Below are 132,114 nucleotides of genomic sequence, written 5' to 3'. Positions count from 1 at the left end.
CTATCCCACTCTTCCCCAGTCTGTTCCCTCTCTCTATCCCACTGTTTCCCAGTCTGTCCCCCCTCTCTCTATCCCACCGTTCCCCAGTCTGTCCCCTCTATCTCTATCCCACCGTTCCCCAGTCTGTCCCCTCTCTCTCTATCCCACTGTTCCCCAGTCTGTCCCCTCTCTCTATCCCACCGTTCCCCAGTCTGTCCCCATCTATCCCACTGTTCCCCAGTCTGTCCCCTCACTCTATCCCACCGTTCCCAGTCTGTTCCCTCTCTCTATCCCACTGTTCCCCAGTCTGTCCCCTCTCTCTATCCCACTGTTGCCCAGTCTGTCTTCTCACTCTATCCCACTATTCCCAGTCTGTCCCCTCTCTCTATCCTCCTGTTTCCCAGTCTCTCCCCCCACTCTATCCCATGTTCCCAGTCTGTCACCTCACTCTATCCCACCGTTCACATTCCGTTCCCTCTCTCTATCCCACTGTTCCCCATTCTGTCCTCTATCTCTATCCCACCGTTCCCCAGTCTGTCCCCTCTCTCTATCCCACTGTTCCCCAGTCTGTCCCCTCTCTCTATCCCACCATTCCCCAGTCTGTCCCCTCTCTCTCTATCCCACCGTTCCCCAGTCTGTCCCCTCTCTCTATCCCACTGTTCCCCAGACTGTGCTCTCTCTCTATCCCACCGTTCCCCAGTCTGTCCCCACTCTCTCTATCCCACCGTTCCCCAGTCTGTCCCCTCTCTCTATCCCACCGTTCCCCAGTCTGTCCCCTCTCTCTATCCTACCGTTCCCCAGTCTATCCCCTCTCTCTCTTTCCCACCGTTCCCCAGTCTGTCCCCTCTCTCTCTATCCCACCGTTCCCCAGTCTGTCCCCTCTCTCTCTATCGCACCGTTTCCCAGTCTGTCCCCTCTCTCTATCCCACCGTTCCCCAGTCTGTCCCCTCTCTCTCTATCCCACCGTTCCCCAGTCTGTCCCGTCTCTCTCTATCCCACCGTTCCCCAGTCTGTCCCCATCTATCCCACTGTTCCCCAGTCTGTCCCCTCTCTCTATCCCACTGTTCCCCAGTCTGTCCCCTCTCTCTATCCCACTGTTCCCCAGTCTGTCCCCTCTCTCTATCCCACTGTTCCCCAGTCTGTTCCCTCTCTCTATCCCACTGTTCCCCAGTCTGTCCCCTCTCTCTATCCCACTGTTCCCCAGTCTGTTCCCTCTCTCTATCCCACTGTTCCCCAGTCTGTTCCCTCTCTCTATCCCACTGTTCCCCAGTCTGTCCCCTCTCTCTATCCCACTCTTCCCCAGTCTGTCCCCTCTCTCTATCCCACTCTTCCCCAGTCTGTTCCCTCTCTCTATCCCACTGTTTCCCAGTCTGTCCCACCTCTCTCTATCCCACCGTTCCCCAGTCTGTCCCCTCTCTCTCTATCCCACCGTTCCCCAGTCTGTCCCCTCTCTCTCTATCCCACCGTTCCCCAGTCTGTCCCCATCTATCCCACTGTTCCCCAGTCTGTCCCCTCACTCTATCCCAACGTTCCCAGTCTGTTCCCTCTCTCTATCCCACTGTTCCCCAGTCTGTCCCCTCTCTCTATCCCACTGTTGCCCAGTCTGTCTTCTCACTCTATCCCACTATTCCCAGTCTGTCCCCTCTCTCTATCCTACTGTTTCCCAGTCTCTCCCCCCACTCTATCCCATGTTCCCAGTCTGTCCCCTCACTCTATCCCACCGTTCACATTCCGTTCCCTCTCTCTATCCGACTGTTCCCCATTCTGTCCTCTCTCTCTATCCCACCGTTCCCCAGTCTGTCCCCTCTCTCTATCCCACTGTTCCCCAGTCTGTCCCCTCTCTCTATCCCACAATTCCCCAGTCTGTCCCCTATCTCTCTATCCCACCGTTCCCCAGTCTGTCCCCTCTCTCTATCCCACTGTTCCCCAGACTGTGCTCTCTCTCTATCCCACCGTTCCCCAGTCTGTCCCATCTCTCTCTATCCCACCGTTCCCCAGTCTGTCCCCTCTCTCTATCCCACCGTTCCCCAGTCTGTCCCCTCTCTCTATCCTACCGTTCCCCAGTCTGTCCCCTCTCTCTCTATCCCACCGTTCCCCAGTCTGTCCCCTCTCTCTCTATCCCACCGTTCCCCAGTATGTCCACTCTCTCTCTATCGCACCGTTTCCCAGTCTGTCCCCTCTCTCTATCCCACCGTTCCCGAGTCTGTCCCCTCTCTCTCTATCCCACTGTTCCCCAGTCTGCCCCCTCTCACAATCCCACCGTTCCCCAGTCTGCCCCCTCTCTCTATCGAACTGTTTCCCAGTCTGTCCCCTCTCTTTATCCCACCGTTCCCCAGTCTGTCCCCATCTATCCCACCGTTCCCCAGTCTGTCCCCTCTCTCTCTATCCCACCGTTCCCCAGTCTGTCCCGTCTCTCTCTATCCCACCGTTCCCCAGTCCGTCCCCATCTATCCCAGTGTTCCCCAGTCTGTCCCCTCTCTCTATCCCACTGTTCCCCAGTCTGTCCCCTCTCTCTATCCCACTGTTCCCCAGTCTGTCCCCTCTCTCTATCCCACTGTTCCCCAGTCTGTTCCCTCTCTATATCCCACTGTTCCCCAGTCTGTCCCCTCTCTCTATCCCACTGTTCCCCAGTCTGTTCCCTCTCACTATCCCACTGTTCCCCAGTCTGTCCCCTCTCTCTATATCAAAGTTCCCCAGTCTGTTCCCTCTCTCGATCCCACTGTTCCCCAGTCTGTCCCCTCTCTCTGTCCCACTGTTGCCCAGTCTGTCTTCTCACTCTATCCCACTGTTCCCAGTCTGTCCCCTCTCTCTATCCCACTGTTCCCCAGTCTGTCCCCTCTCTCTATCCCACTGTTCCCCAGTCTGTCCCCTCTCTCTATCCCACTGTTCCCCAGTCTGTTCCCTCTCTCTATCCCACTGTTCCCCAGTCTGTCCCCTCTCTCTAACCCACTGTTCCCCAGTCAGTCCCCTCTCTCTATCCCACCATTCCCCAGTCTGTCCCCTCTCTCTATCCCACCATTCCCCAGTCTGTCCCCTCTCACAATCCCACCGTTCCCCAGTCAGTCCCCTCTCTCTATCCCACCGTTCCCCAGTCTGTCCCCTCTCTCTATCCCACCGTTCCCCAGTCAGTCCCCTCTCTCTATCCCACCATTCCCCAGTCTGTCCCCTCTCTCTATCCCAGTGTTCCCCAGTCTGTCCCCTCTCTCTATCCCACCGTTCCCCAGTCTGTCCCCTCTCTCTATCCCACTGTTCCCCAGTCTTTCCCCTCTCTCTATCCCACTGTTCCCCAGTCTGTCCCCTCTCTCTCTATCCCACTGTTTCCCAGTCTGTCCCCTCTCTCTATCCCACTGTTCCCCAGTCTGTCCCCTCTCTCTATCCCACCGTTCCCCAGTCTGTCCCCTCTCTCTCTATCCCAATGCTCCCCAGTCTGTCCCCTCTCTCTATCCCACTGTTCCCCTGTCTGTTCCCTCTCTCTATCCCACTGTTCCCCAGTCTGTCCCCTCTCTCTATTCCACTGTACCCCAGTCTGTCCCCTCTCTCTATCCCACTGTTCCCCAGTCTGTCCCCTCTCTCTCTATTCCACCGTTTCCCAGTCTGTCCCCTCTCTCTATCCCACCGTTCCCCAGTCTGTCCCCTCTCACAATCCCACCGTTTCCCAGTCTGTCCCCTCTCTCTATCCCACCGTTCCCCAGTCTGTCCCCTCTCTCTATCCCACTGTCCCCCAGTCTGTCCCCTCTCTCTATCCCACTGTTCCCCAGTCTGTCCCCTCTCTCTATCCCACCGTTTCCCAGTCTGTCCCCTCTCTCTATCCCACTGTTCCCCAGTCTGTCCCCTCTCTCTGTCCCACTGTTGCCCAGTCTGTCTTCTCACTCTATCCCACTGTTCCCAGTCTGTCCCCTCTCTCTATCCCACTGTTCCCCAGTCTGTCCCCTCTCTCTATCCCACTGTTCCCCAGTCTGTCCCCTCTCTCTATCCCACTGTTCCCCAGTCTGTTCCCTCTCTCTATCCCACTGTTCCCCAGTCTGTCCCCTCTCTCTAACCCACTGTTCCCCAGTCAGTCCCCTCTCTCTATCCCACCATTCCCCAGTCTGTCCCCTCTCTCTATCCCACCATTCCCCAGTCTGTCCCCTCTCTCTATCCCACCGTTCCCCAGTCAGTCCCCTCTCTCTATCCCACCGTTCCCCAGTCTGTCCCCTCTCTCTATCCCACTGTTCCCCAGTCTGTCCCCTCTCTCTATCCCACCGTTCCCCAGTCTGTCCCCTCTCTCTCTATCCCAATGCTCCCCAGTCTGTCCCCTCTCTCTATCCCACTGTTCCCCTGTCTGTTCCCTCTCTCTATCCCACTGTTCCCCAGTCTGTCCCCTCTCTCTCTATCCCAATGCTCCCCAGTCTGTCCCCTCTCTCTATCCCACTGTTCCCCTGTCTGTTCCCTCTCTCTATCCCACTGTTCCCCAGTCTGTCCCCTCTCTCTATTCCACTGTACCCCAGTCTGTCCCCTCTCTCTATCCCACTGTTCCCCAGTCTGTCCCCTCTCTCTCTATTCCACCGTTTCCCAGTCTGTCCCCTCTCTCTATCCCACCGTTCCCCAGTCTGTCCCCTCTCACAATCCCACCGTTTCCCAGTCTGTCCCCTCTCTCTATCCCACCGTTCCCCAGTCTGTCCCCTCTCTCTATCCCACTGTCCCCCAGTCTGTCCCCTCTCTCTATCCCACTGTTCCCCAGTCTGTCCCCTCTCTCTATCCCACCGTTCCCCAGTCTGTCCCCTCTCTCTATCCCACTGTTCCCCAGTCTGTCCCCTCTCTCTGTCCCACTGTTGCCCAGTCTGTCTTCTCACTCTATCCCACTGTTCCCAGTCTGTCCCCTCTCTCTATCCCACTGTTCCCCAGTCTGTCCCCTCTCTCTATCCCACTGTTCCCCAGTCTGTCCCCTCTCTCTATCCCACTGTTCCCCAGTCTGTTCCCTCTCTCTATCCCACTGTTCCCCAGTCTGTCCCCTCTCTCTAACCCACTGTTCCCCAGTCAGTCCCCTCTCTCTATCCCACCATTCCCCAGTCTGTCCCCTCTCTCTATCCCACCATTCCCCAGTCTGTCCCCTCTCACAATCCCACCGTTCCCCAGTCAGTCCCCTCTCTCTATCCCACCGTTCCCCAGTCTGTCCCCTCTCTCTATCCCACCGTTCCCCAGTCAGTCCCCTCTCTCTATCCCACCATTCCCAGTCTGTCCCCTCTCTCTATCCCAGTGTTCCCCAGTCTGTCCCCTCTCTCTATCCCACCGTTCCCCAGTCTGTCCCCTCTCTCTATCCCACTGTTCCCCAGTCTGTCCCCTCTCTCTATCCCACCGTTCCCCAGTCTGTCCCCTCTCTCTCTATCCCAATGCTCCCCAGTCTGTCCCCTCTCTCTATCCCACTGTTCCCCTGTCTGTTCCCTCTCTCTATCCCACTGTTCCCCAGTCTGTCCCCTCTCTCTATTCCACTGTACCCCAGTCTGTCCCCTCTCTCTATCCCACTGTTCCCCAGTCTGTCCCCTCTCTCTCTATTCCACCGTTTCCCAGTCTGTCCCCTCTCTCTATCCCACCGTTCCCCAGTCTGTCCCCTCTCACAATCCCACCGTTTCCCAGTCTGTCCCCTCTCTCTATCCCACCGTTCCCCAGTCTGTCCCCTCTCTCTATCCCACTGTCCCCCAGTCTGTCCCCTCTCTCTATCCCACTGTTCCCCAGTCTGTCCCCTCTCTCTATCCCACCGTTCCCCAGTCTGTCCCCTCTCTCTATCCCACTGTTCCCCAGTCTGTCCCCTCTCTCTGTCCCACTGTTGCCCAGTCTGTCTTCTCACTCTATCCCACTGTTCCCAGTCTGTCCCCTCTCTCTATCCCACTGTTCCCCAGTCTGTCCCCTCTCTCTATCCCACTGTTCCCCAGTCTGTCCCCTCTCTCTATCCCACTGTTCCCCAGTCTGTTCCCTCTCTCTATCCCACTGTTCCCCAGTCTGTCCCCTCTCTCTAACCCACTGTTCCCCAGTCAGTCCCCTCTCTCTATCCCACCATTCCCCAGTCTGTCCCCTCTCTCTATCCCACCATTCCCCAGTCTGTCCCCTCTCACAATCCCACCGTTCCCCAGTCAGTCCCCTCTCTCTATCCCACCGTTCCCCAGTCTGTCCCCTCTCTCTATCCCACCGTTCCCCAGTCAGTCCCCTCTCTCTATCCCACCATTCCCCAGTCTGTCCCCTCTCTCTATCCCAGTGTTCCCCAGTCTGTCCCGTCTCTCTATCCCACCGTTCCCCAGTCTGTCCCCTCTCTCTATCCCACTGTTCCCCAGTCTTTCCCCTCTCTCTATCCCACTGTTCCCCAGTCTGTCCCCTCTCTCTCTATCCCACTGTTTCCCAGTCTGTCCCCTCTCTCTATCCCACTGTTCCCCAGTCTGTCCCCTCTCTCTATCCCACCGTTCCCCAGTCTGTCCCCTCTCTCTCTATCCCAATGCTCCCCAGTCTGTCCCCTCTCTCTATCCCACTGTTCCCCTGTCTGTTCCCTCTCTCTATCCCACTGTTCCCCAGTCTGTCCCCTCTCTCTATTCCACTGTACCCCAGTCTGTCCCCTCTCTCTATCCCACTGTTCCCCAGTCTGTCCCTCTCTCTCTATTCCACCGTTTCCCAGTCTGTCCCCTCTCTCTATCCCACCGTTCCCCAGTCTGTCCCCTCTCACAATCCCACCGTTTCCCAGTCTGTCCCCTCTCTCTATCCCACCGTTCCCCAGTCTGTCCCCTCTCTCTATCCCACTGTCCCCCAGTCTGTCCCCTCTCTCTATCCCACTGTTCCCCAGTCTGTCCCCTCTCTCTATCCCACCGTTCCCCAGTCTGTCCCCTCTCTCTATCCCACTGTTCCCCAGTCTGTCCCCTCTCTCTATCCCACTGTTCCCCAGTCTGTCCCCTCTCTCTCTATCCCACTGTTTCCCAGTCTGTCCCCTCTCTCTATCCCACTGTTCCCCAGTCTGTCCCCTCTCTCTATCCCACCGTTCCCCAGTCTGTTCCCTCTCTCTATCCCACTGTTCCCCAGTCTGTTCCCTCTCTCTATCCCACTGTTCCCCAGTCTGTCCCCTCTCTCTATCCCACTGTTCCCCAGTCTGTCCCCTCTCTCTATCCCACTGTTCCCCAGTCTGTCCCCTCTCTCTATCCCACCGTTCCCCAGTCTGTCCCCTCTCTCTATCCCACTGTTCCCCAGTCTGTCCCCTCTCTCTATCCCACTGTTCCCCAGTCTGTCCCCTCTCTCTCTATCCCACTGTTTCCCAGTCTGTCCCCTCTCTCTATCCCACTGTTCCCCAGTCTGTCCCCTCTCTCTATCCCACCGTTCCCCAGTCTGTTCCCTCTCTCTATCCCACTGTTCCCCAGTCTGTTCCCTCTCTCTATCCCACTGTTCCCCAGTCTGTCCCCTCTCTCTATCCCACTGTTCCCCAGTCTGTCCCCTCTCTCTATCCCACTCTTCCCCAGTCTGTTCCCTCTCTCTATCCCACTGTTTCCCAGTCTGTCCCCCCTCTCTCTATCCCACCGTTCCCCAGTCTGTCCCCTCTCTCTCTATCCCACCGTTCCCCAGTCTGTCCCCATCTATCCCACTGTTCCCCAGTCTGTCCCCTCACTCTATCCCAACGTTCCCAGTCTGTTCCCTCTCTCTATCCCACTGTTCCCCAGTCTGTCCCCTCTCTCTATCCCACTGTTGCCCAGTCTGTCTTCTCACTCTATCCCACTATTCCCAGTCTGTCCCCTCTCTCTATCCTACTGTTTCCCAGTCTCTCCCCCCACTCTATCCCATGTTCCCAGTCTGTCCCCTCACTCTATCCCACCGTTCACATTCCGTTCCCTCTCTCTATCCGACTGTTCCCCATTCTGTCCTCTCTCTCTATCCCACCGTTCCCCAGTCTGTCCCCTCTCTCTATCCCACTGTTCCCCAGTCTGTCCCCTCTCTCTATCCCACCATTCCCCAGTCTGTCCCCTATCTCTCTATCCCATCGTTCCCCAGTCTGTCCCCTCTCTCTATCCCACTGTTCCCCAGACTGTGCTCTCTCTCTATCCCACCGTTCCCCAGTCTGTCCCCTCTCTCTCTATCCCACCGTTCCCCAGTCTGTCCCCTCTCTCTATCCCACCGTTCCCCAGTCTGTCCCCTCTCTCTATCCTACCGTTCCCCAGTCTGTCCCCTCTCTCTCTATCCCACCGTTCCCCAGTCTGTCCCCTCTCTCTCTATCCCACTGTTTCCCAGTCTGTCCCCTCTCTCTATCCCACTGTTCCCCAGTCTGTCCCCTCTCTCTATCCCACCGTTCCCCAGTCTGTCCCCTCTCTCTCTATCCCAATGCTCCCCAGTCTGTCCCCTCTCTCTATCCCACTGTTCCCCTGTCTGTTCCCTCTCTCTATCCCACTGTTCCCCAGTCTGTCCCCTCTCTCTATTCCACTGTACCCCAGTCTGTCCCCTCTCTCTATCCCACTGTTCCCCAGTCTGTCCCCTCTCTCTCTATTCCACCGTTTCCCAGTCTGTCCCCTCTCTCTATCCCACCGTTCCCCAGTCTGTCCCCTCTCACAATCCCACCGTTTCCCAGTCTGTCCCCTCTCTCTATCCCACCGTTCCCCAGTCTGTCCCCTCTCTCTATCCCACTGTCCCCCAGTCTGTCCCCTCTCTCTATCCCACTGTTCCCCAGTCTGTCCCCTCTCTCTATCCCACCGTTCCCCAGTCTGTCCCCTCTCTCTATCCCACTGTTCCCCAGTCTGTCCCCTCTCTCTATCCCACTGTTCCCCAGTCTGTCCCCTCTCTCTATCCCACTGTTTCCCAGTCTGTCCCCTCTCTCTATCCCACTGTTCCCCAGTCTGTCCCCTCTCTCTATCCCACCGTTCCCCAGTCTGTTCCCTCTCTCTATCCCACTGTTCCCCAGTCTGTTCCCTCTCTCTATCCCACTGTTCCCCAGTCTGTCCCCTCTCTCTATCCCACTGTTCCCCAGTCTGTCCCCTCTCTCTATCCCACTCTTCCCCAGTCTGTTCCCTCTCTCTATCCCACTGTTTCCCAGTCTGTCCCCCCTCTCTCTATCCCACCGTTCCCCAGTCTGTCCCCTCTCTCTCTATCCCACCGTTCCCCAGTCTGTCCCCTCTCTCTCTATCCCACCGTTCCCCAGTCTGTCCCCATCTATCCCACTGTTCCCCAGTCTGCCCCCTCTCTCTATCCCACCGTTCCCCAGTCTGTCCCCTCTCTCTCTATCCCACCGTTCCCCAGTCTGTCCCCTCTCTCTATCCCACCGTTCCCCAGTCTGTCCCCTCTCTCTATCCTACCGTTCCCCAGTCTGTCCCCTCTCTCTCTATCCCACCGTTCCCCAGTCTGTCCCCTCTCTCTCTATCCCACCGTTCCCCAGTCTGTCCCCTCTCTCTCTATCGCACCGTTTCCCAGTCTGTCCCCTCTCTCTATCCCACCGTTCCCCAGTCTGTCCCCTCTCACAATCCCACCGTTCCCCAGTCTGCCCCCTCTCTCTATCGAACTGTTTCCCAGTCTGTCCCCTCTCTCTATCCCACCGTTCCCCAGTCTGTCCCCATCTATCCCACCGTTCCCCAGTCTGTCCCCTCTCTCTCTATCCCACCGTTCCCCAGTCTGTCCCGTCTCTCTCTATCCCACCGTTCCCCAGTCTGTCCCCATCTATCCCACTGTTCCCCAGTCTGTCCCCTCTCTCTATCCCACTGTTCCCCAGTCTGTCCCCTCTCTCTATCCCACTGTTCCCCAGTCTGTCCCCTCTCTCTATCCCACTGTTCCCCAGTCTGTTCCCTCTCTATATCCCACTGTTCCCCAGTCTGTCCCCTCTCTCTATCCCACTGTTCCCCAGTCTGTTCCCTCTCTCTATCCCACTGTTCCCCAGTCTGTCCCCTCTCTCTATATCAAAGTTCCCCAGTCTGTTCCCTCTCTCTATCCCACTGTTCCCCAGTCTGTCCCCTCTCTCTGTCCCACTGTTGCCCAGTCTGTCTTCTCACTCTATCCCACTGTTCCCAGTCTGTCCCCTCTCTCTATCCCACTGTTCCCCAGTCTGTCCCCTCTCTCTATCCCACTGTTCCCCAGTCTGTCCCCTCTCTCTATCCCACTGTTCCCCAGTCTGTTCCCTCTCTCTATCCCACTGTTCCCCAGTCTGTCCCCTCTCTCTAACCCACTGTTCCCCAGTCAGTCCCCTCTCTCTATCCCACCATTCCCCAGTCAGTCCCCTCTCTCTATCCCACCATTCCCCAGTCTGTCCCCTCTCACAATCCCACCGTTCCCCAGTCAGTCCCCTCTCTCTATCCCACCGTTCCCCAGTCTGTCCCCTCTCTCTATCCCACTGTTCCCCAGTCTGTCCCCTCTCTCTATCCCACCATTCCCCAGTCTGTCCCCTCTCTCTATCCCACTGTTCCCCAGTCTGTCCCCTCTCTCTATCCCACTGTTCCCCAGTCTGTCCCCTCTCTCTCTATCCCACTGTTTCCCAGTCTGTCCCCTCTCTCTATCCCACTGTTCCCCAGTCTGTCCCCTCTCTTTATCCCACCGTTCCCCAGTCTGTCCCCTCTCTCTCTATCCCAATGCTCCCCAGTCTGTCCCCTCTCTCTATCCCACTGTTCCCCTGTCTGTCCCCTCTCTCTATCCCACTGTTCCCCAGTCTGTCCCCTCTCTCTATTCCACTGTACCCCAGTCTGTCCCCTCTCTCTATCCCACCGTTCCCCAGTCTGTCCCCTCTCTCTCTATTCCACCGTTTCCCAGTCTGTCCCCTCTCTCTCTATCCCACCGTTCCCCAGTCTGTCCCCATCTATCCCACTGTTCCCCAGTCTGTCCCCTCACTCTATCCCACCGTTCCCAGTCTGTTCCCTCTCTCTATCCCACTGTTCCCCAGTCTGTCCCCTCTCTCTATCCCACCGTTCCCAGTCTGTCCCCTCTCTCTATCCCACCATTCCCCAGTCTGTCCCCATCTATCCCACTGTTCCCCAGTCTGTCCCCTCTCTCTATCCCACTGTTCCCCAGTCTGTTCCCTCTCTCTATCCCACTGTTCCCCAGTCTGTCCCCTCTCTCTATCCCACTGTTCCCCAGTCTGTTCCCTCTCTCTATCCCACTGTTCCCCAGTCTGTTCCCTCTCTCTATCCCACTGTTCCCCAGTCTGTCCCCTCTCTCTATCCCACTCTTCCCCAGTCTGTTCCCTCTCTCTATCCCACTGTTTCCCAGTCTGTCCCCCCTCTCTCTATCCCACCGTTCCCCAGTCTGTCCCCTCTCTCTCTATCCCACCGTTCCCCAGTCTGTCCCCTCTCTCTCTATCCCACCGTTCCCCAGTCTGTCCCCATCTATCCCACTGTTCCCCAGTCTGTCCCCTCACTCTATCCCACCGTTCCCAGTCTGTTCCCTCTCTCTATCCCACTGTTCCCCAGTCTGTCCCCTCTCTCTATCCCACTGTTGCCCAGTCTGTCTTCTCACTCTATCCCACTGTTTCCCAGTCTGTCCCCTCTCGCTATCCTACTGTTTCCCAGTCTCTCCCCCCACTCTATCCCATGTTCCCAGTCTGTCCCCTCACTCTATCCCACCGTTCACATTCCGTTCCCTCTCTCTATCCGACTGTTCCCCATTCTGTCCTCTCTCTCTATCCCACCGTTCCCCAGTCTGTCCCCTCTCTCTATCCCACTGTTCCCCAGTCTGTCCCCTCTCTCTCTCCCAACATTCCCCAGTCTGTCCCCTCTCTCTCTATCCCACCGTTCCCCAGACTGTGCTCTCTCTCTATCCCACCGTTCCCCAGTCTGTCCCCTCTCTCTATCCCACTGTTCCCCAGACTGTGCTCTCTCTCTATCCCACCGTTCCCCAGTCTGTCCCCTCTCTCTATCCCACCGTTCCCCAGTCTGTCCCCTCTCTCTATCCTACCGTTCCCCAGTCTGTCCCCTCTCTCTCTATCCCACCGTTCCCCAGTCTGTCCCCTCTCTCTCTCTATCGCACCGTTTCCCAGTCTGTCCCCTCTCTCTATCCCACCGTTCCCCAGTCTGTCCCCTCTCACAATCCCACCGTTCCCCAGTCTGCCCCCTCTCTCTATCGAACTGTTTCCCAGTCTGTCCCCTCTCTCTATCCCACCGTTCCCCAGTCTGTCCCCATCTATCCCACCGTTCCCCAGTCTGTCCCCTCTCTCTCTATCCCACCGTTCCCCAGTCTGTCCCGTCTCTCTCTATCCCACCGTTCCCCAGTCTGTCCCCATCTATCCCACTGTTCCCCAGTCTGTCCCCTCTCTCTATCCTATCCCACTGTTCCCCAGTCTGTCCCCTCTCTCTATCCCACTGTTCCCCAGTCTGTCCCCTCACTCTATCCCACCGTTCACATTCCGTTCCCTCTCTCTATCCGACTGTTCCCCACTCTGTCCTCTCTCTCTATCCCACTGTTCCGCAGTCTGTCCCCTCTCTCTATCCCACTGTTCCCCAGTCTGTCCCCTCTCTCTATCCCAACATTCCCCAGTCTGTCCCCTCTCTCTCTATCCCACCGTTCCCCAGTCTGTCCCCTCTCTCTCTATCCCACTGTTCCCCAGACTGTCCCCTCTCTCTATCCCACTGTTCCCCAGACTGTGCTCTCTCTCTATCCCACCGTTCCCCAGTCTGTCCCCTCTCTCTATCCCACTGTTCCCCAGACTGTGCTCTCTCTCTATCCCACCGTTCCCCAGTCTGTCCCCTCTCTCTCTATCCCACCGTTCCCCAGTCTGTCCCCTCTCTCTATCCCACCGTTCCCCAGTCTGTCCCCTCTCTCTATCCTACCGTTCCCCAGTCTGTCCCCTCTCTCTCTATCCCACCGTTCCCCAGTCTGTCCCCTCTCTCTCTATCCCACCGTTCCCCAGTCTGTCCCCTCTCTCTCTATCGCACCGTTTCCCAGTCTGTCCCCTCTCTCTATCCCACCGTTCCCCAGTCTGTCCCCTCTCACAATCCCACCGTTCCCCAGTCTGCCCCCTCTCACAATCCCACCGTTCCCCAGTCTGCCCCCTCTCTCTATCGAACTGTTTCCCAGTCTGTCCCCTCTCTCTATCCCACCGTTCCCCAGTCTGTCCCCATCTATCCCACCGTTCCCCAGTCTGTCCCCTCTCTCTCTATCCCACCGTTCCCCAGTCTGTCCCGTCTCTCTCTATCCCACCGTTCCCCAGTCTGTCCCCATCTATCCCACTGTTCCCCAGTCTCTCCCCTCTCTCTATCCCACTGTTCCCCAGTCTGTCCCCTCTCTCTATCCCACTGTTCCCCAGTCTGTCCCCTCTCTCTATCCCACTGTTCCCCAGTCTGTTCCCTCTCTATATCCCACTGTTCCCCAGTCTGTCCCCTCTCTCTATCCCACTGTTCCCCAGTCTGTTCCCTCTCTCTATCCCACTGTTCCCCAGTCTGTCCCCTCTCTCTATCCCACTGTTCCCCAGTCTGTTCCCTCTCTCTATCCCACTGTTCCCCAGTCTGTCCCCTCTCTCTGTCCCACTGTTGCCCAGTCTGTCTTCTCACTCTATCCCACTGTTCCCAGTCTGTCCCCTCTCTCTATCCCACTGTTCCCCAGTCTGTCCACTCTCTCTATCCCACTGTTCCCCAGTCAGTCCCCTCTCTCTATCCCACCATTCCCCAGTCTGTCCCCTCTCTCTATCCCACCATTCCCCAGTCTGTCCCCTCTCTCTATCCCACCGTTCCCCAGTCTGTCCCCTCTCTCTATCCCACCGTTCCCCAGTCAGTCCCCTCTCTCTATCCCACCATTCCCCAGTCTGTCCTCTCTCTCTATCCCACCGTTCCCCAGTCTGTCCCCATCTATCCCACTGTTCCCCAGTCTGTCCCCTCACTCTATCCCACCGTTCCCAGTCTGTCCCCTCTCTCTATCCCACTGTTTCCCAGTCTGTCCCCTCTCTCTATCCCACTGTTCCCCAGTCTGTCCTCTCTCTCTATCCCACCGTTCCCCAGTCTGTCCCCTCTCTCTCTATCCCAATGCTCCCCAGTCTGTCCCCTCTCTCTATCCCACTGTTCCCCTGTCTGTCCCCTCTCTCTATCCCACTGTTCCCCAGTCTGTCCCCTCTCTCTATCCCACTGTACCCCAGTCTGTCCCCTCTCTCTATCCCACTGTTCCCCATTCTGTCCTCTCTCTCTATCCCACCGTTCCCCTGTCTGTCCCCTCTCTCTATTCCACTGTACCCCAGTCTGTCCCCTCTCTCTATCCCACTGTTCCCCAGTCTGTCCCCTCTCTCTCTATTCCACCGTTTCCCAGTCTGTCCCCTCTCTCTATCCCACCGTTCCCCAGTCTGTCCCCTCTCACAATCCCACCGTTTCCCAGTCTGTCCCCTCTCTCTATCCCACCGTTCCCCAGTCTGTCCCCTCTCTCTATCCCACTGTCCCCCAGTCTGTCCCCTCTCTCTATCCCACTGTTCCCCAGTCTGCCCCCTCTCTCTATCCCACCGTTTCCCAGTCTGTCCCCTCTCTCTATCCCACCGTGTCCCAGTCTGTCCCCTCTCTCTATCGCACCGTTCCCCAGTCTGTTCCCTCTCTCTATCCCACTGTTCCCCAGTCTGTTCCCTCTCTCTATCCCACTGTTCCCCAGTCTGTCCCCTCTCTCTATCCCACTCTTCCCCAGTCTGTTCCCTCTCTCTATCCCACTGTTTCCCAGTCTGTCCCCCCTCTCTCTATCCCACCGTTCCCCAGTCTGTCCCCTCTCTCTCTATCCCACCGTTCCCCAGTCTGTCCCCTCTCTCTCTATCCCACCGTTCCCCAGTCTGTCCCCATCTATCCCACTGTTCCCCAGTCTGTCCCCTCACTCTATCCCACCGTTCCCAGTCTGTTCCCTCTCTCTATCCCACTGTTCCCCAGTCTGTCCCCTCTCTCTATCCCACTGTTGCCCAGTCTGTCTTCTCACTCTATCCCACTGTTTCCCAGTCTGTCCCCTCTCTCTATCCTACTGTTTCCCAGTCTCTCCCCCCACTCTATCCCATGTTCCCAGTCTGTCCCCTCACTCTATCCCACTGTTCACATTCCGTTCCCTCTCTCTATCCGACTGTTCCCCATTCTGTCCTCTCTCTCTATCCCACCGTTCCCCAGTCTGTCCCCTCTCTCTATCCCACTGTTCCCCAGTCTGTCCCCTCTCTCTCTATCCCACCGTTCCCCAGACTGTGCTCTCTCTCTATCCCACCGTTCCCCAGTCTGTCCCCTCTCTCTATCCCACTGTTCCCCAGACTGTGCTCTCTCTCTATCCCACCGTTCCCCAGTCTGTCCCCTCTCTCTCTATCCCACCGTTCCCCAGTCTGTCCCCTCTCTCTATCCCACCGTTCCCCAGTCTGTCCCCTCTCTCTATCCTACCGTTCCCCAGTCTGTCCCCTCTCTCTATCCCACCGTTCCCCAGTCTGTCCCCTCTCTCTATCCTACCGTTCCCCAGTCTGTCCCCTCTCTCTCTATCCCACCGTTCCCCAGTCTGTCCCCTCTCTCTCTATCCCACCGTTCCCCAGTCTGTCCCCTCTCTCTCTATCCCACCGTTTCCCAGTCTGTCCCCTCTCTCTATCCCACCGTTCCCCAGTCTGTCCCCTCTCACAATCCCACCGTTCCCCAGTCTGTCCCCTCTCTCTATCCCACCGTTCCCCAGTCTGTCCCCTCTCACAATCCCACCGTTCCCCAGTCTGCCCCCTCTCTCTATCGAACTGTTTCCCAGTCTGTCCCCTCTCTCTATCCCACCGTTCCCCAGTCTGTCCCCATCTATCCCACCGTTCCCCAGTCTGTCCCCTCTCTCTCTATCCCACCGTTCCCCAGTCTGTCCCGTCTCTCTCTATCCCACCGTTCCCCAGTCTGTCCCCATCTATCCCACTGTTCCCCAGTCTGTCCCCTCTCTCTATCCTATCCCACTGTTCCCCAGTCTGTCCCCTCTCTCTATCCCACTGTTCCCCAGTCTGTCCCCTCACTCTATCCCACCGTTCACATTCCGTTCCCTCTCTCTATCCGACTGTTCCCCATTCTGTCCTCTCTCTCTATCCCACTGTTCCCCAGTCTGTCCCCTCTCTCTATCCCACTGTTCCCCAGTCTGTCCCCTCTCTCTATCCCAACATTCCCCAGTATGTCCCCTCTCTCTCTATCCCACCGTTCCCCAGACTGTGCTCTCTCTCTATCCCACCGTTCCCCAGTCTGTCCCCTCTCTCTATCCCACTGTTCCCCAGACTGCTCTCTCACTCTATCCCACCGTTCCCCAGTCTGTCCCCTCTCTCTCTATACCACCGTTCCCCAGTCTGTCCCCTCTCTCTATCCCACCGTTCCCCAGTCTGTCCCCTCTCTCTATCCTACCGTTCCCCAGTCTGTCCCCTCTCTCTCTATCCCACCGTTCCCCAGTCTGTCCCCTCTCTCTCTATCCCACCGTTCCCCAGTCTGTCCCCTCTCTCTCTATCGCACCGTTTCCCAGTCTGTCCCCTCTCTCTATCCCACCGTTCCCCAGTCTGTCCCCTCTCACAATCCCACCGTTCCCCAGTCTGCCCCCTCTCACAATCCCACCGTTCCCCAGTCTGCCCCCTCACTCTATCGAACTGTTTCCCAGTCTGTCCCCTCTCTCTATCCCACCGTTCCCCAGTCTGTCCCCATCTATCCCACCGTTCCCCAGTCTGTCCCCTCTCTCTCTATCCCACCGTTCCCCAGTCTGTCCCGTCTCTCTCTATCCCACCGTTCCCCAGTCTGTCCCCATCTATCCCACTGTTCCCCAGTCTCTCCCCTCTCTCTATCCCACTGTTCCCCAGTCTGTCCCCTCTCTCTATCCCACTGTTCCCCAGTCTGTCCCCTCTCTCTATCCCACTGTTCCCCAGTCTGTTCCCTCTCTATATCCCACTGTTCCCCAGTCTGTCCCCTCTCTCTATCCCACTGTTCCCCAGTCTGTCCCCTCTCTCTATCCCACTGTTCCCCAGTCTGTCCCCTCTCACAATCCCACTGTTCCCCAGTCTGTTCCCTCTCTCTATCCCACTGTTCCCCAGTCTGTCCCCTCTCTCTGTCCCACTGTTGCCCAGTCTGTCTTCTCACTCTATCCCACTGTTCCCAGTCTGTCCCCTCTCTCTATCCCACTGTTCCCCAGTCTGTCCCCTCTCTCTATCCCACTGTTCCCCAGTCAGTCCCCTCTCTCTATCCCACCATTCCCCAGTCTGTCCCCTCTCTCTATCCCACCATTCCCCTGTCTGTCCCCTCTCTCTATCCCACCGTTCCCCAGTCAGTCCCCTCTCTCTATCCCACCGTTCCCCAGTCTGTCCCCTCTCTCTATCCCACCGTTCCCCAGTCAGTCCCCTCTCTCTATCCCACCATTCCCCAGTCTGTCCCCTCTCTCTATCCCACTGTTTCCCAGTCTGTCCCCTCTCTCTATCCCACTGTTCCCCAGTCTGTCCTCTCTCTATATCCCACCGTTCCCCAGTCTGTCCCCTCTCTCTCTATCCCAATGCTCCCCAGTCTGTCCCCTCTCTCTATCCCACTGTTCCCCTGTCTGTCCCCTCTCTCTATCCCACTGTTCCCCAGTCTGTCCCCTCTCTCTATCCCACTGTTCCCCATTCTGTCCTCTCTCTCTATCCCACCGTTCCCCAGTCTGTCCCCTCTCTCTATTCCACTGTACCCCAGTCTGTCCCCTCTCTCTATCCCACTGTTCCCCAGTCTGTCCCCTCTCTCTCTATTCCACCGTTTCCCAGTCTGTCCCCTCTCTCTATCCCACCGTTCCCCAGTCTGTCCCCTCTCACAATCCCACCGTTTCCCAGTCTGTCCCCTCTCTCTATCCCACCGTTCCCCAGTCTGTCCCCTCTCTCTATCCCACTGTCCCCCAGTCTGTCCCCTCTCTCTATCCCACTGTTCCCCAGTCTGCCCCCTCTCTCTATCCCACCGTTTCCCAGTCTGTCCCCTCTCTCTATCCCACCGTGTCCCAGTCTGTCCCCTCTCTCTATCGCACCGTTCCCCAGTCTGTCCCCTCTCTCTATCCCACCGTTCCACATTCTGTCCCCTCTCTCTATCCCACTGTTTCCCAGTCTGCCCCCTCTCTCTATCCCACTGTTTCCCAGTCTGTCCCCTCTCTCTATCCCACCGTTCCCCAGTCTGTCCCCTCTCTCTCTATCCCACCGTTCCCCAGTCTGTCCCCTCTCTCTCTATCCCACTGTTCCCCAGTCTGTCCCCTCTCTCTGTCCCACCGTTCCCCAGTCTGTCCCCATCTATCCCACTGTTCCCCAGTCTCTCCCCTCTCTCTATCCCACTCTTCCCCCGTCTGTCCCCTCTCTCTATCCCACTGTTCCCCAGTCGGTCCCCTCACTCTATCCCACCGTTCCCAGTCTGTCCCCTCTCTCTCTATCCCACCGTTCCCCAGTCTGTCCCCTCTCTCTATCCCACTGTTCCCCAGACTGTCCTCTCTCTCTATCCCACCGTTCCCCAGTCTGTCCCCACTCTCTCTATCCCACCGTTCCCCAGTCTGTCCCCTCTCTCTATCTCACCGTTCCCCAGTCTGTCCCCTCTCTCTATCCTACCGTTCCCCAGTCTATTCCCTCTCTCTCTATCCCACCGTTCCCCAGTCTGTCCCCTCTCTCTCTATCCCACCGTTCCCCAGTCTGTCCCCTCTTTCTCTATCGCACCGTTTCCCAGTCTGTCCCCTCTCTCTCTATCCCACCGTTCCCTAGTCTGTCCCCTCTCTCTCTATCCCACTCTTCCCCAGTCTGTCCCCTCTCTCTATCCCACCGTTCCTCAGTCTGTTCCCTCTCTCTCTATCCCACCGTTCCCCAGTCTGCCCCCTCTCTCTATCCAACTGTTTCCCAGTCTGTCCCCTCTCTCTATCCCACCGTTCCCCAGTCTGTCCCCATCTATCCCACTGTTCCCCAGTCTGTCCCCTCTCTCTCTATCCCACCGTTCCCCAGTCTGTCCCCTCTCTCTCTATCCCACCGTTCCCCAGTCTGTCCCCATCTATCCCACTGCTCCCCAGTCTGTCCCCTCTCTCTATCCCACTATTCCCCAGTCTGTCCCCTCTCTCTATCCCACTGTTCCCCAGTCTGTTCCCTCTCTCTATCCCACTGTTCCCCAGTCTGTCCCCTCTCTCTATCCCACCGTTCCCCATTCTGTCCCCTCTCTCTGTCCCACTGTTTCCCAGTCTGTCCCCTCTCTCTATCCCACCATTCCCCAGTCTGTCCCCTCTCACAATCCCACCGTTCCCCATTCTACCCCCTCTCTCTCTCCCACTGTTTCCCAGTCTGTCCCCTCTCTCTATCCCACCGTTCCCGTCTGTCCCCTCTCTCTCTATCCCACCGTTCCCCAGTCTGTCCCCTCTCTCTATCCCACTGTTCCCCAGTCTGTACCCTCTCACAATCCCACCGTTCCCCAGTCTGCCCCCTCTCTCTATCCCACTGTTTCCCAGTCTGTCCCCCCTCTCTCTATCCCACCGTTCCCCTGTCTGTCCCCTCTCTCTCTATCCCACCGTTCCCCAGTCTGTCCCCTCTCTCTCTATCCCACTTTTCCCCAGTCTGTCCCCTCTCTCTATCCCACCGATCCCCAGTCTGTCCCCATCTATCCCACTGTTCCCCAGTCTGTCCCCTCTCTCTATCCCACTCTTCCCCAGTCTGTTCCCTCTCTCTATCCCACTCTTCCCCAGTCTGTCCCCTCTCTCTATCCCATTGTTCCCCAGTCTGTCCCCTCTCTCTCTATCCCACCGTTCCCCAGTCTGTCCCCTCTCTCTCTATCCCACTGTTCCCCAGTCTGTCCCCTCTCTCTATCCCACCGTTCCCCAGTCTGTCCCCATCTATCCCACTGTTCCCCAGTCTGTCCCCTCACTCTATCCCACCGTTCCCAGTCTGTTCCCTCTCTCTATCCCACTGTTCCCCAGTCTGTCCCCTCTCTCTATCCCACTGTTGCCCAGTCTGTCTTCTCACTCTATCCCACTATTCCCAGTCTGTCCCCTCTCTCTATCCTACTGTTTCCCAGTCTCTCCCCCCACTCTATCCCATGTTCCCAGTCTGTCCCCTCACTCTATCCCACCGTTCACATTCCGTTCCCTCTCTCTATCCCACTGTTCCCCATTCTGTCCTCTATCTCTATCCCACTGTTCCCCAGTCTGTCCCCTCTCTCTATCCCACTGTTCCCCAGTCTGTCCCCTCTCTCTATCCCACCGTTCCCCAGTCTGTCCCCTCTCTCTATCCCACCGTTCCCCAGTCTGCCCCCTCTCTCTATCCCACTGTTCCCCAGTCTGTCCCCTCTCTCTATCCCACCATTCCCCAGTCTGTCCCCTCTCTCTCTATCCCACCGTTCCCCAGTCTGTGCCCTCTCTCTATCCCACTGTTCCCCAGACTGTGCTCTCTCTCTATCCCACCGTTCCCCAGTCTGTCCCCTCTCTCTCTATCCCACCGTTCCCCAGTCTGTCCCCTCTCTCTATCCCACCGTTCCCCAGTCTGTCCCCTCTCTCTATCCTACCGTTCCCCAGTCTGTCCCCTCTCTCTCTATCCCACCATTCCCCAGTCTGTCCCCTCTCTCTCTATCCCACCGTTCCCCAGTCTGTCCCCTCTCTCTCTATCGCACCGTTTCCCAGTCTGTCCCCTCTCTCTATCCCACCGTTCCCCAGTCTGTCCCCTCTCACAATCCCATCGTTCCCCAGTCTGCCCCCTCTCACAATCCCACCGTTCCCCAGTCTGCCCCCTCTCTCTATCCAACTGTTCCCCAGTCTGTCCCCATCTATCCCACTGTTCCCCAGTCTGTCCCCTCTCTCTATCCCACTGTTCCCCAGTCTGTCCCCTCTCTCTATCCCACTGTTCCCCAGTCTGTCCCCTCTCTCTATCCCACTGTTCCCCAGTCTGTTCCCTCTCTCTATCCCACTGTTCCCCAGTCTGTCCCCTCTCTCTATCCCACTGTTCCCCAGTCTGTTCCCTCTCTCTATCCCACTGTTCCCCAGTCTGTTCCCTCTCTCTATCCCACTGTTCCCCAGTCTGTCCCCTCTCTCTATCCCACTCTTCCCCAGTCTGTTCCCTCTCTCTATCCCACCGTTTCCCAGTCTGTCCCCCCTCTCTCTATCCCACCGTTCCCCAGTCTGTCCCCTCTCTCTCTATCCCACCGTTCCCCAGTCTGTCCCCTCTCTCTCTATCCCACTGTTCCCCAGTCTGTCCCCTCTCTCTATCCCTCCGTTCCCCAGTCTGTCCCCATCTATCCCACTGTTCCCCAGTCTGTCCCCTCACTCTATCCCACCGTTCCCAGTCTGTTCCCTCTCTCTATCCCACTGTTCCCCAGTCTGCCCCTCTCTCTATCCCACTGTTGCCCAGTCTGTCTTCTCACTCTATCCCACTATTCCCAGTCTGTCCCCTCTCTCTATCCTACTGTTTCCCAGTCTCTCCCCCCACTCTATCCCATGTTCCCAGTCTGTCCCCTCACTCTATCCCACCGTTCACATTCCGTTCCCTCTCTCTATCCCACTGTTCCCCATTCTGTCCTCTCTCTCTATCCTACCGTTCCCCAGTCTGTCCCCTCTCTCTATCCCACTGTTCCCCAGTCTGTCCCCTCTCTCTATCCCACCGTTCCCCAGTCTGTCCCCTCTCTCTATCCCACTGTTCCCCAGTCTATCCCTTCTCTCTATCCCACCATTCCCCAGTCTGTCCCCTCTCTCTCTATCCCACCGTTCCCCAGTCTGTCCCCTCTCTCTATCCCACTGTTCCCCAGACTGTGCTCTCTCTCTATCCCACCGTTCCCCAGTCTGTCCCCTCTCTCTCTATCCCACCGTTCCCCAGTCTGTCCCCTCTCACAATCCCACCGTTCCCCAGTCTGCCCCCTCTCTCTATCCCACTGTTTCCCAGTCTGTCCCCCCTCTCTCTATCCCACCGTTCCCCAGTCTGTCCCCTCTCTCTCTATCCCACCGTTCCCCAGTCTGTCCCCTCTCTCTCTATCCCACTGTTCCCCAGTCTGTCCCCTCTCTCTATCCCACCGTTCCCCAGTCTGTCCCCACCTATCCCACTGTTCCCCAGTCTGTCCCCTCTCTCTATCCCACTCTTCCCCAGTCTGTTCCCTCTCTCTATCCCACTGTTTCCCAGTCTGTCCCCCCTCTCTCTATCCCACCGTTCCCCAGTCTGTCCCCTCTCTCTCTATCCCACTGTTCCCCAGTCTGTCCCCTCTCTCTATCCCACCGTTCCCCAGTCTGTCCCCATCTATCCCACTGTTCCCCAGTCTGTCCCCTCACTCTATCCCACCGTTCCCAGTCTGTTCCCTCTCTCTATCCCACTGTTCCCCAGTCTGTTCCCTCTCTCTATCCCACTGTTTCCCAGTCTGTCCCCCCTCTCTCTATCCCACCGTTCCCCAGTCTGTCCCCTCTCTCTCTATCCCACTGTTCCCCAGTCTGTCCCCTCTCTCTATCCCACCGTTCCCCAGTCTGTCCCCATCTATCCCACTGTTCCCCAGTCTGTCCCCTCACTCTATCCCACCGTTCCAGGTCTGTTCCCTCTCTCTATCCCACTGTTCCCCAGTCTGTCCCCTCTCTCTATCCCACTGTTGCCCAGTCTGTCTTCTCACTCTATCCCACTATTCCCAGTCTGTCCCCTCTCTCTATCCTACTGTTTCCCAGTCTCTCCCCCCACTCTATCCCATGTTCCCAGTCTGTCCCCTCACTCTATCCCACCGTTCACATTCCGTTCCCTCTCTCTATCCCACTGTTCCCCATTCTGTCCTCTATCTCTATCCCACCGTTCCCCAGTCTGTCCCCTCTCTCTATCCCACCTATCCCCAGTCTGACCCCTCTCTCTATCCCACTGTTCCCCAGTCTGTCCCCTCTCTCTATCCCACCATTCCCCAGTCTGTCCCCTCTCTCTCTATCCCACCGTTCCCCAGTCTGTCCCCTCTCTCTATCCCACTGTTCCCCAGACTGTGCTCTCTCTCTATCCCACCGTTCCCCAGTCTGTCCCCTCTCTCTCTATCGCACCGTTTCCCAGTCTGTCCCCTCTCTCTATCCCACCGTTCCCCAGTCTGTCCCCTCTCACAATCCCATCGTTCCCCAGTCTGCCCCCTCTCACAATCCCACCGTTCCCCAGTCTGCCCCCTCTCTCTATCCAACTGTTTCCCAGTCTGTCCCCTCTCTCTATCCCACCGTTCCCCAGTCTGTCCCCATCTATCCCACCGTTCCCCAGTCTGTCCCCTCTCTCTCTATCCCACCGTTCCCCAGTCTGTCCCGTCTCTCTCTATCCCACCGTTCCCCAGTCTGTCCCCATCTATCCCACTGTTCCCCAGTCTGTCCCCTCTCTCTATCCCACTGTTCCCCAGTCTGTCCCCTCTCTCTATCCCACTGTTCCCCAGTCTGTCCCCTCTCTCTATCCCACTGTTCCCCAGTCTGTTCCCTCTCTCTATCCCACTGTTCCCCAGTCTGTCCCCTCTCTCTATCCCACTGTTCCCCAGTCTGTTCCCTCTCTCTATCCCACTGTTCCCCAGTCTGTTCCCTCTCTCTATCCACTGTTCCCCAGTCTGTCCCCTCTCTCTATCCCACTCTTCCCCAATCTGTTCCCTCTCTCTATCCCACCGTTTCCCAGTCTGTCCCCCCTCGCTCTATCCCACCGTTCCCCAGTCTGTCCCCTCTCTCTCTATCCCACCGTTCCCCAGTCTGTCCCCTCTCTCTCTATCCCACTGTTCCCCAGTCTGTCCCCTCTCTCTATCCCACCGTTCCCCAGTCTGTCCCCATCTATCCCACTGTTCCCCAGTCTGTCCCCTCACTCTATCCCACCGTTCCCAGTCTGTTCCCTCTCTCTATCCCACTGTTCCCCAGTCTGTCCCCTCTCTCTATCCCACTGTTCCCCAGTCTGTCCCCTCTCTCTATCCCACCGTTCCCCAGTCTGTCCCCTCTCTCTATCCCACTGTTCCCCAGTCTATCCCCTCTCTCTATCCCACCATTCCCCAGTCTGTCCCCTCTCTCTCTATCCCACCGTTCCCCAGTCTGTCCCCTCTCTCTATCCCACTGTTCCCCAGACTGTGCTCTCTCTCTATCCCACCGTTCCCCAGTCTGTCCCCTCTCTCTCTATCCCACCGTTCCCCAGTCTGTCCCCTCTCTCTATCCCACCGTTCCCCAGTCTGTCCCCTCTCACAATCCCACCGTTCCCCAGTCTGCCCCCTCTCTCTATCCCACTGTTTCCCAGTCTGTCCCCCCTCTCTCTATCCCACCGTTCCCCAGTCTGTCCCCTCTCTCTATCCCACTGTTTCCCAGTCTGTCCCCCCTCTCTCTATCCCACCGTTCCCCAGTCTGCCCCCTCTCTCTATCCCACTGTTCCCCAGTCTGTCCCCTCTCTCTATCCCACCGTTCCCCAGTCTGTCCCCTCTCTCTCTATCCCACTGTTCCCCAGTCTGTCCCCCTCTCACAATCCCACCGTTCCCCAGTCTGTTCCCTCTCTCTATCCCACCGTTCCCCAGTCTGTCCCCCCTCTCTCTATCCCACCGTTCCCCAGTCTGTCCCCTCTCTCTCTATCCCACCGTTCCCCAGTCTGTCCCCTCTCTCTCTATCCCACTGTTCCCCAGTCTGTCCCCTCTCTCTATCCCACTGTCCCCCAGTCTGTCCCCTCTCTCTATCCCACTGTTCCCCAGTCTGCCCCCTCTCTCTATCCCACCGTTTCCCAGTCTGTCCCCTCTCTCTATCCCACCGTGTCCCAGTCTGTCCCCTCTCTCTATCGCACCGTTCCCCAGTCTGTCCCCTCTCTCTATCCCACCGTTCCACATTCTGTCCCCTCTCTCTATCCCACTGTTTCCCAGTCTGCCCCCTCTCTCTATCCCACTGTTTCCCAGTCTGTCCCCTCTCTCTATCCCACCGTTCCCCAGTCTGTCCCCTCTCTCTCTATCCCACCGTTCCCCAGTCTGTCCCCTCTCTCTCTATCCCACTGTTCCCCAGTCTGTCCCCTCTCTCTGTCCCACCGTTCCCCAGTCTGTCCCCATCTATCCCACTGTTCCCCAGTCTCTCCCCTCTCTCTATCCCACTCTTCCCCCGTCTGTCCCCTCTCTCTATCCCACTGTTCCCCAGTCGGTCCCCTCACTCTATCCCACCGTTCCCAGTCTGTCCCCTCTCTCTCTATCCCACCGTTCCCCAGTCTGTCCCCTCTCTCTATCCCACTGTTCCCCAGACTGTCCTCTCTCTCTATCCCACCGTTCCCCAGTCTGTCCCCACTCTCTCTATCCCACCGTTCCCCAGTCTGTCCCCTCTCTCTATCTCACCGTTCCCCAGTCTGTCCCCTCTCTCTATCCTACCGTTCCCCAGTCTATTCCCTCTCTCTCTATCCCACCGTTCCCCAGTCTGTCCCCTCTCTCTCTATCCCACCGTTCCCCAGTCTGTCCCCTCTTTCTCTATCGCACCGTTTCCCAGTCTGTCCCCTCTCTCTCTATCCCACCGTTCCCTAGTCTGTCCCCTCTGTCTCTATCCCACTCTTCCCCAGTCTGTCCCCTCTCTCTATCCCACCGTTCCTCAGTCTGTTCCCTCTCTCTCTATCCCACCGTTCCCCAGTCTGCCCCCTCTCTCTATCCAACTGTTTCCCAGTCTGTCCCCTCTCTCTATCCCACCGTTCCCCAGTCTGTCCCCATCTATCCCACTGTTCCCCAGTCTGTCCCCTCTCTCTCTATCCCACCGTTCCCCAGTCTGTCCCCTCTCTCTCTATCCCACCGTTCCCCAGTCTGTCCCCATCTATCCCACTGTTCCCCAGTCTGTCCCCTCTCTCTATCCCACCGTTCCCGTCTGTCCCCTCTCTCTCTATCCCACCGTTCCCCAGTCTGTCCCCTCTCTCTATCCCACTGTTCCCCAGTCTGTACCCTCTCACAATCCCACCGTTCCCCAGTCTGCCCCCTCTCTCTATCCCACTGTTTCCCAGTCTGTCCCCCCTCTCTCTATCCCACCGTTCCCCTGTCTGTCCCCTCTCTCTCTATCCCACCGTTCCCCAGTCTGTCCCCTCTCTCTCTATCCCACTTTTCCCCAGTCTGTCCCCTCTCTCTATCCCACCGTTCCCCAGTCTGTCCCCATCTATCCCACTGTTCCCCAGTCTGTCCCCTCTCTCTATCCCACTCTTCCCCAGTCTGTTCCCTCTCTCTATCCCACTCTTCCCCAGTCTGTCCCCTCTCTCTATCCCATTGTTCCCCAGTCTGTCCCCTCTCTCTCTATCCCACCGTTCCCCAGTCTGTCCCCTCTCTCTCTATCCCACTGTTCCCCAGTCTGTCCCCTCTCTCTATCCCACCGTTCCCCAGTCTGTCCCCATCTATCCCACTGTTCCCCAGTCTGTCCCCTCACTCTATCCCACCGTTCCCAGTCTGTTCCCTCTCTCTATCCCACTGTTCCCCAGTCTGTCCCCTCTCTCTATCCCACTGTTGCCCAGTCTGTCTTCTCACTCTATCCCACTATTCCCAGTCTGTCCCCTCTCTCTATCCTACTGTTTCCCAGTCTCTCCCCCCACTCTATCCCATGTTCCCAGTCTGTCCCCTCACTCTATCCCACCGTTCACATTCCGTTCCCTCTCTCTATCCCACTGTTCCCCATTCTGTCCTCTATCTCTATCCCACTGTTCCCCAGTCTGTCCCCTCTCTCTATCCCACTGTTCCCCAGTCTGTCCCCTCTCTCTATCCCACCGTTCCCCAGTCTGTCCCCTCTCTCTATCCCACCGTTCCCCAGTCTGCCCCCTCTCTCTATCCCACTGTTCCCCAGTCTGTCCCCTCTCTCTATCCCACCATTCCCCAGTCTGTCCCCTCTCTCTCTATCCCACCGTTCCCCAGTCTGTGCCCTCTCTCTATCCCACTGTTCCCCAGACTGTGCTCTCTCTCTATCCCACCGTTCCCCAGTCTGTCCCCTCTCTCTCTATCCCACCGTTCCCCAGTCTGTCCCCTCTCTCTATCCCACCGTTCCCCAGTCTGTCCCCTCTCTCTATCCTACCGTTCCCCAGTCTGTCCCCTCTCTCTCTATCCCACCATTCCCCAGTCTGTCCCCTCTCTCTCTATCCCACCGTTCCCCAGTCTGTCCCCTCTCTCTCTATCGCACCGTTTCCCAGTCTGTCCCCTCTCTCTATCCCACCGTTCCCCAGTCTGTCCCCTCTCACAATCCCATCGTTCCCCAGTCTGCCCCCTCTCACAATCCCACCGTTCCCCAGTCTGCCCCCTCTCTCTATCCAACTGTTCCCCAGTCTGTCCCCATCTATCCCACTGTTCCCCAGTCTGTCCCCTCTCTCTATCCCACTGTTCCCCAGTCTGTCCCCTCTCTCTATCCCACTGTTCCCCAGTCTGTCCCCTCTCTCTATCCCACTGTTCCCCAGTCTGTTCCCTCTCTCTATCCCACTGTTCCCCAGTCTGTCCCCTCTCTCTATCCCACTGTTCCCCAGTCTGTTCCCTCTCTCTATCCCACTGTTCCCCAGTCTGTTCCCTCTCTCTATCCCACTGTTCCCCAGTCTGTCCCCTCTCTCTATCCCACTCTTCCCCAGTCTGTTCCCTCTCTCTATCCCACCGTTTCCCAGTCTGTCCCCCCTCTCTCTATCCCACCGTTCCCCAGTCTGTCCCCTCTCTCTCTATCCCACCGTTCCCCAGTCTGTCCCCTCTCTCTCTATCCCACTGTTCCCCAGTCTGTCCCCTCTCTCTATCCCTCCGTTCCCCAGTCTGTCCCCATCTATCCCACTGTTCCCCAGTCTGTCCCCTCACTCTATCCCACCGTTCCCAGTCTGTTCCCTCTCTCTATCCCACTGTTCCCCAGTCTGCCCCTCTCTCTATCCCACTGTTGCCCAGTCTGTCTTCTCACTCTATCCCACTATTCCCAGTCTGTCCCCTCTCTCTATCCTACTGTTTCCCAGTCTCTCCCCCCACTCTATCCCATGTTCCCAGTCTGTCCCCTCACTCTATCCCACCGTTCACATTCCGTTCCCTCTCTCTATCCCACTGTTCCCCATTCTGTCCTCTCTCTCTATCCTACCGTTCCCCAGTCTGTCCCCTCTCTCTATCCCACTGTTCCCCAGTCTGTCCCCTCTCTCTATCCCACCGTTCCCCAGTCTGTCCCCTCTCTCTATCCCACTGTTCCCCAGTCTATCCCTTCTCTCTATCCCACCATTCCCCAGTCTGTCCCCTCTCTCTCTATCCCACCGTTCCCCAGTCTGTCCCCTCTCTCTATCCCACTGTTCCCCAGACTGTGCTCTCTCTCTATCCCACCGTTCCCCAGTCTGTCCCCTCTCTCTCTATCCCACCGTTCCCCAGTCTGTCCCCTCTCACAATCCCACCGTTCCCCAGTCTGCCCCCTCTCTCTATCCCACTGTTTCCCAGTCTGTCCCCCCTCTCTCTATCCCACCGTTCCCCAGTCTGTCCCCTCTCTCTCTATCCCACCGTTCCCCAGTCTGTCCCCTCTCTCTCTATCCCACTGTTCCCCAGTCTGTCCCCTCTCTCTATCCCACCGTTCCCCAGTCTGTCCCCACCTATCCCACTGTTCCCCAGTCTGTCCCCTCTCTCTATCCCACTCTTCCCCAGTCTGTTCCCTCTCTCTATCCCACTGTTTCCCAGTCTGTCCCCCCTCTCTCTATCCCACCGTTCCCCAGTCTGTCCCCTCTCTCTCTATCCCACTGTTCCCCAGTCTGTCCCCTCTCTCTATCCCACCGTTCCCCAGTCTGTCCCCATCTATCCCACTGTTCCCCAGTCTGTCCCCTCACTCTATCCCACCGTTCCCAGTCTGTTCCCTCTCTCTATCCCACTGTTCCCCAGTCTGTTCCCTCTCTCTATCCCACTGTTTCCCAGTCTGTCCCCCCTCTCTCTATCCCACCGTTCCCCAGTCTGTCCCCTCTCTCTCTATCCCACTGTTCCCCAGTCTGTCCCCTCTCTCTATCCCACCGTTCCCCAGTCTGTCCCCATCTATCCCACTGTTCCCCAGTCTGTCCCCTCACTCTATCCCACCGTTCCCAGTCTGTTCCCTCTCTCTATCCCACTGTTCCCCAGTCTGTCCCCTCTCTCTATCCCACTGTTGCCCAGTCTGTCTTCTCACTCTATCCCACTATTCCCAGTCTGTCCCCTCTCTCTATCCTACTGTTTCCCAGTCTCTCCCCCCACTCTATCCCATGTTCCCAGTCTGTCCCCTCACTCTATCCCACCGTTCACATTCCGTTCCCTCTCTCTATCCCACTGTTCCCCATTCTGTCCTCTATCTCTATCCCACCGTTCCCCAGTCTGTCCCCTCTCTCTATCCCACCTATCCCCAGTCTGACCCCTCCCTCTATCCCACTGTTCCCCAGTCTGTCCCCTCTCTCTATCCCACCATTCCCCAGTCTGTCCCCTCTCTCTCTATCCCACCGTTCCCCAGTCTGTCCCCTCTCTCTATCCCACTGTTCCCCAGACTGTGCTCTCTCTCTATCCCACCGTTCCCCAGTCTGTCCCCTCTCTCTCTATCGCACCGTTTCCCAGTCTGTCCCCTCTCTCTATCCCACCGTTCCCCAGTCTGTCCCCTCTCACAATCCCATCGTTCCCCAGTCTGCCCCCTCTCACAATCCCACCGTTCCCCAGTCTGCCCCCTCTCTCTATCCAACTGTTTCCCAGTCTGTCCCCTCTCTCTATCCCACCGTTCCCCAGTCTGTCCCCATCTATCCCACCGTTCCCCAGTCTGTCCCCTCTCTCTCTATCCCACCGTTCCCCAGTCTGTCCCGTCTCTCTCTATCCCACCGTTCCCCAGTCTGTCCCCATCTATCCCACTGTTCCCCAGTCTGTCCCCTCTCTCTATCCCACTGTTCCCCAGTCTGTCCCCTCTCTCTATCCCACTGTTCCCCAGTCTGTCCCCTCTCTCTATCCCACTGTTCCCCAGTCTGTTCCCTCTCTCTATCCCACTGTTCCCCAGTCTGTCCCCTCTCTCTATCCCACTGTTCCCCAGTCTGTTCCCTCTCTCTATCCCACTGTTCCCCAGTCTGTTCCCTCTCTCTATCCACTGTTCCCCAGTCTGTCCCCTCTCTCTATCCCACTCTTCCCCAATCTGTTCCCTCTCTCTATCCCACCGTTTCCCAGTCTGTCCCCCCTCGCTCTATCCCACCGTTCCCCAGTCTGTCCCCTCTCTCTCTATCCCACCGTTCCCCAGTCTGTCCCCTCTCTCTCTATCCCACTGTTCCCCAGTCTGTCCCCTCTCTCTATCCCACCGTTCCCCAGTCTGTCCCCATCTATCCCACTGTTCCCCAGTCTGTCCCCTCACTCTATCCCACCGTTCCCAGTCTGTTCCCTCTCTCTATCCCACTGTTCCCCAGTCTGTCCCCTCTCTCTATCCCACTGTTCCCCAGTCTGTCCCCTCTCTCTATCCCACCGTTCCCCAGTCTGTCCCCTCTCTCTATCCCACTGTTCCCCAGTCTATCCCCTCTCTCTATCCCACCATTCCCCAGTCTGTCCCCTCTCTCTCTATCCCACCGTTCCCCAGTCTGTCCCCTCTCTCTATCCCACTGTTCCCCAGACTGTGCTCTCTCTCTATCCCACCGTTCCCCAGTCTGTCCCCTCTCTCTCTATCCCACCGTTCCCCAGTCTGTCCCCTCTCTCTATCCCACCGTTCCCCAGTCTGTCCCCTCTCACAATCCCACCGTTCCCCAGTCTGCCCCCTCTCTCTATCCCACTGTTTCCCAGTCTGTCCCCCCTCTCTCTATCCCACCGTTCCCCAGTCTGTCCCCTCTCTCTATCCCACTGTTTCCCAGTCTGTCCCCCCTCTCTCTATCCCACCGTTCCCCAGTCTGCCCCCTCTCTCTATCCCACTGTTCCCCAGTCTGTCCCCTCTCTCTATCCCACCGTTCCCCAGTCTGTCCCCTCTCTCTCTATCCCACTGTTCCCCAGTCTGTCCCCCTCTCACAATCCCACCGTTCCCCAGTCTGTTCCCTCTCTCTATCCCACCGTTCCCCAGTCTGTCCCCCCTCTCTCTATCCCACCGTTCCCCAGTCTGTCCCCTCTCTCTCTATCCCACCGTTCCCCAGTCTGTCCCCTCTCTCTCTATCCCACTGTTCCCCAGTCTGTCCCCTCTCTCTATCCCACCGTTCCCCAGTCTGTCCCCACCTATCCCACTGTTCCCCAGTCTGTCCCCTCTCTCTATCCCACTCTTCCCCAGTCTGTTCCCTCTCTCTATCCCACTGTTTCCCAGTCTGTCCCCCCTCTCTCTATCCCACCGTTCCCCAGTCTGTCCCCTCTCTCTCTATCCCACTGTTCCCCAGTCTGTCCCCTCTCTCTATCCCACCGTTCCCCAGTCTGTCCCCATCTATCCCACTGTTCCCCAGTCTGTCCCCTCACTCTATCCCACCGTTCCCAGTCTGTTCCCTCTCTCTATCCCACTGTTCCCCAGTCTGTTCCCTCTCTCTATCCCACTGTTTCCCAGTCTGTCCCCCCTCTCTCTATCCCACCGTTCCCCAGTCTGTCCCCTCTCTCTCTATCCCACTGTTCCCCAGTCTGTCCCCTCTCTCTATCCCACCGTTCCCCAGTCTGTCCCCATCTATCCCACTGTTCCCCAGTCTGTCCCCTCACTCTATCCCACCGTTCCCAGTCTGTTCCCTCTCTCTATCCCACTGTTCCCCAGTCTGTCCCCTCTCTCTATCCCACTGTTGCCCAGTCTGTCTTCTCACTCTATCCCACTATTCCCAGTCTGTCCCCTCTCTCTATCCTACTGTTTCCCAGTCTCTCCCCCCACTCTATCCCATGTTCCCAGTCTGTCCCCTCACTCTATCCCATCGTTCACATTCCGTTCCCTCTCTCTATCCCACTGTTCCCCATTCTGTCCTCTATCTCTATCCCACCGTTCCCCAGTCTGTCCCCTCTCTCTATCCCACCGTTCCCCAGTCTGACCCCTCTCTCTATCCCACTGTTCCCCAGTCTGTCCCCTCTCTCTATCCCACCATTCCCCAGTCTGTCCCCTCTCTCTCTATCCCACCGTTCCCCAGTCTGTCCCCTCTCTCTATCCCACTGTTCCCCAGACTGTGCTCTCTCTCTATCCCACCGTTCCCCAGTCTGTCCCCTCTCTCTATCCCACCGTTCCCCAGTCTGTCCCCTCTCTCTCTATCGCACCGTTTCCCAGTCTGTCCTCTCTCTCTATCCCACTGTTCCCCAGTCTGTCCCCTCTCTCTATCCCACCGTTCCCCAGTCTGTCCCCTCTCTCTATCCCACCATTTCCCAGTCTGTCCCCCCTCTCACAATCCCACCGTTCCCCAGTCTGCCCCCTCTCTCTATCCAACTGTTTCCCAGTCTGTCCCCTCTCTCTATCCCACCGTTCCCCAGTCTGTCCCCATCTATCCCACCGTTCCCCAGTCTGTCCCCTCTCTCTCTATCCCACCGTTCCCCAGTCTGTCCCGTCTCTCTCTATCCCACCGTTCCCCAGTCTGTCCCCATCTATCCCACTGTTCCCCAGTCTGTCCCCTCTCTCTATCCCACTGTTGCCCAGTCTGTCCCCTCTCTCTATCCCACTGTTCCCCAGTCTGTCCCCTCTCTCTATCCCACTGTTCCCCAGTCTGTTCCCTCTCTCTATCCCACTGTTCCCCAGTCTGTCCCCTCTCTCTATCCCACTGTTCCCCAGTCTGTTCCCTCTCTCTATCCCACTGTTCCCCAGTCTGTTCCCTCTCTCTATCCCACTGTTCCCCAGTCTGTCCCCTCTCTCTATCCCACTCTTCCCCAGTCTGTTCCCTCTCTCTATCCCACCGTTTCCCAGTCTGTCCCCCCTCTCTCTATCCCACCGTTCCCCAGTCTATCCCCTCTCTCTCTATCCCACCGTTCCCCAGTCTGTCCCCTCTCTCTCTATCCCACTGTTCCCCAGTCTGTCCCCTCTCTCTATCCCACCGTTCCCCAGTCTGTCCCCATCTATCCCACTGTTCCCCAGTCTGTCCCCTCACTCTATCCCACCGTTCCCAGTCTGTTCCCTCTCTCTATCCCACTGTTCCCCAGTCTGTCCCCTCTCTCTATCCCACTGTTGCCCAGTCTGTCTTCTCACTCTATCCCACTATTCCCAGTCTGTCCCCTCTCTCTATCCTACTGTTTCCCAGTCTCTCCCCCCACTCTATCCCATGTTCCCAGTCTGTCCCCTCACTCTATCCCATCGTTCACATTCCGTTCCCTCTCTCTATCCCACTGTTCCCCATTCTGTCCTCTATCTCTATCCCACCGTTCCCCAGTCTGTCCCCTCTCTCTATCCCACCGTTCCCCAGTCTGACCCCTCTCTCTATCCCACTGTTCCCCAGTCTGTCCCCTCTCTCTATCCCACCATTCCCCAGTCTGTCCCCTCTCTCTCTATCCCACCGTTCCCCAGTCTGTCCCCTCTCTCTATCCCACTGTTCCCCAGACTGTGCTCTCTCTCTATCCCACCGTTCCCCAGTCTGTCCCCTCTCTCTATCCCACTGTTCCCCAGACTGTGCTCTCTCTCTATCCCACCGTTCCCCAGTCTGTCCCCTCTCTCTATCCCACCGTTCCCCAGTCTGTCCCCTCTCACAATCCCACCGTTCCCCAGTCTGCCCCCTCTCTCTATCCCACCGTTCCCCAGTCTGCCCCCTCTCTCTATCCCACTGTTTCCCAGTCTGTCCCCTCTCTCTATCCCACCGTTCCCCAGTCTGTCCCCTCTCTCTCTATCCCACCGTTCCCCAGTCTGTCCCCTCTCTCTATCCCACCGTTCCCCAGTCTGTCCCCTCTCACAATCCCACCGTTCCCCAGTCTGCCCCCTCTCTCTATCCCACCGTTCCCCAGTCTGTCCCCATCTATCCCACTGTTCCCCAGTCTGTCCCCTCTCTCTATCCCACCGTTCCCCAGTCTGTCCCCTCTCTCTATCCCACTGTTTTCCAGTCTGTCCCCCCTCTCTCTATCCCACCGTTCCCCAGTCTGTCCCCTCTCTCTCTATCCCTCCGTTCCCCAGTCTGTCCCCTCTCTCTCTATCCCACTGTTCCCCAGTCTGTCCCCTCTCTCTATCCCACCGTTCCCCAGTCTGTCCCCATCTATCCCACTGTTCCCCAGTCTGTCCCCTCTCTCTATCCCACTCTTCCCCAGTCTGTTCCTTCTCTCTATCCCACTGTTTCCCTGTCTGTCCCCCCTCTCTCTATCCCACCGTTCCCCAGTCTGTCCCCTCTCTCTCTATCCCACCGTTCCCCAGTCTGTCCCCTCTCTCTCTATCCCACTGTTCCCCAGTCTGTCCCCTCTCTCTATCCCACCGTTCCCCAGTCTGTCCCCATCTATCCCACTGTTCCCCAGTCTGTCCCCTCACTCTATCCCACCGTTCCCAGTCTGTTCCCTCTCTCTATCCCACTGTTCCCCAGTCTGTCCCCTCTCTCTATCCCACTGTTGCCCAGTCTGTCTTCTCACTCTATCCCACTATTCCCAGTCTGTCCCCTCTCTCTATCCTCCTGTTTCCCAGTCTCTCCCCCTACTCTATCCCATGTTCCCAGTCTGTCCCCTCACTCTATCCCACCGTTCACATTCCGTTCCCTCTCTCTATCCCACTGTTCCCCATTCTGTCCTCTATCTCTATCCCACCGTTCCCCAGTCTGTCCCCTCTCTCTATCCCACTGTTCCCCAGTCTGTCCCCTCTCTCTATCCCACCATTCCCCAGTCTGTCCCCTCTCTCTCTATCCCACCGTTCCCCAGTCTGTCCCCTCTCTCTATCCCACTGTTCCCCAGACTGTGCTCTCTCTCTATCCCACCGTTCCCCAGTCTGTCCCCTCTCTCTCTATCCCACCGTTCCCCAGTCTGTCCCCTCTCTCTCTATCCCACCGTTCCCCAGTCTGTCCCCTCTCTCTCTATCGCACCGTTTCCCAGTCTGTCCCCTCTCTCTATCCCACCGTTCCCCAGTCTGTCCCCTCTCACAATCCCACTGTTCCCCAGTCTGTCCCCTCTCTCTATCCCACCGTTCCCCAGTCTGTCCCCTCTCTCTATCCCACCGTTCCCCAGTCTGTCCCCTCTCACAATCCCACTGTTCCCCAGTCTGTCCCCTCTCTCTATCCCACCGTTCCCCAGTCTGTCCCCTCTCACAATCCCACCGTTCCCCAGTCTGCCCCCTCTCTCTATCCAACTGTTTCCCAGTCTGTCCCCTCTCTCTATCCCACCGTTCCCCAGTCTGTCCCCATCTATCCCACCGTTCCCCAGTCTGTCCCCTCTCTCTCTATCCCACCGTTCCCCAGTCTGTCCCGTCTCTCTCTATCCCACCGTTCCCCAGTCTGTCCCCATCTATCCCACTGTTCCCCAGTCTGTCCCCTCTCTCTATCCCACTGTTCCCCAGTCTGTCCCCTCTCTCTATCCCACTGTTCCCCAGTCTGTCCCCTCTCTCTATCCCACTGTTCCCCAGTCTGTTCCCTCTCTCTATCCCACTGTTCCCCAGTCTGTCCCCTCTCTCTATCCCACTGTTCCCCAGTCTGTTCCCTCTCTCTATCCCACTGTTCCCCAGTCTGTTCCCTCTCTCTATCCCACTGTTCCCCAGTCTGTCCCCTCTCTCTATCCCACTCTTCCCCAGTCTGTTCCCTCTCTCTATCCCACTGTTTCCCAGTCTGTCCCCCCTCTCTCTATCCCACCGTTCCCCAGTCTGTCCCCTCTCTCTCTATCCCACCGTTCCCCAGTCTGTCCCCTCTCTCTCTATCCCACCGTTCCCCAGTCTGTCCCCATCTATCCCACTGTTCCCCAGTCTGTCCCCTCTCTCTATCCCACCGTTCCCAGTCTGTTCCCTCTCTCTATCCCACTGTTCCCCAGTCTGTCCCCTCTCTCTATCCCACTGTTGCCCAGTCTGTCTTCTCACTCTATCCCACTATTCCCAGTCTGTCCCCTCTCTCTATCCTACTGTTTCCCAGTCTCTCCCCCCACTCTATCCCATGTTCCCAGTCTGTCCCCTCACTCTATCCCACCGTTCACATTCCGTTCCCTCTCTCTATCCGACTGTTCCCCATTCTGTCCTCTCTCTCTATCCCACCGTTCCCCAGTCTGTCCCCTCTCTCTCTATCCCACCGTTCCCCAGTTTGTCCCCTCTCTCTATCCCACTGTTCCCCAGTCTGTCCCCTCTCTCTATCCCACCGTTCCCCAGTCTGTCCCCTCTCTCTCTATCCGACTGTTCCCCAGACTGTGCTCTCTCTCTATCCCACCGTTCCCCAGTCTGTCCCCTCTCTCTCTTTCCCACCGTTCCCCAGTCTGTCCCGTCTCTCTCTATCGCACCGTTTCCCAGTCTGTCCCCTCTCTCTATCCCACCGTTCCTCAGTCTGTCCCCTCTCTCTATCCCACCGTTCCTCAGTCTGTCCCCTCTCACAATCCCACCGTTCCCCAGTCTGCCCCCTCTCACAATCCCACCGTTCCCCAGTCTGCCCCCTCTCTCTATCCAACTGTTTCCCAGTCTGTCCCCTCTCTCTATCCCACCGTTCCCCAGTCTGTCCCCATCTATCCCACCGTTCCCCAGTCTGTCCCGTCTCTCTCTATCCCACCGTTCCCCAGTCTGTCCCCATCTATCCCACTGTTCCCCAGTCTGTCCCCTCTCTCTATCCCACTGTTCCCCAGTCTGTCCCCTCTCTCTATCCCACTGTTCCCCAGTCTGTCCCCTCTCTCTATCCCACTGTTCCCCAGTCTGTTCCCTCTCTCTATCCCACTGTTCCCCAGTCTGTCCCCTCTCTCTATCCCACTGTTCCCCAGTCTGTCCCCTCTCTCTATCCCACTGTTCCCCAGTCTGTCCCCTCTCTCTATCCCACTGTTCCCCAGTCTGTCCCCTCTCTCTATCCCACTGTTCCCCAGTCTGTTCCCTCTCTCTATCCCACTGTTCCCAGTCTGTCCCCTCTCTCTATCCCACTGTTTCCCAGTCTCTCCCCCCACTCTATCCCACTGTTCCCAGTCTGTCCCCTCACTCTATCCCACCGTTCACATTCCGTTCCCTCTCTCTGTCCCACTGTTCCCCATTCCGTCCCCTCTCTATCCCGCTGTTCCCCAGTCTGTCTCCTCTCTATCGCACCATTCCCCAGTCTGTCCCATCTATCGCACCGTTCCCCAGTCTGTCCCCTCTCTCTAACCCACTGTTCCCCAGTCTGTCCCCCCTCTCTCTATCCCTCCGTTCCCCAGTCTGTCCCCTCTCTCTATCCCTCCGTTCCCCAGTCTGTCCCCCTCTCTCTATCCCCCTCTCTACCCCGCGGTCTCTATGTTGTGCAAAGCCCTCATGGGCCCTACCATTTACCATCCAATCCTGGCCTGGTTTGCCTTACCAAAATGCAACACCTCATATTTATCTCCGTTTGCCATTCCTTTGCCTAGTTGGACAATATACTGTTCTTGGATAATCTCATTGTCCACTCCACCACCCATTTTGGTATTATCTTCTGCAAATTTACTAACCATGTGTCCTACATTCTCACCCAAATCGTTTGTATAAATGACAAACGACTGTGCTCTCAGCACCGATTCTTGAGGCACATTGCTCGTCACAGTCCTCTGGTCTGAGCAACAACCCTCGGTCTTTTACTGGGCAAAAGTGAGGACTGCAGATGCTGGAAATTACAGTCGAGATTAGAGTGGTGCTGGAAAAGCACAGTAGGTCAGGCAGCATCCGAGGAGCAGGGAAATTGACATTTCGGGCACAGGCCCTTCATCAGGAATCTGCTCTATCTTGTACCATCAAGCCAATTTTGTATCCAATTGGCTAGCTCTCCCTGGATCCTATGAGATCTTGTGTTTTTGAATTGATTGATTCTTGCCACATGTACCACCATACAATGAAAAGTATTGCTTTGCGTCATAACCAGACAAGTCATACCTTACATCAGTATTGCAGTACAGAATGTAGAATATAGTGTTACAGTTGCAGGGATGAAGAAGAGAAAGATCAGCTCTAATATATGGGAGATTCGTTTACAAGTCTGATAACAGCGGGGAAGAAGCTGTTCTTGAATCTCTTGGTATCTTCTCAAACTTTTCTATCTTCTGCCCACTGGAAGAAGGTGGAAGAGATTATAACTGGGGTCTTTGATTGTGTTGGCTGCTTTCCTGAGACAATGGGATTTGGTCGATGGAAGGCTGGTTTTTATGCTGCACTGGGCTATGTTCACAACTCTCTGTAAATTCTTGTCGTCAAAGAGAACAAAGAAAATTACAGCACAGTCTAGGCCCTTCGGCCCTCCAAGCCTGTGCTGATCCATATCCTCTATCTAAACCTGCCACCCCCTTGGAAAGAGTGGTTGCCATACCAAGCTCGGTTGCAACCTGACAGGACACAATGCTTTCTGTGGTCTGTGGTCTATCTTTACTAACTGGTCTATAATGCAGGACCTTGCTGAATGCTTTGGTATAGTCCAGGTAGACAACGTCTACTGCTCTCCCTTCATCTACTTTCTTGGTCACCTCTTCAGAAAAGTGGTGTGAGATATGATTTCCCATGCACAAAGCCATGCTGACTGGCCCTAATCAGTCCTCTTCTTTACAAACGCATGTAGATTTTGTCTCTCAGAATCCCCTCCAACACCGATGTCAAGCTCACCACAGTCTTCGCATTAGAGACAATCATTGCTAGGCTGCTGTAATTGTATTGTAAATGTGTGATATAAAGGTGGCGGACATGTGTAAAGTACACAATTTCAAAGTCCAGAGATGTGAAGATTAGAGTGGAATGGCTGTGCTAAACTGCCTATAGGTCCTGGGATATGGAGAGTAAGTGGATTATACATGGAAAATACAGGGTGACAGAGATAGGGAGAGGGGGTGGGTCTGGATGGGATGCTCATTGAATGGTCTGTTTCCACACTGTAGGTGTTCTATGATTTCAGTCTGGGATTTAACTTGTCCAGACATAACAAAATCAGCTAAGGTCAAAATAACTGGTAAACAGAACAGTTTTAAGTGGGAAACACTTGTTCCAACTTCTTCAAATCCCAATGAATGATTTTCAGCTGCTAATTTCACAGTGAGGTTACATTTTCACTCATACCCTGGGCTATCTATCCATGCAATGTGCTCCTGAGATAGTCTGGGTGATCTTGTTTGGATGGGGTGAGAATTCACTGTCGGTTCTCTTGGAGTCAGTGTATGAGCAATTACCTTAAACTTTTCAAACTTTTAAATCACAAAGCATACTGCCGGCCAAAACACACAGGTAAGAGCAGCTTTGCTTCACCACCCAACAGCCCTGAGTGTCTGTTCCCCAGCTCTCGGGGAATTGTATTTCCTGAGAATCAGTATGGGCACAGTTTATACTGCAGTATCACTCGAGGGGGGGCAGTCTGGATTTGTCTTTCATTGAATCGATGTTCTCTTCTATTTGGATATTTTGGAAGTTGAACCAGTCTTTACCAATTTGTTTCAAGGATCTCTAAACACCTCCCACTCCTTGCCATTTGCGCAGTTTTTACAAAAGTCTAATGAAATGGAGAGCTTAGGACATTATTAATAGCGCTATGAGGAAGGGTTACCAGACTCAAAATATTGACACTGATTTCTCTTCACAGGAGCTGCCAGACCTGCTGAGCTTTTCCAGTAGCTTCTGTTTTAGTTTGATTATTAAATGCTGATTTTTTTTTTGCAATGGAACAATATCTGCACCATTTCAACCTTCCTCTCTGAAACTTTCACCCTGTCTTTCTCCTAGATTTCTTACTCCCACTCCCTCAAGCTGTGTTGCATTGGTGGGATCACCCATCTTTCCAATGAGGCTATTAATCGATTAACCATCACCAGCAAGGGGTGGGGGCAAACTGCCACAGACACAAACTGAGGAATCTCCATGCTGGATTCTCCCACAAAACGTACAACCCCACCCCTGGGGGTTGACCAATGAATGTCCAGCTCCCAGGAACAGCCCTGGTCCCTGTTACTAAGGGCAAGGTTGCCCCTACTTTCAGATACACCCACGGAGCATTCCCAAGTGTGGCCTTTCCAAATGCTGGAAGCAAGAATTATTTTCCTGTACACCAAGTCCTATTCCCTGAAGGTCAATATAGCATTTGTGTTTCTGTTGGCTGGACCTGCCAGCTAACTTTGTGTTCACTGCACTAGCACAGCAGGTCTTTTAGAACATTACAAGAATTTCACAAGATTGTCTTGTCACTGGGTGTGCGAGCGACGTTAGCTCCCTGCCTGGTAACCCCTCACTTTTGAAATCCTCTCCCTTGCTCTCTCTCTGTAGCATGCTTTACCAAAATAAATTTCACTCAATATCAACAAGGAGTAGGGCTGTAAAGAAGAAATAGTAGCCATCCCATCTTCTGGACCGGGCAAAACAAAGGAAAACCAATACAAGTCCAATGAAATGTCTCGCCAATTCCTCCCCCACTCCCCTGGGCATTCCATAGCCAGTCCAAGCTACCACCATGACCACGTCTCCATTAACCCTTTCATGGTGAGGAAGACCTTCACAGTAAATGGGAGCCTCCAGAAAATGCTGATTAGGTCACATCTTGCTTCACCGCAAACTTGAGGGACAATGTGACAGAAGCTGCTAGATAATGGCAGATGTGATGAATGTTCTACTTGCAACAGAAACAAGAAAAAATGAATGAATGTCATTGCTAATATACTCAATCAGGAATTCAAGGGAAACACCTTTAGCCAGAGAGTGGTGAGAACATACAATTAGTGGAGTCCATTCAGCTCAGTTGGCTGGATGGTTGGTTTATGAAGCAGTGTAATACCAACAGCATGGGTTCAATTCCCATCATTGGCTGTGGTCACCATGAAGGACTCTTCTCTCAACCTCTCCCCTCACCTGAGGTATGATGGGCCTCAGGTTCGTCATTTCTTTCCAATGAGAGAGCAGCCCATGGGTGTTGTAAGACAATGGCAACACAATACAATTGGCAAGCAAAGGGAGTTGAACTGAGTAGCAAGAGCTCAGGGCTCATTCTGACTTACAAATATATTGCCGTTCCTTCACTATCACTGGATCAAAATCCTGGAATAGAACATAGAACTTAGAAACATACAGCGCAGTACAGGCCCTTCGGCCCTCAATGTTGCGCCGACTGAAGCCTACCTAACCTACACTAGCCCAATAACCTCCATATGCCTATCCAATGCCCGCTTAAATGACCATAAAGAGGGAGAGTCCACCACTGCTACTGGCAGGGCATTCCATGAACTCTCAACCTGCTGAGTAAAGAATCTACCCCTAACATCTGTCCTATACCTACCGCCCCTTAATTTAAAGCTGTGTCCCCTAGTAACAGCTGACTTCATTAGCGGAAAAAGGTTCTCACTGTCAACCCTATCTAAACCCCTAATCATCTTGTACACCTCTATCAAGTCACCCCTAAACCTTCTTTTCTCCAATGAAAACAGCCCCAAGTGCCTCAGCCTTTCCTCATATGATCTTCCTACCATACCAGGCAACATCCTGGTAAACCTCCTCTGCACCCGTTCCAGTGCCTCCACATCCTTCCTATAGTATGGCGACCAAAACTGCACACAATACTCCAGATGAGGCCGCACCAGAGTCTTATACAACTGCAACATGACCTCAGGACTCCGGAACTCAATTCCTCTACCAATAAAGCCCAGTACACCATATGCCTTCTTCACAGCACTATTTACCTGGGTGGCAACTTTCAAAGATCTGTGTACATGGACACCAAGATCCCTCTGCTCATCCACACTACCAAGTAGCCTACCATTAGCCCAGTAATCCATCTTCTTGTTACTCCTACCAAAGTGAATGACTTCACACTTAGCTACATTGAATTCCATTTGCCACCTTTCTGCCCAGCTCTGTAACTTATCTATATCCCGCTGTAACCTGCCACATCCTTCTTCACTGTCCACAACTCCACCGACTTTCCCCTCCTGAATGGTGGACTGCAGTGGGTCAAGAAAGCAGCTCACCCCCACCTTCTCAAGGGTAACTAGGGACTGACAGGAAATGCTGGGTCCAGCCAGTGACACCCACAATTGAATTTTTCTTTAAAAAATTATTGCTAGATTATTAAAGCAAAAGCCAGGCGGGGATCTGGGTTTAAATCTGGTCGTGGTAGAGGAATTCTGCAAACCTGGATTGAAGGTTTAATAATGACCATGAAAGCATTGGTGGGGAAAGAACACTAGTTCATGAATGTCCTATAGGGAAATCGCTGTCCTTACCTGGTCTGGCCTACATGTAACTCATAGAAACATGGTTCACTGCACTCTGCAAATTAATACTGGCCCAACCAGGAACACCCACATAAACATTGTTTTAAGATACATCTGAAGTCTATTAACACTAAAGGGGAAAAGAATAGGAGGATATACTGAGGGAGTGAGATAAGGATAATATTACAGACCAGCAATGTCGAACAGCTGGCTTGTGTATTCTGCAATCTGTGTTCAATTTAAAGCAATGTTATTGAGGTATACAGTTCAAAATTCTGGAACATTTTGATAATCAGCAAAAACCCACTTCTGTTGGTCAGAAGACCACCTTAAGATCACATTAAAGCAATGACAGGGACAGTTGAGAAGGTTCCATTTTGAAACCACATTATAATTAAAACATGGAATCACTTAAGAGTCATAGAGCTGTCCAGCATGGAAACAGACCCTTCAGTCCAACTCATCCATGCTGACCAGATATCCTAAATTGACCTAGTCTCATTCACCAACATTTGGCCCACATCCCTCAAAAGCCTTTCTATTCAAACACAATTATAACGTTTAAAAGCATCTGGATGAGTATCAGCCTCCACTACTTCCTCTAGCAGTTCACTCCTCCACCCTCCGCACGGAAAAGTTGCCCCTTAGGTCCTTTTTATTCTTTCCCCTCTCACCTTCTAGTTCTGGACTCCCCTACTCTGGGAAAAAGACCTTGACTTTCACCCTATCCATGCCCCTCATGATTGTATAAACCTCTATAAGGTCACCCCTCATCCTTCGATGTTTCAGGGAAAATAGCCCCAGCCTATTCAGCCTCTCCCGAGAGCTCAAACCCTCCAGTCCCAGCAACATCCTTGTAAATCTTTTCTTTCAAGTTTAACATCTTTCCGATAGCAGGGAGACCAGAATCGATTGCAGTTTTCCAAAAGTGGCCTCACCAATATCCTTTTATAGCCACCACACGACATTCCAATTCCTACACTCAGTGCAGTGAGTTAATAAAAGCAAGCATACCAAATGCCGCCTTCACCACCCTGTCTACCTGCAACTCCACCTTCAAGGAACTATGAGCCTGCACCTCTGGGTTTTACCAGGACCAATGATGGAAACAGAACACATAATTACCTTTCAGCAGAAAATGGTTGAATATTGGAGACAGAAAGAATGGAACTGAATGAACATTTCATCAAGAATCAATACAAACACCAGGGACTGAATGTCCCATCAGATGGTTGCAAAGGAGCTTGAGAAGAGATTAAAAGGGCAGCACTGCTGCCTCACAGCGCCAGAGACCCGGGTTCAATTCCCACCTCAGGCAACTGTCTGTGTGGAGTTTGCACATTCTCCCTATATCTGTGTGGGTTTCCTCTGGGTGCTCCAGTTCCCTCCCACACTCAAAGATGTGCAGGTTAGGTGAACTGGTCAAGCTAAATTGCCCGTAGTGTTAGGCGAAGGGGTAAACGAAGGGGAATGTGTTTGGGTGGGTTGCTCTTCGGAGGATCGGTGTGGACTTGTTGAGCTGAAGGGTCTGTTTCCACACTGTAGGGAATCTAATTTTTTTTTAAAAAGGCACATTTTCACCAAATACATTGTCATGATCAGAAACGCACTGCCTTCAGGTACAATGGAAACCAATTCAATATCACCTTTGTAAAGGGAACACATGCAATATTTGAGAAGATCTGAAAGCTTATCGAGCTGATAGCTCTTATAATGAGCCAGCAATGGCACAGCAGCCTGAATGGCCTCCCATCTTCTGTTGGATTCTATACTTAAGACTGGAACAAAGTTTGGGAATGGGGACAGTAATGGCCAGTGGTACTATTGCTAGATTGTTAATGTTCCAGGGACCTGTGTTCAAATCCCACACGGTAGATGGTGATTCTGAGGAAGGGGCACTGGACCTGAAACATCAACGCTGATTTCTCTTCCAAGATGGAATTTGAATTCAAAAGAGGAAAATTTGGAATTAAGAATCTAATGATGATCATGAATCCACATCCATCGATTGCTGGAAAAACCCATTCTGGTTCACTAATGTCCTTTAGGGATGGAAACGGCCATCCTGACCTGGTCTGGACTATAAGTGACTCCAATGTGGTGGACTCTTGCCTGCCCTGTGGATAACGAGGGACGGACAATACATGTTGGCCACATCCTGCAAATGAACAAATAAAAGCTACTCTTTCCACAATCACGTGGCAATTGATCAGATTCACGGGCCTCAGGAAGGATTCAAATCAGTCCAATTGTTTGTGTGTCTGTGTCCATGCCATTTGTTTCAGTTCTGATAGATCTCCAAAAGGCATTTTCTGAATGAAACATCATCGTGGAGGGGGCCATCCGCGTCGACATATTGGTGTATTGGAAGCCCTCACCTATGCCTTGGAGATCAGTGGAGTACCCCATTGGTGATGGGATGTGCCTATATTTAATCCCTCAGATAGCGCCCTGACAATAATCTTGCCAATATGACGGTGGGAATTGGTTGCATACAGAATGGCTGCTTCCATTGTTATGGTAGTGACTTCACTGCTGGATGTACCAAGGTAGTGTAAGGTATGGTAAGAGAGTTCTGATTTTTTTTTCTTACTCTCTTCTCTTCTCCCCCCATCTGCTTCTACCTAAAGACACAAAAACAGAAGTTGTTGGTAAAGCTCAGCAGGTCTGGCAGCATTTGCAGAGAGAAATCAAGAGTTAACGTTTCAGGTCTGGTGACCCTTCCTCAGAGTCAAGATTGGAGTGGTGCTGGAAAAGCTACAAATCTTCTCGCAAAAATTGACATTCCGGGCAAAAGTCCTTCATCAGGAATGAGGCGCCAATTTTCCTGCTCCCTGGATGTTTTTCCAGCACCACTCTAATCCTGACCCTTCCTCAGAACTAGGAGTACCAAGAGAACTGGGAATACAGCCCTCAGAACTCTGCTTCCACCCGTTACTTCTGAAAAACTAGATTAACAGATGCAGGGGAAGAAAATGTATTGCATGGATGGAGAACTTATTCTGAAAGTTCCCCACTATTCCAAAGGCAGCTGTACAGCCTTTGAGCTGTAGGCAGGAGCATCTGTAGGTCAGAACTGCAATGTTATTCCTGTGCAGCCACGTGATCACTGTTGTTCTGTTGGGACTGAATTGCAGCCAGCTGCTCCAGTCAGAACATTGTAAATATAGTCAAGATCTAAGGGAGATGGATGAATGCTCATTTTCAAAAAATAAAATAACTCCTTCCCCAAATTTCTCCCCCTCCTCTTGGTGGGAGCACAGCTGCAGAAGTTCCTCCAGGAGACTGCTCTGCAGGTGAGTCAAAAGCTATAGGGTACGATATTCACACTGCAAGGACAGGACAGCATCAGAAAAAGGTTGAATGAGGAAGGGAGCACAGAAATTAAGAACAGAACGCTCACTGATTCCCTTCTCACACTGCCATTAAACTTGGGAGGCAAAAATACCATACATGCAGCCCATGCTTTGTAGTCTCAGTAGAAAGCAGTGCCTTCAACAGACTAGGGTCTCCGTCTCCACTGGCTAATACCAAGTCGCTGTGTGTACTGTGTTATCCAGGAATGCTGCTAGATTGCTTTGTTGTGAAAAATAAAACCACTCTTCATAAGTGACCGACAGATTTAATGGCTGGGCTCCAAGGAGTTAGAACCAAACTACACAGTAGAGCTCAGAACTGGGGCCTTGCTGGTGAAAGAATATCTCTTCAGCAGAGCTCCGAGCTGGGCCCCTGACAGTTGGAGCCACTGACCAGTACAGAGCTCCGAGCTGGGCCCGTGATTTGGAACCACTGTACAGCACAGAGCTCCGAGCTGGGACCCTGACAGTTGGAGCCACTGTACAGCACAGAGCTCCGAGCTGGGCCCCTGACAGTTGGAGCCACTGTACAGCACAGAGCTCCGAGCTGGGACCCTGACAGTTGGAACCACTGTACAGCACAGAGCTCCGAGCTGGGACCCTGACAGTTGGAACCACTGTACAGCAGAGCTCTGAGCTGGGCCCCTACCAGTTGGAACCATTATACAGTACAGAGTTCTTTGCTAGGCCTGGGCAGACTGGAAAGGGCAGTGGAAGTCTAACCTGGCCACTGTGGCTATATACCTGAGCTAATGTGAAGCTACAGATTTCCAACAATCGTTCCTTTGTGCATCAGGATCGTCAGTACGGTCAAAATAATACAAATCACAAAGGTTTTTCAGACTTTAAGTTTATTGAAAATGGCCAAACGCATCGCATTTACTGGTCCAGCATTTTACAGAAGGCATTTCCACTTTGGGGAGGAAAACGAGAACATGGCACCATCGATGTCAGACAATCACTAATAAATCCAAACGAGAACTGTCTTTACCCAGTGAATACAGAACAGCACAGAACAGGCCTGTAAGCTCACCACAGCTGGGCCAACCACACCATCACTCTAAACCAATCTCACTGGCCTGCACATGGTCCATACTCCTACATTCTCTGCCTGTACATAGGATTGTCAAAATGCCTCTTACACTTTGATCAACTACAGTGGGGGCAATGTGGAACTTGCTTGCAGAGGGAGTGGAGACGCTGAAAACGTAGATGCATTTATGGTGAATGTGGATAAACACACTGGTGATAGGGTGAGAGATACCCAACAAGCATGAACACCAGCACGCAGCAATCCAGCTAAAGAAAGGCTGCAGAGGCTGGGACATTTTTCCAATGGTGCGTAGGAGGTGGAGAGTGACCTTATCAAAGTTTTAACAGTCATGGGGGGTCTAGATAGGATTAATGGTAGGAGTATTTTCCCTAGGACAGGGGATTGCAAGATGAAGACTTTAAGGTGAGAGGAGAGAGGTGTAAAAAAGACATGAGGGAACAATTTTTTTTTGAACAGATGATGGTTTGTGTGTAGAATGTACTTCCTGAGGAAGTGGTGAATGTGGGTTCAATTACAACGTTTAAAAGACATTTGGATAAATAGATGAATAGGAGAGGTTTGGAGGGAGATGGGCGATGGGCCAGGAGCAGGCAGGTGGGATTATGTTCGGCACGGACTGGTTGGACCGAAGGGTTTGTTTCTGTGCTGGATGACTGTTTGTGTTATTAAGGGGCTGAGAGTATTACCCAGCTTTGATTAAACCAATGGGGGAGAATGCCCAGAGAAAATAAACATTGCACTGCTTTCTTTTTTCCGAACCCAATATTCCCAAACGTTAGAAGCTACGGCACCCACCGAAGAGTTGCGAGGTGGGAAAAGGTCAACAGGAAAGAAAATTACTAACCTGACTTCCAACATGGCACAGTCATCTACCTTTCCCATAGCTGGACGCAGTTGTGGTCTGTGTCCAGGCTGTCCAGAGATGACAAATCCATACAGCCTCAGATACAAGACTGTATTACCAAACACTGAGCTGCTCAGGTTCTGCATGAGAAGGATAAAGTTACCCATGAAGTCTGCATTCCCTGGAATTCAAAAGGACAAAAGGTGATGTGATTGATATTTTCAAGGGAGGTTAGATCTTGGGAAACTCTTCCCCGGTCAGACAATCTGGGGCCAAGGGGCACGGTCTCGCATTACATACTATGGGTGGAAGATGCCAACAACTTTTTACCACAAACAGCAATTAACACTACTCCATCAATTGTTCATTTTAAACCAAGATTTAGAGTTTTATTATCCAAATGAAGCAAGGAAAGTGGGTAAATGTGAGTAATGGAAGTATGGACAGATAAGCCACAAGCTGTCTGGTGGGAAAGACTGGAGGGGCTGAATGGCCTCCTCCCAGTATGGCTACTCCCCTCCATCTGCAACCATTTCCAACCACCTCTCAGGTACCTCTGCTCTGAACGTGGAACCCTCGTGTAAATCCCCAATCATCGACTGCTCCACTATTAGCACCCAAGCCAGCCCCCTGGCTGGTAGCTGAGGTATCAGCTGCCTGGGGCCCCATGTTCCCTTTGAAACCCTGAAAAGGTGGAGGAAGTAGATTCAATTATAGCTTCCTAGAGGGAATTAGGATACATTCTTGAAGGATGAAAATTAGTTAGCCACTTTTCGAGTACAGCGTGCAATTCTGGTCTCCCTACTATCGGAAAGACGTTGTGAAACTTGAAAGGGTTCAGAAAAGATTTACAAGGATGTTGCCAGGGTTGGAGGATCTGAGCTACAGGGAGAGGCTGAACAGGCTGGGGCTGTTTTCCCTGGAGCGTCAGAGGCTGAGGGGTGACCTTATAGAGGTTTATATAATCATGAGGAGCATAAATAGGGTGAATAGCGAAGGTCTTTTTTCCCCCCAGGGTAGACGAGTCCAAAACTGGAGGGCATAAGTTTAAGATGAGAGAGGAAATATTCAAAAGGGACCTAAAGGGCAACTTTTTCACCCAGAGGGTGGTGTGTGTATGGAATGAGCTGCCAGAGGAAGTGGTGGAGGCTGGTACAATTAAAAGGCATCTGTAGGTATATGAATGGGAAGGGCTCAGGGGGATAATGGGCAAAATGCTGGCTAATGGGACAGGTCAGTGTGGATAAGTCGGACCGAAGGGTCTGTTTCCGTGCTGTACATCTCTATGACTTGGAGTGAAATACTGGCTTAACCAGTCACTTTTCACAGAGAAAATATAAAAATGGGCAGATGAGGCAGAATGTAGTAAAATACTCCCTCAAGGCTGATGTGGACTCAACGTGCTGAGTGGTCTCCTGCATTGAAACAAGCTGTATAACTGACTATGCAGTCAGAGTTGAGCGCGCGGGATTTGGGAGTGAGTACATAACTCCAAAGAGATAGCACAGACAAAGCTCAAATAAACCCCTTTTGTACCATGTTTTTCAATGACGCTAGAATATGTTTATTTCTGATTACAATCGTGCAAAACACAACCGGATTTGAATTTACACAAACCTGGGAGTGGTTTCACCAAGTGAGGTGGTGAGCTGGTAGACCGGAGAAGGGTTATTCGTCATTAGAATTCTCATTCTCTTCAGGCTGTGGGTGGAAAGGTTTCACACACTGACTGTTTGAACTGCGAATACTCAGCAGTACAATCACACAGCCTGTATTCGTCCCAAACGGCTGCCGGCCCACAGAAAACATTTTGTTCTCTGGGTAGAGTGCAGTCATGGTTGTGACCCTGGCCTAGCACGGGTTCATCGCACAGGGAGGGTCGTTTGTGAAAGTGAATTCAGCAAACTGATCTTTTGTGGGCTGGTAGATGGAAAACAATCAGAGAATAAAGCATTCAGTGACTTTTTTTTCAAAACTAACCTCCCTAATCTACTTAAAAAGTTGCATTCTCAGGTTAGCTGTTAACAATGGTGATAGCTAGACAATATGTTGAAGGTGTTAGCCCCCTGTGTTCTCTGTCTATGACCTGATGTTTAGATTGATTCCAATCTAAAAAGTGAGATAACGGAGTTTTACATGAATACATGCAGTTTTTGAGCAAAGTACAATGTAGCCCTGTAAGTACAAATTCACCCCACAAAATATATGTGTGCGCATGTGGATCTTTGTCTGTCTGTGTGTGTGTGTGTGTGTGTGTGTCTGTCTGTCTGTCTGTCTGGGGTGGGGGTTGAGTGTGTGAGAAAGTGTATGTGTGTGTCGTGAGTGCAGAGAGTCTTAAGTCTGTGAGGGGGTGGATGTGAGAGTGTGGGAGTGTGTGTGTCTGGAAGGGTGTGTGCGTGTGTCCGTCTGTGTGCGTAGGAGTATTTGTGTGAATGTATAGTGCAATGGTGATCACCTGTAATGTGACATGAACCCAAGGTCCCAGTTGAGGCCCTCCCTATGGGTATCGAACTTAGCTATCAGCCTCTGCTCGGCCACTTTCCTCTGCTGCCTGTCCCGAAGTCCATCTTGGGATGGTCACCCGAAGGTCCGAGGCTGAATGTCTTGGACCGCTGAAGTGTTCCCCAACTGGGAGGGAACCCTCCTGTCTGTTGATTGTTGTGCGGTGCCCATTCATCCGTTGTTGTAGCCTTTACTCGGTTTCCCCAATGTACCATGCCTCCGGGCATCCTTGCCTGCAACGTATAAGATAGATAACGTTGGCTGAGTCACATGAGTACCTGCCATGTACAAGGTGGGAGGTGTCCCCACGCGTAATAGTGGTATCTATGTCCACACTCTGACACTTCTTGCAACTGGTTCCATCCCAGTTGGGGAACACGTCAGTGGTCCAGGACATTCAGCCTCGGACCTTCGGGTGACCATCCTCCAAGGTGGACTTCGGGACAGGCAGCAGAGGAAAGTGGCCGAGCAGAGGCTGATAGCTAAGTTCGGTACCCATAGGGAGGGCCTCAACCGGGACCTTGGGTTCATGAGACATTACAGGTGATCACCATTGCACTACACACACGCACACACACAGGCACTCCTACACACATACACACGGACACACATACATGTACACTGACACCACACACACCCTTACAGATACACACACTCCCACACTCTCATATGCACCCCCTCACAGACTTAAGACACTCTGCACTCACTACACACACATACATACACTTTCTCACACTCTCAACCCCCAACCCAGACAGACAGACACATGCACACACATATTTTGTGGGGTGAATTTGTACTTGCAGAGTTACATTGTACTTTGCTCAAAAACTGCATGTATTCATGTAAAACTCTGTTATCTCACTTTTTAGATTAGAATCAATCTAAACATCAGGTCATAGACAGAGAACACGGAGCTAACACCTTCAACATATTGTCTAGGTATCACCATTGTTAACAGCTAACCTGAGAATGCAACTTTTTTCAAAAAAGGTTTTGTGATTTACACATGAAAGAAGTGAAACTATCACTGTATTCTAACAGATGAAAGGCTTAACAGACAATCAATTTTTCAATGTATGATTTCAGTTACATCACACTGTAAAGTTTTGCTATAAATTCTATGTTAGGATTGAGCTCTCCACTGTCACCTGACGAAGGAGCATTGCTCCAAAAGCTAGTGTGCTTCCAATTAAACCTGTTGGACTATAACCTGGTGTTGTGTGATTTTTAACTTTGTACACCCCAGTCCAACACCAGCATCTCCAAATCATGACTCCCTAACCTAGCCTGTGTAGCTAGGCTGCAGCTAACAGCTGTGGCCATATCTCATGGGCCGTCTGTGGTGGTCCGGCAAGGCAACTGGAGGAAAGTGTGCGCTCGCCAAACAACGTCCATAACTGAGCACAAGTGAAGTTGCTGCTTTGCCAGTGCCCACTGCTGCTCAACCTCCACTACTTTGCTGAAACCCTCATCCATATCCATCAGCCAGCCACTCCCAGAAACTGTTCACCTAGCCAGCCACCGACCAAGTAAAGTCCCTGACGGTCTGTCACTCTGACATCTCAAACCTCACCCTCCTGTTCACTGCCTTACGTTGGTTCCTGGTTAAGTAACACCTTCATTTTATGCAGCTTACAGAGCCATAGAGATGTACAGCATGGAAACAGGCCCTTAGGTAAAACTCATCCATGCCAACCAGATATCCTTACCCAATCTAACCCCTTTTGCCAGCTTTCGGACCATGTGCCTCTAAACCATTCCTATTCATATACCTATCCAGATGCATTTTAGATGTTGTCACTGTACCAGCTTCCACCACTTCCTCTGGTACACACACACACACCCCTCTGTGTGAATCCCTTTTATATCTTTCCTAAACCTATACCCTCTAGTTCTGGACTCCCCCATCCTAGGGAAAAGACCTTGTCTATTTATCCCATCCATGTCCCTTGTGATTTTATAAACCTCGATAAGCTCAGCCTCCGACCCTCCAGGGAAAACAGCCCCAGCCTATTCAACCTCTCCCTGTAGCTCAAACCCTCCAACCCTGGCAACACCCTTGTAAATCTTTTCTGAACCCTTTCAAGTTTCACAACACCTTTCCTATAGCAGGGAGACCAGAATCGAACACAGTATACCAAAAGTGACCTAACCAATGGTGATGAAGCACAGGGTGGGAGGATACTGTTGCAGGATCAAGGCTCATTTAGAAGGAGCTGTCCAGGGAAAGAAACTCAAGGAAACAAAACTGAAACCAAAGTCCTACATGTAAAACTACCTGCACCCCGAACTTCGATATTAACAGCAAGTACAAATGGCCACTTGGAGGATACCCCCTCTTCTGGTCGCCCTGTTATATGAAGATTATTATTAAACTGGAGACGGTTCAGAAAGAGAAACTTACCAGGATGTTGCCAGGAATAAAGGACTTGAGTTACAAGGAGAGGCAGGATAGACTGGGATGTATTTTCACTGGAGATTAGGAGATTGAAGAGTGACCTTAATTAGGTTAATAAAATCCTGAGGGGTAGAAGGTGAATGGGCAGGTGTCTTTTCCCTAAGGTGGGGGAATTTCAATACCAGAGGGCATATTTTAAGGGGAGAGGAGGAAGGATTAAAGACAGACATGAGGGGCAATTTTTAAAAAAAATATACAGAAAGGTTAATGTGTGGAATGAACTTCCAGAGAAAGTTTGATGAATACAGGCACAGTTACAATGTTTAAAAGACATTTCAGATAAGTACATGAATAGGGAAGATCTGGATGGATATGGGCCAGGAGCAAACAGGTGGGATTAGTTTAGTTTGGGACTATGGGACTGGTTCGACTGAAGGATCTGTTTCCATGCTGTATGATCTCTATGTCACCATAGAAACAGCATTCAGGTTAGAATCTCCCATCTTGAAGAATCAAATACCGAAATAGAACATTCGAACATTACAGCGCAGTACAGGCCCTTCGGCCCTCGATGTTGTGCCGCCCTGTCATACCAATCTGAAGCCCATCTAACCTATACTATTCCATGTACGTCCATATGCTTGTGCAATGATGACTTAAATGTACTTAAACTTGGTGAATCTACTACTGTTGCAGGCAAAGCATTCCATATCCTTACTACTCTCTGAGTAAAGAAACTACCTCTGACATCGGTCTTATACCTATCTCCCCTCACTTTAAAGTTGCGTCCCCTCATGTTTGCTGTCCCCATACTTGGAAAAAGGCTCTCCCTGTCCACCCTATCTAACCCTCTGATTATCTGATATGTCTCTATTAAGTCACCTCCCAACCTTCTTCTCTCTAACAAGAACAGCCTCAAAACCCTCAGCCTTTCCTCGTAAGACCTTCCTTCCATACCAGGCAACATCCTAGTAAATCTCCTCTGCACCCTTTCCAAAGCTTCCATATCCATCTTATAATGCGGTGACCAGAACTGTACACATTACTCCAGGTATGGCTGTACCAGAGTTTTGTACAGCTGCAGCATAACCTCCTGGGTCCAGAACTCAATCCCTCTATTAATAAAGGCCAAAACACTGTATGCCTTCTTAACAACCCTGTCAATCTGGGTGGCAACTTTCAGGGATCTGTGTACATGGACACCAAGATTTCTCTGCTCACCTGCACTCCCAAGAATCTTACAGTTAGCCCAGTACTTTGCATTCCTATTACTCCGACCAAAGTGTATCACCTCACACTTGTCCGCATTAAACTCCATTTGCCACCTCTCAGCCCAGCTCTGCATCCTATCTATGTCTCTCTGCAACCTACAACATCCTTCATCACTATCCACAACTCCACTGACCTTAGTGTCATCTGCAAATTTACTAACCCACCCTTCTAAGCCCCCATCCAGGTCATTTATAAAAATGATGAACAGCAGTGGACCCAACACCGACCCTTGCGGTACACCACTAATAACTGGACACCAAGATGAACATGTTCCATCAACTATAACCCTCTGTTTTCTTTCAGCAAGCCAATTACTGATCCAAACTGCTATATCTCCCACAATCCCATTCCTCCCTATTTTGTATAATAGCCTACTGTGGGGAACCTTATCGAACGCCTTGCTGAAATCCATATGCACCACATCAACCTGTTTACTCTCATCTACCTGTTTGGTCACTTTGTCAAAAAACTCAATAAGATTCGTTCGGCACGGCCTACCCTCCACAAAACCGTGCTGACTGTCCCTGATCAGATTATTCTTTCCTAGGTGGTTATAAATCCTCTCTCTTATAACCTTTTCCAACACTTTGCTAACAACTTAAGTGAGACTCACTGGTCTGTAATTACCAGGGCTGTTTCTCCTACACTTTTTAAACAAGGGAACCACATTTGTTATCCTCTAGTCCTCAGGCACTATTCCTGTCGACAATGATGATTTGAAGATCAATGCCAAAGACTCGGCAATCTCCCCCCTGGCTTCCCAGAGGATCCTAGGATAAATCCCCATCCAGCCCAGGGGACTTGTCTATTTTCACACTCTGCAGGATTTCTAAACCTCTTCCTTGTGAACCTCAATCTCTTCTAGTCTAGATGAAAGTATCTCCGTATCTTCCTCGCAAACATTTTCATTTTCTAGAGTGAACCACTGTCAAAAAATATTTTAGTGCTTCCCCCATCTCCTCTGACTCTACATACAGCTTCCCACTATTATCCTCGATCGGCCCTAATTTAACTCTCATCATTCTTTTATTCCTGACATACCTATGGAAAGCCTTAGGGTTAACCCTGATCCTATCTGCCAATAACTTCTCATGTCTCCTCCTGGCTCTTCTGAGCTCTCTTTTTAGGTCTTTCCTGACTTCCTTGTAATCCTCAAACGCCCTGAGTTTTCACATTTTGTCCTAACAAAAGCCTTCTTCCTCTTCTTGACTAGGGATTCCACTTCCTTAGTAAACCACAGCTCACACGTTCTATATCTTCCTCCCTGTCTGACAGGTACATACTTATCTGAAAAATGTGTTGCTGGAAAAGTGCAGCAGGTCAGGCAGCATTCAAGGAGCAGGAGAATCGACATTTCAGACCTCTTCTTAAGGGCTTCTGCCCGAAACGTCGATTCTCCAGCTCCTTCAATGCTGCACTTTTCCAGCAACACATTTTTCAGCTCTAATCTCCAGAATCTGCAGTCCTCCCTACCTGACAGGTATATACTTATCTCGGACACACAGGAGCTTTTCCTTGAATAAGCTCCACATTTTATAATGTGGTCATCCCCTGCAGTTTCCTTCCCCTTTCTACGCTTCCTAAATCTTTCCTAATTGCATCGTAATTTCCCTTCCCCCAGCTGTAACTCTTGCTCGGTGGAGTACACCTATCCCTTTCCATCACTAAAGTAAACCTGACAGAATTGTGATCGCTGTCTCCAAAGTGCTCACCTACTTCCAAATCTAACACCTGGCCAGGCTCGTTACCCAGTACTAAATCTAAAGTGGCTTCGCCCCTTGTCGGCCTGTCTACATACTGGGTCAGGAAGCCCTCCTGCACACACTGGACAAATCTGACCCATCTATAGTACTCATACTGTGGTGATCCCAGTCAATATTTGGGAAGTTGAAGTCCCCCATGACAACTACCCTGACTCTCTCACTCCTATCGAGAATCATCTTTGCTATCCTTTCCTCTACATCTCTGGGACTATTTGGAGACCTATAGAAAACTCCCAGCATGGTGACTTCTCCTTTCCTGTTTCTAACCTCAGCCCATACTACCTCAGTTAACGAGTCCCCAAACATCCTGTCTACAACTGTAATATTGTCCCTGATCAACAATGTCACACCTCCCCCTCTTTTACCATCTTCTCTGTTCTTACTGAAACATCTGAATCCCAGAACCTGCAACAGCCATTCCTGTCCCTGCTCTATCCATGCCTCCATAATGATAGTTATGGGACTGCTTGTTTACCACTGTCTGTAATACATTCCAGCAGGAGCCCACTCAGCCCATCGAGCCCAGACATGGTGGTTTGGAAAGCAATCCAACCCTCCCTTGTCTGTGCTTCCAGCAGCACCCCTCCACCCCCCGGCCAAAGGATGCTTGTAGGCAGCACATTTCAGACTATCATAACTTGCAAGGTTAAAAACTGCTCATCTTTCTCACTGATCTCCTTACCAAGTCATGCCCCTCTGGTCACCAATTCTCTCTCTCACATGCAGCTTTGCCCAGCTTTCCCCAGATCACTGGAAACAGTTTCTCTTTAAACAGTGTACCAAAATACTTCCTAACCCTGAATGCGTCGATTGCACCTCCCCTGTAAGCACCTCCACTCAATTAACAACCCCAAGTTCTCCATGGGGAGAGGTCCTCTGGGTCCAATCCATCCCGGGGAACCTCCTATGTACCTTCACTAAGGCCTTGTCACATCCTTCCCGAAGTGCTCAGTGCAGATCTGAACACACTACTCCAACAATGGCCCAACCGATAAATTACAAAGGATCCATATCACTCCCCTGCTTTTGTTTTCAGCTCCTTTTCCCATAGGCAGGTGTCTCAAATAGTTTTATCAACTTGTTCTCCCGCCTGTAAAAGATTGGTGAACTCAAAGTCCTCGGATTCCTCCCTTCCTGCACCCACCTCAAAATTCAAAGTTTATATTTGCTGTGGAATTGAAACGTCAGCTGTATGGACGAACAAAGTGCAAATATTCCCATTTCGAGGTGGTTCTGGCCCAGTGAGCGGCAGTCTTTCCCTGAGTCAGGAGGAAAAGAATTAGTGTTAAACAGCATGGAAACAGACCCTTCAGTCTGACCTATCCATGCCGATCAGTTATCCAAAACTGACCTAGTACCATTTGGCCCAGACCCCTCTAACCCCTTCCTATTGATATCCCCATCCAGATGCCTTTTAAATGCTGTAATTGTACCAGCCTGCACCACTTCCTCTGGCAGCTCATTCCTTACACACACCACCCTCGGAGTGAAAAAGTTGCCCCTTAGGTCTCTTTCATATCTTTCCCCTCTCACCCTAAACCTATGCCCTCTAGTTCTGGACTCCCCCACCCCAGGGAAAAGACCTTGTCTATTTACCCTATCCATGCCCCTCATAATTTTGTAAACCTCTATAAGGTCACCCCTCAGCCTCCGACGCTCCAGGGAAAACACCCCCAGCCTATTCAGCCTCTCCCTACAGCTCAAACTCTCCAATCCTGGCAATATCCTCGTAAATCTTTTCTGAACCTTTTCAAGTTTAACATCTTTCCAAGAGCAGGGAGACCAGAATTGAATGCAATATTCCAAAAGTGCCCTCACCAACATCCTGTAAAGGTGCAGCCGACCTTCCTGTAGCCGATCATTTTAACACAGCGTCCTGCTTGTATGCCCACACATCTGTCCTCGGCATGCTGAATCTCAGTGTACCGGAGGAACAACATCTCATCTTCACAGCCCTCTGCACTTAATACGGAGTTCAACCCCATTAAAACGGTGAACGATTTCTTCACTTTCTTTTGTTATCATGTCCTCCTCTCCCTCCCGTCCCACGTGTGGCAGTGAGACACACCATGGTTCTGCCATTCTCACATTCTGATCACTTACTCTGAACTATCAACATCTTTTCTGCACCAGCATTCTACCCCCAATTCCCCAAACCCAAACTGGAGCATAAATGCTGTCCCCTCCATACATCACTTCACGACTTGGGGTGGGGGTGGGGGCGATGTTAAGGGTGTCTGAGTAGATTACAGCGTCACTGATGAAACTGACTTTTAGGAATGCTGAAGAGGGGTTGGGGGAAGATGTATCATATCACATTGGAATTAGCAAAACTGGTGGAGAATGATTCATTGAGTACATGGGCCTCGGGGGGGGGGGGGGGGGGGGGGGGGGGGAGCAGGAGGACTAAGCTTGAGGAGGGCATACGTACGGCTAAGGGCCAAATGCTGGAAAATGGGATGAGAATGCCTGAAGACTAGAGGACGTCAGCGGAGTTGGAGAACAAGCTTAGCCAGGCAGAATAGGGCTGGGATTAATTGTTTAGGCTTCCTTTCAAAGAAGGAGCCGAGATCGCCGACAGAGTTCTGGCCAAGGATGGAGGTGTAAAGGTATTGAACATCCACAGTGTGGGGAAAGAGTTAGGTGCATGAAACCAGGGACACAGGTCAACGGGAGATTCACAAACGTAGGTAGGAAAGACCACACAAAGGGAGGGGTGAGTGCAGCGAGATAGGATCAAGCTGAAACAATGGATTGAGTAGGGCATTGCTGTTTATGAATTTTGGGAAGGCAGTAGAAGTAGGCTATTCAGTGTTGAAGGATGTGCAGACAGGATCCCTAGAGGAGTGACATCAGTGACAGACCTAGCTATATGGCTTGAAATCCAGAAGTGGATTCCTGGTCCGGGGAGGTACAAGAAAATGCTGGAGGGTTGCTGTTTGGCCTCTGCTAGACAGAGGTCAGTACACCAGAGGATGACATTGCTATCAAACCTGCAAACAAGAAGGGTAATGTCGGGGTTACATATGCAAGAACAGACCGCAGAAACTTCAGGCAGAGTCACGTCTGAGTGAGAGTGAGGGGAGCACTGAAATCCAGACAGTCAATGTCACATTGGCAGCTCCCAAGTCCAGTCGCCTAAGCTGACCCAAGTGAATGCTATGCTGCCAAAAGGTGACAACTTTCAGACAAGACACAAAACCTATAGCCCAATAGTCTTCTCAGATGGAAGCTAAATAACCCGAGGTACCATTCAAAGAAAGTCAGGGAGTGCTCCCCCAGAGTGTTCTAGTCAAGATTTAGCCTGCAACTAACATCACTGAGAACAAATGATCTGTTTCTCACATTGCACACAGCAGTGCAAACAGGAAATGAGGTATCTTGGTCCCTACATTACAACAGTGGCACTAAACTTCCTGACTGTAAACCACCAAGGCACCCAGGGGTCAGTTGTTGACTGCATTCAAGATTAAGATCATTCAGATTAATGAGTACTTAGGGAATGAAGAGATGATTGCAATAGGATGGGTACCAATATGCTAAGACTGCAGATGGACCAGGTCTGCATTATTTGATGGAACAACAAAGAACATCCAGGTCTCAACATCACTATAGCTGGAAAGGAATTATCTATGGATTTTAAACTAGTTTTAGTTGATGTTATAATTTGCCTAAAAATATCTGAAGATAACAGATGAAATTGGGAAAATACTTGATTACTTTTAGTGATACTGTGCTTTAGCCCAGTGCTTATTAAAGCTTTTCCACCACAACTCCATTTAGAGTTGAAAATAATTTGTGGACCCTCAGTGAGAACAAAGTGATATCAGTGGAGTGTCAGGGAGAGCGCACCGAGCTCTGCATCAGCCACCAGTACTTTGGAGCTGAAAACCCCAAACTTTCAGCTACTGACCCGCAACTGGGGAGGCTACCAGAGCCTTTGATACAGGGGCAGGTTCTCATAACAGAGAAAGGCATGAGATTTGAATCCATGGTAGCTTAGTGGTTAGCATTGCTACCTCACAGCACCTGGGACCTGGGTTCGATTCCAACCTCAGCTGACTGTCCGTGCGGAGCTTGCACATTCTCCCCGTGTCTGCATGGGTTTCCTCCCACAGTCCAAAGACATGGATTGACTGTGCTAAATTACTCAGAGTCCAGGGACGCACAGCAAGGTGGATAAGGCATGGGACATGCAGGATCACAGAGCAAGGGTAAGGGGGTGGATCTGGGCAGGATGCTCTTCAGAGGGGTGGTGTGGACTCGATGAGCTGAATGGCTTGCCTCCACACGTAGGGATTCTGTGAAAAAGCACAAAGCTGACAGATCTGAAAACCCAAAAAAAAACAACAGGGAGAAGGCTCAGTGATCGCAACCCCAACAAGTTAGGAAGAGGACCTCGGTACGTGTGACGGCTGAGGGAAAACGAGGCCTTGTTGGGGACAGGAGACACCAATCCATCTGTGTTTTCAGGAAGTGCTGGTGGGGTTATCAGAAAATCAAAGGGATGTGGTTTCTCGGCTGGGATCTATGTTAGGAATTAAGCTCACCCAAAAGAATGCATGAATCATAACATTCCGACAGACCTAAACTCCCAACAGCAAGAACAGAACAATTACAAAAGGGAAACAGGAGTGAGACCATTCAGTTAGTCCTCTTCCCTACTAGCCTCATCAGTCATCAGGATGATTCCAGTTGTTCAGCTACAAGGCCAAAAGCATTTTTTAAAAAAATCATGCAAAACCAAATTCAGTACATATTCCCTGGAATGTCTATTTTAAAACAGATGTCGCCATCCTACCATCTGTGTAGTAAATCCGTAATTTTGGGGTGGGGGCACTCCCTGTATGTGGTGTTTCGGAGCAGCTGGGTGCTAGGGTCTGCCACAAGTGGAGTGACTTTTGGCTATCATTGTGAATAGTTTAAATTCCCCAGCATTTACACCAGTGATGGCTGGTTACAGTGCTACATGTCAGCGTCACACTGCCTTTCCCTCAGTCATTGGCTGGTTGCACCCAAGTGTTGATTTCTAATGCCACCACGTCAAGCAGGCAAGTTTCCTTTGAGCAGAGTTTTGGGCATCCTCTGCCTACCTTACAACACAGAAAATCCTTGAAGTATATCTACCTTCCATCCTGCAAGTACACCCAAGCCAGCAGCGCCCTTTACTGGGTGAGTTTGTCCATACCTGGGGGCATTTGCTATCGGGGGGACTGCTGCATTGGATCTTTTTGACCCTCCACAAAATGCCCGAATGCAAACAGCAACAATCAAACACAGTCACCTTCCTTTCTCATGATCTCCAACGCATCCAGGATTCAGCCAAAAGAGGCACTTAGAACAAAGGCCTAATCAGACACAGCTCAGTCCCAGGAGCAAGCTTGATCTGATTACATGCACGTTTGAAGAGTCAGGAAAAGGTGGTAACTTTTCCCTGTGGACGTATCCTGTAGGCTTCAAACAGCTGTGGCTGAGATTTCAGAAACAACTTCTGAAAACCGCTGATTTCATCATCAGCCAGCAACAACACAAATATAAAATATACTGCCAATAGGCCGCCATCTCAAAAACCATTTTCTTCTACATTAAATAAGCTGTGCAGTTTCTAGCATCTTCGCTTTCGTGATTGCAGTACCTGTAATAGTTATTTTGATATTATTTCTAAAAACACAAGGTGATCTGGTTTTTTGCTAACCGAGATGGTCATTCAGCCCAAACCTGCTCTGGCAGGCGCTGACATTAATTCTGATTCCGTATTCTATCTCCACGTTGGCTGACTAAAATCTCAGATTTAAAATTACCAACTGAAGTGGCAAACCAATGTGTGTGGAGGAAGTGAGGACCGCAGATGCTGGAAATCAGAGTCCAGAGTGTGGTGCTGGAAAAGCACAGCAGATCAGGCAGCATCCCAGGAGCAGGAGATTCCTGATGAAGGGCTCTTGCCCGAAACGTCAATTCTCCTGCTCCTTGGATGCTGCCTGACCTGCTGTGCTTTTCTAGCACGACACTCTCAAAACCAATACTTGCGGGAGAATTCTAAACTTCTAACACTGGTAGGACTTAACAATCCTCCTGAAGGGCCCAAGAATAATTTTAATAATTCTAAACACACACACACACACACACCTCATTCCCCCCCATTCCTAATCTCTATTACCATCAGAACCATTGTCTCATAAAAACCAAAGCAACAGAAATAAACCATTTATGAGAGGCAGTGGCATATTGCTAATGTCACTAGACTCCTCATCCAGGCCTGATGTTCTGTGGTCATGCAGATTGAATCTCACCACAGCAGATTGTAAAACTTGAAATCACAGAGCTATACAGCATGGAAACAGACCCTTCAGTCCATGCCAACCATAATCTCAAAACAAACTTGTCTCACTTGCCTGTCTCTCCAAATCTTTCTTATTCATGTAACTTATTCAAATGTCTTTTAAACACTAATTGTACCAGCATCCATCACTTCCTCTGGAAGTTTATTCCACACATGAACTACCCTCTCTGTAAAAAAGGTTGCTCACGTCCTTTTTAAAATCTTGGGGCAGCACAGTGGCTCAGTGCTGCCTCACAGCACCAAGGACCCAGGTTCGATTCCAGCCTCGGGCAACCATCTGTGTGGAGTTTGCACATTCTCCCCGTGTCTGCATGGGTTTCCTCCGGATGCTCCGGTTTCCTCCCACAGTCCAAAGATGTGCAGGTTGGGTGAACTGGCCCTTCCAAATTGCTCGTAGTGTTAGGTGCATTAGTCAGAGGGAAATGAGTCTGGGTAAGTTACACTTTGGAGGGTCGGCGTGGACTTGTTGGGCCGAAGGGGCTGTTCCCACTCTGTAGGGAATCTAATCTAGTCCTCTCACCTTAAAAACATGCCTCCTAGTCTTGAATCCCCCACCATAGGGAAAAGACACCTGTCATTCAGCTTATCTATACGCCTCATGACTTTAAAAAGGGGACCTCCATAAGGTCACCCCTCAACCTCCTATACTTCAGTGAAAAAGGTGCCAACCTATCCAGCCTCTCCCGATGACACAAACTTTCCATTCCCAGCAAAATCTTTGTAAATCTTTTCTAACCCTCTCCAGCTTGACATTATCCTTCCTACAACAGGCAACTAGAACTGGGCAGTCAGTAAACAATTAGTCTAACACAGACCCGAAAACCACCTTCTACTGTTGTAAGAACCCATCTGATTCACTCCTTAGGGAAAAGACATTTACCATAACCTGGCCTACATGACTCCAGACCCACACCCAATGTGATTGATTCTTAATTGCCCTCTGGGCAATAAGGGATGGAAAAGAATTTCCGGCCTAGCCCATCTGATCTGATTGTGGTTTTAACACAGATTCCCATCAACCCCCAAGGGCATGCAATTTCCTTGTTGATCAATAAGCTAACTAGCTCCATCTGAAAAACATTCAATTATTCCAGTTTCACGACTGTCAGGAAAAGAGAATTACAAAGAGTCATGAACCCCAGAGGAAATAAATTCTCCTTACCTCCATCTCAAATGGAATCCCTCTTATTTGTAAACCCTGTTCTTGGTTCGGTTACTTCCACAACATCCTTTCAGCATCCGTATTCCCTTGGGATCTTCCATGTTTCATTAAGGTAGCCTCCCATTCTTCTAAACTCTCATGGATACACTCGTAAGATCATCTGCTCTCCCAGCTATCTATTAAGTGACCCTTCTCCGGACTGCTTTCACACCATTGATATCCTTATTTAAATAAAGGAAACCAAAACCGTACACAGTGCCTCACTGATGTATCGTACAATGAAAGAAAGCCAGGAACAAAAACAGAAATTGCTGGAAAAGCTCAGCACGTCTGCGTTTCGGGTTAAGTGACCCTTCTTCAGAAGTTCTGTTTCTGATTTACCACATCCTCAGTTCTTACGGTTTTTAATAAAAGAAAGCCATTTGCACTTACATCCTTGCAACAAATGCCATCACCCGATTGGTTTTCCTAACCACTTTAACCTATGTACTAACCTTGTGACACTGGCTCCAGGAGACCTAGATCCCTCTGTCCAGAGATCTTACTCTATCTCGGTTTCATTAATATGCTGTTGTTCTATTCATCCTGACAAAGTGGATATATTTTCCAAACATCAGTTTCCATGTGACAATATCGTTCATTAGCCTTTTCAGACACTATGCCCTCTTGAAAACTCACTTTACCTAATGTTGTGCCAGCAGCAAATTTAGGAAAAATACACTAGACGCCTTCATCCAAATTATTAATACCAACTGTGGAATGTCAAGGCCCCAGCACTGATTCCTGTAGCAATCTACTTGTAACAACCTACCAAGCCAAAACAGACCTATTTGTAACTAATCATCCACCAATACTAACGTGTTACTCCCTACACTGTGAGCTGCTAGTTTACACAGTAACCTTTGATGTAGCACCTTATCAAATTTGGAGATGCCGGTGTTGGACTGGGGTGTACAAAGTTAAAAACCACACAACACCAGGTTATAGTCCAACAGGTTTAATTGGAAGCACTAGCTTTCGGAGCACTGCTCCTTCTTCAGGTTGTTGTGGACGACACAATTGTAGGACACAGAATTTATAGCAAATAAGTGCTTCCAATTAAACCTGTTGGACTGTAACCTGGTGTTGTGTGATTTTTAACTTTGTACACCTTATCAAATGCCTCCAGGAAAACTAAGTACAGCACTTGCTGGCTGCTTCCTCAAAAGACTCAAAATAAGTTATTCAAATATGAACTCCCTTTCACCCAAAACCATGTCTCTGCCTGAGTTCAATGCCCCACTGATAGCACATGAAAACACCTATCCTGCTGACCAAACATTGCAAATTTGGACAAACATATCAGAAGACACGCTCCCAATTCTCTAGTACCTTTCATGACTGCAGAACAACCCATAGCATTATACAGCCACTGATGTAGCTTTTCAAGTGTTGTCATTATCATAACACAAGATATCCAGCATCCAACTTTTGCATAGTAAACGCCCACAAACATGATAATAGAATGCCTACAGCCTGGAAACAGGCGATTTGGCCCAACAAGTCCATACCAAGCCCGCAAAGAGTATTTGACCCAGACCCATTCCCCTACCGTGTTACTCTACATTTCCCCTAATTGCCCGTGCTAAATTGCCCATAGTATTAGGTGCATTAGTCAGAGAGAATGGGTTTCTCTTCAGAGGGTCGGTGTGGACTTGTTGGGCCGAAGGGCCTGTTTCCACACTGTAGGGAATCTAACTAATCTAATGTCCCTAACCTATACATCCAAGAACACTGGGCAATTTAGCATGCCAATCCTCCTAACCAGCACATCTTTGGACTGTGCGATGAAACTGGAGCACCCAGAGGAAACTCACGCAGACACGGGGAGAATGTGCAGACTCCACACAGACAGTTGCCTGAGGCTGGAATCGAACCCAGGTCCCTAGCGCTGTGAGGCAGCAGTGCTAACCATTGAGCCACCATGCTGCCACCACCCTCCCCCCTCCCCCCCCCCCCCCCCCATGACGTGACATCCATTTTTTTGAGATATTAGTTGGGAGATAAATACTGACCCCAGGGAGAACCCCCACATTCTTCTTTAATGGAATCTTTAATCATCATGAGACTACCTTAGTTTGAGATCTCACCTGAAAGAGGCATTTGTGGCACTGCGGAAATCCCTCAGCACTGAACAGCCAAGTCAAGGATGTTGCCAGGACTGGAGGATCTGAGCTACAGGGAGAGGCTGAACAGGCTGGGGCTGTTTTCCCTGGAGCGGAGGCTGAGGGGTGACCTTATAGAGGAGTCCAGAACTAGAGGGCATAGGTTTAGGGTGAGATGGGAAAAGATATTAGAGAGACCTAAGGGACAACTTTTTCACACAGAGGATGGTACGCGTATGGAATGAGCTGCCAGAGGATGTGGTGGAGGCTGGTACAATTGCAACATTTAAGAGGCATTTGGATGGGTATATGAATAGGAAGGGTTTGGGGGGTTATAGGCCGGGTGCTGGCAGGTGGGACTAGATTGGATTGGGATATCTGGTCTGCATGGACGGGTTGGACCGAAAGGTCTGTTTCCATGCTCTACATCTCTAAGACTCTGAAGGTGTGGTGCTAGAAAAGCACAGCTGGTCAGGCAGCATCCGAGGAGCAGGAGAATCAACGTTTTGAGCAAAAGCCCTTCAACCAAGGTTTTTTCCCCCAGACTAGGGGAGCCCAAAACTAGAGGACTTAGGTTTAAGGTGAAAGATTTAAAAGGGACCTACAGTACAATATTTTCACGCAGAAGATGGTGTGTACATGGAATGAACTGCCAAAGGAAACGGCAGAGGCTGGTACATTTAATAGCATCCGATGGGCACATGAATATGAAGGATTTAGAGGGATACTGGCAAATGGGACTAGATTAATTCAGGATAACTGCTCAGTGAGTTGGACAGAAGGGTCTGTTTCCATGTTGTACTTCTCTATGATTCTAGTCATGACGATGTGGATGTGCTGGTGTTGGACTGGGGTGGATAAAGTTCAAAATCACACAACAGCACTGTGAAAGCCCATACGCCCAAATAAACCTGCTGGACTATAACCTGTTGTGCGATTTTTAACTCTCATAATGATGGCATCTTTGATATGAACAAGAAGGCGGGCAAGACCTTGGTTTGAGATCTCACCTGAAAGTGGCATCTCTGGCACTCCCTCACTACTGAAGTGCTACCCAGGGCCAAACTTCAGGCCAACGACTCCCCAAAGATCCTGGAAAGGCGATACAAGAGGGATTCTAACAACACAGCCACCCTAACTCAGTCTCCCTGAAATATTTCAACAAAAACAGACACTGCCGGGAAAAGTTCGGCAGGTCGGGCGGCATCTGCGGAGACAAATCAGAGTTAACGCTTCGGATCGAATACAACCTTCCTCAGAAATATTGGCCGTGCCTTACATCTCTGGTACTACACTCTGTTCAAAAAAGATGTCAAAAAAAAATGAAAGATATAGAGCAGCACAGGAAAGATTACTGTAACAGGAAGCGACTGAAAGTGCCAACTTGTAGCGGTCTTAAATTGTTCAACCATACAGAGAGAAAAAGAACATAGTCGCTGCCTTAGTTTTGTAAAAAAAACAAACAAACATGGGAACTTACCCTGTAGGACAAGTTACACCAGAGTGTTAAGTGTGGGCATGGCAAATCCTCAAAACTGGCTAAGCAAATTATTTTTTTATTTTTAGAAGTAACCTTGGTAGGTTTGAAGCCTCAGGAAAATTTGGTTTCCCCCACCCTCAAGAAATACTTTAAAAAGATGGGCAATGATCCTTCTTTTATTCAGACAAACGTGGGTCAAAAAGATTTGAAGAAAAGAGATTTTTTTTAAAGAAGTGTTTTTGTTTTGACAAACCCCCCCCCCCCCCAAGATACAGTAATTTGAACACGAAAGGGGGAAAAAAAAAGTATTGCGACATACTTTGCCTGGAGAGATTTGTCTAATTTTATTTTGGATTAATTAGATGGTGATGGGGGTGGTTTTTTTCAGGAAATGAGCGACGAAATGGACCTTATTCTTTTAAAATAAAATTAAGTTTGTGGAATTAAAAAGGGCGGGGGGAGGGGGGAGATGTTGGTGGAAAGACCAAGTTCATTGTTGTTCAGGAGCTGTCTCTGAAATCACTCGCCTCCATTTTCTCGCAGATCAGGAACATTTCCACAAAATGTCTCTCCTTTTGTCGAAAGGAATCCGAAACTAACTCCAGATAAGAACAGAGAGAGAGAGAGAGAGAAAAAACCAAACAAAACGCGGCCGCTGGCGATAAATCCGTGGCCCACACCAAACCCCCCCACCCCAAAATAACCGCTCCGAGAGTCGGGCCTCGGGTCCAGGCTTCCAGCGGGTTTTCCTAGCGGCGCCTCAGCGACGCTCCGCCCCGGGGCGCCTCTTACGACAGGCCGAGGCTTCGTTGAGGTACCGGATTTTTTTTTTCTCCGACGACGACAGCGACTTGGGGGGGGGGGTGCTGCGTGGAAAACAAAAGTCGACTTTTAGGGGGTGGGGAGGAGGGACGGCCGTTCGGGGATTCGGGTAAACCGTGTGAGGTAGAGGCGACGGCAAACGCGGCCTAGGCCTCAGGCTCCGTAAAGCAGCTCGAGCCACCAAGCGCTCGCTTTCTCTCTCTCTCTTTCGCACACTCCCCGGGTCCGCCAAAAAAAAAACCCCACTTCGGCCGCGATCGGGTATTTCCGTCAGGACTCTCCCTCCCCCCCGCGTGAAAAGGGGGCGGGTTCCCGATGATTAATAGGATACGAGCGGCTCGACCAATCGCCGCTGGACCGGCCGCCTCATTTCCATACGCCGGCGTTCGAGCCCGTGCAGTGCCGGCGACGGTGACCCCGTAGCCGACTGAAATCTATATAAAGCGGCGCACAAGCGCTAGAGCTTTCAGATGCGCTTTGAGCGCACCCGGAGCTGGAGGGAAAAAAGGGAGGGGGATACATCTCAGGTTGGGGGGGGCGGGCTAGTTACTTCGAAGGCTGGCCCACGGTTGGGAGGGCTTAGCGGTGCGGTTGTGACCGCTTCGTCTGTGAAAGTAGGGGTTTTTAACAGTTTTCGCTTTTAAAAAGAAAAATTACGCTTTTATATCCCTCTCTCTCCACCCCTGACGAGACGCCGCTTGACTGCTGGGAGTTTGAACCATGCAAGGACCTCCTTCCGGAGATAGCGCATGCCCACTGCGCACCATCAAAAGGGTCCAGTTTGGTATCCTCAGTCCAGATGAGATGGTATGTGCTGGGTTTGATTCTACTTTGCCAAAGGTGAAGAGAGGGCTTTTAAAGTTTTTTTTTGTTTGCTATTGTCTTTTTTTCTTTTAAAACTCAAATTCCACCTAATTGTATTAATTTTTTTTGTTTTAATTCGTGTAATGCTACCCTTTATTAAGTTAGGTGGGAAATCTTGTCTGTTATTTATCATATTTCCTTTCAGTATGTATGTCAGACCACTGGTTTGCTTGCAGTTTACATATAATCTATAGTTAAGACTTGTAACAGTGCATTATAATTTGTGTAAATTCTTCAAATGAGTTACTCTTGGGGTAACTGATGTATAAAGTGCATTTTTACACTGAATGCTTTCTCTCTGCCCCCTGCCCTGTTCCTTTTAAAGCTTTTCTTTGCACAACTCAGATTTACATGTGGCATGGTTTTGGACTGTTGCCAGTTCAGTGTTGACTTTATCTGGAGAGAGTGGAGCCTTGTACACTTCACCCATCCAGTTGTATAATTCCCCCTTTCATAACTGATTTAAAGGGATGCTGTCTTGGACCAGTGCATGTTCTTTCATTGAGTTGGCAAATTATTGCCTTGACTGTGGAATTCAGTTGTTGCCCTGCAGAAGATTTTTTGTTTTAAATTTAAAAATATTAAATCTCATTTTTGGGCCACTTTTTAAAAAATCACTTTCCCAGTTTTTGTGATCATCTTGCAAGCTCTTAATCTGATTCTACTAGGGCATATGAAATTTTTAACCCTTTATTTCTTCAGATGAATCTGACCTGAATATTTTAGCACTTTCCATTTCACTTGAGTTTGTGATATGAAAGTGTTCACTGAGCTTTTCCATTTTAGTATCTATTAAAATGGTGCAACGTACTGATTTCTCCAATTTATACCCTGCAAAGCCATTGAGGCACAGATTCTTGAAGTCAAATAGGCTGCCTTTGCTGTCAGATTGTAATGTGCTCACATGTTTTGGAGGTTTGCTATTTGAACTGGGCTATTTGATCTGGCTGCAGATGATTCCATTTAGGCTACTGTTCTCAGCCTCTCTGGTCTTCAATCTGTACTGTATCAGACTTAAACTAAACCAGTCCAAGTTGTCGTTGCCAACTCAATGTGAAAAACTGGATGTTGATGGTACCCACTTCCTGATTTAACCAGGATGTTAAAGATGCTTCTTGGTCAAGTTATAGACAGGGACTAGATTATTTTTAGACTTGCTGCAAACCTTTGTGCCTTTACCTGCACGGGGTAGCACAGTGGCTTGGTGCTGAGCACTTCAGCCTCCAAATTAAGAGGGAACCAAATTTGATGCCAGCCTTGGGCAACTGTGTGGAGTTTTTATTCCCCCTTTGCCTGTGTGGGTTTCCTCTGTTGCTTTGGTTTCCTGCCACAAACCAAAGGTGTGCAGGTTAGGTGATTTGACTGTGCTAAATTGTCCCATAGTGTCCAAGCATGTGTAGGTTAGGTAAAACTAAGAAAATGCTGGAAAATCTCAGCAGGTCTGGCAGCATCTGTAAGGAGAGAAAGGAGCTGATGTTTCAAGTCTAACTGACCCTTTGTCAGTGTGTTGATAAAGGGTCAGTTAGACTTGAAACGTCAGCTCTTTTCTCTCCTTACAGATGTTGCCAGACCTGCTGAGATTGTCCAGCATTTTCTTACAGCTTTCAGATTCCAGCATCTGCAGTAATTTGCTTTTATCATGTGTAGGTTAGGTGCCTAAGTCAGAGTAAATATATGATAATAGGGTAGGGGGAATGGATCTGGGTGGGTTACTCTTCAGTGGGTTGGTGTGGACTTGTTGGGGCTGAAGGGCCTGTTTCCACACTGGAGGGGTTCTTGTATTTGTTCTTTCAAGGATTATGGAAACCTGACTGGTAGGTGCCAACATGATCTAATTGAGTATTGGAGCAAACTTGAGCCTGAATTGTATAAAGTGCTCTTCCAGTTGGATAATCTCTAACATTTTCTTTGAAGTTGCTTGGAATGTTGAAAGTGTTGAGTAAAGTGCTTTGTTTCTCCATCCTGACCTTTCATCCCCTTTTAATGGCCACAAATGGGGTCCTACTGCAACATCCAATTTTCTGCAGGGTGATCTAATCTTCCACCTTGGACCTTCCACTGCTGCCTGTGAGTCAGAAATGGTGTTTCGACAGCAATCAGAAGACTGGAAATGTTTGTGCTGCTTTTTAAGCAGGGATGCTATGGAATGTTATCCTCAGCTGTATATGATGAAAGACTGGTTCATGCATTAACATAAATGCCCCTTCAGAAATGCTCTTAATTACTCCTGGCATCTTGGACCTCCATCTATCTGTGCTACCCCTGAGGCTTGTACAGCCCCAGTACACTGACACCAGGAAAGTCTGCAATTATCATAGAATTGTACTGCTCAGTTCCATTGGTGAGGCACAAGCCAGGCCCAAGCTCTGAAATCCAGGCAACTACTCTGGATTAATGTGTATATTCTGCTGGAGGTATTTTGGAATGTTGGTTGAGACTGATGTTGTGTGAAGTGCTGTAAATGTACAAAGCTTTGCACTCCATGGGGCACACTTAATGATTTTTGTATTCTTGAGTCTGATAAATAAAGTGGAAATTACTAATTGAACTCTGTCGCAATTGTTTTATATTCTGCCCCATTCTTTCTTGCCCTCACCATTGCTAGTTTCAAAACCATGCCCTTCTATGGTTATCACTCTACCGAATCCATTAAGGTAGACAACACTGCTTCCCTCACTGCAGCTAGCTTTCCATGTTCAGTGCAATAGTCCAGGCTAACTTGCATATTATACTTCACAATCCAGCCTTCTGAATGTGCTGATTGGCTCCCCATCAACAATATATTTCCATAACTAACTTTACTACAGCAATAATTCAGAGTGAAAGTTCAGTATCACAAGCACATTGTAAACCCCTCAAGCCCAATTAGTCAAAGTTCCAGAGCTCATATAGCTAAGGATGAAATTGGAGGCTGGATTTCCAGCAAACCCTGGCTCCAAGCTAGGTTTGCAGTCTGGTTATTTAGTAGTAAATGCTTTTTGTGCAGTCTGAGACATTGCCAGTTGCACATTAAACTTCACAGCACAGATGACTGTTCAGTCTGTCAGCTTGTCTCTTCAACAATTCCTTGTTATCCCACTCTGTTCCCCACAGCCCTGCAAAATGTTCCGTGAAGTAAAAATCCCATTCTACACAGTTAATCTGTTTTGATCTCTATACAGTGGTGAAATCTTTTAAAGATAGCTAGCTGTCAACCTAATTACAAACAGGTCTGTTAAAGCAAGCCCAGCTTACCTTTGAGTTCATTATCTTCCCTGAACACAACTCTTAAAAGAATGCCTTTTTTGTTTGAAGTGGGCAGGTATTCATTCCATCCAATTAGTTTCATGTTTTTAGATTCCTGTCCTGTGATTTCATAGCTCACTCCTTGTTGTCTGGGTCAGACCTGTTGAGAATGCAGTTATACCTAATTGCTGTCCCAGTGGTCTGCATTGAGTGGTTCTCTGGGATTGAACAGAGAAGCAGAAGGGAGATGGAGTAGAGATGCTCAAATCATCTGGCTTTGATAGAGTAAACATGGAGAAATAGTAACCACAGTTGGTAGGGTTGGAGCTGGAGGGGTGCTGCTTTTACCAGTCCTCATGGAGCTGAATGGAGGCAGGATGTTTCCATGCAAAGGATTCAGCACATGCCATCTGAAGGGGTGTTCAAAACTCCTTCAGTGGAAATTTGCTGAAGGAAATTGGGTCAACTTGAAAGTGAATTGAGCAGGGTATGGTTTCAAGAGCCAGTGCAGGCATACTGGGCTAATTGGCAGCACCTATTCTATAGATTGTACTTGGTATTACTGGGGTTTCTGACCTAACCCCACAAGGGCCTACTGACATGTCCAATGTGCTGTCTGGAGTTGGCTTCTTTGAAATGGATCAGTGACTGAGTAATGGCTCCTGAGTTCTCTGGAGGCGACAGTTCCAAAATACCAGAGAAGACAATCCTGCATAACCCACTTTGGTACCCTTGTAGCATTTAACAAGTAACTGAACTGTTGATCCACTTGTTGCTGTCAAGGGGCCTGTATGAGTTGGTTTCCTTGCACCTTCTATTTGTTTCACTCAGACTCTACACCACCTCTCCCCACCCCCACCACACCAAAAAAGCATGGTGAGAGCTGTCTGAGATTGTACACTACTTCCCAAGAGTAGAAGGGACTGGGGTTGCAACCTTTGCTTGATCTGACTTTACATGACATGCAGCCAGCACTGGTCATCTTTCCCCAGGAGATCTCTCTGCCTTGGAGGCTTGTGTCCCGTGCCACTGCTACAAAATGCCTTAGCTCCTCGAGGGCAAGAATCATATGATCTTGTGCCATTGCAGTTCTGAGACTTAAATGTGTTGAGATGTCTCACTAGCTCTAACCCTGTCCATATACGTGTGATTGGTTCTTTGAGCACAATCTCACAGTAACCTCTTAAAGCATCAACTGGCCAAGCAGCATGAGCTCAAAAAAGTGGATAACTTTTTTCAATCGGATCCTAGTTGGCAATTAAAAGGCCATTCTTTGAAGTGCAGCGACGAGCATAGGAAGGTGAAAGCCCTAGGTAGGAGTGGTGGTATGACCAGTTGGGCGATGGCCTAAAGGAGCCAAGGATTTTAAAAAGTGGCTACACCTGGGAGCAGTAGTTACAAGCAGAGTCTAGAAGAGGTGCTGCTTAGTATGTGATGCTGTCCCTGGTACAGAGGTAAAAATGAGAATTTGGATTTTCAGTCTGTACTGTTCACCTAGGCCCTATCCTCTCCCTCTAAAACAGAAGATCAGAACTCCACAAGCTGAGGAAGACCCATGTAATTGGGGTGGTTTGTGCTGCCAGTCTAATGATAGTTGTGCACACTTCTGGTCTTATATTTACAAGAGTCCTTGTCTGGTTCCAAAGCACTGACCAATAGGCTATTCAGTCTGGAAGCTATTGGAATGTAAGAATAGTTTGCTACACAAGATACCACACATAAATGAACAAAATGACCCCTTTGACCTTGCTACTGCTAATAAACAGTCAGGAATTAAGGCAAGTTTCTTTACCCAGCGATTACTTTCCCTTTTTGAGCAATTCCCACCTCTGACCAAGTCTTTTGGCCGTCTTCTCTAACATCCCCTTCCTGGGGTTGGTATCAATCTTTGTTCATTCTTTGTGTAAAGAACCTTGGAATGTTATGGTGAAAATGCTACAAGCTAATGTAGAAATCTAATGGCACTAGTTTATACTTCTGGGGATGAGAGAAACCAGGGAGAAAGGGGAAGTATACTGGGAGGGTGACATGGAGAATGTGGGGTGGAGGGAGTGCATGAAGGCTTGTATGGACCAACTGCAAGAAACTGGCGTGTGTGTGTGTGCGCTGCAGACCTGCGGGTAAAGAATTCCTTTGTTTTACTGCCTTTCCCCAGAAACGAATGTCTGTTACTGAAGGAGGGATCAAGTACTCGGAGACCACCGAGGGAGGCCGGCCCAAACTGGGTGGTCTGATGGACCCTCGCCAAGGTGTCATCGAGCGGACGGGAAGATGCCAGACCTGTGCAGGTGTGTGCTTTCCCCCATGAAACTTATCTCCCAGTGCTTAAAGTAAGATCCGTCAACACTCCCTGTACTTCCTGCATCCTTGTTTGATGGCTATTTCTGTCACATCTCTATCATCTCTGCAATAGGCCCTTTTATTTGTGTTGTCCTTCTCTTAATCAGATTTTTGTATGTTCTTGGAAACAGTTGTGATACTGTAATGATACTGGGTTTGTGGATCATAAGACCAGGTCAAACTCCTGAAAGGTGGAGAATTTAAAGTTAATGCAATCAATTTTAGAATAAAAATGCTCAGGAATAGTCGAACTTTATAAAATTCTGCCTTGTGGATCTCTAGGGCCTAAAGGAAAGAAGTTCCAGTCTTGGTAGGGAGATGTAGGGTTGGCTAATATTCTTATCTCTAGTCGGTGTTATCTTGTTTGTGATGAGGTCCAGTTACACTGTTTACACTAGAAGTGACCATACTGGAGAGTTTCCTGTTTTTGTGGGGATTTGGAGTGTGCACACTTGCTGAAACAAGGCGACCTGATCCAGGTCTACACTGTTTCATTCCAGTTATAGGGAGAGGCTGGGCCTTCTCACCCTGGAGTGTCAGAGGCTGTGGTTGATAGAGGTTTATGAAATCAGGAGGGGCGTGGATAAGGTGAATAGCCAAGGTCTTTTCTCCAGGCTAGGGATGCCCGAAAGCTAGAGGGTGTAGTTGAAGCTGAGAAGAGCAGTTTTAAAAGGGACCTGAATAGTATTTTCAGTGGTGCGTGTATGGAATAAACTACCAGAGGATGTACTGGAAGTGAGTACAACTAGAACATTCAAAAGCTGTTTGGGCAGGTATGTGGATAGGAAAGGGTTAGGGATAATCTCATGACTGTGTGGTTGAATTGAGCTGTACGGTATGGTTTCTGCACTATATGACTTGACTCTGCTCAATACTCCCAATAGATCCAATCTATAATCTGCTAACAGTATCCCAGGATGTTGTACATCATTACCAGATTAAAGTCTGGCACCTGACTGAACTGGACAGCAGGTTACCAATACCTGCTTGTTGATCTTTTGAAGGAGGATAGCGCAAGAGAGTGACCTTAAAGGATGAGTTCCAGAGCTTGGGGACCAGACAGCTGGAAGCAAGGCCACTGGTGGAACGAGGGAAATTGAGGGGAAGCGACAGAGGCCAGAATTGGAAGAGCTCAGCTTTTAAGGTTGTAATGTAGAAAGGCAAGAATTTGTAACCAGAAGCCAGGACTGGTCAGTGACATCAGGTGTGTAATTCAGCTTTTTGAAGTCAGTCTATTCTAGTCGTCTTACTCTCCCCATTTCTCCAGGGTGTTGTAATTAAACACACAGCTTTCAAGTGATATCAAAAGGGAATTTCTCTATTTTGATATTTGTCAGACTATCTCTTGTCTCTGATCTCTCCAATCCCCTCAGATATCTCAAACCCCCAAATATTCTGGTGGTTTTCCACCAGCTGAGTTGGGGAATGAGGGGAAATTCACAGTTTGAACTTTCAACCACATTTCCTGCATGAAATGATCTTGTCATTTCTAGCATCTATTTTGTACAGCACCTGTCCACTGGAAGCCACCAGTGGTTTTGTGTAGAGTCGGAGTCATCGACGCTCTGAGCCATTTGTTCATTGTGGTCCCTCTCCTTGGTGTGGAGGGGGTTTCTGGGTGGGGATTGGTGAGGGGGCTGGTTTAAGATGGATTTGGGTAGGCCCTGTTGGGGAAACCTCCAGCTCTACCTCAGTAACGTCCTCTGGCCTTCTCAGTATATGGAGGGATTTAGTGGGTGGGAGTGTTAATGAATTGCCTCTCAGAAAACAGGACATCGTTTTAAAGCCATTCATTGTGGAATTAACTGGCCCCCTGTGTTCGTAGTTTCTTTAACCAAACCTGGTTGTGCTTCTGGGTGGCCCTCCTGTTCAGGAGTAAGGAATCCTGGCTATTATTGCCGGAGAGGATCAGACAAGAGCCATGTTCTCTGGTTTATCTGATAGTCTGTTGTCTCCATTTTGCAGGTAACATGACTGAATGTCCAGGTCACTTTGGACACATCGAACTGGCAAAGCCTGTCTTTCATGTTGGCTTTCTTACAAAGACGATGAAAGTTCTCCGATGTGTCTGTTTCTTCTGTTCCAAGTTGCTGGTAGATTCTGTAAGTAGCATTTTCTTTGCATCATATTTCCAGTCTCATGAGCTGGCTTCCTGCTAGTATTTCTGATCCGAGGGTGTCTCCTGCCATCCTATCGGACTGTCCTATTCCTCCCTCCCCTGTGTTTATCTAGCTTCCCTTCAATGCATCTATTACTGTAGATTATGTTGAGGGCGTGCAGTGGTGCCTTTCCTCATCTTGTGGGACTGTTGCTGCTCTGTAGCTCCCTGAGGGTGAGAACTGTCGGTATCACTTGGTGAGAAAACTGGCAGGAGGACAACGTTTGGGTTGCTTAACCTGTGCTTCAGGTGAAGATGCGTGCGTGTGAGTGGTTGGTCTAATCATGAGATCTGTCTCTTTGTCGCTAGAATAATCCCAAAATCAAAGACATCCTGATGAAGTCGAAAGGGCAGCCCCGGAAACGTCTGACTCATGTCTATGAGCTGTGTAAAGGGAAGAACATCTGTGAAGGTGGCGAGGAGATGGACAACAAGTTTGGAGTGGAGCAGCAGGAGGGTGAGGAAGATCTCACCAAGGAAAAGGTAATCACCTCTGCATTCCACAAGGCCATTCGTAAACTGGGTCACAGGCCACTCCAAGCAGTCTGATTAGACTCCCTTTCACCACACTTTGGCCCCTTGCGATGCTCTTTCTGATTTCATACCTTGCTCTTAAACTTGTCAAACCATTCGTTGGTGTCACACGTATGGCATTCTCACCACTTCATTTCTCCTGAATCCCTGTTGGCAGGGGAGGTGGGGGGGGTAATAAAGTCAGATGTACAGCATAGGAACAGACCTCTAGGTCCAACCAGTCCATGCCCAGCAGATATCCTAAATTAATCTAGTCCAATTTGTTAGCATTTGGCCCATATCCCTCCCAAACTTTCCTATTATACCCAAACAGCATTTAAAAGGCATCTGGAATTGTACCAGCCTCCATTTCCTCTGGTAGCTCATTGCACACACACACCACTCTTCTCATGAAAATGTTGGCTCCTGCGTCCTATTGTTTTTCCCCATTCACCTTTAAATGTATACCCTCTAGTTTTGAGCTCCCCTATCCTGGGGAAAGACCTCGGGTGAATAGCTAATCTGTGCCCCTCATTGAGCTTCTATATGGTCGTGTGTCAGTTTCCAGTGCTCCAGGACCTTCAGACTTTCCTCCATTGTTCAAACCCTCCAGCCTCTCTCTGGGTTATCAGTGTTTGTTTAGTGATCCTTCCCCATTAGGGCCACTGTTGGAATATTGTGTGCAATTCTAGTCTCCTTCCTATCGGAAAGATGTTGTGAAACTTGAAAGGGTTCAGAAAAGATTCACAAGGATGTTGGAGGATCTGAGCTACAGAGAGAGGCTGAACAGACTAGGGCTATTTTCCTTGGAGCTTCGGAGGCTGAGGGGTGACCTTTTATAGAGGCTTTCAAAATTGAGGGGCATGAATAGGATAAATAGGCAAAATCTTTTCCCTGGGGTCGGGGAGTCCAGACTAGAGGGCATAGGTTTAGGGTGAGAGGGGAAAGATATGAGAGCTAGGGGGCAACCTTTTCACACAGGATGGTACGTGTATGGAATGAGCTGCCAGAGGAAGTGGTGGAGGCTGGTACAATTACAGCATTTAAAAGGCATTTGGATGGGAAGGGTTTGGAGGGATATGGGCCGGGTGCTGGCAGGTGGAACTAGATTGAGTTGGGATATCTGGCTGGCGTGGACTGGTTGGGCCGAAGGGTCTGTTTCCATGCTGTACATCTCAATGACTCTATATCAACCTGGCCAAGTCTTTATTAGTAGAATGTGCTGTGGCTGGTAAGTGTGATGAGTTGTGTGGTTTGTCCCTGCTTCAGGGTCATGGAGGCTGTGGTCGCTACCAGCCTCGCATCCGGAGGGTGGGTCTGGAGCTCTACGCAGAGTGGAAACATGTAAATGAAGACTCTCAGGAGAAGAAGATCCTGCTGAACCCAGAGAGGGTGTATGAGATCTTCAAGCGGATAACAGATGAGGAGTGCGTGATCCTGGGCATGGATCCGAAGTACGCCAAGCCAGAGTGGATGATTCTGACAGTCCTTCCTGTCCCACCACTCTCTGTGCGTCCAGCTGTTGTCATGCAAGGCTCTGCCCGGAACCAGGTACTGTCCTCGATGGGGGTTGCCATCAGAACACTGGGCACTTCATAGAAAAGCAGAATATAATGGGTAGCGCAGAGACAGGAGGGCGGGCAATGGGGAGAAGTGAGGAGGCACAGACTAGGGAATGAGGGAGACATGAGGGACAGGCCTCAGGATTGGGGTTGTGGTTGAGTGGAAGTCAGGGTGGGGGGAGGAGGAGAATGACTGACTGATTTTTTTTTTGTACAGGGATGAGTGGTAAGGCATGGAGCAAGAGTAGGCAGCATCAAGTGTCGAGCAAGAGGTGGGCGTGTGGTTCCAGAGTAGCAATTTGCCGGTGTTTGTTCTCCTGAATGGTATCCAAGTTGAACAGCCATTTCGATGGCTGGGGTCTGTATCCAGTCAGTTTTGGATTACTGAGCACTGGTATATACACATGGCTGGTCGTTTGTGTGGGGAATCACAAGACAGCTGTCTCCCAGCAGGACTCTCACATGGAAAATGAGAGACAGTTGGGGGGTCAGTGAGAAAGGGAGCATGAGCAGGATGGGGTAAGCCCAGTGTTTCCAGCTGCTGTTTGCCAGTCAGGGCTGGCTTGCTCGGTGATGACTTCGAAATCTAACCTGGGGTTTTCTTTTCAGGATGACCTGACCCACAAACTGGCTGACATTGTGAAAATTAACAACCAACTGCGTCGGAATGAACAGAATGGAGCTGCAGCCCATGTCATTGCTGAGGATGTCAAACTCCTGCAGTTTCACGTGGCCACCATGGTTGATAATGAGTTACCTGGACTGCCGAGGGTAAGTGTGGCTGGGCAGTGTCACTGCTGAGGGTAAGAGGGCCTGTGTTCCTGCTGTAGACGGGTGGAAGAGGGGAAGAGCAGAGATTGCTTCATCTGTATTCCCACCTGTGGGAGCGGATGCCCGTCATGAGTTCCAGCTGTGTCACATTTAAAGTTGTAAGTACAGTGGTGAGGCCCGTTCTGGAGTACTGTGTGCAGTTCGGGTCACCCAGTTAGAGGAAGGAGATTATTAAACTCTAGAGCGTTCAGAAAGAGATTTACCAAGACTGGAGGGTTTGAGTTGAGAGGGTAGATGGATTGGGACTTCCTTCACTGGAGTGGGGGAGGTTGAGAGGTAACCTTAGAGCTTTATAAAATCATGACAGCTATAGATAAGGTAAATGGCAGGTTTCTTTTCCCTTGGGTGGGGGTTTTGAGACTAGGGAGTATATTTTTAAGATGAGAGGAGAAAGATTTTAAAGACAAGGAGCAAATGTTTACGTTGGTTCATATGTGGAATGAACTTTCCAGGAAGCGGTGGGTGTGGGTACATCTTTGGAAAGACATTTGGATAAGTGCATGAATAAGCAATGCTGAGGGGGATATGGCCAGGAGCAGACGGGGGGGGGACTCGTTTATGCTCGGCATGGATTGGTTGGACCAAAAGGTCTGTTTCTGTGCTGGATGACTGACTCTTGATTCCTAACCAGTGAGTGTTGTGGGGAGCAGGGGAGAAACTGAAAGTGTTCATCTTTGGGAGTGACAGTCTTAAAGACTGAGAATATCCCCTTATCCCACTGACCAGAGCTAATGTCCATGCTGGATCTACCAGGATCAGCATCAGAATCCAGGTCTTCACCCTGGAGTCTGTCTGAGCATGTGCTGCCCTGTGAAAGTTGCCACTGTTTGAGGCATTAAAGCAGGGTCATGTGTGGCATGAAAGATCCCACCGCTGTGATAGAAAGGAGAGCTTATTCCTCAGTTGATGTCACTATGCTGAATTCTCTTTTCAAATCCTTTGAGATGTGGGCACTGCTGGCTGGGCCCAGCAATTACTGTCTGTCCCTAATTGCCCCTTGGGATGGTAGTGGACTGTCTCCTTGAATCACTACAGTTTGATTACTTGATGTTTATGGAACCTTAGTGCCCAAAAATCTACCAAAAAAAGCCACCGGGCTGACAGCGGTGGACTGTTTGTGCTTCAGGATGTGGGGAGGTAAGACAAGTGCTGTACAAGGGACCAAACTTTCACTCTGGTGCTCCTGAGGTAACATCTGTCCTGTGTTTCAAACTAGCAGCAGTTGGAAGTCTTACCATTTAGTCGTGAGAGCAGGTACACGGTTTGCCGAGTCAATGACGCCGCTCCTGTGCTGTGGAGTTCTGCTGATTCTGTCTTTGTTTTAAATCTCAGGCAATGCAAAAGTCAGGCCGCCCACTGAAGTCCCTCAAACAGAGGCTGAAGGGGAAGGAGGGACGTGTCCGTGGGAACCTGATGGGCAAACGTGTGGATTTCTCAGCCCGAACTGTCATCACGCCTGATCCCAACCTCTCCATCGATCAGGTCGGTGTGCCACGATCCATCGCTGCCAACATGACCTTCCCAGAAATCGTCACGCCATTCAACATCGACAGGTTGGTGCATCTCGCCTGCACAGCAGTGGCTGCCTGTTTATATTCCCTCTGGAAAGGTGTTGGACAGGGAGTATCCCTTCTCTGATCAAAGTGTCTCTTAAATGCCTTGACTATGTTGGGCAGTTAACACCTTGATAATGATGCTCATTGAAAGTTCACCGCTGTTTAACCCTGCAAGGCCTGGGTCATTACTCAGCACCGTTGAGGGGTCTCTGATGCTCTGTGCTGTACAGCAGTTTGACTGTTGGTTTGTGTTGCTGGTTTCTTATAGACTCCAGGAGTTAGTGAGAAGAGGTAACAACCAATACCCAGGCGCCAAGTACATCATCCGAGACAACGGTGATCGAATCGATTTGCGATTTCATCCCAAACCCAGCGACCTTCATCTGCAAATTGGCTACAGGGTCAGTGGAAAATGCTTGTTTTAAGAGGGGCCTCTAGCTGGGGTTTAACCTGACCAGGAGTGTCACTGCTATTGCAGAACTGGAGCACAGTCCAGATCTCAAATGTGCTCTTGCTTGGTGCTGTGGGCGCAAAAGGTGCTACAGAAATGCACATCCTTCCCCCTGCATGTTTAGAGCTCTCGATATTGCTTAACTTGGCCTTTAGGAAGGATACCTGTCCTGTCAGCTCAGTCCAGAGTAAACGATCCTGTTCCTCAGGCGTTTTGTACTTGGAAGCTGCAGCTCAGACCAGGCTGAGCTTGCTGTACTGTGTGGGAGAGCAGGATGTTTAGTCTCATTGAAAGCTGCCTTGTGCTGTGTGCGCACCTGCCACTTAGTCTGTCCATCCATTCTAGGTGGAAAGGCACATGTGCGATGGTGATATTGTCATCTTCAACCGACAGCCCACCCTGCACAAAATGTCCATGATGGGGCACAAAGTGCGGATCCTGCCCTGGTCAACTTTTCGTCTCAATCTCAGGTGAGTGTCTGTATGTTCCTGTCTGTTAGCCCTGTATATGTGGCTGTGTACTCAGCCCCTCCGCCTTCTGCCATTACCCTCAACCGTGCAAGTGCTTTGCAATTGGCTAGTTGATCAGTGTCTTTGGAAGGGGAGATTGACTGCATGTGACATCTGTATTTGTCTGGAGTATCGCGGGTGCTTTAGCTGACTGAGATTACCCTCTATTGAATTGATGGCCATGGGAGCAGAGTCTGCTTTATATCCTTATTGTGATGACTTCTCACTCAGCTCATGTTGCTGATATAGAATATTTCTGACTCTGGATTGATGCATCAATGAGGCACTGAGTTAAGAACTAAAGCAAAAACCCGGTATAGTGTGCAACGTCTGTGCAGTAAAAGGACCAGGTGATGGTAAAACATGACTGGCTTGGATAATCCAGCCAGGACTCCATGTACAGACTGCTGTACTCTTGTGGTCTCTGGCAGTATATTGTTCCATAGGATTGGCAGTGTTTTTAAAGGAGTAACAGCAGCTTTTCTTTGTCTCTGTACAGTGTGACCACTCCGTACAATGCTGATTTTGATGGTGATGAAATGAATCTTCACTTGCCCCAGTCCCTGGAAACCCGAGCTGAGATCCAGGAGCTGGCCATGGTGCCCAGGATGATCGTCACCCCTCAGTCCAACAGACCCGTTATGGGCATTGTGCAGGACACACTGACAGCTGTCCGCAAGTTCACCAAGCGAGATGTCTTCATGGACAGGGTAAGACCTGCAGTTTGTTTTCAAATAGACTGTTAAAGTTCTGGGTTCAAAATTATCCTTCGGATAACATCTCCCTCCATTCTGTGTCAGCTTTGAGCTGAGTGAACCAACTGCAGTCAGGACTGAGTATCAAAGATGGTTATTCTCATTGGCAGCAAAGTCCCAGGCTGGTTCCCGATGCTTCCATGGGGTTTTACTGGGGTGGACTCAGCAGCAGCTTAACAGGGGAAGTCATCTCTCAACAAGCGCTCGAATCTGAGAGGAGTTTCCCAGCACAGGGAGCACCCAGTGGTTCGGAACAGTGACTATGCAGGGCAGCTGTAATGCACTTCATGGTAGAATAGCCATCCAATGTTGGTATCTTCAGGCTGAGTCAATATCTGGAATACACACACTCCCTTGGGGTGTAAGTGGTAATGCCGTTGATGTTTGATTACAGGGAAACCTCTGACTTGTTATCTTTTTTGTTGTTCCTCGCCCCAGGGTGAAGTCATGAATCTTTTGATGCATCTCTCGACCTGGGATGGGAAAGTTCCCCAGCCTTCCATCCTGAAACCGAGGCCACTGTGGACTGGCAAGCAAATCTTCACCCTGGTCATCCCAGGCCACATCAACTGTATCCGGACACACAGCACCCACCCAGATGAAGAGGACAATGGCCCTTATAAACACATCTCACCAGGTGATACAAAGGTCAGTCCCAGCTGCTTTCTCTGCCTGAGCCCCCAGTTACTTGTGCCCAAAATTGTGCAGTTTTCAGACTTCATTGCTAATCTGATTGGTCCAGAAATCTTCCAATCAAATACTGCACAAGAGCTGAGGATGTTGGTTGTGTAGTATTTCCAGTAGCTGACATGGCTGTCCACTCCCTACTTGGCCTTCCTCCCACCCCCAGAACCTTCCTCACCCCCTCAGCATAACCTTGTCCTTGTTTTTGTTTTAAAATGTATCAACATTCTCATTGGGAGCAGCTTCCACATTGTGGTCACTGTCTCTGGGTGAAGAAGCTTATGTTGAGTTGGATTTGATGGCCTGTAGTTTTGGTTACCATGTGGAGACTTGTCTCGGTCTACCCTATCAACACCCCCCTGCCCCTGCACACCCAAAACATATAGAGCATCTCCCATAGAGTTGCAGGAGCCCTTGCCTGTTCTGAAGTAAATTACCCTGAACCCAAGTCATTCCTCCATGTTTATTGCCTCTATACCCTTGCTGTTTGATGGAAACCTGAACTTTGCACTGTACGCCATGTATGGAGTGTAATCACCACTGGAACCGTCATTGTCACTGTCTCTTGGTTCTTGTTGGGATAATGTTAACGCTAGGGCAGTGTGAGAGTGGCAACTGAGGTAGAGAAATATAGGTGAGATTACAACATATCCAAGCACATTCTTTGCATTTTTGTAAATATTGGAAGATTAAATTAGTTCCAGATCTGAGTAACGCATTATTAAATATCTGAACCTTAGCGGCCTCCTCCAGCTGAGTTGGACAAAGCAAAGCCATTCTGGGCCCCTGAAGTGTTAACACATCAGGTAGTCTTGAGTTAGTTCCCTGGGACTGTAGAGCAGAGAATGTGCTAGTAACTGAGCAGAGACTGTGCCTAATGATGCACTGAAGAGGAAAGCAGTTTCAGTAAATACAAGGCAGGGTTGCCTCCCTGTGGATTTGACTGACAAGCTGCCTCTGGTTGTTTCCCCTCTTTAACCCCCCCCCCCCCCCCCCTCCTCTCATTCAGGTGATTGTGGAGAATGGAGAGCTGATCATGGGTATCTTGTGCAAGAAATCGCTGGGCACATCAGCTGGTTCCCTGGTACACATCACCTTCCTGGAGATGGGTCATGACATCACTCGGCTGTTCTACAGCAACATCCAGACAGTCATCAACAACTGGCTATTGATTGAAGGTAACAGCTCACTGCACACTGGAGAAACAAGCTTGTCAACGTAACTCGCATTCAGCTCTGTCACTCTTCTGGCCTCTGTGCAGATTTCAAATTGCTTTTTGTTCTGAGCCGCCTTGTACAAAAATCTGTCCCTGAGATTCATCCTGATCTCTTCAACCTGTAACCAATTGGATACACTCAGACTGAGCTTATCGCCTACAAAAGTCAAGTCAGGTGATCAGTCGGTCACTGGGGGGAGGGTCCCAGAGTCCTTTCAAAAGAGGAAGCAGGGCAAGGTTTGAACAAAGGACCGACAAACACCAATGTACAGGGAAGTGGTTTGAAGAGCCCTTGCCCTCTGAGATAGCACAAGAGACTGATAGGCCAAATGGCCTCTGCACTGTAACCACCTGTTTCCAACTTGTCCTGATCCTTCTAGCTGCCCACTCCAGGATGACCATTCGGAGAGCTTATCCTGAGGTGGGTGGGTTTAAACGGAGTCTCCGTTCTCACCAAGGTGCTAACTGTGGTCTGATCCGAGCTCATTGGTCTGTGGATTTCTATGGGTGCTCATCAAATGATTGTGTCTGGCTTTCTCAGTGCCCTGCCTCACTGGTACTCTTTTTGTCTGGCTTCTGCTGGGTGTGAGGTGTTCCGGGGGAAGGTAGGGTTGGAATGAGAGCTGTGTTTCAGGAAGCTGAGTGGGATGGAGTGAGGGGAGGAGCACTGAGTTAAAGGGACACCAGGGACAGCGGAAGCAGGTTCACAGAGCAATTGACAAAGTACATGGACAGGGAGAGCCATGGCAAAGAGACTTTAAGGGTTGGTCTTTGGCATTCTCCTCCCCAGACTGCAGTGAAGGCTAGATCATCGTTTTGAATATATACTGATCCTTGACCAAAAGGGTTACTGGGGAGCAGACATGAAGCTATAATCCGTTCCGTCTTTAGTGAGTACCGTAAGCAGGCATGGGCTCTCCTCCACTCCTGTTCAGGACCAAACGGCAGCCTTCTGCGTTGTCTGGTGAACCCTCCTTCCCTCACATGGCTGTGTTTTAATCATACCGGTGTAGATTCATATAGGAGGTACAGTAATACTGGAGTAAGTTACTGTGCTGCTCGACAGAATCCTACCCTGTGATCAGCGAAGCTGTTACTCCGACAACTTGGAAAGTTCACCTGTTGTTAGGGCTGAGGTGGGAGGGGGAGTCAGGGTTGTCGCTTGAATCTTATCAGTCACTGTCTTTCTCCACTTTATCTCTGTCTCTCTCCAGTGTCAAATGGTCCATTCTGTGGTGCTCAGGCCTGATCAGTACGTAATGTAGAAATGAGGGTTGAAGGTGAACATTCAGACCAGTGTGCTGCGCTAGCCAGTGCAATCATAGTTGGCTTTACCATCAATGCCTCTACCATCTGTAAAGCCAATCCCTTGAAACTAAATGTTTCCTCTATAATAGTGTCACACTGTGGATGCTGAAGTTTGGATCTAAGAAAACATGCTGGTGAAACCCAGCAGGTTGGGGGGCAGTGTCTTTGGAGAGGGAAACAGTTATTGTGGAGTCCAGTGACACACCCATCCTGAAGTCATGTTAAACTTGAAACATAAACACTGTTTCTCTCAGTCTGGATGCTGCCCGACCTGCTGAGTTTCTCCAACATTTTATATTCATTTGTCTTTGAATATTCCTGCCACTGAAGAGTCCAGAGCTCTAAAGGAAATCTCGTCTCCATCCTAAATGATCAACAACTTCATCTTTACTTCCAAGGAACACTTTTTTTTAAAAAATTAGCCTTCCTCTTGCCTACGTTATATTGAACATGTGTAACCCTAGTGTAGCCGTGTGCAGGAATGAGTGAAGTGGAGATGGGATCCCCCTGAGATACATTTTGTCATCTTGCCAGGGTTGCAGCTTTATAGTCAGCAGGGGCACTGGCTGAGTGGCTTGTACCTGGCAATCACCATCTTCCAAAGCTTTACAGCAATCTCTTGAGTTCTATATCTTGTTTTCCCTTGTGACAGGCCACACTATTGGTATTGGAGACTCCATTGCTGATGCTAAAACCTACCAGGACATTCAGAACACTATCAAAAAGGCCAAACAGGATGTGATTGAGGTGAGTTTGCTGCTGCAGTGCTTTGATTAGAAGGGAGCAGCCCTTTGCATGCTGGGACCTTTGTTTCTAGGCTCACTTGGCATTCTCCACCTTGTCGTTGTAGGTCATTGAGAAAGCTCACAACAACGAGTTGGAACCCACTCCTGGTAACACCTTGAGGCAAACCTTCGAGAACCAGGTCAACCGAATCTTGAACGATGCCCGTGATAAGACCGGTTCCTCTGCTCAGAAATCTCTCTCTGAATACAATAACTTCAAATCCATGGTGGTGGCTGGCTCCAAGGGATCGAAGATTAACATCTCACAGGTGAGTTTGGGAATTGGATGTCCCATACCCAGTGTTGGTTACTTCTCAGTGAACACTCTGGTAGAGAATTGGAGTTCGTGCGCTACCAACCTGGTGGTCATTACAATAAAGCTCCCTCTACTCTGTCCAACTCAAATTCTCTTAGCCTGTCTCCATTGAACACTCGCAAAACACAGCACTGGGTCAGCTATGCAGTAAAGCTGCCTCTACTTAGTTTAAACTGAAAGTAAAGCTCCCACCAAACACTCCCAGGGCAGGGACAGATCTGGATGTGATAGAGTAACAGATCTCCTTTCTGCTTCCAGGTTATTGCTGTTGTTGGGCAGCAGAACGTGGAGGGGAAGCGAATTCCCTTTGGTTTCAAGCACCGTACACTGCCGCACTTTATCAAAGATGACTACGGCCCCGAGAGCAGAGGCTTTGTGGAGAACTCTTACCTCGCTGGGCTGACCCCCACCGAGTTCTTCTTCCATGCTATGGGAGGCCGAGAGGGTCTGATCGATACTGCTGTCAAGACTGCTGAAACTGGTAAGGAACGGTTTAACCACGTCACTCAGTGGGAACTTCCCCAGCCAATCTACCATTCCCAAACTAATCAGGTAGAATTTCACAAATCCTCCTTTCCTGGAATTAAAACACTTGGTGTCCTGTTGCATCTGCCACTACTGTGGGATTTTTTCGGTGACCCCTCCCTAGCTGGTGAAATGTAGGAGAGGCAGTGGGTAATTTAAGCACAGCTCTGTCCCACAGTGAGTGTATAATTCAGCTTTTGTTGTTGGGGTGAAGGATGCATATCTTCCCCTGATCTTTGGGTTGGAGCTGGAGGGTTTTTGGTTTACTAGAGGGTGAAGATTGTCTCCTCCAGACGTGGCAGCTACTTGGACAGTGCAGCACTCCCTCCTGTACAGATTAATCAGTCAGGAGGACAACAACACTTCAAGAACCACCAAGCAGGGCTGGAAAGAGCTCTTGGGTGAGAGATTATCAAGTGCTGCATTAAACTCCTTTTACTGGCAATGGACTACTTGTCTTTTGAGGCTGTTGGATTGATGCTGCTGTTGCCGGATTAATTTATAATGGAGGGTTCTCCTCTTCCCCTGCCCCTCAGGTTATATCCAGAGAAGATTAATCAAGTCCATGGAATCAGTGATGGTAAAATATGATGCAACGGTTCGCAACTCCATCAACCAAGTGATCCAGCTACGTTATGGAGAGGATGGCCTGGCAGGGGAGAGTGTGGAGTTTCAGAACTTGGCATCAGTGAAACCATCCCACAAGAACTTTGAGAAGAAGTGAGTGTCCTCTGTTGCCCCCTGACCAGGTTCACGGGCATTTCAACCTCACTCGGTGTTTAATGTTGGAAACAGGCAATGATAAAATGAACAGGGGGCTCAGCAGGTCTCTGAAATGGTAGCAAAGAAACATCCTGTTTCAGGTGATCATTCCAAAATGAACAACGATGCAGTACTGGGCCCGCTGTGGTTAGGGGGTCTCTCACTGGGCCCGCTGTGGTTAGGGGGTCTCTCACTGGGACGCTGGGCCCGCTGTGGTTAGGGGGTCTCTCACTGGGACACTGGGCCCGCTGTGGTTAGGGGGTCTCTCACTGGGACACTGGGCCCACTGTGGTTAGGGGGTCTCTCACTGGGACACTGGGCCCGCTGTGGTTAGGGGGTCTCTCACTGGGACGCTGGGCCCGCTGTGGTTAGGGGGTCTCTCGCTGGGCCCGCTGTGGTTAGGGGGTCTCTCACTGGGACACTGGGCCCGCTGTGGTTAGGGGATCTCTCACTGGGACACTGGGCCCACTGTGGTTAGGGGGTCTCTCACTGGGACATTGGGCCCACTGTGGTTAGGGGGTCTCTCACTGGGACACTGGGCCCACTGTGGTTAGGGGATCTCTCACTGGGACACCATAGTCTTGGCTGCTGAAGATGACAAGTTTTGTTCAGTTAGATTGACACACTGCGGAAGGTGTGAGTGGTTTCCATTCCTTTGGATCCAGACAATGCAGGTGAGAGGTTAACCCACTGGAGGAAGGATGTGACAGGTTTTGGGGAAATTCTGACCCTATGACTGATTTAATCTCCCTGCAGGTTCAAACTGGAGTACACTAATGAGCGAAGTCTACGCAGGACCTTACAGGAAGACATTGTGAAGGAGATCCTCAGCAATGCTGCCATCCAGAATGACTTGGAGGTGGAGTTTGAGAAGATGAAGGAAGACCGAGAGGTTCTGAGGGCTGTGTTCCCCACTGGAGACAGCAAGGTAGGAGAGATGGGCTTGTTGGGAGTTTCAGGGAGATGCGGTGTTTGTTTCTAATACATCTTGGAGCCCACTAAACAGCAACTAATCCATTCCCCCCTTGTGTTGGCAGGGTAGTTCCCTCCACCCATTGACTCCATGGGCAGTAAGGCTGCCATCTCACCTGTATGCTACATTCTCCCCACTCGCTTTGTGCAGACTCCCTGGGCAGTGCTGGAGGGGAGGGTGTGCTCCTTATCAGTAATGTTTTCCCACAGTCTGATACCCTTCCCTGCTATGTCTTGCCAGTTGATGCCAATCTTTCTGTCCACCTGGGGGATGTCTGTGCCCTGAGGTTCTGGGTGGTGTTTGTTTTTGCTGTCCATGACGTGTCATGTAAAGTTTTGTCAATCACCTTGATGTCCTTGAGACCTATTAACCAACACTGTACTTCTGCATTCTGTTCTCTCACTGGGACAGTCTGTAAGGTATGGCTTATCTGGTTAGGGAACATGTGACAATATTAAATCACATTGGGTTCTGAATAATTGGTGCTGGAGGTTTTGTGGTGCATTTAGTGTCCCAACTTGGGACCAGGAAGCCTGGATTCACATTCCATCTGCTCTGGGAGTGAGAACATTCCTGAACAGCTTGGTTGAATATTTGAGGATATTTGATGGAAATTGCATTCTCCCCGGTCCGATCCAGTCCGAGACTGGTGATTAGGTGCAGGATTGCTTCTTGCTAACCATCTTTCCCTGCCTTCAGGTGGTGCTGCCCTGTAACCTCTTGCGTATGATCTGGAACGCACAAAAAATCTTCCACATTAACACCCGGACAGTGACTGATCTGCATCCGATCCGTGTGATTGAAGGTCAGTAAGGTTTTGTACCTGCTCTCCCTGTTGGGAGCTTAGTGTGAGAATTGTGCAGGACAAAGAGGGTTGTTCAGCTCAGTGAGACTGGCTGGTGTTACTGAATGATCTGGGTTTGTCCGTGTGTGCGCACAGTCCCCTCTTCCCCCACAAGAAAACTGCGTTTAATTCTAGTGAAAATGGAAGGGCATTGGAACTCTGCAAAGATCCATTGGAGTGCAGGCAGCTGAAACTATGGCTGAGTGGAGGAGTGAGAATTGAAGGCATGCAGAAAACTGGACATTAGTAGAGCTTAATGATGGGGAACAGCAGGAGGGCCTGAAGATGTTACAGCACTGGGCTCGAGTGTTAAATTCTGCTCTTAGTTCTCCTACTTAGAATCTTTTGAGATGTGGGTGTTTCTGGGAAAGGCCAGCATTTGTTGGTCCTTTATTGTTCCTGAACTGAGCTGTATAGCCAGGCTGGATTTGTAGCCATGGGTAGGCCAGACTGGGCAAGGATGGCAGATTCCCTTCCCCACAGGACATTAGTGAACCAGATGGGTTTTTAAGACAATCGGCAGTAACATGGCTGCCATTAAGCTTTCTCAATGTGACACAAGTTCGGATTTGAACCTGTCCTCGGAGCATCGGTCTGGGGGCTAGGCTGTTGGACCAGTGACATTGAAGGAAACATTTGCATTTTTGTGAGGAGAGAGACTGAATTCCTTTACAAAGCCTGCTGTAGTACGAGAGGCTGCTTCACTTTCCTATATGGTGGTTAGGGTCTGGAATAGGCTGCGTCAGGCCTTGCTGGAGGTTCCATTAAGGCTAGGAGAGAAGCACTCATTCGCAGAGTAGGCCAACCAGCCTCTAACCATTCTGTGGTTTGATCGTGAGAATGCTGTCTTTACAGGGGTGAAGGAGCTGAGTAAGAAGCTGATCATTGTGAATGGTGATGACCCACTGAGTCGCCAGGCTCAGGAGAATGCCACGCTGCTGTTTAACATCCACCTGCGCTCCACCCTGTGCAGCCGGCGGATGACCGAGGAGTTCCGACTCAGCGGAGAGGCCTTCGAGTGGCTGCTGGGGGAGATCGAAGCCAAGTTCAACCAGTCCATCGTACGTATTTGGTTGGGCGGGACGGAGACTGCTGACTGCAGACTTGAACAGGGAGAGATAGCCCTCTCTGCACCAGTTCTCCAATCTGTTCAGTTGTGGCTGACCAGTGTATGTTTAACTCCATTGCCCTGCCTTGAAACTGGGCTCCTTGCCTGGTACTCCATTCTGGAATGGCTGGGCCCTCGTCCTGGGTCTGTGACCCTCCGCTGAAACCTCCCATCAGTGTCTCACCTGCCAGCTTCTGTCTGCACCTCCTATGTTTCAATACGATCACTCCTTATTCCTCTACACACACCAGACAATTGAAGGGCATCTCTACTCCATCCCCTGCTATCCCAGGAATCAGCCTAAAATCAGTGCTGGGTCTGCTCCCTGACATCACAAGACACAGACCGTCATGCTGCATGGAGACAGACTCTTGGGTCCAATCACTCCAGACTGATCATAATCCCAAACTACACTAGTCCCACCTGCCTGCTCCTGGCCCTTACATCCCTCCAAACCTTTCCTTTTCATGCTCTCTAATTGTACTTTGTCACAGTCGATGGCCAGTAGCAGGCATTGTCTCGCCAGAGAATCCAGATCCACCTTGTATAGGAGGCTGAGGGTTGACCTTGAGAGGTGTATAAAAATGGAGGGGCATGGATATGGGGAATAGCCAAGGTCTTTTTTTTCCCCCCCCAGGGTAGGGGAATTCAAAACCAGCGAGCATAGATTTACAGAGAGAGGGGAAAGATTTTTAAAATCCCCGAGGGGCAGTTTATTTCAGGGTGGCTCACATGTGGAATGAGGGGGGGGGGGGGTGGTATGTGGCAACAAATACAAATGTTATAGAAGTACATGAAAAGGAAAGGTTTGGAGGGATGTAAGGGCCAGGAGCAGGCAGGTGGGACTAGTGTAGTTTGGGATTATGATCAGTCTGGAGTGATTGGACCCAAGAGTCTGTCTCCATGCAGCATGACTGTCTGTGTCTTGTGATGTCCACTACAGTCAAATGACTGGTCGTTGCCAAAAATGTCAGGTGAATAAGGTCTAGCTGAGTCATCTACTGGGCCTAGTCTGTGAAAGCAGCTAGCAGTTGGTGTTCTAGGATAGGCAGGGTTACCCATCTCTGGAGAGATGGTATCTGTTCAGCTACTGTTTGTGAAACTACAGAGTTGAAGTCTGTGCTTGAAACCTTGCTAACTACTTTCCCCCTCCCTTTCTCCCCCTCCCTCTGGTTCTGCTGTGTAGGCACACCCTGGTGAGATGGTGGGTGCTTTGGCTGCCCAGTCGCTGGGAGAGCCTGCCACACAGATGACCCTGAACACCTTCCACTATGCTGGAGTGTCAGCCAAGAATGTCACACTGGGTGTCCCTCGTCTGAAGGAGCTGATCAACATCTCGAAGAAGCCCAAGACTCCCTCACTCACTGTCTTCCTGCTGGGCCAGTCTGCCCGGGACGCAGAACGTGCCAAGGTATGTGATCAAGCCTCTTGCACCAGGAGTAAGGGCGTTACTGTTTTAGACGGAGAGGAGGTGATGCTGAACTTGTATATGGTACTGCTTTGACCCCAGCTGGAGTAGTGTGTGCAGTTGTTGGTGTCTTAAGGAAGGATAGTTAATTGCTATTCTGTTTAGGTATGTGATTTGCCTATGGGAGCTGGTCGGGTGTAAATGGGCTTCTGCCTGTATTACAACAGTGACTGCTGAAGTACCAAGGTTGTAAAAACACCTTGGGATTTGGGAAAGGTGCTGCAGAATCCTCTCAAACTGTGTGCGCACTTGTCCCTGTTACCTGAACATTGTGTTCAGTCTCGACTCTGTGTGAAGCAGAATACCCAGGCAGCACTGTCCCAATGTGAGGTAGTATCCCTAGGTCAGGAAACTTGCTGTGCTATAATGCCTGCTACCTGTTCTTCCAGGATATTCTCTGTCGATTGGAGCACACCACCCTGAGGAAGGTCACTGCCAATACTGCCATCTATTATGACCCTGACCCCCAGAACACTGTGGTGTCAGAGGACCAGGAGTGGGTCAATGTCTACTATGAAATGCCAGACTTTGATGTGACCAGGATCTCCCCCTGGCTCCTCCGTATCGAGCTTGACCGCAAGCACATGACTGACCGAAAGCTGACCATGGAGCAGATCGCAGAAAAAATCAACGCTGGTGAGAAACTTGGCAGTTATACTCTCCCTTTCAGCCTGTCTGAAGTGATAATAGATGTGGGTTTCCTACTCAGCAGTGTGAAATGTGGCCAGTTGTGTTGTCAAAACCTGTCAGTCTCTAGCTCCGTGCCATCTCCCAATATAACCTCGTGATAACATTGTACCCAACAGGTTTTGGTGATGATTTAAACTGCATCTTCAATGATGACAACGCAGAGAAACTGGTTCTCCGAATCCGGATCATGAACAGTGACGAGAATAAATTCCAAGAGGTGAGTTTAGTTGTGGGACCCTGGGAGTGCTGCACCAGTAATGAGGGGGACAGTGTAGAGGGAGCTTTGTACCTTAACCCTGTACTGTCCCTGTTCTGGGAATGTAAGGGGAGCTTTACTCTAACCCTGTGCTGTCCCTGACCTGGGAGGGTTTCTGAGAAAGTGAAGACTACAGATGCTGGAGACCAGAGTCTCGAGTGCTGTTGGAAAAGTGCAGCAGGTCGGGCACCATCTGAGGAGCAGGAGAATGCTGCTTGGCCTGCTGTGCTTTTCCAACGGTGCACACGTGATTGTGAGGGTTTCAGCAGTTGGGAGCCTTAATGAAGCAGGAAGGATTGCCTTTTCTGTCCTGTGTAATGCTTTTGCCTGAAGTGACTGTAACACTGCCTGTTTGGTTGCAGCAAGAGGAGGAGGTGGTGGATAAGATGGATGACGACGTATTCCTGCGCTGTATTGAGTCGAACATGCTGACTGACATGACACTACAGGGGATAGAGCAGATCAGCAAGGTGAGTCCCCGGATAATCAAGGTGGTACGAGGCAGCAATTGGCCTGACCCTTGGTGTCTGGATGGAAATGCTACATTCAGGTGGATGAAGCAATGCAGTACGTAATATTGAAACCAGGAGCAGACCTAGGCCATTGGGCCTCTTCAGCCTGCTCTCCCATTTAGAAGGATCATGTTAATCATCTAAATTACCCCATTTTCAATCTCTTCCCCCTGTGCCCCTTGATTCTTAGGATTTAAGAATTACACCTTTCTTCCAAAGCAGAGGTTCTCCGGATAGTGGTGCACGTCACTTCCATTCACTAAGGCCTTTCAGTGAAATACCGGCACTTACCTCACTTGTCAAATCGGAAATCTTCAAATGGATAGGAGAGACGGAATGGAGTTAAATAAAGTACTCCATGGGCTGAGTGGCAGCCTGTGCCAGAACAATCTAGTGGTTCATAGGCAAACAAAATGCTGGCCGTTCTGAAAATCTGATACATGCCAGTTAGTCTTGAATTGAAAAGTGGGGGTGTTGGTACAAGCCAGTAACTGACTAATTAATCCCATGAGGAACAAGGAGAAACCATTTCATCCAGAGAGCGAGTAAATGTGGAATTCACTTCCCCAGGTAACGGCTGAGGCAGTGACCCCCAATACCCTCAACAGGCTGATGGATCAACATTGGAGGGAGGATAGAGACAAGGCATGCTGTGGGAAGGGTGAGGGCTCATGTGAAATGCCATCATGGAACAGATGGGCCAAATGGCCTGTTTGGGTGCTGTAGACCCAATGATTGAAAGTTAGTGCACTCTTTAAAAAAAAAAAACAAGGGTCTTCCTAAACTGGGACAGTGGCAAAATATCCTCCAACCGAAAATTGCAAAAATCCAGATTCTGGCTTTATCAATGTGGTTTTTCCCTCCTACCTCCTTACTCTGTATTTACTACAGCTTTAGGACACTGTCCTACTCTGAATTACTGTACCAGGGTGCTCATTGCCTCCTGTGACAACCATCAACTTTCCCCTGGTGTCTGTAGTCTACCCTGGGCATTCGGCAGTAGAAGTGATAGCTCCCTGTAATAACTTGTCTGGTTTGTTGGTTTAGTCTAACACACTCTCTGCCTATCTCTGTGCTGTGGTCTCTGCCCACTCCAGGTGTACATGCATCTCCCTCAGACTGACAACAAGAAGAAAATCATCATCACCGAGGATGGGGAGTTTAAGGCTCTGCAGGAGTGGATTCTGGAGACCGATGGAGTCAGCCTGATGAGGGTGCTGAGTGAGAAGGATGTGGATCCAGTCCGTACAACATCTAACGACATTGTGGAGATCTTTACGGTAACTCCAGGATTCTGCTCACGGTCATCCTGGGGTGGACCTTTATTAACTAACTTTGTTCAGCAATGTCCTGGTTTCTGTTCCTGGGAATGCCTTGACCCCACCTCTGGAATCTCCACACCTCACTGAGACGCCCGGATTACAGCTTTCCTTTTAATTCCAGCCTCTTGCACAAACTCTGTTTTAACCTTTTTCAAAATCTGGCTCATAGTCATAGAGCTGTACAGCATGGAAACAGACTCTTTGGTCCAACTTGTTCATGCCGACCAGATATCCTCATCTAATATAGTCCCATCTGCCAGCACCTGGCCCATATTCCTTTAACCCTCCTATTCCTATCCCCATCCAGATGCCTTTTAAATGCTGTAATTGTCCCAACCTCCTCCCACTTCCTCTGACAGCTCATTCCATACACGTACCTGTAATAAAGATGCAACTTAGGGACCTCTTTATATCTTTCCCCTCTCACCCTAAACCTAGGCCTTTAGTTCTGGACTCCTCCACCCCAGGGAAAAGACAGTGTCTATTTACCCAATCTACGCCAGGGTTTAACCGTCCCAGAGTGGCTTTGTGAGATTGTCATTGAGTACTCCCCGAGGGGCTGTGGGACATTGAATCGTAAGAGGGGCTCCTTAAAAGGTCTTGATTTTCAGTGTCTGTGATCTTTTGACTGTTACTATAATTTGTGAGGGTGTGGGTTTGTTGATGGAATCTTCTTGTTTCAGGTCCTGGGGATTGAAGCCGTGCGGAAAGCCTTGGAGCGGGAGCTGTATCACGTCATCTCCTTCGATGGCTCCTACGTTAACTACCGTCACTTGTCACTGCTGTGCGACACCATGACGTGTCGGGGTCACTTGATGGCCATCACCCGTCACGGGGTGAACCGGCAGGATACCGGGCCGCTGATGAAGTGTTCCTTTGAGGAAACGGTAAGTGTGCGCGAGAAGCATTCTCTGCATGGTGCAATCGAACAAGCCAAGCTGGGGTTTGCTACATGGGTTAAATGTGCTTAGGAAGCAGAGGGAAGCTGTCATTGAGTCCGTGCTGTAGTACTGGGGGAGAATTGACACTGATGTGACAGATGTGAGTCATGTGCTAATGATGGTGGGAGGGGTATGCTGGGAAGCCAGACTGTCTCCAACTTGACCTTCCTTTAGCTTTTATACCTTCCCCACCCAAGATGGCTATAACAATCCCCTGTTTTGGAGACGAATAAGGAGCTCTGCACAAATGGGGCATTGTTTCCTTCAGAATACCAGCTGGGGTCTTTCCATGAGGTTTTCATAGAGTATGGGAAGGTGTTCCTAAGACCCCTCCCTCCCCCATAGCAAGATGCTACCCAGCACTGAGCAGAATCCTAGGTGAGTGTTGTTGGAAAAGCGCAGCAGGTCAGGCAGCATCCGAGGAGCAGGAAAATCGACGTTTTGGGCAAAAGCCCTTTATCAATCCTAACTTTTTGCCTAGAATCCCAGGTGATACTGATCCTGGTCTGGGAAGGTTTTGGGAAAAGACAGTGGATTATATCTCCAATAGCAAGCTGAAGAAGTGAAGGGGTCCACTGGTGTATTCTCCTGGCCTGCTGCTCACTCGCTCACTCGCTCTGTCCCTCCTCCTTATCACTAACCCTCTGTCTCTGTCTGTCACCAGGTGGATGTTTTAATGGAGGCCTCAGCTCATGGGGAGATGGACCCAATGAAGGGGGTGTCTGAGAACATCATGCTGGGTCAGCTTGCCCCAGCAGGAACTGGCTCATTTGACCTGCTGCTAGATGCTGAGAAATGTAAATACGGCATGGAGATCCCAACCAACATCGGAGGCCTGGGAGTTGGAGGCCGTGAGTGTTCCCCTTTTTCATTTTTCTCAATTGCCAAGTTCACATACAACAAACAATGCCATTGAATTCAGTCACCTGGCTGAGGAACTTTGTGAGGAGGGTGTACAGGCTGGTGCTATAATCTGAGAGCTGAGTGTGAAGGGGTGCGGAGGTGGAGGGAAGGGAAGGGTGGTTTTTGTTTGAGTCCTGGGAATTCCATTTGGAAAAGCCATTTGATCTCTCACTCTGGGCACTTACACTCAACAGATAAATTGTGTAAAACACAAGCCTCCAGGCAATGCTACGTGTGGTCAGGTGATGTATTTATAAAGGGAGTGGAGCAGGGTTTGGGGAGGGGGGCATTCTACTGCTGGAGCACTGGCAGTTGAACAATGTGCAAGAGGTTGGAACAGGAGGTGGTTTGAGATTGGCATGGGTGGGAAAGATTGGAGGGATTTGGAGACATGAATTTCAGAGTGAAGGCCTGGAGCTAATGGAAGCCAATGACATTGATCTGTTCTCTGATCTGAATAACAAATGTTCTTGTCTTGAATTTCCAGCTACCGGGATGTTCTTTGGTTCGGCCCCCAGCCCAATGGGAGGGATGTCACCCGCTATGACTCCATGGAACCAAGGGGCAACTCCTGCTTATGGAGCCTGGTCCCCGAGTGTGGGTAAGTTTCTCCCAGAGTACCCAGCAGCTGCACAGATGCTGAACACTACCTTCACTGTCACTTTACCATTTGAAAAGATTAATGTTGTTTTTTTCCCCTGTCCCGTTCTTTCTATTATAGGCAGTGGAATGACCCCAGGAGCTGCCGGCTTCTCTCCCAGCGCAGCATCCGATGCCAGCGGCTTCAGTCCCGGATACTCTCCGGCCTGGTCCCCCACACCTGGGTCTCCTGGATCCCCTGGGCCATCCAGCCCTTACATCCCATCTCCAGGTCAGTGATGGATCACCCTCAATAATCTGCCCAATCCTGGGGGACAGACTGTGATCAAGTCAGCAAACAGCAGATTAACTGCTCGAGGGTTTCCAGACCATTTGGGCCTGACTGGTCAATGCTGTATACAAGGTTGAGGGCTGCAGATAGGATAGGATTGGAGTCATTTGAATTAAACTAAACTATTAACTGTTTGTTCTGGTTGTAGTAATGAAATCCTTCTGTCTACCTTTCTGTGGGTTGGTTGGGCCCATCCTTAGAGTTTGGAAGAATGATTAGTGATCTTTTTGAAAGCTAGAAGGTGAAGGGACTGGACAGGGTGAAATGTTGAACATTGAGACCAGGAAAACGCCGCCACCTAGGTCTGTGAAGGTCTGTCTTCCTTCACTGAGGTAAAGGGAGATGTTTGACTAACAGCAGGGACTGGCTCCAGTTGAGACCACAGTCAGATTAGTAGTGATCTTATTCTGTAATGTAACTGATCCAAACAGCAGAATGGCTGCCTTTCCAACTTGTTCTGAAGTTTGGGAATCTCCCAAGTCCTGGCTCGTTCCCTTTTCTAAAGGATAAAAGTCCCACCCTGTTTGGTCTTTCCCAGTCGTTGTGACATCTGTTTGGTTCATGTCCATGATTTAGGTTTACAGTTTGTCTGCACAGTGACTGACTTGCTCTCTCTCTGGTTTTACCCTGTTCTAGGTGGAGCGATGTCTCCAAGTTACTCACCAACCTCTCCTGCCTATGAGCCAAGGTCTCCTGGTGGTTATACCCCTCAGAGCCCCAGCTACTCACCCACCTCCCCCTCATACAGTCCCACCTCTCCCTCCTACTCACCCACTAGCCCCAATTACAGCCCCACCAGCCCCAGCTACAGCCCCACCAGCCCCAGCTATAGCCCTACATCCCCCAGTTACAGTCCCACCAGTCCGTCGTACTCGCCCACCTCTCCCTCATACTCTCCCACTAGCCCCAGCTACTCCCCCACTTCCCCTAGTTACTCCCCAACTAGTCCCAGTTACAGCCCAACCTCACCCAGTTACTCACCAACCAGTCCCTCCTACTCCCCCACCTCACCGTCTTACTCCCCCACTTCTCCGTCTTACTCCCCCACCTCCCCGTCTTACTCCCCTACATCTCCTAGTTATTCCCCCACCTCTCCCAACTATACCCCTACCTCTCCCAACTACAGCCCCACCTCACCCAGTTACAGCCCCACGTCCCCCAGTTATACCCCCACCTCTCCCAACTACAGTCCCACCTCACCTAGTTACAGCCCCACGTCTCCCAGTTACAGCCCCACCTCACCCAGTTACTCCCCATCCAGCCCTCGCTACACCCCTCAGTCACCAACCTACACTCCCAGCTCTCCCAGTTACAGCCCCAGCTCTCCCAGTTACTCTCCGACCAGCCCCAAGTACTCCCCCACCAGCCCTTCCTACAGCCCCAGCTCTCCCGAGTACACGCCTACATCTCCCAAATACAGCCCCACCAGCCCCAAATACAGCCCCACCAGCCCCAAATATTCCCCGACCTCCCCCACCTACTCTCCCACCACACCAAAGTACTCCCCCACCAGCCCGACCTACTCTCCCACCTCCCCGGTCTACACACCCACCTCCCCAAAGTACTCCCCCACATCGCCCACTTACTCACCCACCTCTCCAAAATATTCACCCACCTCTCCCACCTACTCACCCACCAGCCCCAAGGGCTCAACCTACTCTCCCACTTCGCCGGGCTATTCCCCCACTTCGCCAACCTACAGCCTCACAAGCCCAGCCATCAGCCCAGAGGACAGCGACGAGGAGAACTGAGCGAGGACCTGGCCCTTCCACAGCCTGTCTGTGCAGTCAGTACCTGTCTGCACCACTTACTATGGAGGCTCCCGCCTGGTTTCACCTGGACTTGGACTTGCTGATGTTTCACAACGCTATGGGGGGAATGAAGGAGCAGTGCAATTCTGGAACGCTTTTTAAAAATAAATGCAAGATACAGAAGAAGGAAAAATCTAAACTGTATAATTTTGAATATATACTTTTTGTTTTGACCTTTGAGTTCTGGGTGCAGTCTCTGGGCTGCAGTGAGAATTTTAGACACTGTTTTGCCGTCCCCCTGCACCTGGACCAGTGTGAATTTCCATTCTTGTGTTCTGTGGGGAATCAATGCTCCTTGCCGTTTTTGGTCAGACGTTCCCTGGGTAACCAAGGCTCTGTCCAGCTCCTAATGGTTTCTTTATACATGGATGTAAAAATGCTTTAAGGACGGTGACCAGAGTGTGTAACCCCATTTGAGGGGAGCCCATGCCCTGGGTTACACGCGAGAGGGTTGGGTATCAGCGATGAATGAATTGGGTGGTCATGTGAAATAATGACCATTTCCTTCTCTTCTCTCCAGCTCATGTTCAGTGGAGAATGGGCCCTTGTTTTTTGAGGGTTGGGTGGGGTACTGGGCATTTCTTAAACAGACTTATTCTGATGTGACTCTTGTGACTTAACTGTAAAAACAGGATATGAAAGGTGTTTAAAAAAAAAAGGGGCAGCATTTACCTGCCTGATTTATGTACAGAACATTTACTAGTCTTTTCCTGTTTTCTCTTTGGAAATGTTGGAAATATACTTAAATAAAGTTTTACTAATTTTTGTGAAGTGTGGGCTCTGTTCTTACACTTGAAAAAAATGTTTTTGTGCTCTTCAAATATCCTCCTGACTGACCACTGCATAGCCCTCACTAATAACATCTTGGGGGCTTTCGATTTACCAGCAATTGAACTGGATCAGTCATATAAACACTGGCTACAAGTGCAGATCAGAGGCTGGGAATCCTGTAGGAAGTCACTCACCACCTGACTCCCTTTTTATGCTGAGAAAGTGGCATCTGGTCCAAGGCACTACCACCAGGGGAAAATTCCTGACTCCCCAAAACCTGTCCCACCATCTACAAGGCACAAGTCAGGAGGGTGAGGGAATACTCCCCACTTGCCCCTGGATGGGGGCAGCTCCCAACAACACTCAAGAAGCTCGACACCATCCAGGGACAAAGCAGCCCCCGCTTGATTGGTCCCACACCCACAAACATCCCCTCCCTCCCTTACCCACCGACACTCAGTAACAGCAGTGTGTACCAGCTACAAGATGCACTGCAGAAACTCACCAAAGATCCTCAGGCAGCACCTTCCAAACCAACGGCCACTTCCATCGAGAAGGACAAGGGGCAGCAGGTACAGGGGAACCCCACCCCCTGCAAGTTCCCCTCTGAGCCCCTCACCATCCTGACTTGAAAAATATATATCACCGTTCCCTCAGTGTGGCTGGGTCAGAATCCTGGGATCCCCTCCCTCAGGGACATTGTGGGTCTACCCTCCAGCACATGGACTGCAGCAGGTCAAGAAGGCAGCTCACCCCCACTTCTCAAGGGGGCAACTAGGGACAGGGTAATAAATGCTGGTCTTGTTAAACATGTTGATGTCATAGGAATTAATATTTTAAAAAGGCGCTCTGCTTCAAGGTGTGTGAAGGAAAACTGCAAATCGGAAATAAAAATAAAATGATGCAAATAGTCAGCATCAAGCAGCCTCTGGTTTGAATAATTGGTGATAGTGTGTGAGGTTTGCTCAGAATCCACACCACGTAAGGCTTGGCTTGATTGGGTATATGCTGCCTTGCTGTTATCGAGGCTAGAACATCAGAACTAGGAGCAGGAGTAAGCTGTTCTGGTCCTTCAAGCCTACTCCACTACTCTGTCACTTTGTGGACTCGACTCCACTCCACTCACCCACATTTTCACCATAAACCTTAATTTAGTTTTCAAAAAAAGTATTTACCGTAGCTTTAAAAGCGATTACTGAGAAGTGTTAACTCCTTCCCTGGGTAAGGAATTCCATTGATTAACAACCATCTGGGTGAAGAAGTTCCTTCTCAGTTCAGTGCTAAATCTGCTTCCTTTAATCTTAACGCCACACCCTCTTGCCCTGGTTCCACCAACCAGCAGAAACCTCTATTTCTGTTTTATCGATTCCCTTCATAATTTTGTGTTTCTACAAGATCCACCTCCTTCCAAATTCCAAACAATAAAATCCAATATACTCCGTCTCTCCTCATAAGGCAACCCCTTCAATTCTGGAATCAATCTAGTGAATCTCCTCTGCACCTCCTCCAGTGCTAGTACATCATTTCTTAAGGAGACCAAATCTGCATTCAGTACTCCAGATGTAATCTCACCAGCACCTTGTACACCTGTAACATAATCTCTCTGCTTTTAAACCCAATCCCTTTAGCAATGAAGGATTTGCCTTCCTAATTACTTGTACCTACAGACCAACCTTCTGCAATACATACACCAAGACACCCAGGTCCCTCTGCAAGGACAAACCTGCTTCAACAAGTTGCAAGTTAGGGCTATTAGCTAGATCGAAAGACCTCGAGGGGAGTGGCACATTGGCAATGTCATTGAGCCTGTATTCTGGAAGCTCAGGCTAATATTCTGGGAATGTGAATTCAAGGCCTGTCAAATCAGATGGTGAAATTTGATCTGGTAAATTAAAACCCGTCCAATGTTGACTACATAATCACTGTCCATTGACATAAAGTCACACAATTGTTACAGTGCAGCCGGAGGCCAATCTCCTACCTTTCCCCCTTCTACCCATCTCGGTGCCATTTCTATCTAAATAACCATCTACTGCCCCTGTCAAATGCCTCAGTTGAACCTGACTTCTATCTGGTTCTCTAAGGAGGGAAATCTGCTGTTCTTACCCAGTCTGGCCTACATGTGACTCCAAACCCATAACCCAATGTGGATGCCTCTGGATGCATACAAGTCCTATACAACTGGGACAAGATTTAGGATATCTGGTCAGGGTGGGTGAGTGGGATGAAAGGGTCTATTTCCATGCTGTAAAGTTCGAGGGCTCTATAACTGAATGGAATCCACCTATACTGATGTACATATCAATTTCCACATATTGTCCATTGCAGTCTTCCCCAGAATTTCACGTTGTACTCCTCACGCTGTTTTTGTGACAGTTTTACAAATTATCAAATCCACTTGACTTTGACAAAACTGTGAACCAGTAAATAATAGCAAATGAACTTAAATTTAATCCAGCTGACACAGTCAGAATAATTATTGGCCGTGCAAATCGTCCACTAAACTATCCCATGACTGTTTTCATAGCTTTGGATCATAAGAGCCACATGACAGTAAAAATTCTACAGAGACAGATTAGTAACAGGAAGAGACCATTGAGTCCCTCAAGCCTGCTCCACTGTTCAATAAGATTGTGGCGGCCCTGTTTGTGTTCCGAATCCCACATTGCCAGCAGTTCCATCGTTCCCACTGATTCTGTGAAATGTGTCGAGCAATGAGAACGTACAGGTGATACCTTTATAAATCATCACAAACAATAAAACCATTCGTTATACATGCACAATGTTAACTCAGAGCAACACGCAATTTTCATTTTCCAAACGTGAATGTTGGTGGGAGTGGGGAGTCCAGGCTGAAAATGTGACTCGGGCACACCGAGCTGAGAGAGCAAGCCTTAGGCCCATCTGCTCTGTACTGTTCCTGCTCCCTGATGTATTTAACCACTTCCCCGGCCACTTCAATGTATTGACACTATTCCCCTCAACCACTCCCTGAGGGAGGGAGTCCCACATTCCCGCATTCCTCTTGAATCCTCCCATGTGATAGTCGAAGGTAGTAGCATCAAGTCCCTGCAGTTTGGAAGCAGGCCATTCGACCCATCAGGTTACACTATCCCACGTAGACCCAACCCCCTACCCTACCCTCATAACCTTGCATTTCCCTGGACTGTGGGAGGAAACTGGAGCACCCGGAGGAAACCCACACAGACACGGGGAGAGTGTGCAAACTCCACACAGAGAGACAGTCACCTGTCAAACCCAGGTCCCTGGCATCGCAGTGGATTAGATTAGATTACTTACAGTGTGGAAACAGGCCCTTCGGCCCAACAAGTCCACACCGCCCTGCCGAAGCGCAACCCATACCCCTACATCTACCCCTTACCTAATACTACGGGCAATTTAGCATGGCCAATCCACCCTAACCTGCACATCTTTGGACTGTGGGAGGAAACCGGAGCACCCGGAGGAAACCCACGCAGACACGGGGAGAATGTGCAAACTCCACACAGTCAGTCGCCTGAGGCGGGAATTGAACCCGGGCACTGTGAGGCAGTAGTGCTAACCACTGTGCCACCGTGCCGCCCGTGCTAGCCACTGAGTCAACATGACATCCCTAACCACAGAGTGATGAAGAAATCTTGGAAGAAATATCTTCTTGGGAGGTGGAAGAGTCTCCAAATTCTCTCCTTAACAGTTTTTGTTTGAATATCCTTTTGAATTAAGATCAGAGTGGGGCTGGAAAATCCCAGCAGGTCGGGCAGCATCCGAGGAGCAGGAACATCAACATTACGGGCATGAGCCCTTCATCAACAGTCCTCACTTTTACTTTGAATTAACCTGTTCAGATTTGGAGCAAGAGGGACTGGCTCAGAGGGAGGGACACTACCACTGCACGATAATAGCCCGTAATTTCATCCTTACATTCTCAGGGATTCCTCGTCGAAGATAATAAAGGGCCTATTGGAATGAGTTAGGATTTCCACATCTCAATCAATTAATGCTGTGATTGACCAGCTAATGCCTGGGTATTTTGTGGGAGGGGGGAAACTGCATTGAGCCTAAACGACGAATAACGGGAGGGCTACAGATGCTCCATATAAACGGACCATTCGGCCCCCTCCCTTCATCCTATCAGTAGGCTTCCCAGAGATGGGGTTTCTGTGTAGACTTACTGTGTTCCTAGGGCTGCTTTTAGTCCTGCCAGCCCATCCCGCGAATGGCAGGGGAGGTATGAGGTCACGGGGAGATAGACTGGTCTCGGCTGGCCGTTCGGCCCTGACGCTCCATACTAGCGCCGCCACAGGAGGGAAGCCCCGGGTTACCGTGCGGTGCGAGGAGGGCTCCATGTCGGTAGCTGTGCCCTTGGATTTGTTCGGGACGGGTTACCTGGTTAATGCCAAGCACCTGAGACTAGGTAACTGCAGTTTGAGCCGAGTGGAGCCCCGGAATGGGACACTGCTGTTCCGTACACCACTGCATCAGTGTGGCGCCAGGAGGACGGTAAGTGGCTAGCTCTGGTTCCTTCCGAGAAGGAGGAGGGGGCTGAGGGAACGCCCTCCACTCAATCGATTCTCCATATCTATCGAAAATGGTCTCTTTTCTCAGTAGGATTGTCTATCGGTTCTAGCCCCCTTGCCCCAGGGGTGGGGTGGGGAAGAGTGAGATCACTCTCTCATTCATTCTACAATGAATACAGGCCCACTCTCCTCACTAACACTTCCCATCCTCCTACAATGCTGCAGAACTCCTCCCTTCTCCCATTAGTTGGAGAACTTTGAACAAGCTCCAAGTTCTGACTTTCCCCCCTGGTGCTGAGTTTGACACTTCTACTCCTTTATCTGTGGATCACTCCCTACAAACCCTCCACCATACTGCCCTCCAGAATCCACTCTGATTTCATAGTCTCGAGCTTTCTCCCCTTGGGAGAACCACAATAGAATGGGAATGGATTCTAATTCTACTTTTATGTAGTATAATTTTTTTCAGGATTTCTTAGTTTTCTACAGTTGGAATTGCTAAGTGGGTGATCCTTCACTAAATGGTACTGTTTCTATCCCTGTAGTTGGATGTGGATGATCTTATTTACAAGACCAGCCTGCATTACCTGCCCCCAGTGAAGCAGATTATTGTTCGTACCAATCCAGTCACTATTCCCATTGAGTGTCATTACCCCAGGTAGGTCTGTGGTTTTCCCCCTCCTTTCCTAGTTCTCCTGTTACCTGACTGTTTATGAAGCTCGCCTCTCCCACTGTCTATCTGATGTTTTTATTCTCCTTTTTTTTTAGGAAGGGGAATGTCAGTGGTGAAGCTATTGAACCAACCTGGGTGCCATTCAGCTCTACTCATATTGGACACCACTCCCTGAACTTCTTCCTTGCCCTCATGACTGGTAGGTGTAGGGAGTGTGGAAGGTGGTAACCATTTGGGCCCCCTGAACTGATTTCACCTTTAAGGTGATCCTCCAATGTTGTGCACTTGCTGAAATGGGGGCAGCTGAGAGAGACCAGGACTTTCTAGATTGCTCGGTTTAAAAACAATGACTGCAGATGTTGGAAACCAGATTCTGGATTAGTGGTGCTGGAAGAGCACAGCAGTTCAGGCAGCATCCAAGGAGCTTCTAGACTGCTCTCCAATCGAACCACGTCATGACTGACCTCTTACTCCTGACCGTCCCTTTTTTAAATGTCTGAATTCATCAATCTTGGTCCTGAATGATCATGCCCCAGTGTCTCTATGGGAGAGAATTCTTAAGATCCACCCTCGTGAAATTCAAATATAAAGATCTCCTTTTAATCAGAGACTGTCCCCTGGTTCTTGAACCCCATAGAATGGGGAGAGATTTGTCCTGTACCTATCTTGTATGCTCTTTTTTCAATGAGCTCATCCATTCTGGAAAAAATCCAAGAATACAGACCCACTTCCCTTGATATCTTTGCACATTCTCACACAATGTTCCAGAATCTCCCACATCTCTCAATCTCTTGGTAGAGAATCTACATTAGAGATGTACAGCATGGAAACAGACCCTTCGGTCCAACCTGTCCATGCCGACCAGATATCCCAACCCAATCTAGTCCCACCTGCCAGCACCCGGCCCATATCCCTCCAAACCCTTCCTATTCATATACCCATCCAAATGCCTCTTGGTAATTGTACCAGCCTCCACCACTTCCTCTGGCAGCTCATTCCATACATGCACCACCCTCTGTGAAAAAGTTGCCCCTTGGGTCTCTCTTATTTTCCCCTCTCTCTCCCTAAACCTATGCCCTCTAGTTCTGGATTTCCTGGCCTCCAGGGGAAAAAACCTTGCCTATTTATCCTATCCATGTCCCTCATGATTTTATAAACCTCTATAAGGTCACCCCCTCAGCCTCTGATGCTCCAGGGAAAACAGCCCCAGCCTATTCAGCCTCTCCCTGTAGCTCAGATCCTCCAACCCTGGTAACATCCTTGTAAATCTTTTCTGGACCCTTTCAAGTTTCACAACATCTTTCCAATAGGAAGGAGACCAGAATTGCATGTAATATTCCAGAAGTGGCCTAACCAATGTCCTGTGCAGCTGCAATATGACCTCCCAACTCCTGTACTCAATCCTCTCTGGGATTTGAATGGATCTTGAGGTCAGCCAGTGTTCTTAGTAAGGGGAGGGAAGGCTCCTTTCAATCTCCCATGTGACAATCTAATTGTTACAGATTGAGACCCTTTATTCCAAGAACCAATCCCTAGTGACTTGGCACACTGATATTATAAAAGCTGACATTAGCAATTCTGCTTGTGGAGACTCACCTTTCTGCATCTTGCAGAGAACTGGGCAGAGAAACGAGATTCCAATGTCTACTACCTGGGCGATGAGATTCACATTGAGGCTTCTGTTGCGACTCTGAACCATGTACCACTGAAACTCTTTATTGATCGCTGTGTGGCCGCTGTGGGGCCTGAGTGGAGCTTCAACTCCAGTTACACCATCATTGACCACAATGGGTATGTGTAGAGCCTGGAATGCTGGTGGAATCCTTGTCTGTCTTTTTTTTTTCCCCCCCTAACCATCTATCCCCTTCCTCCTTTTACAGATGCCTCCTGGACAGCAAAGCTGGTTCCTCAACCTCTTATTTTGTCAATCCAAGAGTGAAGCCAGACACAATCCGCTTTGTCCTGGATGCCTTTCGCTTTTACAGGATTCCCAGCAGCTTGGTATGGGACAGCAATGAGATTCGGGGAAGGCTAGTTTGGGGTGCAATACAGTGTTGAGTCCCTTCAATCCTGGGTCCTACACAGTCCAATCTCCTTGACTCTCTGCTTCCTGAGTCTCACTGGAACAGCTGGTCTATACCTGTGGAGGCCTTGAACTGTAATAGATTTGGGAATCCATCTCTGCTCCTTGCACACTCTTAACTGCCACCCAAGACCCTGGATTATGGCTGTGACTAACTGTTGCCTCACACCAGGGACCTGGGTGTGATTTTAGCTTTGGGTGGTCATCTGTGGGGAGCTCTTATGTTTTCTCCATTTCTGCTAGTGCTCTGACATCATCACAGTCCAGGGATGTGCAGTGGGTGATGGACCATTGCCCACAGTGTCCAGGGATGTGTAGGCCAGGATTAGCTTTGGTAAAATATGCATTTATGGCATAGTCAGTGTTTAGCATGAGAACTGACCCTTTGGTCCAACATGTCCATGCTGACTAGATATCCTAACTTAATCTAGTCTCATTTGGCCCAAATTCCCTCAACCCTGCCTTTCCATACACTCATCCAATGCCTTTTATATGCTGTAATTGTACAAGTCTCTTCCCTTCCTCTGGCAGTTCCTTCTATACAAGCACTACCCTCAAAGTTGCCCCTTGGCTCCCATATATCTTCCCCTCTCACCTAGGCCCTCTAGTTCTGGACTTCTTTTTTCCCCCCCCACCTGCCCCGGGGAATAGACCTTCTGACTTAACCCTATCCATGTCCCCCCTTTTTTTGTGAACCTCTAAAAGGTGACCCCTCCATATCTGGTGCTCCAGGTCTGGGTGGGATGCTCTCCAGGGAACTGGTACAGACTTAATAAGCCAAACCACCTTCTCAGGATTCTGATTCTAGTCGTGACTATTCCAGTATTTGGAAATACTGGTGATCTCTCCTAATAAGCGGGAGAACAACTTACCATACCTGTGGTGGTTTGGGTGGGCAGTTCTCCTCACTGGGACCATTAGACAGAATACAGCCTAGGTATAACCTGCTGCTCTAACATATATGTACCTTTTTTAATCTTCCAGATTTACATTACTTGTCACCTGCGAGTTTCTGCACTCCAGCAGCAGCCAAACCCTCTGAACAAGGCTTGCTGGTTTCAAAGGGCCAGCCGACTGTGAGTAACCATTTTTCATGAGTTTATTCCGCTGTGGTGTGGATGTACTAAGTTTGTTTCTGTCTCTTTTAGCTGGTCCCTGGTCACTGACAGCTGGGCGCCTCCGGTAGGAGAGAGCAATGGCCAATCTATCTGTCACTGCTGTGACACTCTCCGATGTGGGTCACCATCTAGGGCCATAAGGAGAAAATCACGGGAAGCAGGTACACTGGGTAATCTCTCTCTTGGATTTACCAGGTTTGGGTTAAGGAAATGACTGTATGAACAGAAGGATGACACTCTGTCCATTGAATGGCAGAGTGGGCTGATCAGCTCCTGCAGTTCCCCTTTTTCTGCCACTGATTAAAACTCTCTCTGAATGTGAGTGAAGGGAATATTTTTGGCTTGCCAAGTGTTCCATTTGGCAGTGAAGGATTATTACAAACTGGCATCTCAGCTATACCTTACCACAAGGCTCTGGTTCCATCAGTCTGACCTTCAGCCCTCCATCTTCTGAGCCTCTTATCCCACTTGCCATCTGTCCCTTTGCTTCCCCAGAATTCTCTCAAGCAACAGGGGAAGCTGATTCAACACTTGGACCCTTGGTCATTGTGGATCCCAACAGTTTTAGTGCTGCCAAGTCTGGATCTTCAGTGGGAGACTTTGCTGAGACGCACCAAGCTGTCTCTGGTAAGAACACTTTTTTTTTTGTGAATGATCACTAAACAGCACTCTGTTCCAGTAACTCTGTTTTGAGGTTGCATCTTACCAGTGTCTAAACCCTCATGATCTAGAGTTTAACTCTGTATTAAATTGTTCTGTTAAAGGTGCCTCACCACAACAGCTTGTGGGACTGTGGTCGTGCTACTACCTGAGCTAAAGTCTAGGTTCACCTCTTATCCTGGCGATGTACTAATGTCTCAACAATTCAATTAAGCACTTACAAAGCAATGGATTATTCCCCATCTAATTCTATAAAATTCTCATCCTCCTCCAAACCCTGACCTCTCATGGTCTCTAACCTCCTTCACCCCACCATCTAATTGCCAAACATTATTTAACTGACACCACTGAATTTTCAACACGAGCCTTGAACTCTGCCTTCTGAAAACAACTTTCTCTCCTTTTTTTTTCTGTTGTTCATCACATTAACCCACCTAATAGAGGGTTCAGTCAGCATCCTAGTCCTATCACTTTTTTCCTTGTACTCTTATTACACTCTAAGCTGGAGTCTGATGCTCTTTATTACAAAGATTCTCTGGCCTACTGAACACCTCTATGTCATAGTTTTCCTGTAGCACCTATCCCTGGGGTTGTGAATCTGTGCCTCCCTTTTGTAACCATTTTACAATGTTGGGTGTGTCTTTCTGATTGTGAGCTGATCAAGTTTGATGTTTGCCACCTACTGGGAACGGTCAATGCCAAGTTGGTAACATTTCTAAATGTTTTCTCCCTACAGATGGACATTATCTGATCAGTCTTGTTCTGCTGGGTGCTTTAATGATCCCAGTAGCTGGATTTACAGTGGCTACCTACAGGAGATGTGTTTGAGTCCAGTTATGTTGACCTTTTGTCAAAGCTGAATAAATGCAGTTTAACAATTAAAACAAATTAGACTCTTTTGTTCATTTACACAACAGCACAGGAATAAGCTCTTTATCCCATGCCATATCAACAATGATCCACAAAAATATTCCCATCTGCCTGTACGTGCTCTAGATCTCTAATCCCTGCCTGTTCATGTCTAAATGCCTCTTAAACATGTTAATCACGATCCCAGTAGTGTAATCCAGATACTTAACTTTAAAGTCAAAACCCTTCCTCCTCCCATCTCTAACCTTCTCCCAGATTTGATTTTTCCAACCTAGAAGGGAATGCACTTACTATCCACCTTTATCTATTCCCTAATCAGGCCAGCCTCTCTTCCAGCAAAGAATCCACGTTTGTCTAACATCCAGCACATTTACCTAAACATCTGGCAGATCCTAGTAAATCTTTGCACTCCAGTCTCCATCCTGCAGTGTGGCAATCAATACTACACCACATTCCCAATGTAGCCTGACTAAAGATTCTTTTGTTGCTGTTGCAATGTGACTTGCCAGCTTGTCCCCATGCCCTGACTGATTGAAGCCAAGTATACCAAGGCCTTGACCACCTTTATCCACTGATGACCATGTGCTGTGAGTTTGAGATGAGGGAACAAGGTTAAACACTTACCAGATCCATACACCTGGCTTCAGCTGAAGAGCATCCTTTAGTTTTGCTTTACCTCTGCTCAGGATGTTGTGCTTTTTCTGGAGCAGGTGTGACTTGAGTCCAGACCTCCTGCCCCAAAGTTAGGGACACTACCACTCTCAGCAGCCTGAGCACCTTTCCTAATTCTAGAGTAACACTGCTTACCTTGAACTTTTTTTATTTTAATTGTTAGCTTCCCTCCCATTGGCTGTACATGGTCCTGAGTGATCAGGCTTTAATCCCCTTCTTGCCAAAGTTTGGAAAACATTAATCCAGTCTTCAATAGCACCAGGACCAAGGATATTTGATCTTCCCTTTGTCTCTAATTTTGTGGGCTGTGAACTTCAAACTGGAAACAAACACTACTTTGGATGATTAGGATTGTGGTGGACGTTGACCGAAGACCACTGGACCGCTATCCCACCAGAGCTCTGCAGCTGGGTTGAAGGCCATTTAAACCCCTGACAGACTCGGCTTTTCAGCTGGAAGCAGTGAAATGTGCTTGGCATAGTGACAGCTGCTTAAGTGATTCCTTTCCCCCTGCCCCTGACCCCCCCCCCAGGGCAGGGGGTCACAATCGTTCTGGATGACCAGAAGCTTGTCTCGTTTAACAGGAGAAATGTTTCTCTCTTGCTGAGGAGGGGAAAGTACTTTGAGAGACAAAGGCCATATCTTTAACTGATTGAAAATGGGCTTCTCCAGGCCCTTCAGAACTGTCGGGCAGCAGCTGAAAGGAAAGTCTCTCACCAGTAATCCAGGCTGCTGTCAGAATTGTGCTCCACTGACTTCTGCTTTTTCTTTACCCTCCCCCTCCCCCCAAACACCATGTCTTGTTTCTGTCAATTGTGTGGACTTGCTAAAATACAATTGATTTTAAAAAGTGCTAGTACAATAAAGTTTTCTTTGATTACAGAAATTTAGTTTTTTTTTCCCCCAAACCTGGGTTTACTAGCCACGTGAATGGGGGCTTTTCAATCTGGTCACGTTTGTGGTGACTGTGTGTAGCAGTGCACTGCACACAACTGCATCTGCCTTCCTTGAGTGAGGAAGAGACCATCTAATCCAAGATGTCCCATGTACCCCTCTCCTTTTTATCTCAAGTTACTTTTGCCCACATGATTGTATTTAATGTGGGTGGGGGAGCTCAACTCCAGTGAGATTTCCCAGTTTAAATCCCTCTTTGGGAGGGGAGGATGTTAACCGCTCCCCCCTGGGAGCAAGTTTTAAGAAGTGAATTGATCCCGTCCAAAGGATGGAGATGGATGAACATGCAGGAAAAAAAAACTCCATGTTGGAAGCAGCTGGGACACAGTAGTCCCAGGTTAAAGTTCTTCTGCCGCAGGGTGCTCCTAAATTTCAGAAATATGAAGTATCTGTGGCGATGAAAAGACTTAGTTACTGTAATCTGAGGTTCAAATCCCAGCTTGCTCCTGTGATTCAGTGATTATAATACCTGATTTGATTTGATTAGGTCCAACTAATCTGTGCTGACCATGTTCCCAAACTAAACTTGTTCCACCTGCCTGTATTTGGCCTGCATCTGCCCAAACCCCTCCTATCCACTCACTTCACCAAATGTCTTTTGAATCTAGTAACTGTACCCACATCTGCCACTTCCTCTGGAAGGCCATTCCACAAACAAACCAGTGTTCTTTTTTAAAAGTCCCTCCACAGTTACCTGGATTACACCTCCTCCCACCCTACCTCCTGCAAAAATGCTATCCTGTATTCCCAATTCCTCTGTCCCTGCCCTATCTGCTCCCAGGAGGGCCAGTTCCACACCAGATGGCCTCCTTCTTTAGAGATCACAATTTCTCATCTCACGTGGTTGAAGATGCCCTCCAACACATCTTATGTGACCCCCCACTCCACCCTCAGACCCCACCCCTCTGATCGTAACAAGGACAGAACCCCCCTGGTGTTCACCTTCCATCCCACCAACCTCCACATAAACCACATCATCTGCCAACATTTCTGCCACCTCCAAACAGACCCCATCACCACGGGTATGTTTCCCTCCCCACTCCTTTCCCCCTTCCGCAAAGACAGTTCCCTCTGTGACTACCTGGTCGGGCCCATCCCCCCCCCACCTTCCCCTGCCATCCCAGGAATTGCAAAACCTGTGCCCACACCTTTCTTCCCCCCCACAGTGGGTTTGGAAACTGCTGCTAAGGAACATTGGGTACAGTACTGCAGTACACCTTCTTGGTGGGGTGTACTTGTCATGGTGGAAGTGAATGCCTAAAATGTTGGACATAGTGCCAGCCAAGTGGACTGCTTTGTCTGGAGGATTTGAACCTCTGCTGTTGTTTCCACTGTATCATCCAGCTAAGTGTCATAATGCCAACTGCTGTTAATACTGGACATGTTGGATCCTAGACTGAAATTGAGCTTGATAAATTTCTGGTTTTAACCAAGTGATCAATCACTAAAACATACGCACACAATGCAGATTTAGTTTCCATAAAACAGAAATCCACTCCACAAAAGGAATGAAGGATAAACCGAACTATTTACATACAACGCACATTTAAAGATTTTGAAACACGCAGTACAATATTATCCCATTAAAACCCCAAAATACTTTTACTCACACTATAGAGATTTCCCTTCGCAATCACATTCATTGGACTTAATGTAATTGTGACTTCAATGCCTGTGTTTTGAGACTCTGCAAGCCTGTTCCTTGGAGCCTTTGTCCAACTGTGCTTAAACCTTCTCAGCTTCAAATAACACTCTTGACATTATAACCAAACACTTTGGGTCTGAAACTTGTACTAAATTTCTGATACTGAAGTAATCTGTTTCTTAACACATCTAACTAAACTTCAACTCACTCTCTTTTTCATGAGAAACTGCTTCAACAAGACTCCTGCAGAATTGCTAAGTAAAACTAGGGAACATTTTTTTGCAAGTTTTAGGTACTTCCCTCATTAAAGTTTGACAAAAATTAATTTTTTACTTTCTCAACTTGAATCCAAATGCGCAATTGATTATATTGCACCTCTCTTAAAAAAAATGTCAACAAAAACTCTTTACTCATCCAGAAGTATCTGTTCTTCGAGAAATCTGCATGGAAACAAGAAATACCTAAAAGTTAAACATTAAACCTCTTCACATACATAGAAAATCCATATGCACTCGAAATTCAAATCTCCAAACTCAGAAATAATGCTTAAATACAGATAAATCTCACACCCTCCACCACACAGATAGACAACCCTCCATCATTCTCCTGATTTGTGTCTTGTAGATGGTAGACAGGCATTCAGGAACCACCAAGTGAATCAGGTGATCTACAGTATTTAGGTGCCTTGTCAAAAATATACTTTATTCATAAAATATCTTTATATAAGTACAGACACTAACAAATGCCATTTAGCATTTCATAGAAGTAAACATTCTCACCCCTCTCCCCTTCTTCTTCCCCCTTCCACATCTGCACCTTTCCCACACTGTCCCCCTCAAACCCGTCAACTGCCCCAACCCTCAATCAACCCACCTCTCAACATCCCCATTCCCTCATTCCCCCTCCACCCTCTTCTGCATTCCCTCCTCATTCACCCTTCCTCCAATTCCCCCTCCTCTCTCATTTCCCCATACCTTCATTTCCCCCTCGCCTCATTCTTCCCTCTCCTCATTCCCCCACTGCTCCCCCATTCCCCAGCTCCCTCATTCCCTCACTGTTACCTCATTCCCACATTCCTCTCTGCTCCCTCAGTGCCCCCCATTCCTCCCCACTCCCTCACTTATCCCCATTCCTCCCTGCTTCATCACACCCCACATTCCTCTCTGCTCCCTCAGTCCCCCCATTCCTCCCCACTCCCCCTGCTCCCTCACTCCCCCATTCCTCCCCACTCCCTCAGTCCCCTACTGCTCCCTCAATCCCCCCACTCCCTGATTCCCCACTTACGTAATCATTCCCACTCTCATCCCCCCTCATCTCACCTTCACTCCCCCATCTCTCATTTCCCTCACTCCCTCATCCCCTCCACTCCCTCATTCCCCCCCAATTTCTCCCCATCCATTTCTATCTGCCATCCCCCAATCCTCACATTTCTTACCCTCAACCTCCATATTTCTCCCCCTCCCCAACCACATTTCTCCCCCCCCACGATTCCCCATCCTCCATATTTCTCCCCCACCTCTATGTTTCTCCCTCTCATTTCTCCCCCCTCCCACATTTCTCCCTGCCCCATTTCTCTCCACCCCCCACATTTCTTTCCTCCCCCCCCCACATTCCACCAATATATCTTTCTCCCCTCACTTCACCACCCACCCCCACAGTTCTCACTCCCCCCATTAACCCTCGTCACATTTCTCCCCCAACTCTTAATGTTTCTCCACCCCAACTTCTGTCCCCCCATTTCTCTCTCTCCCCCACCACACTAATTTCTCCCTCCCTTCCCCGATTTCCCCTGGCCCACCCAATTTCTCCCCCCCCCCCATTATTTCCCCATCCCGATTTCACCCTGTCCCCCTGATTTCTCCTCTCCAATTTCCCCCCTCTCATGATTTCTCCCCCACCACAATTTTCCCCACTCTGATTTCTCTCAACCTTATTTCTCCCCCAGATTTATCCACCCCCAAGATTACTCCCCCTCCCCCGCCTGATTTCTCCCCCACATTTCCCCAATTGTTCCCCCACCCCAATTTCGCCCCCTGATTTCTCCCACCCTCCCCGATTTCTTCCTCATCCGCCTGATTAATCCCCCCAGATTATTCTCCCAGAATATCCCCCAATTTCTCCCTATCATGATTGACCTCGTCCGATTTCTCCCGCACCCTACTCACGATTTGTCCTCCCCTCCCCCAACCCCCCCCCACAGTTTCTACCCCCAGGATTTCTCCCGCCCAATTTCTCTCTCCCCTCATTTAGAGTCAGAGTCATAGAGATGTACAGCACGGAAACAGACCCTTCGGTCCAACCCGTCCATGCCGACCAGATATCCCAACCCAATCTAGTCCCACCTGCCAGCACCCGGCCCATATCCCTCCAAACCCTTCCTATTCATATACCCATCCAAATGCCTCTTAAATGTTGCAATTGTACCAGCCTCCACCACATCCTCTGGCAGCTCATTCCATACACATACCACCCTCTGCATGAAAACGTTGCCCCTTAGGTCTCTTTTATATCTTTCCCCTCTCACCCTAAACCTATGCCCCTCTAGTTCTGGACTCCCCCACCCCAGGGAAAAGACCTTGTCTATTTACCCTATCCATGCCCCTCATAATTTTGTAAACCTCTATAAGGTCACCCCTCAGCCTCCGACGCTCCAGGGAAAACAGACCCAGCCTGTTCAGCCTCTCCCTATAGCTCAAACCCTCCAACCCTGGTAACATCCTTGTAAATCTTTTCTGAAACCTTTCAAGTTTCACAACATCTTTCCGATGGGAAGGAGACCAGAATTACACGCAATATTCCAACAGTGGCCAAACCAATGTCCTGTACAGCCACAACAGGACCTCCCAACCCCTGTACTCAATACTCTCCCTCTGATTTCTCTCTCACTCCATTTCTCCCACCGTCGTTTCTCCCCCCCCCCCATTTCTCCTCACCCTGAATTGTACCCGCCCTGATTTATCCCAATTTCTGCCCTCCTCCCCCACACTCCCAATTTCTCGCCCCTTGATTTCTCCCCCACTGACGATTTCTACCCCCTGCCCATGATGTCTCCCCCCGTTCCCCCTCATTTTTACCTTGATTTGTATCCCATATTTTCTCGCCCCCTGATTTCTCCCCACCCGATGTCTACCCCAATTTTTCCCTACCTCCCCTATTTCTCTCCCCAGATTATTCCCCCCTCCCCAATGTCTCCCCCTCACTTGATTTCTCCCCCCATTTCTCCCCACCCCCACTCACGATTTCTCCCCTCTCCTATTTCTCCACCCCCCAATTTCTCTCCCCCCTCATTTCTGAGGCCTCCTCATTTCTCGCCCCCATTGCTCCTACCCCCCATTTTTCCCCATCCCCCATTTCTTCCCCCTATTTATACCCCACCCCACCCCATTTGTCTACACCCCCAACTTCCCCACATTTCTCCCCTGCACCCTACCCAGACATTGCTCCCAATCCCAGCTCACCCCCACAATTCTCACCCGCCCCACCCCCATATTTCTCTTGCCCCCACCCCACATTTCTCTCTCTCTCCCCCCACCACCACATTTCTCTCCCCCCAATACATTTCTCTGTCTCCCCCCATTTCTCTGTCTCTTCCTCCCTCCAATTTCTCTGTCTCCCCCACCCCCCAATTCTCATTGTCTCCACCCACCCTCCCCATTTCTCTCTGTCTCCCCCACCCCCCAATTCTCATTGTCTCCACCCACCCTCCCCATTTCTCTCTGTCTCCCCCATTTCTCTGCCCCCTCCCATTTTTCTGTTCCCCCATTTCTCTCCCCCCCCATTTCTCTGTTCCCCCCCATTTCTTTGTCTCCCCCATTTCTCTGTCTCCCCCATTTCTCTCCCCCCCCATTTCTCTGTCTCCCCCCATTTCTCTCTCCCCCCCCATTTCTCTGTCCCCCCATTTCTCTGTCTCCCCCATTTCTCTGTCCCCCCCCATTTCTCTGTCTCCCCCATTTCCCTGTTCCCCCCCATTTCTCTGTCTCCCCCATTTCTCTGTCCCCCCCATTTCTCTATTCCCCCATTTCTCTGTCTCCCCCCATTTCTCTGTCCCCCCCCATTTCTCTGTCTCCCCCATTTCTCTGTCCCCCCCATTTCTCTGTCTCCCCCATTTCCCTGTTCCCCCCCATTTCTCTGTCCCCCCCATTTCTCTGTCCCCCCCATTTCTCTGTCTCCCCCATTTCTCTGTCCCCCCCCATTCTCTGTCCCCCCCCATTTCTCTGTCTCCCCCCATTTCTCTGACCCCCCCATTTCTATGTTTCCCCCATTTCTCTGTTCCTTCTATTTCTGTTCCCCCCATTTCTCTGTTCCCACCATTTCTATGTGTCCCCCATTTCTCTGTTCCTTCTATTTCTGTTCCCCCCATTTCTCTGTTCCCACCATTTTTCTCCTCCCCCCATTTCTATGACCTCCTTTTCTCTATTCCCCCCATTTCTGTTCCCCCCATTTCTCTGTCCCTCTCCCCCCCATTTCTCTGTCCCTCTCCCCCCTCTCCCCCATTTCTCTCTTACCCCATTTCTCTGCCCCCTCCCATTTCTCTGTTTCCCCCCATTTCTCTGTCCCCCATTTCTCTGTCTCCCCCATTTCCCTGTCCCCCCATTTCTCTGTTTCCCCCCATTTCTCTGTCCCCCATTTCTCTGTCTCCCCCATTTCTCTGTCCCCCCCATTTCTCTGTCTCCCCCATTTCCCTGTTCCCCCCCATTTCTCTGTCCCCCCCATTTCTCTGTCTCCCCCATTTCTCTGTCCCCCCCATTTCTCTGTCCCCCCATTTCTCTGTCTCCCCCATTTCTCTGTCCCCCCCATTCTCTGTCCCCCCCATTTCTCTGTCTCCCCCCCATTTCCCTGTCCCCCCATTTCTCTGTCTCCCCCCATTTCCCTGTCCCCCCATTTCCCTGTCCCCCCATTTCTCTGTCCCCCCATTTCTCTGTCACACCCATTTCTCTGCCCCCTCCCATTTCTCTGTCCCCCCCATTTCTCTGTCCCCCCCCATTTCTCTGTCCCCCCCATTTCTCTGACCCCCCCATTTCTATGTTTCCCCCATTTCTCTGTTCCTTCTATTTCTGTTCCCCCCATTTCTCTGTTCCCCCATTTTTCTCCTCCCCCCATTTCTATGACCTCCGTTTCTCTGTTCCCCCCATTTCTCTGCCCCCCATTTCTCTGTCCCCCCATTTCTTAGCCCCCCCATTTCCCTGTCCCCCCATTTCTCTGTCTCCCCCATTTCTCTGTTCCCCCCGTTTCTCTGTTCCCTCCCATTTCTCTGTTCCCCCCGTTTCTCTGTTCCCCCCATTTCTCTGTCCCCCCATTTCTCTGACCCCCCCATTTCTATGATTCCCCCATTTCTCTGTCCCCCCCATTTCTCTGACCCCCCCATTTCTATGTGTCCCCCATTTCTCTGTTCCTTCTATTTCTGTTCCCCCCATTTCTCTGTTCCCACCATTTTTCTCCTCCCCCCATTTCTATGACCTCCCTTTCTCTATTCCCCCCATTTCTGTTCCCACCATTTCTCTGTCCCTCTCCCCCCCATTTCTCTGTCCCTCTCCCCCCTCTCCCCCATTTCTCTCTTACCCCATTTCTCTGCCCCCTCCCATTTCTCTGTTTCCCCCCATTTCTCTGTCCCCCATTTCTCTGTCTCCCCCATTTCCCTGTCCCCCCATTTCTCTGTTTCCCCCCATTTCCCTGTCCCCCCATTTCTCTGTTTCCCCCCATTTCTCTGTCCCCCATTTCTCTGTCTCCCCCATTTCCCTGTCCCCCCATTTCCCTGTCCCCCCATTTCTCTGTCCCCCCATTTCTCTGTCACACCCATTTCTCTGCCCCCTCCCATTTCTCTGTCCCCCTCCCATTTCTCTGTCCCCCCCATTTCTCTGTCCCCCAATTTCTCTGTCCCCCCCATTTCTCTGACCCCCCCATTTCTATGTTTCCCCCATTTCTTTGTTCCTTCTATTTCTGTTCCCCCCATTTCTCTGTTCCCCCATTTTTCTCCTCCCCCCATTTCTATGACCTCCGTTTCTCTGTTCCCCCATTTCTCTGCCCCCCATTTCTCTGCCCCCCCATTTCTCTGTCCCCCCATTTCTCAGCCCCCCCATTTCTCTGTCCCCCCATTTCTCTGTCCCCCCCATTTCTCTGACCCCCCCATTTCTATGTTTCCCCCATTTCTCTGTTCCTTCTATTTCTGTTCCCCCCATTTCTCTGTTCCCCCATTTTTCTCCTCCCCCCATTTCTATGACCTCCGTTTCTCTGTTCCCCCCATTTCTCTGCCCCCCATTTCTCTGTCCCCCCATTTCTCAGCCCCCCCATTTCTCTGTTCCCCCATTTCTCAGCCCCCCCATTTCTCTGTTCCCCCCATTTCTCTGCCCCCCATTTCTTAGCCCCCCCATTTCTCTGTCCCTCCCATTTCTCTGCCCCCTCCCATTTCTCTATTCCCCCATTTCTCTATTCCCCCATTTCTCTGTCTCCCCCCATTTCTCTGTCTCCCCCATTTCTCTGTTCCCCCCGTTTCTCTGTTCCCCCCATTTCTCTGTCCCCCCATTTCTCTGACCCCCCTATTTCTATGATTCCCCCATTTCTCTGTCCCCCCCATTTCTCTGACCCCCCATTTCTATGTGTCCCCCATTTCTCTGTTCCTTCTATTTCTGTTCCCCCCATTTCTCTGTTCCCACCATTTTTCTCCACCCCCCATTTCTATGACCTCCGTTTCTCTATTCCCCCCATTTCTGTTCCCCCCATTTCTCTGTCCCTCTCCCCCCCATTTCTCTGTCCCTCTCCCCCCGCTCCCCCATTTCTATCTTACCCCATTTCTCTGCCCCCTCCCATTTCTCTGTTTCCCCCCATTTTTCTGTCCCCCATTTCTCTGTCTCCCCCATTTCCCTGTCCCTCCATTTCTCTGTCTCCCCTAATTTCTCTGTCCCCCCCATTTCTCTGTCCCCCCCATTTCTATGTTTCCCCCATTTCTCTGTTCCCCCATTTTTCTCCTCCCCCCATTTCTCTGTTCCCCCCATTTCTCTGCCCCCCCATTTCTCAGCCCCCCCATTTCTCTGTCACACCCATTTCTCTGCCCCCTCCCATTTCTCTGTCCCCCCCATTTCTCTGTCCCCCCCCATTTCTCTGTCCCCCCATTTCTCTGACCCCCCATTTCTATGTTTCCCCCATTTCTTTGTTCCTTCTATTTCTGTTCCCCCCATTTCTCTGTTCCCCCATTTTTCTCCTCCCCCCATTTCTATGACCTCCGTTTCTCTGTTCCCCCCATTTCTCTGTCCCCCCATTTCTTAGCCCCCCCATTTCTCTGCCCCCCCATTTCTCTGTCCCCCCATTTCTTAGCCCCCCCATTTCTCTATTCCCCCATTTCTCTGTCTCCCCCGTTTCTCTGTCCCCCCCATTTCTCTGTCCCCCCATTTCTCTGTTCCCCCCCATTTCTCTGTCTCCCCCCATTTATCTGCTCCTCCCCATTTCTCTGTTCTCGCCCCCCCATTTCTCTGTCCCCCCTCCCCTTCCCCCAACCCTCTCCCTCCCCCTCCCTCTCCCCCTCCCCTTCCCCTTCTGCCCCCACCCCCCTCCATTTCTCTGCCCCGCTTTCTCTGTCCCCCTTTTCTCTGTCCCCCTTTTCTCTGTCCCCCCTTTTCTCTGTCCCCCCATTTCTCTGCCCCCCCATTTCTCTACCCCACAATACTCTGTCCCCCATTTCTCTATTCCCCCCTTTTCTCTGTCCCCCTTTTCTCTGTCCCCCTTTTCTCTCCCCCCCCATTTCTCTGTCCCCTCCCATTTCTCTGTCCCCCCCATTTCTCTGTCCCCTCCCATTTCTCTGTCCCCCCCATTTCTCTGTCCCCTCCCATTTCTCTGTCCCCCCCATTTCTCTGCCCCGCAATTTCTCTGTCCCCCATTTCTCTGTCTCCCCCCATTTCTATGATTCCCCCATTTCTCTGTCCTCCCCATTTCTCTGACCCCCCCATTTCTATGTTTCCCCCATTTCTCTGACCCCCCCATTTCTATGATTCCCCCATTTCTCTGTCCCCCCCATTCTCTGTCCCCCCCATTTCTCTGTCTCCCCCCCATTTCTCTGACCCCCCCATTTCTATGTTTCCCCCATTTCTCTGTTCCTTCTATTTCTGTTCCCCCCATTTCTCTGTTCCCACCATTTTTCTCCTCCCCCCATTTCTATGACCTCCGTTTCTCTATTCCCCCCATTTCTGTTCCCCCCATTTCTCTGTCCCTCTCCCCCCCATTTCTCTGTCCCTCTCCCCCCTCTCCCCCATTTCTCTCTTACCCCATTTCTCTGCCCCCTCCCATTTCTCTGTTTCCCCCCATTTCTCTGTCTCCCCCCATTTCTCTGTCTCCCCCGTTTCTCTGTTCCCCCCATTTCTTTGTTCCCCCCATTTCTCTGTCTCCCCCGTTTCTCTGTTCCCCCCATTTCTTTGTTCCCCCCATTTCTCTGTCTCCCCCATTTCTCTGTTCCCCCCATTTCTCTGTCTCCCCCCATTTCTCTGTCTCCCCCGTTTCTCTGTTCCCCCCATTTCTCTGTTCCCCCCCATTTCTCTGTCTCCCCCCATTTCTCTCCCCCCCATTTCTCTGTCTCCCCCCATTTCTCTCCCCCCCATTTCTCTGTCTCCCCCCCATTTCTCTGTCTCCCCCTATTTCTCTCCCCCCCCATTTCTCTGTCTCCCCCCATTTCTCTGTTCCACCCCATTTCTCTGTCTCCCCCCATTTCTCTCCCCCCCATTTCTCTGTCTCCCCCCATTTCTCTGTCTCCCCCTATTTCTCTCCCCCCCATTTCTCTGTCTCCCCCCATTTCTCTGTTCCACCCCATTTCTCCGTCTCCCCCCATTTCTCTCCCCCCCCATTTCTCTGTCTCCCCCCAATTCTCTGTCTCCCCCATTTCTCTGCCCCCCCCATTTCTCTGTCCCCCCATTTCTCTGTTCCCCCCCATTTCTCTCTCCCCCCCCATTTCTCTCCCCCCCCATTTCTCTGTCTCCCCCTATTTCTCTCCCCCCCATTTCTCTGTCTCCCCCCATTTCTCTGTCCCCCCCATTTCTCTGTCCCCCCCATTTCTCTGCCCCCCCATTTCTCTCCCCCCCCACTTCTCTGTCCCCCATTTCTCTGTCTCCCCCCATTTCTCTGTCCCCCCCATTTCTCTGTCCCCCCCACATTTCTTTGTCCCCACCATTTCTCAGTGTGCCCCCCCAATTTCTTGGTGTTCACCCCTCATTTCTCGGTGACACCCCCCCCCCAATTTCTCGGTGTCTCCCCATATTTCTTGGTGCCCCCCACATTTCTCGGTGCCCCCCATTTCTCGGTGTTCCCACCCCCCATGTTTCTCGGTCCCCCCCATGTTCCTCGGTGTCCCCCCCATATTTCTCGTTGTCCAGCCATATTTCTCGGTGTCCCCCCCCATGTTCCTTGGGTCCTTCCGCATATTTCACGGTGTCCCCCCAATGTTTCTTGGTATCTCCCCCCATATTTCTCTGTGCTCCCCCCCATGTTTCTCGGTCCCCCCCATATTTCTCGTTGTCCAGCCATATTTCTCGGTGTCCCCCCCCATGTTCCTTGGGTCCTTCCGCATATTTCACGGTGTCCCCCCAATGTTTCTTGGTATCTCCCCCCATATTTCTCTGTGTTCCCCCCATTGTTTCTCGGTGTCCCCTCCCCCATATTTCTTGGTGCCCGCCGCCATGTTTCTTGGGGTTCCCCCCCACCCATTATTTCTCTGTGTTCTCCCCCATTGTTTCTTGGTGTTCCCTCCACCATGTTTCTCAGTGCCCCCCCCATGTTTCTCGATGTCCCCCATGTTTCTCGGTGTCCCCCCCATATTTCTTGGTGTTCCCCCATATTTCGCAGTTCCCCCCATGTTTCTCAGTGTTCCCCCCCATTTCTTGGTGCCCCCCCACCCCATATTTCTCAGTGACCCCGCCGTTTCTCGGTGTCCCCCCATATTTCTCGGTGCCCCTCCCATGTTTCTCAGTGCCCCCCATTTCTCGGAGTCTCCCCCCATATTTCTCGGTGTCCCCCTGTTGTTTCTCGGTGTCCCCCCATATTTCTCGGTTTCCCCCCCATTTCTCGGTGTCACTCCCCCCCCATATATCTCGGCTCCCTCCCCATATTTCTCGGCGCCCCCCCCCATATTTGCCGGTGCCCCCCCCCATATTTCTCGGTGTCCCCCCATGTTTCTCGGTGTCCCCCCATGTTTCTCAGTGTTCCCCCGCCATTTCTTGGTGCTCCCACCCCATATTTCTCGGTGTCCCCCGCTGTTTCTCGGTGCCCCCCATGTTTCTCGGTGTGCCCCCCCCCCCATATTTCTTGGTGTCCCTCCCATGTTTCTCGATGGCCCCCCCTATTTCTCGGTGTCCCTTCCATATTTCTCGGTGTCCGCCCCATGCTCCTTGGGTCCCCCCGCATATTTCACAGTGTCCCCCCATGTTTCTCGGTGTCCCCCCCCAATGTTTCTCGGCATCTTCCCCCATATTTCTTGGTGCCCCCCCATATTTCTCTGTGTTCCCCTACATTGTTTCTCGGTGTCCCCTCCCCTATATTTCTCGGTGCCCCCCGCCATGTTTCTTAGTGTTCCCACCCCCCCATTATTTCTCTGTGTCCCCCCCATGATTCTCGGTGTCCCCCCCATGTTTCTCGGTGTTCCCCCATGTATCTCGGTGTCACTCCCCCCATATATCTTGGCCCCCCTCCCCATATTTCTCGGTGCCCCCCCATGTTTCTTGGTGTCCCCCCCATGTTTCTCGGTGTCCCCCACCATATTTCTCAGTGTCCCCACCCCATGTTTCTCGGTGCCCCCCCATTTCTTGGTGTCCCCCACCATGTTTCTCGGTGTCCCCCCATATTTCTCAGTGTCCCCACCCCATATTTCTTGGTGTCACCCCCCATATTTCTCGGTGCAACCCCCCATATTTCTCGGTGTTCACCCCCCCATGTTTCTCGGTGTCCCCCCCATATTTCTTGGTGTCCCCCCATTTCTCGGTGCCCCCCATGTTTCTCGGTGTCCCCCGTTTCTCAGTATCCCCCACCATGTTTCTCGGTGTCCCCCCATGTTTCTCGGTGTCCCCTCTATGTTTCTCAGTGTCCCCCACCATGTTTCTCGGTGTCCCCCCATGTTTCTCGGTGTCCCCTCTATGTTTCTCAGTGTCCCCCCTATGTTTCTCGGTGTCCCCCCCATTGTTTCACGGTGTCCCCCCCATATTTCTCGGTGTCTCCCCCCATGTTTCTTGGTGCCTTCCCCACATTTCTCGGTGTCCCCACCATGTTTCTCGGTGTCCCCTCCCCATATTTCTTGGTGTTCCCCCCTCATGTTTCTTGGTGTCCCCCCCATGTTTCTCGGTGTCCCCCCATATTTCACGGTGTTCCCCCCCCATTGTTTCACGGTGTCCTCCCCATATTTCTCGGTGTCCCCACCATGATTCTCGGTGTCCCACCACCCACCCCCATGTTTCTCGGTATTCCCCCCATGTTTCTCGGTATTCCCCCCACCATGTTTCTCGGTGTCTCCCCCCAATTTCTCTGTGTTCCCCCCCATTGTTTCTCGGTGCCCCCACCCCCATATTTCTCGGTGCCTCCCGCCATGTTTCTCGGTGTTTCCCCCCATTATTTCTCGGTGTATCCCCCCATGTTTCTTGGTGTCCCCCACCCATTTTTCTCGGTGTCCCCCCTCCATGTTTCTCGGTGCCCCCCCATATTTCTTAGTGTCCCCCCATGTTTCTCGGTGTCTCCCCCCCCATGTTTCTCAGTGTCTCCCCCCCATGTTTCTCGGTGCCCCCCCTTGTTTCTCGGTGCCCCCCCATGTCTCGCGATGCCTCCCCATATCTCTCGATGTCCCCCCCCATATTTCTTGGTGTCCTCCCCCTTGTCTCTCGGTGCTCCCCCATTGATTCCCAGTGTCCCCCCATGTTTCTTGGTGTCCAACCCCCCATGTTTCTCGGTCCCCCCCATATTTCTCGTTGTCCAGCCATATTTCTCGGTGTCCCCCCCCATGTTCCTTGGGTCCTTCCGCATATTTCACGGTGTCCCCCCAATGTTTCTTGGTATCTCCCCCCATATTTCTCTGTGTTCCCCCCATTGTTTCTCAGTGTCCCCTCCCCCATATTTCTTGGTGCCCGCCGCCATGTTTCTTGGTGTTCCCCCCCACCCATTATTTCTCGGTGACCCCCCCATGTTTCTTGGTGTTCCCTCCACCATGTTTCTCAGTGCCCCCCCCCATGTTTCTCGGTGTCCCCCCCATATTTCTCAGTGCCCCACATTGTTTCTTTGTGTCCCCCCCCCATGTTTCTCGGTGTCTCCCCCCATGTTTCTCGGTGATCCCCCCATGTTTCTCGGTGTCCCCCCATATTTCTCAGTTTCCCCCCATTTCTCGGTGTCACTCCCCCCATATATCTCGGCGACCCCCATATTTGTCGGTGTCCCCCCATTTCTCGTTGTCCCCCCCCGTGTTTCTCGGTGTCCCCCCATATTTCTCGGTGTGCCCGTTTCTCAGTGCCCCCCCATGTTTCGCGGTGTCCCCCGTTTCTCAGTGTCCCCCACCATGTTTCTTGGTGTCCCCCTCATATTTCTCGGTGTTCACCCCCATGTGTTTCGGTGACCCCCATGTTTCTTGGTGTCCCCCTCATATTTCTTGGTGTTCAACCCCCATGTTTCTCGGTGTCCCCCCCCATATTTCTCGGTGACCCCCCATATTTCTTGGTGCCCCCCGTTTCTCGGTGACCCCCCCATGTTTCTTGGTGACCCCCACCATGTTTCTTGGTGACCCCCACCATGTTTCTCGGTGTCTCCCCCCATGTTTCTCGGTGATCCCCCCATGTTTCTCGGTGTCCCCCCATATTTCTCAGTTTCCCCCCATTTCTCGGTGTCACTCCCCCCATATATCTCGGCGCCCCCCCATATTTGTCGGTGTCCCCCCATTTCTCATTGTCCCCCATGTTTCTCGGTGTCCCCCCTTGTTTCTCGGTGTCCCCCCATATTTCTCGGTGTCCCCGTTTCTCAGTGCCCCCCCATGTTTCGCGGTGTCCCCCGTTTCTCAGTGTCCCCCACCATGTTTCTTGGTGTCCCCCTCATATTTCTCGGTGTTCACCCCCATGTGTTTCGGTGTCCCCCCATGTTTCTTGGTGTCCCCCTCATATTTCTTGGTGCTCAACCCCCATGTTTCTCGGTGTGTCCCCCCATATTTCTCGGTGACCCCCCATATTTCTTGGTGCCCCCCGTTTCTCGGTGACCCCCCCATGTTTCTTGGTGACCCCCACCATGTTTCTCGGTGCTCCCCCCATTGTTTCTCGGTGTCCCCCCATGTTTCTCGGTGTCCCTTCCCCATATTTCTTGGTGACCCCCACCATGTTTCTCGGTGCTCCCCCCATTGTTTCTCGGTGTCCCCCCATTGTTTCTCGGTGCTCCCCCCATTGTTTCTCGGTGTCCCCCCATGTTTCTCGGTGTCCCTTCCCCATATTTCTTGGTGTCCCCCCCATGTTTCTCGGTGCCCCCCCCATTATTTCTCTGTCCCCCCCCCATTGTTTCTCGGTGCCCCCCATTGTTTCTCGCTGTTACCCCCATATTTCTCGGTGCCCCCCATTGTTTCTCGCTGTTACCCCCCATATTTCTCGGTGACTCCCCCCATGTTTCTCTGTGTCCCCCCCCCCATGTTTCTCGGTGACCCCCCATATTTCTCGGTGTCCCCCTCATGTTTCTCTGTGTCCCCCCCCCGTGTTTCTCGGTGACTCCCCCCATATTTCTCAGTGTCCCCCTCATGTTTCTCTGTGTCCCCCCCCCGTGTTTCTCGGTGACTCCCCCCATGTTCCTCGGTGTCCCCCTCATGTTTCTCTGTGTCCCCCCCCCGTGTTTCTCGGTGACTCCCCCCGTGTTTCTCGGTGACCCCCCATATTTCTCGGTGTCCCCCTCATGTTTCTCTGTGTCCCCCCCCCGTGCTTCTCGGTGACTCCCCCCATGTTTCTCGGTGTCCCCCTCATGTTTCTCTGTGTCCCCCCCCCCCCCCGTGCTTCTCGGTGTCCCCCCAATGTCTCTCGGTGCCCCCCCCCACATTTCTCGGTGTGCTCCCCCATGTCTCTCGGTGTCCCCCCCCATGTCTCTTGGTGACCCCCCCATGACTCTTGGAGTACCCCCCCGTCTCTCGGTGTCCCCCCCCATGTCTCTCGGTGTCCCCCCCCATGACTCTTGGTGTCCCCCCCACATGTCTCTCGGTGTCCCCCCCCATGTCTCTCGGTGTCCCCCCCCATGACTCTCGGTGTCCCCCCCCATGACTCTCGGTGTCCCCCCCACATGTCTCTCGGTGTCCCCCCCCATGTCTCTCGGTGTCCTCCCCACATGTCTCTCGGTGTCCCCCCCCATGTCTCTCGGTGTCCTCCCCACATGTCTCTCGGTGTCCCCCCCCATGTCTCTCGGTGTCCTCCCCACATGTCTCTCGGTGTCCCCCCCCATGTCTCTCGGTGTCCCCCCCCATGTCTCTCGGTGTCCCCCCCTCCACATGTCTCTCGGTGTCCCCCCCCATGTCTCTCGGTGTCCCCCCCCCCCAATGTCTCTCGGTGTCCACCCCCCCCCATGTCTCTCGGTGTCCACCCCCCCCCATGTCTCTCGGTGTCCCCCCCCCCCCAATGTCTCTCGGTGTCCACCCCCCCCCATGTCTCTCGGTGTCCCCCCCCATGTCTCTCGGTGTCCCCCCCCCCCCAATGTCTCTCGGTGTCCACCCCCCCCCATGTCTCTTGGTGTCCACCCCCCCCCCATGTCTCTCGGTGTCCACCCCCCCCATGTCTCTCGGTGTCCCCCCCCCCAATGTCTCTCGGTGTCCACCCCCCCCCATGTCTCTCGGTGTCCCGCCCCCCCCCCATGTCTCTCGGTGTCCCCCCCCATGTCTCTCGGTGTCCCCCCCCATGTCTCTCGGTGTCCTCCCCACATGTCTCTCGGTGTCCCCCCCCATGTCTCTCGGTGTCCTCCCCACATGTCTCTCGGTGTCCCCCCCCATCTCTCGGTGTCCCCCCCCATGTCTCTTGGTGTCCCCCCCCCAATGTCTCTCGGTGTCCACTCCCCCCCCATGTCTCTTGGTGTCCCCCCCCCCATGTCTCTCGGTGTCCCCCCCCCCCCCCCCAATGTCTCTCGGTGTCCACCCCCCACCCATGTCTCTCGGTGTCACCCCCCATGTCTCTCGGTGTCCCCCCCCCCCCATGTCTCTCGGTGTCCACCCCCCCCCCATGTCTCTCGGTGTCCCCCCACCCAATGTCTCTCGGTGTCCACCCCCCCATGTCTCTCGGTGTCCCGCCCCCCCCCCATGTCTCTCGGTGTCCCCCCCCCCATGTCTCTCGGTGTCCCCCCCCATGTCTCTTGGTGTCCCCCCCCCAATGTCTCTCAGTGTCCACCCCCCCATGTCTCTCGGTGTCCCCCCCCCCATGTCTCTCGGTGTCCCCCCCCTCCACATGTCTCTCGGTGTCCCCCCCCATGTCTCTCGGTGTCCCCCCCCCATGTCTCTCGGTGTCCCCCCCCATGTCTCTCGGTGTCCTCCCCCACATGTCTCTCGGTGTCCCCCCCCATGACTCTCGGTGTCCCCCCCCCATGTCTCTCGGTGTCCCCCCCCATGTCTCTCGGTGTCCTCCCCACATGTCTCTCGGTGTCCCCCCCCCATGTCTCTCGGTGTCCTCCCCACATGTCTCTCGGTGTCCCCCCCCATGTCTCTCGGTGTCCTCCCCACATGTCTCTCGGCGTCCCCCCCCATCTCTCGGTGTCCCCCCCCATGTCTCTTGGTGTCCCCCCCCAATGTCTCTCGGTGTCCACTCCCCCCCCCGTGTCTCTCGGTGTCCCCCCCCCATGTCTCTCGGTGTTCCCCCCCCCCCCCATGTCTCTCGGTGTACCCCCCCATGTCTCTCGGTGTCCCCCCCCCCCCCATGTCTCTCGGTGTCCACCCCCCCCCCATGTCTCTCGGTGTCCCCCCCCCCCAATGTCTCTTGGTGTCTCCCCCCCCCCCAATGTCTCTCGGTGTCCCCCCCCCGCCAATGTCTCTCGGAGTCCCCCCCCCCCCCATGTCTCTCGGTGTCCAGCCCCCCCCCAATGTCTCTCGGTGTCCACCCCCCCCCATGTCACTCGGTGTCCACCCCCCCCAATGTCTCTCGGTGTCCACCCCCCCCCCCCAATGTCTCTCGGTGTCCCCCCCCCATGTCTCTCGGTATCCCACCCCCCCAATGTCTCTCGGTGTTCCCCCCCCCCCATGTCTCTCGGTGTCCCCCCCCCCCCATGTCTCTCGGTGTCCTCCCCACATGTCTCTCGGTGTCCCCCCCCATGTCTCTCGGTGTCCCCCCCCCATGTCTCTCGGTATCCCACCCCCCCAATGTCTCTCGGTGTTCCCCCCCCCCCATGTCTCTCGGTGTCCCCCCCCCCCCCATGTCTCTCGGTGTCCTCCCCACATGTCTCTCGGTGTCCCCCCCCCATGTCTCTCGGTGTCCCCCCACCATGTCTCTCGGTGTCCCCCCCCCATGTCTCTCGGTGTCCCCCCCCCCCCATGTCTCTCGGTGTTCTCCCCCCCCCCCATGTCTCTCGGTGTCCACCCCCCCCATGTCTCTCGGTGTCCACCCCCCCCCCCCATGTCTCTCGGTGTCCCCCCCCCCCACCTAATGTCTCTCGGTGTCCACACCCCCCATGTCTCTCGGTGTCCCCCCCCCCAATGTCTCTCGGTGTCCACCCCCCCCCATGTCTCTCGGTGTCCCGCCCCCCCCATGTCTCTCGGTGTCCCCCCCCCCCCATGTCTCTCGGTGTCCCCCCCCATGTCTCTTGGTGTCCCCCCCCAATGTCTCTCGGTGTCCACCCCCCCAATGTCTCTCGGTGTCCCCCCCCCATGTCTCTCGGTGTCGCCCCCCCCATGTCTCTCGGTGTGCCCCCCCTCCACATGTCTCTCGGTGTCCCCCCCCCATGTCTCTCGGTGTCCCCCCCCCATGTCTCTCGGTGTCCTCCCCCCATGTCTCTCGGTGTCCCCCCCCATGTCTCTCGGTGTCCTCCCCACATGTCTCTCGGCGTCCCCCCCCATCTCTCGGTTTCCCCCCCCCATGTCTCTTGGTGTCCCCCCCCAATGTCTCTCGGTGTCCACTCCCCCCCCCCGTGTCTCTCGGTGTCCCCCCCCCATGTCTCTCGGTGTCCCCCCCCCCCCATGTCTCTCGGTGTACCCCCTCATGTCTCTCGGTGTCTCCCCCCCCCCCGCATGTCTCTCGGTGTCCACCCCCCCCATGTCTCTCGGTTTCCCCCCCCCCAATGTCTCTTGGTGTCTCCCCCCCCCCCAATGTCTCTCGGTGTCCCCCCCCCCGCCAATGTCTCTCGGTGTCCACCCCCCCCCATGTCTCTCGGTGTCCCCCCCCCCATGTCTCTCGGTGTCTCCACCCCCCCCAATGTCTCTCGGTGTCCCCCCCCATGTCTCTCGGTGTCCAGCCCCCCCCCAATGTCTCTCGGTGTCCACCCCCCCCCATGTCACTCGGTGTCCACCCCCCCCCGAATGTCTCTCGGTGTCCACCCCCCCCCCCAATGTCTCTCGGTGTCCCCCCCCCATGTCTCTCGGTGTCCCACCCCCCCAATGTCTCTCGGTGTCCCCCCCCCCATGTCTCTTGGTGTCCCCCCCCCCCATGTCTCTCGGTGTCCACCCCCCCCATGTCTCTCGGTGTCCACCCCCCGCCCCCCCCCCCCCCGTCTCTCGGTGTCCACCCCCCCCCAATGTCTCTCGGTGTCCCCCCCCCCCCCATGTCTCTCGGTGTCCCCCCCCCCCCCCCATGTCTCTCGGTGTCCCCCCCCCATGTCTCTCGGTGTCCCCCCCCCCATGTCTCTCGGTGTCCCCCCCCCCCCATGTCTCTCGGTGTCCCCCCCCCCCAATGTCTCTCGGTGTCCACCCCCCCCCCATGTCTCTCGGTGTCCCGCCCCCCCCCATGTCTCTTGGTGTCCACCCCCCCCATGTCTCTCGGTGTCCACCTCCCCCCCCCATGTCTCTCGGTGTCCCCCCCCCCATGTCTCTCGGTGTCCCCCCCCCCCATGTCTCTCGGTGTTCCCCCCCCCATGTCTCTCGGTGTCCCCCCCCTCCACATGTCTCTCGGTGTCCCCCCCCATGTCTCTCGGTGTCCCCCCCCCTCCACATGTCTCTCGGTGTCCTCCCCCCATGTCTCTCGGTGTCCCCCCCCATGTCTCTCGGTGTCCCCCCCCTCCACATGTCTCTCGGTGTCCTCCCCCCATGTCTCTCGGTGACCCCCCCCATGTCTCTCGGTGTGTCCCCCCCCCATGTCTCTCGGTGTCCCCCCCATCTCTCGGTGTCCCCCCCCATGTCACTCGGTGTCCCCCCCCCCATGTCTCTCGGTGTCCCCCCCCATGTCTCTCGGTGTCCCCCCCCCATGTCTCTTGGTGACCCCCCCCAATGTCTCTCGGTGTCCACCCCCCCATGTCTCTCGGTGTCCCCCCCCCCCCCATGTCTCTCGGTGTCCCCCCCCCCATGTCTCTCGGTGTCCACCCCCCCCCATGTCTCTCGGTGTCCACCCCCCCCCATGTCTCTCGGTGTCCACCCCCCCATGTCTCTCGGTGTCCCCCCCCCCATGTCTCTCGGTGTCCACTCCCCCCCCCATGTCTCTCGGTGTCCCCCCACCCCATGTCTCTCGGTGTCACCCCCCCCCATGTCTCTCGGTGTCCCCCCCCCATGTCTCTCGGTGTCCCCCCCCCCCCATGTCTCTCGGTGTTCCCCCCCCCCATGTCTCTCGGTGTCCCCCCCCCCCCATGTCTCTCGGTGTCCCCCCCCCCCCCCCATGTCTCTCGGTGTCCACCCCCCCCCCATGTATCTCGGTGTCCCCCCCCCCCCATGTCTCTCGGTGTCCACTCCCCCCCCCATGTCTCTCGGTGTCCCCCCCCCCCATGTCTCTCGGTGTCCCCCCCCCCCAATGTCTCTCGGTGTCCCCCCCCCCCATGTCTCTCGGTGTCTCCCCCCCCATGTATCTCGGTGTCCCCCCCCCCCCATGTCTCTCGGTGTCCACTCCCCCCCCCATGTCTCTCGGTGTCTCCCCCCCATGTCTCTCGGTGTCTCCCCCCCCCAT

General features: G+C 51.4%; 2 protein-coding genes and 1 long non-coding RNA gene across 3 annotated transcripts; 2 read left to right on the top strand and 1 right to left on the bottom strand.

The window, feature by feature from the left end:
- Positions 1 to 46,060: 46,060 nt before the first annotated feature.
- On the bottom strand, positions 46,061 to 67,226 carry LOC140492639 (uncharacterized). The gene is made up of 2 exons (XR_011963592.1): positions 66,716 to 67,226; positions 46,061 to 49,859 (listed from the first exon to the last, which is right to left on the bottom strand). It is a non-coding gene; the product is annotated as an uncharacterized lncRNA (long non-coding RNA).
- Positions 67,227 to 67,514: 288 nt separating this feature from the next.
- On the top strand, positions 67,515 to 99,900 carry polr2a (RNA polymerase II subunit A). Its single transcript, XM_072591667.1, has 29 exons — positions 67,515 to 67,817; positions 73,255 to 73,387; positions 75,405 to 75,541; positions 75,907 to 76,080; positions 77,380 to 77,661; positions 78,282 to 78,443; positions 79,836 to 80,056; positions 80,328 to 80,460; positions 80,856 to 80,980; positions 81,519 to 81,729; positions 82,213 to 82,422; positions 83,468 to 83,636; positions 85,635 to 85,729; positions 85,833 to 86,036; positions 86,342 to 86,564; positions 87,145 to 87,328; positions 88,127 to 88,298; positions 89,043 to 89,148; positions 90,043 to 90,248; positions 91,482 to 91,706; positions 92,153 to 92,399; positions 92,570 to 92,670; positions 93,072 to 93,179; positions 94,319 to 94,501; positions 95,227 to 95,430; positions 96,149 to 96,335; positions 96,875 to 96,988; positions 97,109 to 97,258; positions 97,955 to 99,900. The coding sequence occupies exons 1-29, from the start codon at positions 67,731 to 67,733 to the stop codon at positions 99,067 to 99,069; spliced, it is 5,868 nt and encodes a 1,955-aa protein (XP_072447768.1). The 5' UTR covers positions 67,515 to 67,730; the 3' UTR covers positions 99,070 to 99,900.
- A 4,230-nt stretch (positions 99,901 to 104,130) lies between these two features.
- LOC140492471 (zona pellucida sperm-binding protein 3-like) lies at positions 104,131 to 109,108 on the top strand. The gene is made up of 9 exons (XM_072591360.1): positions 104,131 to 104,400; positions 104,963 to 105,075; positions 105,186 to 105,289; positions 106,704 to 106,881; positions 106,971 to 107,091; positions 108,158 to 108,249; positions 108,322 to 108,452; positions 108,787 to 108,918; positions 109,056 to 109,108. Exons 1-9 carry the CDS (start codon positions 104,131 to 104,133, stop codon positions 109,106 to 109,108), a joined length of 1,194 nt encoding a protein of 397 aa, XP_072447461.1.
- Positions 109,109 to 132,114: the final 23,006 nt, after the last annotated feature.

This window comes from Chiloscyllium punctatum, chromosome 21, assembly GCF_047496795.1.
Source record: "Chiloscyllium punctatum isolate Juve2018m chromosome 21, sChiPun1.3, whole genome shotgun sequence".
Taxonomy (NCBI): domain Eukaryota; kingdom Metazoa; phylum Chordata; class Chondrichthyes; order Orectolobiformes; family Hemiscylliidae; genus Chiloscyllium; species Chiloscyllium punctatum.
Note: the sequence above shows the minus strand (reverse complement) of the source record. Positions and strands in the feature narration are given on the sequence as shown.

What these genes read in the sequence shown, in the direction of transcription:
- polr2a (XM_072591667.1), top strand. Translation starts at nt 67,731, where the DNA reads ATGCAAGGACCTCCTTCCGGAGATAGCGCATGCCCACTGCGCACCATC. An exon ending in ACTTTTCGTCTCAATCTCAG is followed by an intron (nt 80,981 to 81,518) that starts GTGAGTGTCTGT and finishes GTCTCTGTACAG; the next exon opens with TGTGACCACTCCGTACAATG. An exon ending in AGGCCTGGGAGTTGGAGGCC is followed by an intron (nt 96,336 to 96,874) that starts GTGAGTGTTCCC and finishes TTGAATTTCCAG; the next exon opens with CTACCGGGATGTTCTTTGGT.
- LOC140492471 (XM_072591360.1), top strand. Translation starts at nt 104,131, where the DNA reads ATGAGGTCACGGGGAGATAGACTGGTCTCGGCTGGCCGTTCGGCCCTG. An exon ending in ACCATCATTGACCACAATGG is followed by an intron (nt 106,882 to 106,970) that starts GTATGTGTAGAG and finishes CTCCTTTTACAG; the next exon opens with ATGCCTCCTGGACAGCAAAG. An exon ending in GAGAAAATCACGGGAAGCAG is followed by an intron (nt 108,453 to 108,786) that starts GTACACTGGGTA and finishes TTGCTTCCCCAG; the next exon opens with AATTCTCTCAAGCAACAGGG.